This window comes from Salmo salar, chromosome ssa05 (genome assembly GCF_905237065.1).
Source record: "Salmo salar chromosome ssa05, Ssal_v3.1, whole genome shotgun sequence".
In the NCBI taxonomy this organism is placed as follows: domain Eukaryota; kingdom Metazoa; phylum Chordata; class Actinopteri; order Salmoniformes; family Salmonidae; genus Salmo; species Salmo salar.
The window spans coordinates 84,065,535-84,209,713 of NC_059446.1; the positions used below are offsets into that span (position 1 = coordinate 84,065,535).

At 42.3% G+C, this 144,179-nt stretch overlaps 3 protein-coding genes across 5 annotated transcripts in view; 2 read left to right on the plus strand and 1 right to left on the minus strand.

Moving 5' to 3' along the window:
* Positions 1–2,396: 2,396 nt before the first annotated feature.
* On the plus strand, positions 2,397–23,471 carry LOC106596197 (gasdermin-E). Of its 2 annotated transcripts, none has more exons than XM_045719205.1 (10): positions 2,397–2,495; positions 2,858–3,110; positions 3,314–3,518; positions 4,146–4,320; positions 8,472–8,592; positions 9,042–9,167; positions 14,822–14,949; positions 19,732–19,903; positions 20,012–20,085; positions 22,551–23,471. In XM_045719205.1, exons 1-10 carry the CDS (start codon positions 2,451–2,453, stop codon positions 22,776–22,778), a joined length of 1,527 nt encoding a protein of 508 aa, XP_045575161.1. In that variant the 5' UTR covers positions 2,397–2,450; the 3' UTR covers positions 22,779–23,471. The 2 variants fall into 2 exon arrangements, with proteins under 2 accessions (XP_045575161.1, XP_045575162.1); XM_045719206.1 differs by having other exon boundaries at positions 4,146–4,290.
* Positions 23,472–28,244: 4,773 nt separating this feature from the next.
* LOC106595718 (gasdermin-E) lies at positions 28,245–81,808 on the plus strand. The gene is made up of 7 exons (XM_045719207.1): positions 28,245–28,468; positions 29,132–29,387; positions 40,466–40,670; positions 43,101–43,274; positions 43,668–43,788; positions 43,950–44,075; positions 81,681–81,808. Exons 1-4 carry the CDS (start codon positions 28,457–28,459, stop codon positions 43,183–43,185), a joined length of 558 nt encoding a protein of 185 aa, XP_045575163.1. The 5' UTR covers positions 28,245–28,456; the 3' UTR covers positions 43,186–43,274; positions 43,668–43,788; positions 43,950–44,075; positions 81,681–81,808.
* A 46,996-nt stretch (positions 81,809–128,804) lies between these two features.
* Positions 128,805–144,179, minus strand: part of LOC106592543 (gasdermin-E) — a 20,768-nt gene continuing 5,393 nt past the window's right edge. For both annotated transcript variants that reach the window (XM_045719213.1, XM_045719212.1), the window contains exons 5-10: positions 142,577–142,697; positions 142,276–142,402; positions 138,429–138,556; positions 131,195–131,366; positions 131,013–131,086; positions 128,805–129,015 (exon numbers count right to left, since the gene is read on the minus strand). In XM_045719213.1, coding sequence (XP_045575169.1) covers positions 131,350–131,366; positions 138,429–138,556; positions 142,276–142,402; positions 142,577–142,697 — 393 coding nt within the window. In that variant the 3' untranslated portion in view covers positions 128,805–129,015; positions 131,013–131,086; positions 131,195–131,349. The remainder of the gene's footprint in view (positions 129,016–131,012; positions 131,087–131,194; positions 131,367–138,428; positions 138,557–142,275; positions 142,403–142,576; positions 142,698–144,179) is intronic.

Sequence of the window (144,179 nt, forward strand, 5' to 3'; positions counted from 1 at the left end):
AAAACAAGTTTTAACGACTCCAACCTAAGTGTATGTCGGAAGTTTACATAAACTTAGGTTGGAGTCATTAAAACTTGTTTTTCAACCACTCCACAAATTTCTTGTTAACAAACTATAGTTTTGGCAAGTCGGTTAGGACATCAACTTTGTGCATGACACAAGTAATTTTTCCAACAATTGTTTCCAGACAATGTGCCAAAGCACAGCCTCCACACCACTGGAGGAATATCTCCAACCACCAAAATAACATCCCGGGACAAGGCCGAGTATAGCCCACAAAGATCTCCGCCACGGCACAGCCCAAGGGGGGCGCCAACCCAGACAGGAAGACCACGTCAGTGACTCAACCCACTCAAGTGACGCACCCCTCCCAGGGACGGCATGGAAGAACACCAGTAAGCCAGGGACTCAGCCCCGTAATAGGGGCAGAGGCAGAGAATCCCAGTGGAAAGAGGGGAAACCGGCCAGGCAGAGACAGCAAGGCGGTTCGTTGCTCCAGCCTTTCCGTTCACCTTCACACCCCTGGGCCAGACTACACTTAATCATAGGACCTACTGAAGAGATATGTCTTCAGTAAAGACTTAAAGGTTGAGACTGAGTCTGCGTCTCTCACATGGGTAGGCAGACTATTCCATAAAAATTGAGCTCTATAGGAGAAAGCCCTGCCTCCAGCTGTTAGCTTAGAAATACTTATTGAGTGTATGTAAACTTCTGACCCACTGGGAATGTGATGAAAGAAATTAAAGCTGAAATAAATCGTTATGTTTGGAGGAAAAAGGGGGATGCTGCAAGCCGAAGAACACCATTTCAACCGTGAAGCACGGGGGAGGCAGCATCATGTTGTGGGGGTGCTTTGCTGCAGGAGGGACTGGTGCACTTATTGAAGTATATTGAAGCAACATCTCAAGACATTTTTTACATTTTACATTTTAGTCATTTAGCAGATGCTCTTATCCAGAGCGACTTACAGTAGTGAATGCATACATTTCATACATGTTATTTATTTTTTATTTTTATTTTATTTTTAAATTCCTGTACTGGTCCCCCGTGGGAAGACATCAGTCAGGAAGTTAAAGCTTGGTCGCAAATGGGTCTTCTAAATGGACATTGGCCCCAAGCATTCTTGTTGTCGAAAAATGGCTTAAGGACAACAAAGTCAAGGTATTGGAGTGGCCATCACAAAGCCCTGACCTCAATTCTATAGAAAATGTGTGGGCAGAACTGAAAAAGTGTGTGCAAGCAAGGAGGCCTACAAACCTGACTCAGTTACACCAGCTCTGTCAGGAGGAATGGCCAAAATTCACCCAACTTATTGTGGAAGCTTGTGGAGGGCAACCTGAAACGTTTGACCCAAGTTAAACAATTTAAAGGCAATGTTAACAAATACTAATTGAGTGTATGTAAACTTCTGACCCACTGGGAATATGATGAAAGAAATTAAAGCTGAAATAAATAATTCTCTCTACTATTATTCTGACATTTCACATTCTTAGTGGTGATCCAAACTGACCTAAAACATGGCATTTGTACTAGGATTACATGTCAGGAATTGTGAAAAACTGAGTTTAAATGTATTTGGCTAAGGTGTATGTAAACTTCAGACTTCAACTGTAACTGGCTTGTATGTTAGATGCCCCATGAGATCTAATTAAATATCATAGTGGTGACATTTTTGTGAAGTCTGTTATTATTATTAAGAAGGTGTCATTTGAGAGAGTAAACTGGCACAATCTCAACTTGGACCTTCCAGCTACTTGGACCTCCAGCACAATCTCTACTTGGACCTTCCAGCTACTTGGACCTCCAGCACAATCTCTACTTGGACCTTCCAGCTACTTGGACCTCCAGCACACTCTCTACTTGCACCTTCCAGCTACTTGGTCCTCCAACACACTCTCTACTTGGACCTTCCAGCTACTTGGTCCTCCAACACACTCTCTACTTGGACCTTCCAGCTACTTGGTCCTCCAACACACTCTCTACTTGGACCTTCCAGCTACTTGGACCTACAGCCCACTCTCCACTTGGACCTTCCAGCTAAGCACCTTCACCATATGTACACTCATGTACTTGTACAAACTAAACTGTGCTATGTTGAATTACATGTAAGAACTACTCCCCAACACTGCTTCACTGACATGAGGATGACAACACTTAAACCACATAATGCTTCCCTGCAACTTGGCAGGTACCAAGGACATAGCAATGGATGACAGCCAATTCCCTGCTCTTAAACACATAATATTACAGGCATGTTGCTCCTTGAGTTCTAACTGCTTCTAGTGAAGTTATTTTCTCATGAAATAAAACAGAAGTGAAGAGCAGGTTTGTAAGAGTGGAACAGGACAGTTTCCCAGGAAGAGGTTAAGTTAAAGAGACTCCTCCTACTAGTATGTAATGAACTCTTAGCTAATGCACTTCAGACATACTAGTATCTCCTTCTTAAGAGTATGTCTCTACAACCTGTCAGTCATAAGGACCCAGAGGAAGAATTGGTGAGAACCTAGTATTGAAGCTCTTGCAGATTGTTGAAATGAAATAATTAAGACAAATATACAGCATGCTTTGTATAGTCTTGAATGATATATAATATATAATGATATATAACATTTTGGTCTGAAATTATTTCCTGTTTGTATTACCTGTTGGCTACTCTGTTCTGATACGCTCTTTTTCACTGGAAAGTGAACCTTTCAAAGTTTATGTTTGCATTACTGAGTGTTTTGCCATCTTTCATGTGTGTGAAATGTATTTAAAAGCTATTCAGAAGCTGTTGTATGTATTGAGTGTCGATGTGTTCATCCTAGTTTTGTTTCTTAGATGTCTTTGTCATTTGTGTCTTTGTCATCTGCTGCAGGAAGAAAAACGATCCACCACCATCTCTCAGATGTTTGCCAAAGCCACAAAAGCCTTCGTGAAGGACACAGATCATGAGGGACGCCTGATCCCTGTGTCCAGTCTGAATGACACAGACAAACTGAATCTCCGATCACTCATTGTCAAGACCAAGCACAGATGCTTCTGGCAGGAACCCAAATACCAGTCCCCTGGCTTTACCCTCGGTGATGTCCTGAGGCCTGGAGAGCCTGGAAACACACCTTTAAGCCCAAGTAAGCACCAGAGCATCCCGCTAGTGACAAATAACTATGGGTTGTTGTTGTTCTAAAATATCTGCCCATTGATTTACTTACTTATTCTACTCTTGTTTTTCTGAGCAGAATAGGACAATGATAATGTCATGGATGTGGCTGTTATAGATATGTGCTGTGGTATAATAGCATAGAGTCCATTCAAATGTTGAACATTCCCTCAGCCGTCAAGGAGTCTGACTTTGTGGACTACAGTGGGATATTTGGTGACAAGAAAGAAATGAACACAGACGGAAACATTGAGGCTAAGTTGGCTGATTTCAACATTACCGTGAGAGGGAAATGGTCCACCAAACAGAAGCTGTCCCTTGGCAGCCTGAACAAAGAGAAGGTTGATGTGAAGGAGTTACACAACTACTCAAAAGACAGGTGAGTTACCCTATACTGTACGTATGTTCAATACAGTCATAATACAGTCACAATACAGTCACAATACATCATAATACATCACAATACATCATAATACATCATAATACAGTCATAATACAGTCATAATACATCATAATACAGTCATATAGAGTCCTAATACATCATAATACAGTCACAATACGGTCACAATACAGTCCTATACAGTCATAAAACATCCTGATACAGTCATAATACAGTCATAATACATCATAATACATTCATAATTCATCATAATACATCATAATACAGTCCCAATACAGTCATAATACATCATACAAAGTTCACTTTCCCAAGGAGTCAATATTCAGACCCAAGATCAGCGAGCAAACTGTTTGCAATGACATCAGGCTGGCATCTTTTGTGTAAAAATGACATTTTCAGGTTGAAGTGCTTTCGGATAACAAAGAAGTGGAACTGTACTGGTTTAGCAACTTCCTTAAATTTAAACAACATCCTCACTGTTTTCACTACTAGCTTAGCTTAAAGGGACAATCTGTGATTGTTACATCAATTCTTTTTACTTTTAAAGTAGCTTTCCAGTGTTTCCAGATTTCTATGTAATATGACCTAAAATGTGCCCTCCTGCAGAGTTCTGGATATGTCCCATCCTGTGATCAAGCAGACCCGTGCGAATCCCAGGGCAGTGTTAGGCGTCTTGACGGAGAGGATTATGACATCACTACCTTGCCCGGTCACAAACAATGTCCAGAAGCGTGGAAATGTAGGAGCCAACGTGAGTGCCTGTGTGTTCCTGAGCGGGAAGGTAGGAGGAAAGCTTACCAAGTGTTCTACTGAAGTGAATTATATTTTCCTCATATTTGACTGGTAATTTAGTTGTAAAATAGATTTTTAATCTCAGTAATCTCACTTTATGATAGCTAGGCCTTCATAAATAAAGTAAATGTCAGGACCATATTGACAGATCACAGATGTCGGTTCAGTAGTGGTGACAGTCACAGATGTCTGTTCAGTAGTGGTAATAGTCACAGATGTCTGTTCAGTAGTGGTAATAGTCACAGATGTCTGTCTGTTCAGTAGTGGTAATACTCACAGATGTCTGTTCAGTAGTGGTAATAGTCACAGATGTCTGTTCAGTAGTGGTAATAGTCACAGATGTCTGTCTGTTCAGTAGTGGTAATACTCACAGATGTCTGTTCAGTAGTGGTGACAGTCACAGATGTCTGTCTGTTCAGTAGTGGTAATACTCACAGATGTCTGTTCAGTAGTGGTAATAGTCACAGATGTCTGTTCAGTAGTGGTAATAGTCACAGATGTCTGTCTGTTCAGTAGTGGTAATACTCACAGATGGCTGTCTGTTCAGTAGTCGTAATACTCACAGATGGCTGTCTGTTCAGTAGTGGTAATACTCACAGATGTCTGTTCAGTAGTGGTAATAGTCACAGATGTCTATCTGTTCAGTAGTGGTAATAGTCACAGATGTCTGTTCAGTAGTCATAATACTCACAGATGTCTGTTCAGTAGTCGTAATATTCACAATGGCTGTCTGTTCAGTAGTGGTAATAGTCACAGATGTCTGTTCAGTAGTCGTAATATTCACAATGGCTGTCTGTTCAGTAGTGGTAATACTCACAGATGTCTGTTCAGTAGTGGTAATAGTCACAGATGTCTGTTCAGTAGTGGTAATAGTCACAGATGTCTGTTCAGTAGTGGTAATAGTCACAGATGTCTGTTCAGTAGTGGTAATAGTCACAGATGTCTGTTCAGTAATGGTAATACTGCCTCTTGCTCTAGTCAGAATGCTGTACCTGGGTTGTTCCATGAAAAGAGTGCCTTGATATTTTAAGTATAAATTGTGCACCAATATTGAATTGTAAAAGCATGTTATATTAAATGAAGTGCCCTTTCATTAATATAGACCTCATGGAGAATTCAATAAATCAGATTTTTAATATGAATAAAGACTTGATAAAGTGCCACCATTCAGCATATTGTCCATCCAGGCAGCATTCATTTACGTTGTCACGTCCTGACCAGTATAGAGTATATTTGGTTATTGTAGTTTGGTCAGGACGTGGCAGAGGGTAGTTGATGTATATATTATGGGGTTGTCACTGGTCTATGTCTGTGTTTCTATGTCTAATTGATTGGGGTTGGACTCTCAATTGAAGGCAGGTGTGTTGAGTTGCCTTTGATTGGGAGTCCTATATAGTAGGGGTGTGTTTGTCTTTGTTTTTCGTGGGTAATTGTTTGAGAGCACTGCTTCTGTTGAGCCTGCTTCTCTGTCCCTGTCAGTAGTTTGTTTATTGTTTTTCCGTGGTGTTCGCATTTTGATTAATAAATATGTTGAGCACGCAACCCGCTGCGCCTTGGTCTTCTCTCCAGTACGACAAGTGTGACAACTACCCACCATACCAGGACCAAGCAGCGGAGGATATCTGGCGAGGACCGGGGAACACGGCTGGTAAAGGAGCCCGAGAGGCAGCCCCAATAATTTTTTTGGGGGGGCACAAGGGCAGTTTGGCGGGGCGAGGATGGAGCCCCAGGCCAGCTCCCCGTACCCTTTTTTAGGCAGAGACGAACTGGACAGGTCCTGTGCTTTGGGGTGATGGGTACGGTGGCGAGGCCGAGCATTTTCAGGCCAGTACGCGCAGTACCAGCGCCCAGCATGTGCCAGGGGAAAGTGGGCATTCAGCCAGTAGGGGTGATGCCAGTCCTGCGCTCAAGACCGCAGGTGCGCCTCTACGGTCCAGTGTTTCCTGCTACACGCACGAGCCTTGAGGTGCGTCAGCCCAGTCTGACTCGGCCTGTTCCCGCTCCCCGCACTAGCCCTAAGGTGCGTGTGCCCAGACTGGCACATCCTGTACCAGCCCCACGCATCAGGCATCTAGTGCGTCAGCCCAGCCTCACCAGTCTGGTGCCGCCAGAGCCGCCCGCCAGTCAGGAGCTGCCAGAGCCGCCCGCCAGTCAGGAGCTGCCAGAGCCGCCCGGAGCGGCCGTCTGTCCGGAGCTGCCAGAGCGGCCGTCTGTCCGGAGCTGCCAGAGCGGCCCGTCTGTCCGGAGCTGCCAGAGGCCCGCTGTGCCAGATCTGCCAGAGCGGCCCGTCTGTCCGGAGCTGCCAGAGGCCCGCTGTGCCGGATCTGCCAGAGTGGCCCGTCTTTCCGGAGCTGCCAGAGGCCCGCTGTGCCGGATCTGCCAGAGTGGCCCGCCTGTCTGGATCTGCCAGAGTAGCCCGCCTGTCCGGATCTGCCAGAGTGGCCCGCCGTGCGGATCTGCCAGAGTGGCCCGCCGTGCCGGATCTGCCAGAGTGGCCCGCCGTGCCGGATCTGCCAGAGTGGCCCGCCGTGCCGGATCTGCCAGAGTGGCCCGCAGTGCCGGATCTGCCAGAGTGGCCCGCAGTGCCGGATCTGCCAGAGTGGCCCGCCTGTCCGGATCTGCCAGAGTGGCCCGCCTGTCCGGATATGCCAGAGTGGCCCGCCGTCCTGCCAGATCTGCCAGAGTGGCCCGCCGTGCCGGATCTGCTAGAGTGGCCCGCCAGCCGGGCGCAGCCATCGCCGCCCGCCAGCCGGGTGCAGCCAGGGTCGCCCGCCAGCCGGGCGCAGCAAGGGTCGACAGCCAGCCGGGCACAGTCATCGCCGCCCGCCAGCCGGGCGCAGGCGCCCAGCCGGGGCCCCGCCAGCCGGGCGCAGCCAGAGACACCCGCCAGCCAGTCGCGGCAAGAATCGCCCGCCAGTCGGGCGAGGTCAGGGGCGCCACTTAAGTGGAATACGTCAGGGATGGAGCGGAGTCCACGTCCCCGCACCTGAGCCACCTCCCACATAGGTGGGTTGGGGAGGGTGTGTGTAGCACTGTGCCGTCGTTGACGGCAGCCACCTTCCCTTCCCTCCCTTTTTGTTTAGGGGATTTTTCTGGTTGTTTTGGGTTTTTCGTTTTTTGTGTAGGTGCATTCCGGGGTCTGCACCTTTGGGGGGGGGTACTGTCACGTCCTGACCAGTATAGAGTATATTTGGTTATTGTAGTTTGGTCAGGACGTGGCAGAGGGTAGTTGATGTATATATTATGGGGGTTGTCACTGGTCTATGTCTGTGTTTCTATGTCTAATTGATTGGGGTTGGACTCTCAATTGAAGGCAGGTGTGTTGAGTTGCCTTTGATTGGGAGTCCTATATAGTAGGGTGTGTTTGTCTTTGTTTTTCGTGGGTAGTTGTTTGAGAGCACTGCTTCTGTTGAGCCTGCTTCTCTGTCCCTGTCAGTAGTTTGTTTATTGTTTTTCCGTGGTGTTCGGCATTTTGATTAATAAATATGTTGAGCACGCAACCCGCTGCGCCTTGGTCTTCTCTCCAGTACGACAAGTGTGACATACGTCCGTCCCTCATTTTAAGGTCAACACTTTTATGTGAACTGAACTCTCAAAACTATTCCTTTTTAAATATTTTTTCTGAAGAAATATTGAACATCTAATATTCAAATTATAGTGTAAAAGCAGGTGAGCTGGTTTTATTATTTTTGCCAATTTTCTTGTATTTTGTGGTGGAAGCTGAGCAGGTCGACCACAACACGCCATAGATAGACATGCTAGAAATGTTTTAACAATTTAAATGTTTTTGTGAAGCTTGCATTCAATTGCCAATCCCTGCAAACAACAAGCTTACATTCCCCCTGTCACAAGGATATCCCTAGTTATGTTCAGCCTTACTTACTTTATTTGGCACTTAACAGGCACTTACTATAGTCATAAAAGAAGGTTACCTCTTGAAATGCACGTTGTTTTTTCAAGTCACACTTCTCAAACCGAATTGGTGGAACGACCCAGCTCTAGTTACCACATCATTTCCTGTTCTTGACATTAGAACCACTTCCTGAAAATGCAATGGTGTAGTATAGATGACTGTCTGGGTTAGAATCTGGGTCATCTTTGTACCAAACATCTCTGACTGATTTTAAATGTTTTCCACAGGCCTCTATGAAGCAGAGCGGCAGTACTCAGACAGATAGTGATGTGTCACTCGGTATTCCTGCAAATACTGTCATGGCCTACAGTCTGATTGAACTCTACGTCAAATGCAATGGAAAGTTTGGTGAGGAAGTGTATGGTTTATCAATGTCCCAGGTATAGCTGCATAGTTAAGTACCATGGTAAAGTACACAGCCAGCGTCTATGTTCCTCAGTGTATTTAGTATATCCACTGTATTTAGTATATCCACTGTATTTAGTATATCCACTGTATTTAGTATATCCACTGTATTTATTAAATCCACTGTATTTAGTATATCCACTGTATTTATTAAATCCACTGTATTTAGTATAGCCACTGTATTTATTAAATCCACTGTATTTAGTATATCCACTGTATTTATTATATCCACTGTATTTAGTATAGCCACTGTATTTATTAAATCCACTGTATTTAGTATAGCCACTGTATTTATTAAATCCACTGTATTTAGTATAGCCATTGTATTTAGTATATCCACTGTATCTGTCTGTGTGTGACTGGTTATGACTGTTGTCTGCTCTTGTCCACAGAGCTGTGCCTCATCTGCAACAATGGGGGCTTTGAAATAGATAAGTCAAAGGACGGGTTGGAAGTAGATGGAATTATGGACCTGGGAGGCGACTTTGATGCCAACAGCCCCCTAAATCTGAACGAAGGTAATAATGCCAGTGGAGGGTAATGTCTCCTGTCTAGTGGTCAACATGTAGTCTACTGAATAGAACATCTGGTCAACATGTAGTCTACTGAAGGGAACGTCTGGTTAACATGTAATGTAGTCTACTGAATGGAACGACATGTAGTCTACTGAATGGAACGTCTGGTCAACATGTAGTCTACTGAATGGAACGTCTGGTCAACATGTAGTCTACTGAATGGAACGTCTGGTCAACATGTAGTCTACTGAATGGAACGTCTGGTCAACATGTAATGTAGTCTACTGGATGGAACGTCTGGTCAACATGTAGTCTACTGAATGGAACGTCTGGTCAACATGTTGTCTACTGAATGGAACATCTGGTCAACATGTAGTCTACTGAATGGAACGTCTGGTCAACATGTAATGTAGTCTACTGGATGGAACGTCTGGTCAACATGTAATGTAGTCTACTGAATGGAACGTCTGGTCAACATGTAGTCTACTGAATGGAACGTCTGGTCAACATGTAATGTAGTCTACTGAATGGAACGTCTGGTCAACATGTAGTCTACTGAATGGAACGTCTGGTCAACATGTGTCTACTGAATGGAACGTCTGGTCAACATGTAGTCTACCGAATGGGACGTCTGGTCAACATGTAATGTAGTCTACTGAATGGAACGTCTGGTCACCATGTAGTCTACTGAATGCAACATCTGGTCAACATGTAGTCTACTGAATGGAACATCTGGTCAACATGTAATGACGTCTACTGAATGGAACGTCTGGTCAACATGTTGTCTACTGAATGGAACGTCTGGTCAACATGTAATGTAGTCTACTGAATGGAACATCTGGTCAACATGTAATGTAGTCTACTGAATAGAACGTCTGGTCAACATGTAATGTAGTCTACTGAATGGAACGTCTGGTCAACATGTAGTCTACTGAATGGAATGTCTGGTCAACATGTAATGTATTCTACTGAATGGAACGTCTGGTCAACATGTAGTCTACTGAATGGAACGTCTGGTCAACATGTAGTCTACTGAATGGCACGTCTGGTCAACATGTAGTCTACTGAATGGAACGTCTGGTCAACATGTAATGTAGTCTACTGAATGGAACGTCTGGTCAACATGTAGTCTACTGAATGGAATGTCTGGTCAACTGTATGTAGTCTACTGAATGGAACGTCTGGTCAACATGTAGTCTACTGAATGGAACATCTGGTCAACATGTAGTCTACTGAATGGAATGTCTGGTCAACATGTAATGTAGTCTACTGAATGGAACGTCTGGTCAACATGTAATGTAGTCTACTGAATGGAACGTCTGGTCAACATGTAGTCTACTGAATGGAGCGTCTGGTCAACATGTAATGTAGTCTACTGAATGGAACGTCTAGTCAACATGAATGTAGTCTACTGAATGGAACGTCTGGTCAACATGTAATGTAGTCTACTGAATGGAATGTCTGGTCAACATGTAGTCTACTGGATGGAATGTTTGGTCAACATGTAATGTAGTCTACTGAATGGAACGTCTGGTCAACATGTAGTCTACTGGATGGAATGTCTGGTCAACATGTAATGTAGTCTACTGAATGGAACGTCTGGTCAACATGTAATGTAGTCTACTGAATGGAACGTCTAGTCAACATGTAGTCTACTGAATGGAACATCTGGTCAACATGTAATGTAGTCTACTGAATGGAACGTCTGGTCAACATGTAGTCTACTGGATGGAACGTCTGGTCAACATGTAGTGTAGTCTACTGAATGGAACGTCTAGTCAACATGTAGTCTACTGAATGGAACATCTGGTCAACATGTAATGTAGTCTACTGAATGGAACGTCTGGTCAACATGTAGTCTACTGAATGGAATGTCTGGTCAACATGTAATGTAGTCTACAGAATGGAACGTCTGGTCAACATGTAGTCTACTGAATGGAACGTCTGGTCAACATGTAGTCTACTGAATGGAACGTCTGGTCAACATGTAATGTAGTCTACTGAATGGAACGTCTGGTCAACATGTAATGTAGTCTACTCAATGGAACGTCTGGTCAACATGTAGTCTACTGAATGGAACGTCTGGTCAACATGTAGTCTACTGAATGGAACGTCTGGTCAACATGTAATGTAGTCTACTGAATGGAACGTCTGGTCAACATGTCGTCTACTGAATGGAACGTCTGGTCAACATGTAGTCTACTGAACGGAACGTCTGGTCAACATGTAGTCTACTGGATGGAATGTTTGGTCAACATGTAATGTAGTCTACTGAATGGAACGTCTGGTCAACATGTAGTCTACTGAATAGAACGTCAGGTCAACATGTAATGTAGTCTACTGAATGGAACGTCTGGTCAACATGTAGTCTACTGAATGGAACGTCTGGTCAACATGTAATGTAGTCTACTGAATGGAACGTCTGGTCAACATGTAGTCTACTGAATGGAACGTCTGGTCAACATGTAGTCTACTGAATGGAATGTCTGGTCAACAATGTAGTCTACTGAATGGAACGTCTGGTCAACATGTAGTCTACTGAATGGAACGTCTGGTCAACATGTAATGTAGTCTACTGAATGGAACGTCTGGTCAACATGTAGTCTACTGAATGGATCGTCTGGTCAACATGTAGTCTACTGAATGGAATGTCTGGTCAACATGTAATGTAGTCTACTGAAGGGAATGTCTGGTCAACATGTAGTCTATTGAATGGAATGTCTGGTCAACATGTAATGTAGTCTACTGAATGGAACGTCTGGTCAACATGTAGTCTACTGAATGGAATGTCTGGTCAACATGTAGTCTACTGGATGGAATGTTTGGTCAACGTAGTCTACTGAATGGAATGTCTGGTCAACATGTAATGTAGTCTACTGAATGGAATGTCTGGTCAACATGTAGTCTACTGGATGGAATGTTTGGTCAACGTAGTCTACTGAATGGAACGTCTGGTCAACATGTAATGTAGTCTACTGAATGGAACGTCTGGTCAACATGTAGTCTACTGAATGGAACGTCTGGTCAACATGTAATGTAGTCTACTGAATGGAACGTCTGGTCAACATGTAATGTAGTCTACTGAATGGAACGTCTGGTCAACATGTAGTCAACTGAATGGAACGTCTGGTCAACATGTAGTCTACTGAATGGAACGTCTGGTCAACATGTAGTCTACTGGATGGAACGTCTGGTCAACATGTAATGTAGTCTACTGAATGGAACGTCTGGTCAACATGTAGTCTACTGAATGGAACGTCTGGTCAACATGTAGTCTACTGGATGGAACGTCTGGTCAACATGTAGTCTACTGGATGGAACGTCTGGTCAACATGTAGTCTACTGGATGGAACGTCTGGTCAACATGTAATGTAGTCTACTGAATGGAACGTCTGGTCAACATGTAGTCTACTGAATGGAACGTCTGGTCAACATGTAGTCTACTGAATGGAACGTCTGGTCAACATGTAGTCTACTGGATGGAACGTCTGGTCAACATTATGTAGTCTACTGAATGGAACGTCTGGTCAACATGTAGTCTACTGGATGGAACGTCTGGTCAACATGTAATGTAGTCTACTGAATGGAACGTCTGGTCAACATGTAGTCTACTGAATGGAACGTCTGGTCAACATGTAATGTAGTCTACTGAATGGAATGTCTGGTCAACATGTAGTCTACTGGATGGAATGTTTGGTCAACATGTAATGTAGTCTACTGAATGGAACGTCTGATCAACATGTAGTCTACTGAATGGAACGTCAGGTCAACATGTAATGTAGTCTACTGAATGGAACGTCTGGTCAACATGTAGTCTACTGAATGGAACGTCTGGTCAACATGTAATGTAGTCTACTGAATGGAACGTCTGGTCAACATGTAGTCTACTGAATGGATCGTCTGGTCAACATGTAGTCTACTGAATGGAATGTCTGGTCAACATGTAATGTAGTCTACTGAAGGGAATGTCTGGTCAACATGTAGTCTATTGAATGGAATGTCTGGTCAACATGTAATATAGTCTACTGAATGGAACGTCTGGTCAACATGTAGTCTACTGAATGGAATGTCTGGTCAACATGTAGTCTACTGGATGGAATGTTTGGTCAACGTAGTCTACTGAATGGAACGTCTGGTCAACATGTAATGTAGTCTACTGAATGGAATGTCTGGTCAACATGTAGTCTACTGGATGGAATGTTTGGTCAACATGTAATGTAGTCTACTGAATGGAACGTCTGGTCAACATGTAGTCTACTGAATGGAACGTCTGGTCAACATGTAGTCTACTGAATGGAACGTCTGGTCAACATGTAATGTAGTCTACTGAATGGAACGTCTGGTCAACATGTAATGTAGTCTACTGAATGGAACGTCTGGTCAACATGTAGTCTACTGAATGGAACGTCTGGTCAACATGTAGTCTACTGGATGGAACGTCTGGTCAACATGTAATGTAGTCTACTGAATGGAACGTCTGGTCAACATGTAGTCTACTGAATGGAACGTCTGGTCAACATGTAGTCTACTGGATGGAACGTCTGGTCAACATGTAATGTAGTCTACTGAATGGAACGTCTGGTCAACATGTAATGTAGTCTACTGAATGGAACGTCTGGTCAACATGTAATGTAGTCTACTGAATGGAACGTCTGGTCAACATGTAGTCAACTGAATGGAACGTCTGGTCAACATGTAGTCTACTGAATGGAACGTCTGGTCAACATGTAGTCTACTGGATGGAACGTCTGGTCAACATGTAATGTAGTCTACTGAATGGAACGTCTGGTCAACATGTAGTCTACTGAATGGAACGTCTGGTCAACATGTAGTCTACTGAATGGAACGTCTGGTCAACATGTAGTCTACTGGATGGAACGTCTGGTCAACATGTAGTCTACTGGATGGAACGTCTGATCAACATGTAATGTAGTCTACTGAATGGAACGTCTGGTCAACATGTAGTCTACTGAATGGAACGTCTGGTCAACATGTAGTCTACTGAATGGAACGTCTGGTCAACATGTAATGTAGTCTACTGAATGGAACGTCTGGTCAACATGTAGTCTACTGAATGGAACGTCTGGTCAACATGTAGTCTACTGAACGGAACGTCTGGTCAACATGTAGTCTACTGGATGGAACGTCTGGTCAACATGTAGTCTACTGAATGGAACGTCTGGTCAACATGTAGTCTACTGGATGGAACGTCTGGTCAACATGTAGTCTACTGAATGGAACGTCTGGTCAACATGTAGTCTACTGGATGGAACGTCTGGTCAACATGTAATGTAGTCTACTGAATGGAACGTCTGGTCAACATGTAGTCTACTGAATGGAACGTCTGGTCAACATGTAGTCTACTGAATGGAACGTCTGGTCAACATGTAGTCTACTGGATGGAACGTCTGGTCAACATGTAGTCTACTGAATGGAACGTCTGGTCAACATGTAGTCTACTGAATGGAACGTCTGGTCAACATGTAGTCTACTGGATGGAACGTCTGGTCAACATGTAGTCTACTGAATGGAACGTCTGGTCAACATGTAGTCTACTGAATGGAATGTTCAGTATTTAAGTTGTTCTTTTTGATTAGTAATTATGAAGTTCCCACACTTTGACAAAGTAACATGGTCTGTCTGTTGTGTGTTGGTAGAACTGGAGAAACTGAGTGGTCATTTCCAGCTGCTGTCAGTCCTGTCAGCAGCCACACGTTCCTCTCTGCTCCAGCTCCTCAAGACAACCATGGAGGACAGAGAGGCAGTCAGTGTGCTGGAGAGTGTGGTGAGTGGGACGTACAGAAACAGGGCCCAAACACACACACACAGCTAATGGCAGGAATGAATATATCAACCAGAATATTTGTAACATACTCTCTCTCTCTCTCTCTCTCTCTCTTTCGCTCTCTCTCTCAATTCAATTCAGTCTCAATTTAAGGGGCTTTATTGGCTTGGGAAAAATAAAGTACCAGTCAGAAGATTGGAGAAACCTGTACTCATTCAAGGGTTTTTCTTTACTTTTACTATTTTCTACATTGTAGAATAATAGTGAAGGCATTAAAACTATTAAATTACACATTTGCGTTGATGACAGCTTTAAACACTCTTGTCATTCTCTCAACCAGCTTCATGAGGTAGTCACCTGGAATGCATTTTAATTAACAGGTGTGCCTTGTTCAAAGTTAATTTGTGGAATTTCTTTCCTTCTTAATGCGTTTGTGTCACGCCTGTTCCCGCTCTTCACCCTGGCGCTTGAGGGCGCCAGGCTCCCCAGCATTACGCACTCCTGCCTTCCCCGTCACACGCATCAGCGATTATTGAACTCAATCACCTCTTTCATTACCTCCCCTATATCTGTCTGTTCCCCCCCTCTGTTCCCTGCTTCAGCATTGTGCTGATGCTGTTCCTGTCTTGTTCCATGTCTGTTCCGATTAAATGTTTGACTCCCGTACCTGCTTCTCTACTCCAGCGTCGGTCCTTGAGCCAATCAGCCTTGTGAGCCAATCAGCTGTATTGTGACAAGGTAGGGGTGGTAGACAGAAGATAGCCCTACTTGGTAAAAGACCAAGTCCATATTATGGCAAGAACAGCTCAAATAAGCAAAGAGAAAATACAGTCCATCATTACTTTAAGACATGAAGTTCAGTCAATGCGGAAAATTTCGCAAAAACCATCAAGTTCTATGACGAAACTGGCTCTCATGAGGACCGCCACAGGAAAGAAAGTTCATTAGAGTTACCAGCCTCAGAAATTGCAGCCCAAATAAATGCTTATGTAGTTCAAGTAAAAGAAACATCTCAACATTAACTGTTCAGAGGAGACTGTGTGAATCAGGCCTTCATGGTCGAATTGCTGCAAAGATGAACCACTACTAAAGGACACCAATAATAAGAAGAGACTTGCTTGGGCCAAGAAACACAAGCAATGAACATTAGACGGGTGGAAATATGTCCTTTGTCATGGTTCCACCTGTCACCTTGAGACATTAACACTTCTCAGCTATGTCCTACTACTCATGAGTTCCCTGTTAAAAGAGGTGTGTTTTCTGGTTTCCTCGTCTGGTCTCTTCTCTGCACCTGTATCCAACCTCATCACGTCACAACTTTGGTCTGATGAGTCCAAATTTGAGATTTTTGGTTCCAACCGCCATGTCTTTGTGAGATGCAGAGTAGGTGAACGGATTATCTCCGCATGTGTGGTTCCCACCGGGAAGCACGGAGGAGGAGGTGTGATGGTGTGGGGTGCTTTGCTAGAGACACTGTCTGTGATTTATTTAGAATTCAAGGCACACTTAACCAGCATGGCTACCACAGCATTCTGCAGCGATACTCCATCCCATCTGGTTTGTGCTTAGTGGGACTATCATTTGTTTTTCAACAGGAAAATGACCCAAAACACACCTCCAGGCTGTGTAAGGGCTATTTGACCAAGAAGGAGAGTGATAGAGTGCTTCATCAGATGACTTGGCCTCCACAATCACCCGACCTCAACCCAATTGAGATGGTTTGGGATGAATTGGACTGCAGAGTGAAGGAAAAGCAGCCAGCAAGTGCCTAGCATATGTGGGAACTACTTCAAGACTGTTGGAAAAGCATTCCATGTGAAGCTGGTTGAGAGAATGCCAAGAGTGTGCAAAGCAGTCATCAAGGTAAAGGGTGGCTATTTTGAAGAATCTAAAATATATTTTGATTTGTTTAACACTTTTTTGGTTACTACATGATTCCATATGTGTAATTTCATCGTTTTTATGTCTTCACTTATTCTACAATATAGAAAATAATAAAAATGAAGAAAAACCCTTGAATGAGTAGATATGTCCAAACTTTTGACTGGTACTGTATGTTTACATTGCCAAAGCAAGTGAAATAGATAATAAACAAAAGTGAAATAAACAAAAATTAACAGTAAACATTACACTCACAAAAGTTCCAAAAGAATAAAGACATTTTTCAAATGTGTTGCAACGATGTAGACATAGTTAAAGTACAAAAGCAAAAATAAATAAACGTAAATATGGGTTGTATTTAAAATTGTATTTTTTCTTTACTGGTTGCCCTTTTCTTGTGGCAACAGGTCACAATTCTTGCTTCTGTGATGGCACACTGTGGTATTTCACCCAATAGATATGGGAGTTTATCAAAATTTGATTTGTTTTCAAATTCTTTGTGGGTTTGTGTAATCTGAGGGAAATATGTGTCTCTAATATGGCCATACATTTGGCAGGAGGTTAGGAAGTGCAGCTCAGTTTCCACCTCATTTTGTAGCTAGTGTGCACATAGCCTGTCTTCTCTTGAAATCCAGGTCTGCCTATGGTGGCCTTTCTCAATAGCAAGGCTATGCTCACTGAGTCTGTACATAGTCAAAGCTTTCTTTAATTTTGGGTCAGTCACAGTGGTCAGGTATTCTGCCACTGTGTACTCTCTGTTTAGGGCCAAATAGCATTCTAGTTTGCTCAGTTTTTTGTTAATTCTTTCCAATGTGTCAAGTAATTATCTTTTTGTTTTCTCATGATTTGGTTGGGTCTAATTATGTTGCTGTTGCTGTCCTGGGGCTCTGTGGGGTCTGTTTGTATTTGTGAACAGAGCCCCAGGACCAGCTTGGTAGGGGACTCTTCTCCAGTTTCATCTCTCTGTAGTTGATGGCTTTGTTAAGGAAGGTTTGGGAATCGCTTCCTTTTAGGTGGTTGTAGAATTTAACCTCTCTGGGATATGTCCTACCCGTGGTACACACTATCAACAGCCAGTGAAATAGCAGGGCGACAAATTCAAAACAACAAAAATCTCATAATTCAAATTTCTCAAACACAGAAGTATTATACACCATTTTAAAGATAAGATTCTCCTTAATCCAACCACAGTGTCCGATTTCAAAAAGGCTTTACTGCGAAAGCATAACATTAGATTATGTTAGGACAGCGCCTAAACAAGAAAAACCACACAGCCATTTTCCAAGCAAGGAGAGGCATCACAAAACTCAGAAATACAGCTAAAATGAATCACTAACCTTTGATGATCTTTATCAGATGACACTCCCAGGACTCAATGTTACACAATACATGTATGTTTTGTTCGATAAAGTTCATATTTATATCCATAAACCCCATTTTACATTGGCGCGTGATGTTCAGAAAATGTATTCCCTCCAAAACTGCCGGTGAATGAGCACATCAATTTACAAAAATACTCATCATAAACGTTGATCAAATTTACAACAGTTATTGAAAGAATTATAGATACACTTCTCCTTAATGCAACCACTGTGTCAGATTTTAAAATAGCTTTACGGCGAAAGCACATTTTTCAATATTCTGAGTACAGAGCTCAGCCATCAAAGCAAGCTATACAGTTACCCGCCAAGTTCTGGAGTGAACTAAACTCAGAATTAGTATTATAAATCTTCACTTACCTTTGCTGATCTTCGTCGGAATGCACTCCCAGGACTCCCACTTCCACAAGAAATGTTTGTTTTGTTCGATAAACTCCATATTTATGTTTTGTTCTGAGTCAGCTCCTATTCTCTGCCCAGTAACAGTAGAAGCATAAAACAAGGTTCTAAAGACTGTTGACATCTAGTGGAAGCCTTAGGAAGTGCAAAATGACCCCACAGACACTGTAGTTTGAATAGGGATTAGATAGAAAAACTACAAACCACTCCCCTGGTTGGATATTTTCTCAGGTTTTTGCCTGACATTTGAGTTCTGTTATACTCACAGACATCATTCAAACAGTTTTAGAAACTTCCGAGTGTTTTCTGTCCAAATCTACTCATGATTTGCATATCCTACCTTCTGGGCCTGAGTAGCAGGCAGTTTAATTTGGGCACGTTATTCATCTGAATTTCTGAATACTGCCCCCTGTCACCAAGAAGTTTTAATGGCTCTTTTCTGGATTTTGATAATTAGTGGGTATCGCCCCAATTCTGCTCTGCACGCATTATTTGGTATTTTATGTTGTACACGGAGGATATTTTTGCAGAATTCTGCATGCAGAGTCTCAATTTGGCGTTTGTCCCAGTTTGTGAGCGGACCCCAGACCTCACAACCATTACCAGTGGCAACAGGTTCTATATCTGATTCAAGTATTTTTAGCAAAATCCTAATTGGAATGTCAAATTTTATGTTCATTTTGATGGCATTTTTTTATTTAACCCTGCAAGTCAGTTAAGAACAAATTCTTATTTACAATGACATCTGAGGAACAGTGGGTTAACTGCCTTGTTCAGGAGCAGAACAACAGATTTTTACCTTGTCTACTCGGGGATTTGATCTAGCAACCTTTCGGTTACTGGCCCAACGCCCGAACCACTAGGCTACCTGTCGCAACCTAGAGCAAAGGCCCTTCTTGCCTTGTCTCTTTTTACCATTCTTTCTCTCTCTCTTTCTCTCCCTGTCTGTCTGTCTGTCTGTCTGTCTGTCTGTCTGTCTGTCTGTCTGTCTGTCTGTCTGTCTGTCTGTCTGTCTGTCTGTCTCGTCGTCTCTCTCTCTCTCTCTCTCTCTCTCTCTCTCTCTGTCTCTGTCTCTCTCTGTCTCTCTCTCTCTCTCTCTGTCTCTCTCTCTGTCTTATCACAGCTGGATCAGATGTGTGATGGTGAGACTCCTGACCTGGGTGATCTGCAAGAGTCTGAGAGGGAAACAGTCCAGGCCATACTGGATCTTGTAGACCAATGTGTTGGGAAGGATGAGGATGAGTTCAGATCCTCACTTCTCAGTGCCGTCCACCTCATTGTCAGTGCCATGGACGGTGAGATAGAGAGCAGTTTTCAGTTATTCTCCAGTTATTATTTGATCAGTTCCTGGGAAACCATGTTCACTAATGTGGTTTTATGTGTGTCCATATTTATATCTTCAGGAATGACAGATGAGGGTCTCTCTGTGTTGGGATCCTGTTGCAGTCCTCCAGTCTTACAGGCCCTGCAGATCCTGGTGAGTACACACCTGCTTGATTGAGTCTCCAGTCCTGTATGACCTGGAGTTCATTTTTCTAGCTTTTTGTTCATGTAAATGTATTGGGGCATATCTTCCATGTTAAATAAACTAATATTTATACCATTATGATAACATTGTACCACCAGTAACAGTAGTAACACCAATGATGGTAACCAGTGGCGATTTTTAACATAAAAATATTGGTGGGGAAACTCAATGAAAAAGGTGAATATGCATCGATAAATTACCACACTACACATTGAATGCACCATCCTAAATAATAACCAATCCCAGCAGTGAGTTTGAGCCACACACACAAACGTTATAACATAAGGGTTATTACCAGTGTATAGGCTCCTGCCCAGATCTTTGGCTCCTATTGCAAGGAAGACCACAGTAGTCCAGCATACTTTATAGAGTAAAGTCTATTTTACTTCAGAAATATATCACCATCGGTCTGCAATATTGCTAATCATTGTTAGAGTATTGGGACGCAGCAGAACACCATTCTGAGTGCAGTTGCCTGTCTGTTAACAAGATGCTCAGGTTATGAATAAAGCAACAACGTTTATAAAGCTACTCCCTGCCTCGCTTCAACCATTGTATAGATACAGTTCCCTGGGTTATTACATTCTGACATCAATCATTAACAACACGTAGTAGCTAGCTAGCTAGCTACCTCAAACAGCTGTTAGCCACCGCAAGTTCCATCCAAACCACTCAGGTTTAATTATTTTCTAACTTGCTCTAATTTAACTGAGGCCTGTTCAGTGGTTGATGAGCACAAAGATGTTTTATCTCTACAAGTTTGAAAATCATTTGCTGGGCGATTGTTGACATGATTCATGATGACTTTTCAGCTAGCTAACTAGAAGACGATAAACAAGTATGAAATTGCTACCGGAGAAAAGATGTCTATTTATCTGTGGCAAATGACATCAAGTCTTCTTGGGCGGACATTACTAATGAATCTCTTTGGCAGCACCCAAGCGGGCTACAGCTGACTGAGTCCCCAGGCTAGCCTCTCCACAACAGATCACTGAGTGAGAATGAAACAGCTGCATTAGCGAGCTGCCTTTCCTCAAATAAAATTTGGCTAAATAGCAATTCAACAGGGAAGCTAGCATGTACCATATGCCTTATTAGCTCAAGAAATTACAAATCAAATGTGTTTGCATACTGATATAATGTTGTGACATGAATGAAAGCCAGAATTACATGCAGAACAGCACCATCTACTGGATAGTGGTGGGGCTGCCCTGAATGATGAGTTGCATCAAAGTATAGGTCTCACCAATTACTTTTTGTAAGTATTTTAGGATTTTCTTAAATGGAGGCCACCGATCTCAAATCTAAGGTCATTTAACCTTTAAAAATAATTGACTAAATCATTTACTAAAGATATTTGATTAATCATTTTGCTCAGAGTGTAATTTCCCTTCATTTAAATGTATTACACCAATGATATGTTTTATTTAAACACACCAAATGATCTATGGAATCATAACATTGATGACATAATAAAGGGTGTCATTAGCTAATAATCTTCTTTAATATTGACCCCTACCCTGATAACAGTTTGCCATTGCAAGGAATGCTCAAGGTCCTTGATTTGAGTGATTGAGTGATTTTTAAGGCGGTAACACTAATTACATAAAACTTAGGGACACATAATAATTGTAAATATATATATATATTTTAATGGCCTTCTTTGCTTTATTGATCTATATACAGTGTATTCATTAATTTTGTTTACTTTGTAGTATATATATATATATTTACAATTATTATGTGTCCCTAAGTTTTATGTAATTAGTGTTACCGCCTTAAAAATCACTCAATCACTCAAATCAAGGACCTTGAGCATTTAAAAATATATATATATATTTTAATGGCCTTCTTTGCTTTATTGATCTATATACAGTGTATTCATTAATTTTGTTTACTTTGTAGTATATATATATATATTTTTAAATTTAACCTTTATTTAACCAGGAAGGGCTCATTGAGATTTAAAATCTCTTTTTCAAGAGCGTCCTGGCCATATATATTATATATATATATATATATATATATATATATATATATATATATATATATATATATATATATATATATTACTCATTACATGTATTTGTAATGAGTGATGTTCAAGGGGTAACAATGTATTATATTTGTTTTTATTGATCTATAAAATATATCAAATACTTTTGTTTAATTTTATAACATTCAAAACAATACATCCCAAAAACATGTCACTAAGAAAGTTTTGCAGTATAAAGACTTCCATTATGTTTCACATTGATAAACAGTTAAATATCAATTAAAACATGTATAATCTCTAACTATTTGTCATTTTAAAGTGTTTGTCACAATTGCAAGGTCGAGGGATGGAAATTCAACAGTAACTCGAGAATGACCCAGAAAATAAAGCATGTATTCCTGTGCTGCTTGTCCTCCAGGTGCAGCATGTGGCAGCAGGGAGTGGGGAGACCCTCTCTCTGAGAGATGCAGGTCTGGCTGTTCTGACTGAGGAGGAGGTGTTTGGGAGGACAGAGAGTCTCTTTGGTCACTCTAAAGTTACACTGAAGAGAGAGCAGGACACACTGAGGACAGAGATGAAGGACCAGCCTGGATACCTTCCTCTAGTCATGAGTATCACGGTGAAAGGCCTGGCCTCTTTACTGTAAGCTGAGAGAAAGAGACAGAGCGACAGAGAGACAGAGAGATGTGACCTGTTGCCACAAGAAAAGGGCAACCAGTGACGAACTCATATTTATATTTATTTATTTTCCTTTTGTACTTTAACTATTTGCAGATCGTTACATCACTGTATATTGACATTGTTAGCAGTTGATGCTGTTCTTCAACAACACAGAGCCCAATGCAAATCAGGGGGAGAAAAACATTTTTTTTCAAAGAGAACAAATCATAGTGGTTGTGCTAGAAAGTAGATGATAGATGGTTATTCTTCCCTGTCCTCAATGTTTCTCTATTGAACAAAGAGACAGGATGTAGTTTATACCCAAGCCTAGCTTGTGGTTGTCAGGGAACTCAAAGCAGCAGGAGGGGTGAAGTCAGGCGCAGGAGACCAAGGTCCGTGAACACACGTTTAATAGGCAATAGTCCAAACTGCCAACAACATGTAAAGCAGGGCAAAAATACCAAATACAGCAAGAGCCCGAAAACAGAGTAGGGGCGCAGCCCAAAAACTCGTTGCCTTAAATACACAAAATGCAGAGGAAAATGCCTCAACCCCAACCTAACCAAACCAGAGAAAAACAATCACGCACAATACCCAAATCTAAACAGAGAGACTAAATAACCCCCCCACTAACGATCTAACACAATACCCAAACCTAAACAGAGAGACTAAATAACCCCCCCCACTAACGATCTAACACAATACCCAAACCTAAACAGAGAGACTAAATAACCCCCCCACTAACGATCTAACACAATACCCAAACCTAAACAGAGACTAAATAACCCCCCCACTAACGATCTAACACAATACCCAAACCTAAACAGAGAGACTAAATAACCCCCCCACTAACGATCTAACACAATACCCAAACCTAAACAGAGAGACTAAATAACCCCCCCACTAACGATCTAACACAATACCCAAACCTAAACAGAGAGACTAAATAACCCTCCACTAACGATCTAACACAATACCCAAACCTAAACAGAGAGACTAAATAACCCCCCCACTAACGATCTAACACAATACCCAAACCTAAACAGAGAGACTAAATAACCCCCCCACTAACGATCTAACACAATACCCAAACCTAAACAGAGAGACTAAATAACCCCCCCACTAACGATCTAACACAATACCCAAACCTAAACAGAGAGACTAAATAACCCCCCACTAACGATCTAACACAATACCCAAACCTAAACAGAGAGACTAAATAACCCCCCCACTAACGATCTAACACAATACCCAAACCTAAACAGAGAGACTAAATAACCCCCCCACTAACGATCTAACACAATACCCAAACCTAAACAGAGAGACTAAATAACCCCCCACTAACGATCTAACACAATACCCAAACCTAAACAGAGAGACTAAATAACCCCCCCACTAACGATCTAACACAATACCCAAACCTAAACAGAGAGACTAAATAACCCCCCCCACTAACGATCTAACACAATACCCAAACCTAAACAGAGAGACTAAATAACCCTCCCACTAACGATCTAACACAATACCCAAACCTAAACAGAGACTAAATAACCCCCCCACTAACGATCTAACACAATACCCAAACCTAAACAGAGAGACTAAATAACCCCCCCACTAACGATCTAACACAATACCCAAACCTAAACAGAGAGACTAAATAACCCCCCCACTAACGATCTAACACAATACCCAAACCTAAACAGAGACTAAATAACCCCCCACTAACGATCTAACACAATACCCAAACCTAAACAGAGAGACTAAATAACCCCCCACTAACGATCTAACACAATACCCAAACCTAAACGAGAGACTAAATAACCCCCCCACTAACGATCTAACACAATACCCAAACCTAAACAGAGAGACTAAATAACCCTCCACTAACGATCTAACACAATACCCAAACCTAAACAGAGAGACTAAATAACCCTCCACTAACGATCTAACACAATACCCAAACCTAAACAGAGAGACTAAATAACCTCTCCACTAACGATCTAACACAATACCCAAACCTAAACAGAGAGACTAAATAACCCCCCCACTAACGATCTAACACAATACCCAAACCTAAACAGAGACTAAATAACCCCCCCACTAACGATCTAACACAATACCCAAACCTAAACAGAGAGACTAAATAACCCCCCACTAACGATCTAACACAATACCCAAACCTAAACAGAGAGACTAAATAACCCCCCACTAACGATCTAACACAATACCCAAACCTAAACAGAGAGACTAAATAACCCCCCCCACTAACGATCTAACACAATACCCAAACCTAAACAGAGAGACTAAATAACCCCCCCACTAACGATCTAACACAATACCCAAACCTAAACAGAGACTAAATAACCCCCCCACTAACGATCTAACACAATACCCAAACCTAAACAGAGAGACTAAATAACCCTCCACTAACGATCTAACACAATACAGGTGCACACATAAACCAGACCTAACCAAAAGAAAATGAAAAGAGGATCGGTGGCAGCTAGTAGGCCGGCGATGACGACCGTCGAGCGCCACCCGAACGAGGAGAGGCGCCACCTTCAGTCGACGTCGTGACAGTGGTTGACCAAATATAAATCCTTGCAGTAAAATTGGGCCAACGGCCAAATAACCAAGTATCCCGTTTCAGGCTCAATGTATAGACAATTTGGACCAATGAGAACTTGCCTTATGTAGCTATGAGTCCTGGACTAGAATCCCACACGCAGGTTCTAAACAGACGCTGAACTGAAAAACAACTATTTCCATTGATCGTTAATTCACTGCGTTGTGAATTTATCTTCCAATATTCTTACATCATATTTTGTGGGTGTAATGTTTACTGTTCATTTTTGTTTATTATCTATTTCACTTGCTTTAGCAATGTAAACATATGTTTCCCATGCTAATAAAGCCATTTGAATTGAGAGAGAGAGAGAATATGGTCCTCTGTAGTGCAGTTGGTAGAGTCACATGGTAGTGGGTTTGATTCCCAGGACTACCCATACGTAACAGGTACACACACATGACTGTAAGTTGCTTTGGATAAAAGTGTCTGCTAAATGGCAGATATTATGTCAATTATAAATCCTATTTGAACCATTCCAGTATTTTACTCCTGCACTAGTTGAGCTAAAGAACTAGTGAACAACAGTGTATGTATCCTTGTAACGCTTTCAATAAAGTTCAACAAACGATATCAGACGTCCCGACCTCCATTCTTCTAATCATTAGATAATACAACATAAAGTGGGACATTACAGAGGGGGGTGAGGGGGGGGGGGTTAGTTTATTAGGATCCCCATTAGATACTGCACATGCAGCAGCTACTCTTCCTGGAGTCCACATGAAACGTACAAATACATGACAAATTACAGAACAGTTATAGACAAGAACAACATAAGATATTACATTAAAATAATAGTTAAACACAGAGTGTACAAAACATTAAGAACACCTGCTCTCTCCATGACATAGACTGACCAGGTGAATGATCCCTTATTAATGCCACTTTTTAAGTACACTTCAGCAAGTGTAGATGAAGGGGAGGAGACAGGTTAAAGAACGATTTTCAAGCCTTGAGACAATGAAGACATGGATTGTGTATGTGTGCCATTCAGAGGGTGAATGGGCAAGACAAAATATTTAAGTGCCTTTGAACAGAGAATGGTAGAGATGCCAGGCGCACTGGTTTGTGTCAACAACTACAATGCTGCTGGGTTTTTCACTCTCAACAGTTGTGTATCAAGAATGATCCACCACCCAGATGACATCCAGCCAACTTGACACAACTGTGGGAAGCATTGGAGTCAACATGGGCCAGCATCCCTGTTGAATGCTTTAGACACCGTGTAGAGTCCATGTCCTGATGAACTGAGAGTTCTGAGGGGTACAACTCAATATTAGGAAGGTGTTCCAAATGTTTGTTATACTCAGTGTCTATTGGAAAGACACCAAGAGACAACAAAAATACTATTTACACACTGTTCATATATACACATTCATATCTTTATAGACAGTACAGTTAAATTAAATACATTTTTGGGGGGGAGTCAGGGGGTCCTACATGTTTTGCATTGTCAAGTGACCCTTATGACAACAACAGAAACAGAATCCTGTTCAAAATACTGTTCACCAGAATCATGTCCCAAAAACAAGTCTGTGAAGTCTGTTATTATTCTATACTCATTTGAAAGTGTAAACTTTCTCACATTACTGTGCTACAGTGTGTAAAAAGTATACTTATTAAAACAAAGATGAAGTCCATCACCCTGGTAATCTTGATGTTTAGAATACCAGTGTGATTAAGTTTTCCATCTTTTTAATAATGATTCTATACTCAGAGATAACATCCCCAATATGTGGAGTCAGTATGATGGTCCATCTCTGTGACGTCTGATTCACAGTGTTTGAACAACATAGATAGTCAGTATGATAGTCCATCTCTGTGATGTCTGATTCACAGTGTTTGAACAACATAGACATGTTGTCATCAGAAACCCTATACCACAGTATGTTATTACTGCAAGGCTCCTGGGATTTGTTCAAATTGAAACTGAAACTTGACCTTGAGAACTGTTATTGCACTTTGGAACTGATAACTGTCTGTTAGTGTTTGACTCTCCTACAGTACAGTGGTGAAGTATATGGATGTGACTTTCTGACCCTGTAGTAACAGTTAGGCCCCGTACACACTCAGGTTGGACAACTGATTTACCACACATTGGACACAAAGATTGTGAATGATACTTAAAAAAAAAAAATATATATATATATATATATATTTAACCTTTATTTAACTATTCAAATCAGTTAAGAACAAATTCTTATTTTACAATGACGGCCTACCCCAGCCTCCCCTAACCTGGACGATGCTGGGCCAATTGTGCGCTGCCCTATGGGACTCCCGATCACGGCCGGTTGTGATACAGCCCAGGGTTGAACCAGGGTCTGTAGTGACGCCTCTAGCACTGAGATGCAGTGCCTTAGACCACTGCGCCACTCGGGAGCCTTAAAATACTGTAGGCTAATACTGATATTCCTGTGCTATAACAGAGTTCATCTACACAAAATATTTCACACAACCAAATATTTCACAAACAACACTGTTTGTGCAGAAACACTCTGTTGTATTAAAACAGTTTTACCAAATGAGTTGTGCATTATTAGTTCTACAACTTCAGTGTGTACAGGGCCTTAAAGGAAACATTCCTCATCAAATCAAACTTTATTTGTCACATGCGCCAAATACAAAACAGGTGTAGACCTTACAGTGAAATGCTTACTCACAAGCCATTAAGAAAATGTTTACCAAATAAACTAAAGTAAAAAGTTATAAAAAGTAACACAATAAAATAACAATAACGAGGCTATATACAGGGGGTACAGGTTAGTTGAGGTAATTTGTACATGTAGGAAGGGGTAAAGTGACTGTGCATAGATAATAAACAGGAAGTAGCAGCAGTATAAAAACAAAGCTGTGCTTCAGTAGCCTGAAGAAAGTGAAAGTGAAAGTGGATGAGTTACTGAGTTATTACATGTAAGAACAGGAGCATTATTCTCTGGTAAACTCCAATAACCCTGAGTCTGTGTAGGAAATAGAGGTGTTGTTGGACACTGGAGCAGACACTCTACTTGGACTTTCCAGCTAAGCACATTGTTCATATGAACATCCAGGTACTTGTAGGAACTAACTGTCTGCTTTGTTGAATTGCATTTTGAAACTACTCCCCAACACTGCTTCACTGCTATGAGGATGACAACACATCAAACCGGAATATACTTCCCAGTAATGTGGCATGTAGTTCTAACTGATTTTGTCATGAAATAAAACAGAAGTGAAGAGCAGGAACATAAGAGTGGACCAGGACAGTTTCCCAGCAAGGGGTTAAGATAAAGAGACTCCTCCTACTAGTATGTAATGAAATCTTAGCTAATGCATTTCAGACATATTCATATCTCATTCTTAATAACGTATCTCTAAGTCATAAGGACCCAGAGGAAAAAGCAGCGAGAACCTGGTATTGAAGCTCTTGCAGTGTTGCGATCAGAAAAATATACAGCATGCTTTGGATAGACTTGAATGACCAGCATTTTTGACTGAAATGATTTCCTGTTTGTATTCCTGTCTTGTCAAAAGCAATGCTACTCCGTTCTGATCCACTCTTTTCCCAGGGAAAGTGAATCTTGTGTTTGTATTGATTGTCTTGCCATCTTTCATGTGTGTGAAATGTATTTAGAATGCACTTCGGGAAGCTGTTGTATTGATTGAATGTTTATGTGTTCATCTTAGTTCATCTTAGACGTCTTTGTCATTTATGTCTTTGTCATTTGCTGCAGCCAGAAACACGATCCACCACCATCATGATTTCCAAGGCCGTAAAATCCATGTTGAAGGAAGTAGATTCTAACGGTAGCCTGATCCCTGTGTCCAGTCTGAACGACAGCTCTGGTAAACTGAATCTCCTCTCACTCATTGTGAAGACCAGGCCCAGATGTGGATGCTTCTGGCAGGAACCGAAATACCAGTCCAGAGGCTTTTCCCTGAGTGATGTGCTGAAGCCTGGAGAACCTGAAGACAAACCTTTAAACCCAGGTAAACACCAGAACAGCTCCTCCGGCAGGGTTGCCAGGTTTAGAAAAAAATTCCCGGAACGTTGACTACTCAAAACCCACCCAAAAAGCCTGATAACTAGTCCAACCTTTATTTCCTACAGCAAGAGAGGAGTTGCTACATTTATACAATAAACCCTTTTTCCATAATTTAATCGAACCAATTAAGAAGCAATATCGACGTAACTTGTAATGACGTTAGAAGCAAAATGTGTTTTTTCATCCAAATTATATTTATTTGTGAACTATAACATGATGTAATAAAGGAATTTGAATATGTTGCAAGAGAAAATATATTATTAAACTCACCAGATAATTTTCCATCAATGGATGTCGATATTAAACTCAAAGACAGACCATATAAACAAAACACGGCAGTACAATAATGACAAGATAAACAATCAACTCTTATAAGACAGGGATCCTCTGATTAATCAATAAGGCCCGAGGGGGTGTGGTATATGGCCAATATACCACGGCTAAGGGCTGTTCTTACCATGATGCAACGCAGAGTGCCTGGATACAGCCTCTGGCTGTGGTATATTGGCCATATACCACAAACCCCCTGGGTGCCTTATTGCTATTATTAACTGGTTACCAACGTAATTAGAACAGTAAAAATAAATGTTTTGTGATACATTTGGTATATGGTCTGATATAGCATGGCTTTCAGCCAATCAGCATTCAGGGCTCGAACCCGGTTTATAATTGTAAATACATCCCTTTTGTGCATGTGCATAACTATAGATAAATCCTTTAAACCCAGGTAAACGTCGTCTTCACTGACATTTTCAACCTCTCCCTGTCAGAGTCTGTAATACCAACATGTTTCAAGCAGATCACCATAGTCCCTGTGCCCAAGAACACTAAGGTAACCTGCCTAAATGACTACAGACCCGTAGCACTCACGTCTGTAGCCATGAAATGCTTTGAAAGGCTGGTCATGGCTCACATCAACACCATTAACCAGAAACTCTAGACCCACTTCAATTTGCATACCACACCAACAGATCCACAGACTCCACACTGCCTTTTCCACCTGGACAAAAGGAACAGCTATGTGAGAATGCTATTCATTGACTACAGCTCAGTGTTCAACACCATAGTGTCCTCAAAGCTCATCACTAAGCTAAGGATCCTGGGACTAAACACCTCCCTCTGCAACTGGATCCTAGACTTCCTGGCGGGCCGCCCCCAGGTGGTAAGGGTAAGTAACAACACACTCGCCACACTGATCGTCAACTCCGGGGTATTTTAGGGGTGCGTGCTCAGCCCCCTCCTGTACTCCCTGTTCACTCATGACTGCATGGCCAGGCACGACTCCAACACCATCATTAAGTTTGCTTATGACACAACAGTGGTAGGCCTGATCACCGACAACGATGAGACAGCCTATAGGGAGGAGGTCAGAACCCTGGCAGTTTGGTGCAAGGACTACAACCTCTCCCTCAACATGATCAAGACAAAGGAGATGATTGTGGAATACAGGAAAAGGAGGACCAAGCACGCCCCCATTCTCATCGACGGGGCTGTAGTGGAGCAGGTTGAGAGTTTCCCCTCTCTCTGCCTCTAATCACCAACAAACTAACATGGTCCAAACATACCAAGACAGTCGTGAAGAGGTCACAACAAAACCTATTCCCCCTCAGGAGACTGAAAAGATTTTGCATGGGTCCTCAGATCCTCAAAATGTTTTATAGCTGCACCATCGAGAGTATCCTGACGGGTTGCATCACTGCCTTGTATGGCAACTGTTCGGCCTCCGAAAGCAAGGCACTACAGAGGGTAGTGCGAACGGCCCAGTAAATCACTGGGGCCAAGCTTCCTGCCATCCAGGACCTCTATACCAGGAGTTGTCAGAGAAAGGCCCTAAAAATTGTCAAAGACTCCAGCCACCCTAGTCATAGACTGTTCTCTCTGCTACCGCACGGCAAGCAGTAACAGAGCGCCAAGTCTAGGTCCAAGAGGCTTCTAAACAGCTTCTACCCCCAAGCCACAAGACTCCTGAACAGCTAATCAAATGGCTACCCAGACTATCCCCCCCCTACGCTGCTGCTACTCTCTGTTATTATCTATGCATAGTCACTTTAACAACCCTACCTGCATCTACATAATTACCTCAATTACCTCGACACCGGTGCCCCTGTACATTGACACATTGACTCTGTACTGGTACCCCCTGTATATAGCACCGCTATTGTTATTTACTGCTGCTCTTTAATTATTTGTTTTTCTTATCTCTTACTTTTTTCTAGGTATTTTCTTAAAACTGCATTGTTGGTGAGGGGCTTGTAAGTAAGCATTTCACTGTAAGGTACAATACAATACAACACCTGATGTATTCGGCGCATGTCACAAATCAAATTTGATTTGAAACACCAGAGCAGCCCCTCAGGCAGGGTGCTTGTGTTAACCAATAGCCTGCTGGAATAGGCTACTGGGGATGAGGTCATCATTTCAATCACTGAATGAAATATGAATAACATGTATATGAACTGAATATGCTCGTCAACAACAGCCAGTGTTTGTTTACCTGTAGCCTAATCTGACTGACTGTTACCGTCATTCTAATGTGTTCTAACAATTGATCGGCAATTGTGATAGAGCTTTGATAACTTTCAATTTAATGAACTAAACATGGCCATTAATAACTGCATAATAACACAAGGCTACAACAACAATAAACTGAAGTTATAGGCTATTTATTAAATCCGTGTGCCAGCTCTAAGTAGGCTACACAAGTGGTACAAATTGATTTGGAATGACTCCAGTGATATAGTCTTTTCTATTTTGTCAAATGATATTCTACAGTAGCCTACAATGGCATATCAATTAATAGGCTACTGGATGGCCAACAGATGCAAATGTGTCATTCTTCACATTTAATGTAAGTTTCATTGAGGATTCTTCCCCACAACAGAATCACGCGAGGGAGTTCCATAACTTAGATTTCACATTTCCACTCACGCAGCCCCCGAGACCCTAGAACTGAGCATGTGTAAAACACTATGCTTGATACTGTTTTCCATAACACTGAACCCAAACCGGCTGCGCGTGCGCCATCCTGCATACATTTATTTTGTCCCCCCCACACCAAACATGATCACGACACGCAGGTTAAAATATCAAAACAAACTCTGAACCAATGACATTAATTTGGGGACAGGTCGAAAAGCATTAAACATGTATGGCAATTTAGCTAGTTAGCTTGCTGTTGCTAGCTAATTTGTCCTATTTAGCTAGCTTGCTGTTGCTAGCTAATTTGTCCTGGGATATAAACATTGAGTTGTTATTTTACCTGAAATGCACAAGGTCCTCTACTCCGACAATTAATCCACACATAAAACAGTCAACCGAATAGTTTCTAGTCACCTCTCCTCCTTCCAGGCTTTTTCATCTTTGAACTTACATGGTGATTGGCATCTAAACTTTCATGGTATTACCACGACTACCCGAAAAACAGTTCAGTCTTTCAATCACCCGTGTGGGTATAACCAATGAGGAGATGGCACGTGGGTACTTGCGTACACGGTGTCCGGTCTGGTCAGCATGTAAGAAAAGATTACATTAGAATCAAGTTTAAACCACCTCCGACCGACTTGCTTCCATTGCGCTCTCGTGGTCCCAAAGTCTTTCCAGTGTTTTGTCGCCGTTATTTCTTGGTCCGCATCAGTTCTAGCGTGTTAATATACTGCTCAACAAAATAAAGGGAACACAAAAACAACACATCCTAGATCTGAATGAAATAAATAATCTTATTAAATACTTTTTTCTTTATATAGTTGAATGTGCTGACAACAAAATCACACAAAAATAATAAATGGAAATCCAATTTATCAACCCATGGAGGTCTGGATTTGGAGTCACACTCAAAATTAAAGTGGAAAACCACACTACAGGCTGATCCAACTTTGATGTAATGTCCTTAAAACAAGTCAAAATGAGGCTCAGTAGTGTGTGTGGCCTCCACGTGCCTGTATGACCTCCCTACAACGCCTGGGCATGCTCCTGATGAGGTGGCGGATGGTCTCCTGAGGGATCTCCTCCCAGACCTGGACTAAAGCATCCGCCAACTCCTGGACAGTCTGTGGTGCAACGTGGCGTTGGTGGATGGAGCGAGACATGATGTCCCAGATGTGCTCAATTGGATTCAGGTCTGGGGAACGGGCGGGCCAGTCCATAGCATCAATGCCATCCTCTTGCAGGAACTGCTGACACACTCCAGCCACATGAGGTCTAGCATTGTCTTGCATTAGGAGGAACCCAGGGCCAACCGCACCAGCATATGGTCTCACAAGGGGTCTGAGGATCTTATCTCGGTACCTAATGGCAGTCAGGCTACCTCTGGCGAGCACATGGAGGGCTGTGCGGCCCCCCAAAGAAATGCCACCCTACACCATGACTGACCCACCGCCAAACCGGTCATGCTGGAGGATGTTGCAGGCAGCAGAACGTTCTCCACGGGCGTCTCCAGACTCTGTCACGTCTGTCATGTGCTCAGTGTGAACCTGCTTTCATCTGTGAAGAGCACAGGGCGCCAGTGGCGAATTTGCCAATCTTGATGTTTTCTGGCAAATGCCAAACGTCCTGCACGGTGTTGGGCTGTAAGCACAACCCCCACCTGTGGACGTCGGGCCCTCATACCACCCTCATGGAGTCTGTTTCTGACCGTTTGAGCAGACACATGCACATTTGTGGCCTGCTGGAGGTCATTTTGCAGGGCTTTGGCAGTGCTTCTCCTGCTCCTCCTTGTACAAAGGCGGAGGTAGCGGTCCTGCTGCTGGGTTGTTGCCCTCCTACGGCCTCCTCCACGTCTCCTGATGTACTGGCCTGTCTCCTGGTAGCGCCTCCATGCTCTGGACTGTAGACTCCGTCTCATGCTACCACAAGAGTGAAAGCACCGCCAGCATTCAAAAGTGACCAAATAAAGGAGTGGTCAGCCAGGAAGCATAGGAACTGAGAAGTGGTCTGTGGTTACCACCTGCAGAACCACTCCTTTATTGGGGGTGTCTTGCTAATTGCCTATAATTTCCACCTGTTGTCTATTCCATTTGCACAACAGCATGTGAAATTTATTGTCAATCAGTGTTGCTTCCTAAGTGGACAGTTTGATGTCACAGAAGTGTGATTGACTTGGAGTTACATTGTGTTGTTTAAGTGTTCCCTTTATTTTTTTGAGCAGTGTATATATATATAGTTGAAGTCGGAAGTTTACATACACCTTAGCCAAATACATTTAAACTGAGGTTTTCACAATTTCTCACATTTAATCCTGGTAAAAATCCCCCTACTTAGGTCAGTTAGTATCACCCCTTTATTTTAAGAATGTGAAATGTCAGAATAATAGTAGAGAGAATGATATATTTCAGCTTTTATTTCTTTCATCACATTCCCAGTGGGTCAGAAGTTTACATACACTCAATTCGTATTTGGTAGCATTGCCTTTAAATTGTTTAACTTGGGTCAAATGTTTCGGGTAGCCTTCCACAAGCTTCCTGTCACGGTTGTCGTAGGGTTGAGACCAAGACGCAGTGGGAAAATGTACACTCATCTTCTTTTATTAGCGGACAAAGAAGGAAAACCAAAAACACAAACGAACTTGACAGTCTCGTCAGGCAAACAGCTAAACAAGAACAATCTCCCACAAAATACTAAAACAAACACATACCTATTTATAGGACCCTCAATCAGAGGCAACGAGAAAACACCTGCCTCCAATTGAGAGTCCAACCCCCAATTAACTAAACATAGAAATACAAATGACTAGACTGAACATAGAAATACATTAACATAGAACAGTGCCCAAAACCGGGAATAATAAATCAAACACCCTACTACTAACACCACCAGCCCGAACCACATAAAACAAATACTCCCTGCCACGTCCTGACCAAACTACAATAACAAATAACCCCTATTACTGGTCAGGATGTGACACTTCCCACAATAAGTTGGGTGAATTTTGGACCATTCCTCCTGACAGAGCTGGTGTAACTGAGTCAGGTTTGTAGGCCTCCTTGCTTGGACACACTTTTTCAGTTCTGCCCACAAATGTTCTATAGGATTGAGGTCAGGGCTTTGTGATGGCCACTCCAATACCTTGAGTTTGTTGTCCTTAAGCCATTTTGCCACAACTTTGGAAGTATGCTTGGGGTCATTGTCCATTTGGAAGACTCATTTTCAACCAAGCTTTAACATCTTGACTGATGTCTTGAGATGTTGCTTCAATATATCCACATAATTTTCTTTCCTTACACATAATTTCATGTCCTATTCCAGTACTTCCTCAAATATCACTATTATTGATAACCCACATCATCAAAATTATTCACACTTGTCTTCCTATTTCCACATAATCTGCCATGGTTCACCAGCCCAACAGGGCACACAACTAACCTTCCATTCACACACACACTTGTATGGCCAATACAACTAGGCTCTCACCCCGTTATAGCTATGCAGGGAACCAACCCCGCCGGGATTTACCCCCTAGGACTCACCCTTCGCAGGTTCCAGCCTACGGGGCTTACTTTCCGGGACTCACCCTATATTTATAGTAATCACAGATATTAATCCACTGGGATTTACTATTGACTTTATAGTACTAGCAGGAACCAACCTACTAGGGAGTTACCCCCTGGGACTTACCCTACAGGGACCAGCCTGTGTGAGTTTACCTTCCGGGCCTTACCATTTACAATAAAGCTACGACCGGTCGTTACACAATGGGCCTATAGAATTAAACTTAGGCTGTCCAGGTCTGTATCCCATAATTAGTTCAGCCAACGATTCTCATCTCCCCAAGATGTCAAAATGAGTGGAAACAGATATAGGAACTAGCCTACCTTGTTTGTTGCCAACTCTGCTCCACTGATGTGGACTCTTTGGTTTGACTACAAATCGTGGTGAACCCTGCTCGCAGTGCATCTGTTAGGTTCTTATTTTTCTGAGTAAATAACTCACGGACGCTAGAGAAGCTTTAACCAAGTTTAATTCTGCCCAAAGGTTCTGTACAGCTGTAATTCAGACAGAAAAACATTTCTCACCATCACAGTTATATACATCCCACTTAAGACACTCCCTCTCTCCAATCCTTAGATCTTATGGTTCAACAGGAAAAGGGTAACAGGATATCTAACCCTTATTACTCCCTTAAGGGGATCTGACCTCACCTCCTGACCTTACCTAATCCACAGATGTACATCTGTCTTTCCTGTATCAACACGGTGCTCTCCTTCTGTCCCTCAACCCATTCCAACGCCATCTGTCTTTCCTGTATCAACGCGGTGCTCTCCTTCCGTCCCCCAACACATTCCAACGCCATCTGTCTTTCCTGTATCAACGCCGGTGCTCTCCTTCCGTCCCCCAACACATTCCAACGCCATCTGTCTTTCCTGTATCAACACGGTGCTCTCCTTCCGTTCCCCAACACATTCCAACGCCATCTGTCTTTCCTGTATCAACACGGTGCTCTCCTTCCGTCCCCCAACACATTCCAACACCATCTGTCTTTCCTGTATCAACGCGGTGCTCTCCTTCCGTCCCCCAACACATTCCAACACCATCTGTCTTTCCTGTATCAACACGGTGCTCTCCTTCCGTCCCCCAACACATTCCAACACCATCTGTCTTTCCTGTATCAACACGGTGCTCTCCTTCTGTCCCCCAACACATTCCAACACCATCTGTCTTTCCTGTATCAACACGGTGCTCTCCTTCTGTCCCCCAACACATTCCAACACCATCTGTCTTTCTACAGAAAACCATTAACTTCTGACATAAAACCCAGTCGTCTCTTTCACTCCTCATATTCTTTGCTTCTTCTCTATCATTTATTTAATATCTCAATGTTCGAAATGTCGAATCCAACAATACGGACCATATGGTCATGTGATATTTAAAACATGACACACAATGTAGTAGGTAAAATGTCCCTTACAGACAGCAATGCAGGCATTGGGGCACTCGCATACACCATGTAAAGGTGAGGGCACTCACAGAGGCCATAGGAAAAGTTGAGGCACTCACAGAGGCCAGAGGAAAGGTTGAGGGCACTCACAGAGGCCAGAGGAAAGGTTGAGGGCACTCACAGAGGCCAGAGGAAAGGTTGAGGGCACTCACAGAGGCCAGAGGAAAGGTTGAGGGCACTCACAGAGGCCAGAGGAAAGGTTGAGGGCACTCACAGAGGCCAGAGGAAAGGTTGAGGCACTCACAGATGCCAGAGGAAGAGTTGAGGCACTCACAGAGGCCAGAGGAAAGGTTGAGGCACTCACAGAGACCAGAGGAAAGGTTGAGGCACTCACAGAGGCCAGAGGAAGGGTTGAGGTACTCACAGAGGCTGTAGACAACGTGGCCAGGCTACAGACATGTTGTGTCTGTAAAATATATGTAGTTGCATTAAGATTATTGAAGGTCATACTGTTATAGAACCAATCAATACAAACCACACTTTTGACAGGTTAGCTTGTATTTTATTTACCTGAGCAGGCTTCCTTGCTAAGTTAAGGTTGGGTCTTGCTGCAGACACGAGAGCCCCCAAAAACTTTGCTTAATGAACTGCAAAACCTAATAGTCACAATTAACGGAGGAGGGAATCAAGTCACCTGTCAAAAGGATTATCTGAATCAGTGTTCACTCATGGCAGCAGAGCCATAGTAGTTGAAGGATTTTTTTTCTTCATATTTACCATTGACAACAAGTTCAATGTAGTCCTCAATGCAGGAGTCTGAACAGCAGACGCAGGCGCTGGTGGAGTTGTGGGTGCCGCCCAGCAGGTCCGCAGTGAATTAAAATCAGTCAGGGCATGATATAGCCAAAGTTAACTAATTTGCCATGATGCTTGATTAGCATACTTGCTTGAATACTGACTAATTTCCCAATAACACCATGTGCTTAAAACATAGGGGGGAAAATACAGAGATAGCGCTATGGTATCTAAATCATTAAATCAGAAAAAGAAATGTTGTTTTAGCTTAAAAGCTTTATTAATGTTACCTCCTGGGGGTGAAATCCACAGACACCTCTCTGAAGCCCCTTTCTGAAGCCCCTCTCTGAAGCCCCTCTCTGAAGCCCCCGAGCAGAGTTGTCCACAAACCTACATTGGGCAATTCTCTACCTGTAACAATACGTAAGGAAGCATGTGTTAGGAAGTCCCAGCTGGTGTCCACCATCTCACACCACTCTCAAGCAGCTCACCCCACTACGCATCCCCCACACCTGAACCCGGGAGTCAAGGGGTGATGAACTCTAGCTCTCTCTGGAACTTTCCTTAACCTGTCGTGATTGGTTGACAAGATCACAGCTTGAGACTTTGACACTGTGTGTAGCCTCTTTGTTACAATATGCCATGACAATTTGATGGCCTAATATTGTAATAAAGTTGCAGTTCATTAGTATTTAAGACCTACATTTAATGACAGGTATTTCTAGTAATACAGTCTGTTTTCTAGATGAACACAAAGTTCAGATGTCATGTGCCTATGCATGGCCATTATCTCTTGTCATAATACATACAGTACCTTCTGAAAGAGGTCATGCCACCTTTTCTTCCTCAGAGCTGGCATGTTGCCGCATCGACAGGCCAAACCCCTGTGGTGGCAAATGTCTGCAAGTGGGACATCCACTCCCTTATGGGGCTGTAACCAACAGGATGAATGTAACACACTACCACAAGAACAATTAGCAATACAATGGAAACCTAATGTAAACTAGGCTAAAACATTTAGCCTACAATAACACATGGTGTTATTGGGAAATTAGTCAGTATTCAAGCAAGTATGCTAATCAAGCATCATGGCAAATTAGTTAACTTTGGCTATATCATGCCCTGACTGATTTTAATTCACAAAGAAATGACCTAGTCAGCTGCACAACTGAATGCATTCAACTGAACTGTGTCTGAATCAGAGAGGTGGGGGGCTGCCTTAATCAACATCATTGGACATTCAACTGAACTGTGTCTGAATCAGAGAGGTGGGGGGCTGCCTTAATCAACATCATTGGACATTCAACTGAACTGTGTCTGAATCAGAGAGGTGGGGGGCTGCCTTAATCAACATCATTGGACATTCAACTGAACTGTGTCTGAATCAGAGAGGTGGGGGGCTGCCTTAATCAACATCATTGGACATTCAACTGAACTGTGTCTGAATCAGAGAGGTGGGGGGCTGCCTTAATCAACATCATTGGACATTCAACTGAACTGTGTCTGAATCAGAGAGGTGGGGGCTGCCTTAATCAACATCATTGGACATTCAACTGAACTGTGTCTGAATCAGAGAGGTGGGGGGCTGCCTTAATCAACATCATTGGACATTCAACTGAACTGTGTCTGAATCAGAGAGGTGGGGGGCTGCCTTAATCAACATCATTGGACATTCAACTGAACTGTGTCTGAATCAGAGAGGTGGGGGGCTGCCTTAATCAACATCATTGGGACATGGGGAGTCCTAGCCATGCTCAAGACCAGAACGGCAGATTTTCCACCTTGACGGCTCTGGGATTTGAACCAGCAACCTTTCGGATACAGACCCAACACTCTTAACCGCTATGCTACCTGCCGCCCCTCATAGATATATAGGTAATGTGAGCTATGGCTATATACATGATTGGCTTTTGAAATGTAGACATGGAGATGGTGGGTGATTGGACATGGTTGACAGACTAACGTGAGTGAAATATCACCAAACCCCATGCTCTTCCCACTGAGCTACGCAGGACCAAGTCCATGTTTTCCACTTGGAACCCACAGGTTGCTCCACCTTATTCATGGTTTCTTTGTGTGTGAAGGTGGTGGAATTATGAGGGAATTAAATCAAGGTCAGAATACGGTGTATCTGTAGACACACCTGCATGTCTGTGATCTCCACCCCAAATGAATATCTGGCTGGCACCTGCGTTTCTCCATGCTTAAGTTCAAGGTCAGAATGCGTGTAGAGAGAAAAGTGCATAGAAGTGAAATAAATGAAATATATGTGCTCATAACTCAGGTCTGAATTCCCCCCTTCATGAAAAATGATGAAAATGATCATGTGTCTATTCTAATGTTGAATGTTCCCTCAGATGTGAAGAAGTCGGACTTCGTGGACCACAGTGGGACATTTGGTGACAAGAAAGAAATCAACTCAGATGGAAATGTGGAGGGATTGGCGGCTGATTTAAAACTTAACTTGTGCTTAAAACGCTTCAACGAACAAGAGTCGTCCTTTGGCAGACTGAAGAAAGAGGCGGTGGAAGTGAAGGAGTTGGTTAACTACTCGAAAGACAAGTGAGTTGCTCTATACTGTTCATACACTGAGTGTACAAAACATTAAGAACACCTGCTCTTTCCATGACAGACTGACCAGGTGAATCTGGGTGAAAGCTATGATCCCTTATTGATGTCACTTGTTAAATCCACTTCAATCAGTGTAGATGAAGGGGGAGGAGACCGGTTACGGGATCGGGATCCCTATACCGGGACGGTTGAGCTAACATGCACTAATGTGATAAGCATGACAGTTGTAAGTAACAGCAAACTTTCCAGGACATAGACATGTCTTATATGTGAATAAAGCTTAAATTCTTGTTAATCTAACTGCACTGTCCAATTTATAGTAGCTATTACAGTGAAAGAATACCATGCTATTGTTTGAGGAGAGTGCACAGTTATATGCTTGAAAATGTATCAATAAACCAATTAGGCACATTTGGGCAGAACAGCAATGCAATGGTTCATTGGATCAGTCTAAAACTCTGCACATACACTGCTGCCATCTAGTGGACAACATCTAAATTGCAGCTAGACTCCTAAGTTATGTAATGGCCTTCCTCTTGCATTTCAAAGATGATGGAACAAAAAGCAAATGTGAAAATGCATGTTTTTTTCTTTGTATTATTTTTCACCAGATCTAATGTGTTATATTCTCCTACATTAATTGTGCCATTCAGAGGGTGAATGGACAAGACAAAAAATGTAGGTGCATTTGAACGGGCTATGGTAGTAGGTGCCAGGCGCTCCGGATTATGCCAAGAACTGCAACGCTGCTAGGATTTTCACGCTCAACAGTTGTGTATCAAGAATGGACCACCACCCAGAGGACATCCAGCCAACTTGACACAACTGTGGGAAGCATTGGAGTCAACATGGGCCAGCATCCCTGTGAAACGCTTTCGACACCTTGTAGCGTCCATGCCCCGACGAATTGAGGCTGTTCTGAGGGTAAACGGGGGGCTGTGCAACTCAATATTAGTAAGGTGTAAATGTTTTGTACACTCAGTGTATATTCAGCCTGGCCTAAAAGACGTAACATCGTAAATGTAAATCTGTGACACTCAAATTAGTATGATACATATGGTTACATGAGCCAAAAACAAAAAGAGGGAGGTTGTGTGTTCGAATCACATCATGTTAGCTAACCCTTCTCCTAGCCCTAACTCCTAACCTTAACCCTAACCTCTGACCCTAACCCTAGCGCCTAGCTAACGTTGCCCATCTAGCCACCTAGTTAACGTTAGCCACAGCAAAGTGACATTCGTAACATATCATACGTATTGCAAATTCATAACATATTGTACGAATTGCAATTAGTAACATGTCATACAAATCGTATTTCATATCATATCATACGAAATGAATGATGGACATCCACAAATGAATACATACGAAACGTAACAAATTACACTAAATGGAGAGAGACAGAATTATGTTTACTTCGATCCCTGAGTCCATGTTGGTATGTTAACTACAATCATACGGTTCACCTGCCCAAAGAGTCAATATTTAGACCCAAGACCAGCGGGCAAAATGGATTGCAATGCGGTCATGCTGGCATCTTTTCTGACATCTTGGTCAGGTTGTATACTGGTTGTAAAAAGGACGTTTTCTGGTTGAAGTTCTGTCAGATAACAAAGAAGTGGAACTGTAATGGTTTAGCAATTTCCTCATACTTAGAATACAGCTTAGAATACTCGCTGCTATCACAATCAGCATAACACTAAAGAATCGTAGGGTCTAGATTCAATCCAGACCACGGAAGGTCATTTTCACTTGAGACGACATGTAAAGTATGCAGCATTTATGTCCAAATCTAAGGTCATTAACCCTTTAAAAATAGTTTACTAAAGAGATATGATTAAGTATTTTGCCCCCAATGTAATTTCCCTTCATTTAAATTGAGTAACAGCAATTAAACTTTTTATTTAGACACACACCAAATGATCAATAAAATCCTCAAATGTATGACATACTGTACTTAAAGGGTGTGATTAGCTAGTATAACAACAGTTTGCCAATTGAGAGAATGCTAAATGATGTTTTATATGTTTTTAATGAGTGATTTTATAAGGTGGTAACACTAATGACATAAAGAGATATAAAACTATTTGTCATTTTAGGGCTGTATTTAATCCGGATCACGGAAATTCAGCTTTACAGTGTGATTGAAATGCAAAGGCTATTTTTTTTTTTACCCTTATTTTCCCTGATAAACGCTGCATATGTCGGCTCAAAGAGAAATTACCTTTAGAAGTCTATTGCGTAATCCGTAACGCCTCAGTGTTACAGATTGAAGAGAGCCTTTAAAGTGTTTTTCATGGTTGTAAAAGGCGAGGGACGTGAAAGACATTGCAGTTCAAAAATAACACTCTAGTAAGAAGCATAACTAGTACCTCACCCACTCTATATTTTGTATAATTTATTTGGGTCCCTCTCCTCCAGACGTCTGGACATGACCCACCCTGTGATCAAGCAGACCCGGGAGAAGCCCAGGGCAGTATTAGGGGTGTTGACGGGAGGATTATGACATCACAACCATGCCAGGTCACAAACAAAGTCCGGAAGCATGGATATGCAGGAGCCACCGTGAGCGCCTGCGTGGCCCTGAGCGTGAAGGTAGGAGGAAAGATTACCAGGCGTTCTACTGAAGTGAATTATGTTTTCATCATATTTTCATGAGTGGAAAAACATCATAATGTATAACTGACAACACAGATTTACATTATCTCTGTTGCAAAATAGATTTTAATCTCAATAATCTTACTTTATGATAGCTAGGCCAACAGTACATAAATAAAATAAATGTCAGAACCATATTGACAGATCACAGATGACTGTTCAGTAGTGATGAATGCTGTAGCCCTGGTTTCCCACATAGATAATTTCCTGTTTTTATCATTAGAACCACTTCCTGAAGATGTAATGGTGTAGTATAGGTGACTGTCTGGGTTAGAATCTGGGTCGTTTGTGCACCAAACGTCTCTGACTGATTTGACATTTCCTCCACAGGCCTCTATGAAGCAGAGTGGCAGTACTCAGACAGAAAGTGATGTGTCGCTGAAGATTCCTGAATATACTGTCATTGCCTTCAGTCTAATTGAACTCAAGGTCAAACCCAATGGAAAGTTTGGTGAGGAAGTGTATGGTTTATCAATGTCCCAGGTAAAGCTGCATGGTTAAGTACCATGATAAAGTACACAGCCAGCGTCTATGTTCCTCAGTGTATTTAGTACAGCCACTGTATCTGTCTGTGTGTGACTGGTTATGACTGTTGTCTGCTCTTGTCCACAGAGCTGTGCCTCATCCGCAACAATGGGGGCTTTGAAAAAGTTAGGTCAAATTACGAGATGGAAGAGGATGGAATTATGGGCCTGAGAGGCGACTTTGCTCCCAACAGCCCCCTAAATCTGAACAAAGGTAATAATAATTCCAGTGGAGGGTAATGTCTCCTGTCTAGTGGTCAACATGTAGTCTACTGAATGGAACGTCTGGTCAACATGTAGTCTACTGAATGGAACATCTGGTCAACAAGTAGTCTACTGAATGGAACATCTGGTCAACATGTAGTCTACTGAATGGAACATCTGGTCAACATGTAATGTAGTCTACTGAATGGAACGTCTGGTGAACATGTAGTCTACTGAATGGAACATCTGGTCAACATGTAATGTAGTCTACTGAATGGAACGTCTGGTCAACATGTAATGTAGTCTACTGAATGGAACGTCTGGTCAACATGTAGTCTACTGAATGGAACGTTTGGTCAACATGTAATGTAGTCTACTGAATGGAACGTCTGGTCAACATGTAATGTAGTCTACTGAATGGAACATCTGGTCAACATGTAGTCTACTGAATGGAACATTTGGTCAACATGTAATGTAGTCTACTGAATGGAACGTCTGGTCAACATGTAGTCTACTGAATGGAACGTCTGGTCAACATGTAGTCTACTGAATGGAACATCTGGTCAACATGTAATGTAGTCTACTGAATGGAACGTTTGGTCAACATGTAATGTAGTCTACTGAATGGAACGTCTGGTCAACATGTAATGTAGTCTACTGAATGGAACGTCTGGTCAACATGTAGTCTACTGAATGGAACGTCTGGTCAACATGTAATGTAGTCTACTGAATGGAACGTTTGGTCAACATGTAATGTAGTCTACTGAATGGAATGTTTGGTGAACATGTAGTCTACTGAATGGAACGTTTGGTCAAAATGTAATGGAGTCTACTGAATGGAACATCTGGTCAACATGTAGTCTACTGAATGGAACGTTTGGTCAACATGTAATGTAGTCTACTGAATGGAACGTCTGGTCAACATGTAATGTAGTCTACTGAATGGAACATCTGGTCAACATGTAGTCTACTGAATGGAACATCTGGTCAACATGTAATGTAGTCTACTGAATGGAACGTCTGGTCAACATGTAGTCTACTGAATGGAACATCTGGTCAACATGTAATGTAGTCTACTGAATGGAACGTCTGGTCAACATGTAATGTAGTCTACTGAATGGAACGTCTGGTCAACATGTAATGTAGTCTACAGAATGGAACGTCTGGTCAACATGTAGTCTACTGAAAGGAACGTTTGGTCAACATGTAATGTAGTCTACTGAATGGAACGTCTGGTCAACATGTAATGTAGTCTACTGAATGGAACATCTGGTCAACATGTAGTCTACTGAATGGAACATTTGGTCAACATGTAATGTAGTCTACTGAATGGAACGTCTGGTCAACATGTAGTCTACTGAATGGAACGTCTGGTCAACATGTAATGTAGTCTACTGAATGGAACGTCTGGTCAACATGTAGTCTACTGAATGGAACATCTGGTCAACATGTAATGTAGTCTACTGAATGGAACGTCTGGTCAACATGTAATGTAGTCTACTGAATGGAACGTCTGGTCAACATGTAATGTAGTCTACTGAATGGAACCTCTGGTCAACATGTAATGTAGTCTACTGAATGGAACGTCTGGTCAACATGTAGTCTACTGAATGGAACGTCTGGTCAACATGTAATGTAGTCTACTGAATGGAACGTTTGGTCAACATGTAATGTAGTCTACTGAATGGAATGTTTGGTGAACATGTAGTCTACTGAATGGAACGTTTGGTCAACATGTAATGTAGTCTACTGAATGGAACATCTGGTCAACATGTAGTCTACTGAATGGAACGTTTGGTCAACATGTAATGTAGTCTACTGAATGGAACGTCTGGTCAACATTTAATGTAGTCTACTGAATGGAACATCTTGTCAACATGTAGTCTACTGAATGGAACGTTTGGTCAACATGTAATGTACTTTACTGAATGGAACGTCTGGTCAACATGTAATGTAGTCTACTGAATGGAAAGTCTGGTCAACATGTAATGTAGTCTACTGAATGGAACGTCTGGTCAACAATGTAGTCTACTGAATGGAACGTCTGGTCAACATGTAATGTAGTCTACTGAATGGAACGTCTGGTCAACATGTAATGTAGTCTACTGAATGGAACGTCTGGTCAACATGTAATGTAGTCTACTGAATGGAACATCTGGTCAACATGTAGTCTACTGAATGGAACGTTTGGTCAACATGTAATGTAGTCTACTGAATGGAACGTCTGGTCATCATGTAATGTAGTCTACTGAATGGAACGTCTGGTCAACATGTAGTCTACTGAATGGAATGTCTGGTCAACATGTAATGTAGTCTACTGAATGGAACGTTTGGTCAACATGTAATGTAGTCTACTGAATGGAAAATCTGGTCAACATGTAATGGAGTCTTCTGAATGGAACATCTGGTCAACATGTAGTCTACTGAATGGAACGTTTGGTCAGCATGTAATGTAGTCTACTGAATGGAATGTTTGGTGAACATGTAGTCTACTGAATGGAACGTTTGGTCAACATGTAATGTAGTCTACTGAATGGAACATCTGGTCAACATGTAGTCTACTGAATGGAACGTTTGGTCAACATGTAATGTAGTCTACTGAATGGCACGTCTGGTCAACATGTAATGTAGTCTACTGAATGGAACATCTGGTCAACATGTAGTCTACTGAATGGAACATCTGGTCAACATGTAATGTAGTCTACTGAATGGAACGTCTGGTCAACATGTAATGTAGTCTACTGAATGGAACCTCTGGTCAACATGTAATGTAGTCTACTGAATGGAACGTCTGGTCAACATGTAGTCTACTGAATGGAACGTCTGGTCAACATGTAATGTAGTCTACTGAATGGAACGTTTGGACAACATGTAATGTAGTCTACTGAATGGAATGTTTGGTGAACATGTAGTCTACTGAATGGAACGTTTGGTCAACATGTAATGTAGTCTACTGAATGGAACATCTGGTCAACATGTAGTCTACTGAATGGAACGTTTGGTCAACATGTAATGTAGCCTACTGAATGGAACGTCTGGTCAACATTTAATGTAGTCTACTGAATGGAACATCTTGTCAACATGTAGTCTACTGAATGGAACGTTTTGTCAACATGTAATGTACTTTACTCAATGGAACGTCTGGTCAACATGTAATGTAGTCTACTGAATGGAAAGTCTGGTCAACATGTAATGTAGTCTACTGAATGGAACGTCTGGTCAACATGTAGTCTACTGAATGGAACATCTGGTCAACATGTAATGTAGTCTACTGAATGGAACGTCTGGTCAACATGTAATGTAGTCTACTGAATGGAACGTCTGGTCAACATGTAATGTAGTCTACTGAATGGAACGTCTGGTCAACATGTAATGTAGTCTACTGAATGGAACGTCTGGTCAACATGTAATGTAGTCTACTGAATGGAACATCTGGTCAACATGTAGTCTACTGAATGGAACGTTTGGTCAACATGTAATGTAGTCTACTGAATGGAACGTCTGGTCATCATGTAATGTAGTCTACTGAATGGAACGTCTGGTCAACATGTAGTCTACTGAATGGAATGTCTGGTCAACATGTAATGTAGTCTACTGAATGGAAAATCTGGTCAACATGTAATGGAGTCTTCTGAATGGAACATCTGGTCAACATGTAGTCTACTGAATGGAACGTTTGGTCAACATGTAATGTAGTCTACTGAATGGAACGTCTGGTCATCATGTAATGTAGTCTACTGAATGGAACGTCTGGTCAACATGTAATGTAGTCTACTGAATGGAACATCTGGTCAACATGTAATGTAGTCTACTGAATGGAACGTCTGGTCAACATGTAGTCTACTGAATGGAATGTCTGGTCAACATGTAATGTAGTCTACTGAATGGAACTTCTGGTCAACTTGAAATCTACTGAATGGAATGTCTGGTCAACATGTAGTCTACTGAATGGAACGTCTGGTCAACATGTAGTCTACTGAATGGAACATCTGGTCAACATGTAATGTAGTCTACTGAATGGAACGTCTGGTCAACATGTAGTCTACTGAAGGGAACGTCCGGTCAACATGTAATGTAGTCTACTGAATGGAACGTCTGGTCAACATGTAGTCTACTGAATGGAACGTCTGGTCAACATGTAATGTAGTCTGCTGAATGGAACATCTGGTCAACATGTAATGTAGTCTACTGAATGGAACGTCTGGTCAACATGTAATGTAGTCTACTGAATGGAACGTCTGGTCAACATGTAGTCTACTGAATGGAATGTCTGGTCAACATGTAATGTAGTCTACTGAATGCAACGTCTGGTCAACATGTAGTCTACTGAATGGAATGCCTGGTCAACATGTAGTCTACTGAATGGAACATCTAGTCAACATGTAGTCTACTGAATGGAACATCTGGTCAACATGTAGTCTACTGAATGGAACGTTTGGTCAACATGTAATGTAGTCTACTGAATGGAACTTCTGGTCAACATGTAATGTAGTCTACTGAATGGAACGTCTGGTCAACATGTAATGTAGTCTACTGAATTGAACGTCTGGTCAACATGTAATGTAGTCTACTGAATGGAACGTCTGGTCAACATGTAGTCTACTGAATGGAACGTCTGGTCAACATGTAATGTAGTCTACTGAATGGAATGTTTGGTGAACATGTAGTCTACTGAATGGAACGTTTGGTCAACATGTAATGTAGTCTACTGAATGGAACGTCTGGTCAACATGTAGTCTACTGAATGGAACGTCTGGTCAACATGTAATGTAGTCTACTGAATGGAACGTCTGGTCAACATGTAATGTAGTCTACTGAATGGAACGTCTGGTCAACATGTAATGTAGTCTACTGAATGGAACGTTTGGTCAACATGTAATGTAGTCTACTGAATGGAACGTCTGGTCAACATGTAATGTAGTCTACTGAATGGAACGTCTGGTCAACATGTAGTCTACTGAATGGAACGTCTGGTCAACATGTAATGTAGTCTACTGAATGGAACGTCTGGTCAACATGTAATGTAGTCTACTGAATGGAACATCTGGTCAACATGTAGTCTACTGAATGGAACGTTTGGTCAACATGTAATGTAGTCTACTGAATGGAACGTCTGGTCAACATGTAATGGAGTCTACTGAATGGAACATCTGGTCAACAGATGTAGTCTACTGAATGGAACGTTTGGTCAGCATGTAATGTAGTCTACTGAATGGGAACATCTGACGGTCAACATGTAATGTAGTCTACTGAATGGAACGTCTGGTCAACATGTAGTCTACTGAATGGAACGTCTGGTCAACATGTAATGTAGTCTACTGAATGGAATGCTTCTGGTCAACATGTAATGTAGTCTACTGAATGGAACGTCTGGTCAACATGTAGTCTACTGAATGGAACGTCTGGTCAACATGTAATGTAGTCTACTGAATGGAACGTCTGGTCAACATGTAATGTAGTCTACTGAATGGAACGTCTGGTCAACATGTAGTCTACTGAATGGAACGTCTGGTCAACATGTAATGTAGTCTGCTGAATGGAACGTCTGGTCAACATGTAATGTAGTCTACTGAATGGAACGTCTGGTCAACATGTAATGTAGTCTACTGAATGGAACGTCTGGTCAACAGAATGTAGTCTACTGAATGGAATGTCTGGTCAACATGTAATGTAGTCTACTGAATGGAACGTCTGGTCAACATGTAATGTAGTCTACTGAATGGAATGTCTGGTCAACATGTATGTAGTCTACTGAATGGAACATCTGGTCAACATGTAGTCTACTGAATGGAACATCTGGTCAACAATGTAGTCTACTGAATGGAACGTTTGGTCAACATGTAATGTAGTCTACTGAATGGAACATCTGGTCAACATGTAATGTAGTCTACTGAATGGAACGTCTGGTCAACAATGTAGTCTACTGAATGGAACGTCTGGTCAACATGTAATGTAGTCTACTGAATGGAACGTCTGGTCAACATGTAGTCTACTGAATGGAACGTTTGGTCAACATGTAATGTAGTCTACTGAATGGAACGTCTGGTCAACATGTAGTCTACTGAATGGAACGTCTGGTCAACATGTAATGTAGTCTACTGAATGGAACGTCTGGTCAACAATGTAGTCTACTGAATGGAACGTCTGGTCAACATGTAGTCTACTGAATGGAACGTCTGGTCAACATGTAATGTAGTCTACTGAATGGAACGTCTGGTCAACATGTAGTCTACTGAATGGAACGTCTGGTCAACAAATGTAGTCTACTGAATGGAACGTCTGGTCAACATGTAGTCTACTGAATGGAACGTCTGGTCAACATGTAATGTAGTCTACTGAATGGAACGTCTGGTCAACTATGTAGTCTACTGAATGGAACGTCTGGTCAACATGATGTAGTCTACTGAATGGAACGTCTGGTCAACATGTAATGTAGTCTACTGAATGGAACGTCTGGTCAACATGTAATGTAGTCTACTGAATGGAACGTCTGGTCAACATGTAATGTAGTCTACTGAATGGAACGTCTGGTCAACATGTAATGTAGTCTACTGAATGGAACGTCTGGTCAACATGTATGTAGTCTACTGAATGGAACGTCTGGTCAACATGTAATGTAGTCTACTGAATGGAACTTCTGGTCAACATGTAGTCTACTGAATGGAACGTCTGGTCAACATGTAGTCTACTGAATGGAACGTCTGGTCAACTATGTAGTCTACTGAATGGAACATCTGGTCAACATGTAATGTAGTCTACTGAATGGAACGTCTGGTCAACATGTAGTCTACTGAAGGAACGTCCGGTCAACATGTAATGTAGTCTACTGAATGGAACATCTGGTCAACATGTAGTCTACTGAATGGAACGTCTGGTCAACATGTAATGTAGTCTGCTGAATGGAACGTCTGGTCAACATGTAATGTAGTCTACTGAATGGAACGTCTGGTCAACATGTAATGTAGTCTACTGAATGGAACGTCTGGTCAACATGTAGTCTACTGAATGGAATGTCTGGTCAACATGTAATGTAGTCTACTGAATGCAACATCTGGTCAACATGTAGTCTACTGAATGGAAATGCCTGGTCAACATGTAGTCTACTGAATGGAACATCTAGTCAACATGTAGTCTACTGAATGGAACGTCTGGTCAACATGTAGTCTACTGAATGGAACGTTTGGTCAACATGTAATGTAGTCTACTGAATGGAAAGTCTGGTCAACATGTAATGTAGTCTACTGAATGGAACGTCTGGTCAACTGTAATGTAGTCTACTGAATGGAACGTCTGGTCAACATGTAATGTAGTCTACTGAATGGAACGTCTGGTCAACATGTAATGTAGTCTACTGAATGGAACGTCTGGTCAACATGTAATGTAGTCTACTGAATGGAACGTCTGGTCAACATGTAATGTAGTCTACTGAATGGAACGTCTGGTCAACATGTAATGTAGTCTACTGAATGGAACATCTGGTCAACATGTAGTCTACTGAATGGAACGTTTGGTCAACATGTAATGTAGTCTACTGAATGGAACGTCTGGTCAACATGTAATGTAGTCTACTGAATGGAACGTCTGGTCAACATGTAGTCTACTGAATGGAATGTCTGGTCAACATGTAATGTAGTCTACTGAATGGAAAATCTGGTCAACATGTAATGGAGTCTTCTGAATGGAACATCTGGTCAACATGTAGTCTACTGAATGGAACGTCTGGTCAACATGTAATGTAGTCTACTGAATGGAATGTTTGGTGAACATGTAGTCTACTGAATGGAACGTTTGGTCAACATGTAATGTAGTCTACTGAATGGAACATCTAGTCAACATGTAGTCTACTGAATGGAACGTTTGGTCAACATGTAATGTAGTCTACTGAATGGAACGTCTGGTCAACATGTAATGTAGTCTACTGAATGGAACATCTGGTCAACATCTAGTCTACTGAATGGAACGTTTGGTCAACATGTAATGTAGTCTACTGAATGGAACGTTTGGTCAACATGTAATGTAGTCTACTGAATGGAACGTCTGGTCAACATGTAATGTAGTCTACTGAATGGAACGTCTGGTCAACATGTAGTCTACTGAATGGAATGTCTGGTCAACATGTAATGTTGTCTACTGAATGGAACGTTTGGTCAACATGTAATGTAGTCTACTGAATGGAACATCTGGTCAACATGTAGTCTACTGAATGGAACGTTTGGTCAACATGTAATGTAGTCTACTGAATGGAACGTCTGGTCAACATGTAATGGAGTCTACTGAATGGAACATCTGGTCAACATGTAGTCTACTGAATGGAACGTTTGGTCAGCATGTAATGTAGTCTACTGAATGGAATGTTTGGTGAACATGTAGTCTACTGAATGGAACGTTTTGTCAACATGTAATGTACTCTACTGAATGGAACATCTAGTCAACATGTAGTCTACTGAATGGAACGTTTGGTCAACATGTAATGTAGTCTACTGAATGGAATGCCTGGTCAACATGTAATGTAGTCTACTGAATGGAACATCTGGTCAACATGTAGTCTACTGAATGGAACGTTTGGTCAACATGTAATGTAGTCTACTGAATGGAACGTTTGGTCAACATGTAATGTAGTCTACTGAATGGAACATCTGGTCAACATGTAGTCTACTGAATGGAACGTTTGGTGAACATGTAATGTAGTCTACTGAATGGAACGTTTGGTGAACATGTAATGTAGTCTACTGAATGGAACGTCCGGTCAACATGTAATGTAGTCTACTGAATGGAACGTCTGGTCAACATGTAATGTAGTCTACTGAATGGAACATCTGGTCAACATGTAATGTAGTCTACTGAATGGAACGTCTGGTCAACATGTAGTCTACTGAATGGAATGTCTGGTCAACATGTAATGTAGTCTACTGAATGGAACTTCTGGTCAACTTGAAATCTACTGAATGGAATGTCTGGTCAACATGTAGTCTACTGAATGGAACGTCTGGTCAACATGTAGTCTACTGAATGGAACATCTGGTCAACATGTAATGTAGTCTACTGAATGGAACGTCTGGTCAACATGTAGTCTACTGAAGGGAACGTCCGGTCAACATGTAATGTAGTCTACTGAATGGAACGTCTGGTCAACATGTAGTCTACTGAATGGAACGTCTGGTCAACATGTAATGTAGTCTGCTGAATGGAACATCTGGTCAACATTAATGTAGTCTACTGAATGGAATGTCTGGTCAACATGTAATGTAGTCTACTGAATGCAACGTCTGGTCAACAGATGTAGTCTACTGAATGGAATGCCTGGTCAACATGTAGTCTACTGAATGGAACATCTAGTCAACAGTGTAGTCTACTGAATGGAACATCTGGTCAACATGTAATGTAGTCTACTGAATGGAACGTCTGGTCAACATGTAATGTAGTCTACTGAATGGAACTTCTGGTCAACATGTAATGTAGTCTACTGAATGGAACGTCTGGTCAACATGTAATGTAGTCTACTGAATGGAACGTCTGGACAACATGTAATGTAGTCTACTGAATGGAACGTCTGGTCAACATGTAGTCTACTGAATGGAACGTCTGGTCAACATGTAATGTAGTCTACTGAATGGAACGTTTGGTCAACATGTGATGTAGTCTACAGAATGGAATGTTTGGTGAACATGTAGTCTACTGAATGGAACGTTTGGTCAACATGTAATGTAGTCTACTGAATGGAACATCTGGTCAACATGTAGTCTACTGAATGGAACGTTTGGTCAACATGTACTTTAGTCTACTGAATGGAACGTCTGGTCAACATGTTAGTCTACTGAATGGAACATCTGGTCAACATGTAATGTAGTCTACTGAATGGAACATCTGGTCAACTTATGTAGTCTACTGAATGGAACATCTGGTCAACATGTAATGTAGTCTACTGAATGGAACGTCTGGTCAACATGTAATGTAGTCTACTGAATGGAACGTCTGGTCAACATGTAGTCTACTGAATGGAACGTCTGGTCAACATGTAATGTAGTCTACTGAATGGAACGTTTGGTCAGCATGTAATGTAGTCTACTGAATGGAATGTTTGGTGAACATGTAGTCTACTGAATGGAACGTTTGGTCAACATGTAATGTAGTCTACTGAATGGAACATCTGGTCAACATGTAGTCTACTGAATGGAACGTTTGGTCAACATGTAATGTAGTCTACTGAATGGAACGTCTGGTCAACATGTAATGTAGTCTACTGAATGGAACGTCTGGTCAACATGTAATGTAGTCTACTGAATGGAAAGTCTGGTCAACATGTAGTCTACTGAATGGAACGTCTGGTCAACATGTAATGTAGTCTACTGAATGGAACGTCTGGTCAACATGTAATGTAGTCTACTGAATGGAACGTTTGGTCAGCATGTAATGTAGTCTACTGAATGGAATGTTTGGTGAACATGTAGTCTACTGAATGGAACGTTTGGTCAACATGTAATGTAGTCTACTGAATGGAACATCTGGTCAACATGTAGTCTACTGAATGGAACGTTTGGTCAACATGTAATGTAGCCTACTGAATGGAACGTCTGGTCAACATGTAATGTAGTCTACTGAATGGAACATCTGGTCAACATGTAGTCTACTGAATGGAACGTTTGGTCAACATGTAATGTACTCTACTGAATGGAACGTCTGGTCAACATGTAATGTAGTCTACTGAATGGAACGTCTGGTCAACATGTAATGTAGTCTACTGAATGGAAAGTCTGGTCAACATGTAGTCTACTGAATGGAACATCTGGTCAACATGTAATGTAGTCTACTGAATGGAACATCTGGTCAACATGTAATGTAGTCTACTGAATGGAACGTCTGGTCAACATGTAGTCTACTGAATGGAATGTCTGGTCAACATGTAGTCTACTGAATGGAATGTCTGGTCAACATGTAGTCTACTGAATGGAACATCTGGTCAACATGTAATGTAGTCTACTGAATGGAACGTCTGGTCAACATGTAGTCTACTGAATGGAACGTTTGGTCAACATTTAATGTAGTCTACTGAATGGAACATCTGGTCAACATGTAATATAGTCTACTGAATGGAACGTCTGGTCAACATGTAGTCTACTGAATGGAACATCTGGTCAACATGTAATGTAGTCTACTGAATGGAACGTCTGGTCAACATGTAATGTAGTCTACTGAATGGAACATCTGGTCAACATGTAATGTAGTCTACTGAATGGAACGTCTGGTCAACATGTAGTCTACTGAATGGAATGTCTGGTCAACATGTAATGTAGTCTACTGAATGGAACTTCTGGTCAACTTGAAATCTACTGAATGGAATGTCTGGTCAACATGTAGTCTACTGAATGGAACGTCTGGTCAACATGTAGTCTACTGAATGGAACATCTGGTCAACATGTAATGTAGTCTACTGAATGGAACGTCTGGTCAACATGTAGTCTACTGAAGGGAACGTCCGGTCAACATGTAATGTAGTCTACTGAATGGAACGTCTGGTCAACATGTAGTCTACTGAATGGAACGTCTGGTCAACATGTAATGTAGTCTGCTGAATGGAACATCTGGTCAACATGTAATGTAGTCTACTGAATGGAACGTCTGGTCAACATGTAATGTAGTCTACTGAATGGAACGTCTGGTCAACATGTAGTCTACTGAATGGAATGTCTGGTCAACATGTAATGTAGTCTACTGAATGCAACGTCTGGTCAACATGTAGTCTACTGAATGGAATGCCTGGTCAACATGTAGTCTACTGAATGGAACATCTAGTCAACATGTAGTCTACTGAATGGAACATCTGGTCAACATGTAATGTAGTCTACTGAATGGAACGTCTGGTCAACATGTAATGTAGTCTACTGAATGGAACTTCTGGTCAACATGTAATGTAGTCTACTGAATGGAACGTCTGGTCAACATGTAATGTAGTCTACTGAATGGAACGTCTGGACAACATGTAATGTAGTCTACTGAATGGAACGTCTGGTCAACATGTAGTCTACTGAATGGAACGTCTGGTCAACATGTAATGTAGTCTACTGAATGGAACGTTTGGTCAACATGTGATGTAGTCTACTGAATGGAATGTTTGGTGAACATGTAGTCTACTGAATGGAACGTTTGGTCAACATGTAATGTAGTCTACTGAATGGAACATCTGGTCAACATGTAGTCTACTGAATGGAACGTTTGGTCAACATGTACTTTAGTCTACTGAATGGAACGTCTGGTCAACATGTAGTCTACTGAATGGAACATCTGGTCAACATGTAATGTAGTCTACTGAATGGAACATCTGGTCAACATGTAGTCTACAGAATGGAACATCTGGTCAACATGTAATGTAGTCTACTGAATGGAACGTCTGGTCAACATGTAATGTAGTCTACTGAATGGAACGTCTGGTCAACATGTAGTCTACTGAATGGAACGTCTGGTCAACATGTAATGTAGTCTACTGAATGGAACGTTTGGTCAGCATGTAATGTAGTCTACTGAATGGAATGTTTGGTGAACATGTAGTCTACTGAATGGAACGTTTGGTCAACATGTAATGTAGTCTACTGAATGGAACATCTGGTCAACATGTAGTCTACTGAATGGAACGTTTGGTCAACATGTAATGTAGCCTACTGAATGGAACGTCTGGTCAACATGTAATGTAGTCTACTGAATGGAACATCTGGTCAACATGTAGTCTACTGAATGGAACGTTTGGTCAACATGTAATGTACTCTACTGAATGGACCGTCTGGTCAACATGTAATGTAGTCTACTGAATGGAACGTCTGGTCAACATGTAATGTAGTCTACTGAATGGAAAGTCTGGTCAACATGTAGTCTACTGAATGGAACATCTGGTCAACATGTAATGTAGTCTACTGAATGGAACGTCTGGTCAACATGTAGTCTACTGAATGGAACGTCTGGTCAACATGTAATGTAGTCTACTGAATGGAACGTTTGGTCAGCATGTAATGTAGTCTACTGAATGGAACATCTGGTCAACATGTAGTCTACTGAATGGAACGTTTGGTCAACATGTAATGTAGCCTACTGAATGGAACGTCTGGTCAACATGTAATGTAGTCTACTGAATGGAACATCTGGTCAACATGTAGTCTACTGAATGGAACGTTTGGTCAACATGTAATGTACTCTACTGAATGGAACGTCTGGTCAACATGTAATGTAGTCTACTGAATGGAACGTCTGGTCAACATGTAATGTAGTCTACTGAATGGAAAGTCTGGTCAACATGTAGTCTACTGAATGGAACATCTGGTCAACATGTAATGTAGTCTACTGAATGGAACATCTGGTCAACATGTAATGTAGTCTACTGAATGGAACGTCTGGTCATCATGTAGTCTACTGAATGGAATGTCTGGTCAACATGTAGTCTACTGAATGGAATGTCTGGTCAACATGTAGTCTACTGAATGGAACATCTGGTCAACATGTAATGTAGTCTACTGAATGGAACGTCTGGTCAACATGTAGTCTACTGAATGGAACGTTTGGTCAACATTTAATGTAGTCTACTGAATGGAACATCTGGTCAACATGTAATATAGTCTACTGAATGGAACGTCTGGTCAACATGTAGTCTACTGAATGGAACATCTGGTCAACATGTAATATAGTCTACTGAATGGAACGTCTGGTCAACATGTAATGTAGTCTTCTGAATGGAACGTCTGGTCAACATGTATTCTACTGAAGGGAACGTCTGGTCAACATGTAATGTAGTCTACTGAATGGAACGTCTGGTCAACATGTAGTCTACTGAATGGAACGTCTGGTCAACATGTAATGTAGTCTACTGAATGGAACATCTGGTCAACATGTAATGTAGTCTACTGAATGGAACGTCTGGTCAACATGTAGTCTACTGAAGGGAAAGTTTGGTCAAAATGTAATGTAGTCTACTGAATGGAACGTCTGGTCAACATGTAGTCTACTGAATGGAACGTCTGGTCAACATGTAATGTAGTCTACTGAATGGAACATCTGGTCAACATGTAATGTAGTCTACTGAATGGAACGTCTGGTCAGCATGTAATGTAGTCTACTGAATGGAACGTCTGGTCAACATGTAGTCTACTGAATGGAATGTCTGGTCAACATGTAATGTAGTCTACTGAATGGAACGTTTGGTCAACATGTAATGTAGTCTACTGAATGGAAAATCTGGTCAACATGTAATGGAGTCTTCTGAATGGAACATCTGGTCAACATGTAGTCTACTGAATGGAACGTTTGGTCAGCATGTAATGTAGTCTACTGAATGGAATGTTTGGTGAACATGTAGTCTACTGAATGGAACGTTTGGTCAACATGTAATGTAGTCTACTGAATGGAACATCTAGTCAACATGTAGTCTACTGAATGGAACGTCTGGTCAACATGTAATGTAGTCTACTGAATGGAACATCTGGTCAACATGTAGTCTACTGAATGGAACGTTTGGTCAACATGTAATGTAGTCTACTGAATGGAACGTCTGGTCAACATGTAATGTAGTCTACTGAATGGAACATCTGGTCAACATGTAGTCTACTGAATGGAACGTTTGGTCAACATGTAATGTAGTCTACTGAATGGAACGTCTGGTCAACATGTAATGTAGTCTACTGAATGGAACGTCTGGTCAACGTGTAGTCTACTGAATGGAATGTCTGGTCAACATGTAATGTAGTCTACTGAATGGAACGTTTGGTCAACATGTAATGTAGTCTACTGAATGGAACATCTGGTCAACATGTAGTCTACTGAATGGAACGTTTGGTCAACATGTAATGTAGTCTACTGAATGGAACGTCTGGTTAACATGTAATGGAGTCTACTGAATGGAACATCTGGTCAACATGTAGTCTACTGAATGGAACGTTTGGTCAGCATGTAATGTAGTCTACTGAATGGAATGTTTGGTGAACATGTAGTCTACTGAATGGAACGTTTGGTCAACATGTAATGTAGTCTACTGAATGGAACGTCTGGTCAACATGTAATGTAGTCTACTGAATGGAACATCTGGTCAACATGTAGTCTACTGAATGGAACGTTTGGTCAACATGTAATGTAGTCTACTGAATGGAACGTCTGGTCAACATGTAATGTAGTCTACTGAATGGAACATCTGGTCAACATGTAGTCTACTGAAGGGAACGTTTGGTCAACATGTAATGTAGTCTACTGAATGGAACGTCTGGTCAACATGTAATGTAGTCTACTGAATGGAACGTCTGGTCAACATGTAGTCTACTGAATGGAATGTCTGGTCAACATGTAATGTTGTCTACTGAATGGAACGTTTGGTCAACATGTAATGTAGTCTACTGAATGGAACATCTGGTCAACATGTAGTCTACTGAATGGAACGTTTGGTCAACATGTAATGTAGTCTACTGAATGGAACGTCTGGTCAACATGTAATGGAGTCTACTGAATGGAACATCTGGTCAACATGTAGTCTACTGAATGGAACGTTTGGTCAGCATGTAATGTAGTCTACTGAATGGAATGTTTGGTGAACATGTAGTCTACTGAATGGAACGTTTTGTCAACATGTAATGTACTCTACTGAATGGAACATCTAGTCAACATGTAGTCTACTGAATGGAACGTTTGGTCAACATGTAATGTAGTCTACTGAATGGAATGCCTGGTCAACATGTAATGTAGTCTACTGAATGGAACATCTGGTCAACATGTAGTCTACTGAATGGAACGTTTGGTCAACATGTAATGTAGTCTACTGAATGGAACGTCTGGTCAACATGTAATGTAGTCTACTGAATGGAACATCTGGTCAACATGTAGTCTACTGAATGGAACGTTTGGTGAACATGTAATGTAGTCTACTGAATGGAACGTCTGGTCAACATGTAATGTAGTCTACTGAATGGAACGTCTGGTCAACATGTAATGTAGTCTACTGAATGGAACATCTGGTCAACATGTAATGTAGTCTACTGAATGGAACGTCTGGTCAACATGTACTCTACTGAATGGAATGTCTGGTCAACATGTAATGTAGTCTACTGAATGGAACTGCTGGTCAACTTGAAATCTACTGAATGGAATGTCTGGTCAACATGTAGTCTACTGAATGGAACGTCTGGTCAACATGTAGTCTACTGAATGGAACATCTGGTCAACATGTAATGTAGTCTACTGAATGGAACGTCTGGTCAACATGTATTCTACTGAAGGGAACGTCCGGTCAACATGTAATGTAGTCTACTGAATGGAACGTCTGGTCAACATGTAGTCTACTGAATGGAACGTCTGGTCAACATGTAATGTAGTCTACTGAATGGAACGTCTGGTCAACATGTAATGTAGTCTACTGAATGGAACGTCTGGTCAACATGTAGTCTACTGAATGGAATGTCTGGTCAACATGTAATGTAGTCTACTGAATGCAACGTCTGGTCAACATGTAGTCTACTGAATGGAATGCCTGGTCAACATGTAGTCTACTGAATGGAACATCTAGTCAACATGTAGTCTACTGAATGGAACATCTGGTCAACATGTAGTCTACTGAATGGAACGTTTGGTCAACATGTAATGTAGTCTACTGAATGGAACTTCTGGTCAACATGTAATGTAGTCTACTGAATGGAACATCTGGTCAACATGTAGTCTACTGAATGGAACATTTGGTCAACATGTAATGTAGTCTACTGAATGGAACGTCTGGTCAACATGTAATGTAGTCTACTGAATGGAACGTCTGGTCAACATGTAATGTAGTCTACTGAATGGAACGTCTGGTCAACATGTAGTCTACTGAATGGAACGTCTGGTCAACATGTAATGTAGTCTACTGAATGGAACGTTTGGTCAACATGTAATGTAGTCTACTGAATGGAATGTTTGGTGAACATGTAGTCTACTGAATGGAACGTTTGGTCAACATGTAATGTAGTCTACTGAATGGAACATCTGGTCAACATGTAGTCTACTGAATGGAACGTTTGGTCAACATGTACTTTAGTCTACTGAATGGAACGTCTGGTCAACATGTAATGTAGTCTACTGAATGGAACATCTGGTCAACATGTAGTCTACTGAATGGAACATCTGGTCAACATGTAATGTAGTCTACTGAATGGAACGTCTGGTCAACATGTAGTCTACTGAATGGAACATCTGGTCAACATGTAATGTAGTCTACTGAATGGAACGTCTGGTCAACATGTAATGTAGTCTACTGAATGGAACGTCTGGTCAACATGTAGTCTGCTGAATGGAACGTCTGGTCAACATGTAATGTAGTCTACTGAATGGAACGTTTGGTCAGCATGTAATGTAGTCTACTGAATGGAATGTTTGGTGAACATGTAGTCTACTGAATGGAACGTTTGGTCAACATGTAATGTAGTCTACTGAATGGAACATCTGGTCAACATGTAGTCTACTGAATGGAACGTTTGGTCAACATGTAATGTAGCCTACTGAATGGAACGTCTGGTCAACATGTAATGTAGTCTACTGAATGGAACATCTGGTCAACATGTAGTCTACTGAATGGAAGGTTTGGTCAACATGTAATGTACTCTACTGAATGGAACGTCTGGTCAACATGTAATGTAGTCTACTGAATGGAACGTCTCGTCAACATGTAATGTAGTCTACTGAATGGAAAGTCTGGTCAACATGTAGTCTACTGAATGGAACATCTGGTCAACATGTAATGTAGTCTACTGAATGGAACATCTGGTCAACATGTAATGTAGTCTACTGAATGGAACGTCTGGTCATCATGTAGTCTACTGAATGGAATGTCTGGTCAACATGTAGTCTACTGAATGGAATGTCTGGTCAACATGTAGTCTACTGAATGGAACATCTGGTCAACATGTAATGTAGTCTACTGAATGGAACGTCTGGTCAACATGTAGTCTACTGAATGGAACGTTTGGTCAACATGTAATGTAGTCTACTGAATGGAACATCTGGTCAACATGTAATATAGTCTACTGAATGGAACGTCTGGTCAACATGTAGTCTACTGAATGGAACATCTGGTCAACATGTAATATAGTCTACTGAATGGAACGTCTGGTGAACATGTAATGTAGTCTTCTGAATGGAACGTCTGGTCAACATGTAGTCTACTGAAGGGAAAGTCTGGTCAACATGTAATGTAGTCTACTGAATGGAACGTCTGGTCAACATGTAGTCTACTGAATGGAACGTCTGGTCAACATGTAATGTAGTCTACTGAATGGAACATCTGGTCAACATGTAATGTAGTCTACTGAATGGAACGTCTGGTCAACATGTAGTCTACTGAAGGGAAAGTTTGGTCAAAATGTAATGTAGTCTACTGAATGGAACGTCTGGTCAACATGTAGTCTACTGAATGGAACGTCTGGTCAACATGTAATGTAGTCTACTGAATGGAAAATCTGGTCAACATGTAATGTAGTCTACTGAATGGAACGTCTGGTCAACATGTAATGTAGTCTACTGAATGGAACGTCTTGTCAACATGTAATGTAGTCTACTGAATGGAACATCTGGTCAACATGTAATGTAGTCTACTGAATGGAACGTCTGGTCAACATGTAATGTAGTCTACTGAATGGAACGTCTGGTCAACATGTAGTCTACTGAATGGAATGTCTGGTCAACATGTAATGTAGTCTACTGAATGGAACGTTTGGTCAACATGTAATGTAGTCTACTGAATGGAAAATCTGGTCAACATGTAATGGAGTCTTCTGAATGGAACATCTGGTCAACATGTAGTCTACTGAATGGAACGTTTGGTCAGCATGTAATGTAGTCTACTGAATGGAATGTTTGGTGAACATGTAGTCTACTGAATGGAACGTTTGGTCAACATGTAATGTAGTCTACTGAATGGAACATCTAGTCAACATGTAGTCTACTGAATGGAACGTTTGGTCAACATGTAATGTAGTCTACTGAATGGAACGTCTGGTCAACATGTAATGTAGTCTACTGAATGGAACATCTGGTCAACATGTAGTCTACTGAATGGAACGTTTGGTCAACATGTAATGTAGTCTACTGAATGGAACGTCTGGTCAACATGTAATGTAGTCTACTGAATGGAACATCTGGTCAACATGTAGTCTACTGAATGGAACGTTTGGTCAACATGTAATGTAGTCTACTGAATGGAACGTCTGGTCAACATGTAATGTAGTCTACTGAATGGAACGTCTGGTCAACATGTAGTCTACTGAATGGAATGTCTGGTCAACATGTAATGTAGTCTACTGAATGGAACGTTTGTTCAACATGTAATGTAGTCTACTGATTGGAACATCTGGTCAACATGTAGTCTACTGAATGGAACGTTTGGTCAACATGTAATGGAGTCTACTGAATGGAACATCTGGTCAACATGTAGTCTACTGAATGGAACGTTTGGTCAGCATGTAATGTAGTCTACTGAATGGAATGTTTGGTGAACATGTAGTCTACTGAATGGAACGTTTGGTCAACATGTAATGTAGTCTACTGAATGGAACATCTGGTCAACATGTAATGTAGTCTACTGAATGGAACGTCTGGTCATCATGTAGTCTACTGAATGGAATGTCTGGTCAACATGTAGTCTACTGAATGGAATGTCTGGTCAACATGTAGTCTACTGAATGGAACATCTGGTCAACATGTAATGTAGTCTACTGAATGGAACGTCTGGTCAACATGTAGTCTACTGAATGGAACGTTTGGTCAACATATGTAGTCTACTGAATGGAACATCTGGTCAACATGTAATATAGTCTACTGAATGGAACGTCTGGTCAACATGTAGTCTACTGAATGGAACATCTGGTCAACATGTAATATAGTCTACTGAATGGAACGTCTGGTCAACATGTAATGTAGTCTTCTGAATGGAACGTCTGGTCAACATGTATTCTACTGAAGGGAACGTCTGGTCAACATGTAATGTAGTCTACTGAATGGAACGTCTGGTCAACATGTAGTCTACTGAATGGAACGTCTGGTCAACATGTAATGTAGTCTACTGAATGGAACATCTGGTCAACATGTAATGTAGTCTACTGAATGGAACGTCTGGTCAACATGTAGTCTACTGAAGGGAAAGTTTGGTCAAAATGTAATGTAGTCTACTGAATGGAACGTCTGGTCAACATGTAGTCTACTGAATGGAACGTCTGGTCAACATGTAATGTAGTCTACTGAATGGAACATCTGGTCAACATGCTGTAGTCTACTGAATGGAACGTCTGGTCAGCATGTAATGTAGTCTACTGAATGGAACGTCTGGTCAACATGTAGTCTACTGAATGGAATGTCTGGTCAACATGTAATGTAGTCTACTGAATGGAACGTTTGGTCAACATGTAATGTAGTCTACTGAATGGAAAATCTGGTCAACATGTAATGGAGTCTTCTGAATGGAACATCTGGTCAACATGTAGTCTACTGAATGGAATGTTTGGTGAGACATGTAGTCTACTGAATGGAACGTTTGGTCAACATGTAATGTAGTCTACTGAATGGAACATCTGGTCAACATGTAGTCTACTGAATGGAACGTCTGGTCAACATGTAATGTAGTCTACTGAATGGAACATCTGGTCAACATGTAGTCTACTGAATGGAACGTTTGGTCAACATGTAGTCTACTGAATGGAACGTCTGGTCAACATGTAATGTAGTCTACTGAATGGAACATCTGGTCAACATGTAGTCTACTGAATGGAACGTTTGGTCAACATGTAATGTAGTCTACTGAATGGAACGTCTGGTCAACATGTAATGTAGTCTACTGAATGGAACGTCTGGTCAACGTGTAGTCTACTGAATGGAATGTCTGGTCAACATGTAATGTAGTCTACTGAATGGAACGTTTGGTCAACATGTAATGTAGTCTACTGAATGGAACGTCTGGTCAACATGTAGTCTACTGAATGGAACGTTTGGTCAACATGTAATGTAGTCTACTGAATGGAACGTCTGGTTAACATGTAATGGAGTCTACTGAATGGAACGTCTGGTCAACATGTAGTCTACTGAATGGAACGTTTGGTCAGCATGTAATGTAGTCTACTGAATGGAATGTTTGGTGAACATGTAGTCTACTGAATGGAACGTTTGGTCAACATGTAATGTAGTCTACTGAATGGAACGTCTGGTCAACATGTAATGTAGTCTACTGAATGGAACATCTGGTCAACATGTAGTCTACTGAATGGAACGTTTGGTCAACATGTAATGTAGTCTACTGAATGGAACGTCTGGTCAACATGTAATGTAGTCTACTGAATGGAACATCTGGTCAACATGTAGTCTACTGAAGGAACGTTTGGTCAACATGTAATGTAGTCTACTGAATGGAACGTCTGGTCAACATGTAATGTAGTCTACTGAATGGAACGTCTGGTCAACATGTAGTCTACTGAATGGAATGTCTGGTCAACATGTATGTTGTCTACTGAATGGAACGTTTGGTCAACATGTAATGTAGTCTACTGAATGGAACATCTGGTCAACATGTAGTCTACTGAATGGAACGTTTGGTCAACATGTAATGTAGTCTACTGAATGGAACGTCTGGTCAACATGTAATGGAGTCTACTGAATGGAACATCTGGTCAACATGTAGTCTACTGAATGGAACGTTTGGTCAGCATGTAATGTAGTCTACTGAATGGAATGTTTGGTGAACATGTAGTCTACTGAATGGAACGTTTTGTCAACATGTCATGTACTCTACTGAATGGAACATCTAGTCAACATGTAGTCTACTGAATGGAACGTTTGGTCAACATGTAGTCTACTGAATGGAATGCCTGGTCAACATGTAATGTAGTCTACTGAATGGAACATCTGGTCAACATGTAGTCTACTGAATGGAACGTCTGGTCAACATGTAATGTAGTCTACTGAATGGAACGTCTGGTCAACATGTAATGTAGTCTACTGAATGGAACATCTGGTCAACATGTAGTCTACTGAATGGAACGTTTGGTGAACATGTAATGTAGTCTACTGAATGGAACGTCTGGTCAACATGTAATGTAGTCTACTGAATGGAACGTCTGGTCAACATGTAATGTAGTCTACTGAATGGAACATCTGGTCAACATGTAATGTAGTCTACTGAATGGAACGTCTGGTCAACATGTACTCTACTGAATGGAATGTCTGGTCAACATGTAATGTAGTCTACTGAATGGAACTGCTGGTCAACTTGAAATCTACTGAATGGAATGTCTGGTCAACATGTAGTCTACTGAATGGAACGTCTGGTCAACATGTAGTCTACTGAATGGAACATCTGGTCAACATGTAATGTAGTCTACTGAATGGAACGTCTGGTCAACATGTATTCTACTGAAGGGAACGTCCGGTCAACATGTAATGTAGTCTACTGAATGGAACGTCTGGTCAACATGTAGTCTACTGAATGGAACGTCTGGTCAACATGTAATGTAGTCTACTGAATGGAACGTCTGGTCAACATGTAATGTAGTCTACTGAATGGAACGTCTGGTCAACATGTAGTCTACTGAATGGAATGTTTGGTCAACATGTAATGTAGTCTACTGAATGCAACGTCTGGTCAACATGTAGTCTACTGAATGGAACGCCTGGTCAAATGTAGTCTACTGAATGGAACATCTAGTCAACATGTAGTCTACTGAATGGAACATCTGGTCAACATGTAGTCTACTGAATGGAACGTTTGGTCAACATGTAATGTAGTCTACTGAATGGAACTTCTGGTCAACATGTAATGTAGTCTACTGAATGGAACATCTGGTCAACATGTAGTCTACTGAAGGGAACGTCTGGTCAACATGTAATGTAGTCTACTGAATGGAACGTCTGGTCAACACGTATGTAGTCTACTGAATGGAACGTCTGGTCAACATGTAATGTAGTCTACTGAATGGAACGTCTGGTCAACATGTAGTCTACTGAATGGAACGTCTGGTCAACGTAATGTAGTCTACTGAATTGGAACGTCTGGTCAACATGTAATGTAGTCTACTGAATGGAACGTCCGGTGAACATGTAGTCTACTGAATGGAACGTCTGGTCAACATGTAATGTAGTCTACTGAATGGAACATCTGGTCAACATGTAGTCTACTGAATGGAACGTTTGGTCAACATGTACTTTAGTCTACTGAATGGAACGTCTGGTCAACATGTAATGTAGTCTACTGAATGGAACATCTGGTCAACATGTAGTCTACTGAATGGAACATCTGGTCAACATGTAATGTAGTCTACTGAATGGAACGTCTGGTCAACATGTAGTCTACTGAATGGAACATCTGGTCAACAGTAATGTAGTCTACTGAATGGAACGTCTGGTCAACATGTAATGTAGTCTACTGAATGGAACGTCTGGTCAACATGTTAGTCTGCTGAATGGAACGTCTGGTCAACATGTAATGTAGTCTACTGAATGGAACGTTTGGTCAGCATGTAATGTAGTCTACTGAATGGAACGTTTGGGGTGAACATGTAGTCTACTGAATGGAACGTTTGGTCAACGTGCAATGTAGTCTATTGAATGGAACATCCGGTCGAACATGTAGTCTACTGAATGGAACGTTTGGTCAACATGTAATGTAGTCTACTGAATGGAACGTTTGGTCAGCATGTAATGTAGTCTACTGAATGGAACGTCTGGTGAACATGTAGTCTACTGAATGGAACGTTTGGTCAACATGTAATGTAGTCTACTGAATGGAACATCTGGTCAACATGTAGTCTACTGAATGGAACGTCTGGTCAACATATGTAATGTAGCCTACTGAATGGAACGTCTGGTCAACATGTAATGTAGTCTACTGAATGGAACATCTGGTCAACATGTAGTCTACTGAATGGAAGGTTTGGTCAACATGTAATGTACTCTACTGAATGGAACGTCTGGTCAACATGTAATGTAGTCTACTGAATGGAACGTCTCGTCAACATGTAATGTAGTCTACTGAATGGAAAGTCTGGTCAACATGTAGTCTACTGAATGGAACATCTGGTCAACATGTAATGTAGTCTACTGAATGGAACATCTGGTCAACATGTAATGTAGTCTACTGAATGGAACGTCTGGTCATCTGTAGTCTACTGAATGGAATGTCTGGTCAACATGTAGTCTACTGAATGGAATGTCTGGTCAACATGTAGTCTACTGAATGGAACATCTGGTCAACATGTAATGTAGTCTACTGAATGGAACGTCTGGTCAACATGTAGTCTACTGAATGGAACGTTTGGTCAACATGTAATGTAGTCTACTGAATGGAACATCTGGTCAACATGTAATATAGTCTACTGAATGGAACGTCTGGTCAACATGTAGTCTACTGAATGGAACATCTGGTCAACATGTAATATAGTCTACTGAATGGAACGTCTGGTCAACATGTAATGTAGTCTTCTGAATGGAACGTCTGGTCAACATGTAGTCTACTGAAGGAAAGTCTGGTCAACATGTAATGTAGTCTACTGAATGGAACGTCTGGTCAACATGTAGTCTACTGAATGGAACGTCTGGTCAACATGTAATGTAGTCTACTGAATGGAACATCTGGTCAACATGTAATGTAGTCTACTGAATGGAACGTCTGGTCAACATGTAGTCTACTGAAGGGAAAGTTTGGTCAAAATGTAATGTAGTCTACTGAATGGAACGTCTGGTCAACATGTAGTCTACTGAATGGAACGTCTGGTCAACATGTAATGTAGTCTACTGAATGGAAAATCTGGTCAACATGTAATGTAGTCTACTGAATGGAACGTCTGGTCAACATGTAATGTAGTCTACTGAATGGAACGTCTTGTCAACATGTAATGTAGTCTACTGAATGGAACATCTGGTCAACATGTAATGTAGTCTACTGAATGGAACGTCTGGTCAACATGTAATGTAGTCTACTGAATGGAACGTCTGGTCAACATGTAGTCTACTGAATGGAATGTCTGGTCAACATGTAATGTAGTCTACTGAATGGAACGTTTGGTCAACATGTAATGTAGTCTACTGAATGGAAAATCTGGTCAACATGTAATGGAGTCTTCTGAATGGAACATCTGGTCAACATGTAGTCTACTGAATGGAACGTTTGGTCAGCATGTAATGTAGTCTACTGAATGGAATGTTTGGTGAACATGTAGTCTACTGAATGGAACGTTTGGTCAACATGTAATGTAGTCTACTGAATGGAACATCTAGTCAACATGTAGTCTACTGAATGGAACGTTTGGTCAACATGTAATGTAGTCTACTGAATGGAACGTCTGGTCAACATGTAATGTAGTCTACTGAATGGAACATCTGGTCAACATGTAGTCTACTGAATGGAACGTTTGGTCAACATGTAATGTAGTCTACTGAATGGAACGTCTGGTCAACATGTAATGTAGTCTACTGAATGGAACATCTGGTCAACATGTAGTCTACTGAATGGAACGTTTGGTCAACATGTAATGTAGTCTACTGAATGGAACGTCTGGTCAACATGTAATGTAGTCTACTGAATGGAACGTCTGGTCAACATGTAGTCTACTGAATGGAATGTCTGGTCAACATGTAATGTAGTCTACTGAATGGAACGTTTGTTCAACATGCAATGTAGTCTACTGAATGGAACATCTGGTCAACATGTAGTCTACTGAATGGAACGTTTGGTCAACATGTAATGGAGTCTACTGAATGGAACATCTGGTCAACATGTAGTCTACTGAATGGAACGTTTGGTCAGCATGTAATGTAGTCTACTGAATGGAATGTTTGGTGAACATGTAGTCTACTGAATGGAACGTTTGGTCAACATGTAATGTAGTCTACTGAATGGAACATCTAGTCAACATGTAGTCTACTGAATGGAACGTTTGGTCAACATGTAATGTAGTCTACTGAATGGAATGCCTGGTCAACATGTAATGTAGTCTACTGAATGGAACATCTGGTCAAGATGTAAGTCTACTGAATGGAACGTTTGGTCAACATGTAATGTAGTCTACTGAATGGAACGTCTGGTCAACATGTAATGTCGTCTACTGAATGGAACATCTGGTCAACATGTAGTCTACTGAATGGAACGTTTGGTGAACATGTAATGTAGTCTACTGAATGGAACGTCTGGTCAACATGTAATGTAGTCTACTGAATGGAACGTCTGGTCAACATGTAGTCTACTGAATGGAACGTCTGGTCAACATGTAATAGTCTACTGAATGGAACGTCTGGTCAACATGTTGAGTCTTCTGAATGGAACGTCTGGTCAACATGTATTCTACTGAAGGGAACGTCTGGTCAACATGTAAGTAGTCGGTCAACATGTAGTCTACTGAATGGAACGTCTGGTCAACATGTAATGTAGTCTACTGAATGGAACATCTGGTCAACATGTACATGTAGTCTACTGAATGGAACGTCTGGTCAACATGTAGTCTACTGAAGGGAAAGTTTGGTCAAAATGTAATGTAGTCTACTGAATGGAACGTCTGGTCAACGCATGTAGTCTACTGAATGGAACGTCTGGTCAACATGTAATGTAGTCTACTGAATGGAACATCTGGTCAACATGTAGTCTACTGAATGGAACGTTTGGTCAACGTAATGTAGTCTACTGAATGGAACGTCTGGTCAACATGTAATGTAGTCTACTGAATGGAACATCTGGTCAACATGTAGTCTACTGAATGGAACGTTTGGTCAACATGTAATGTAGTCTACTGAATGGAACGTCTGGTCAACATGTAATGTAGTCTACTGAATGGAACGTTTGGTCAACATGTAATGTAGTCTACTGAATGGAACGTTTGGTCAACATGTAATGTAGTCTACTGAATGGAACGTCTGGTCGAACATGTAATGTAGTCTACTGAATGGAACGTCTGGTCAACATGTAGTCTACTGAATGGAATGTCTGGTCAACATGTAATGTTGTCTACTGAATGGAACGTTTGGTCAACATGTAATGTAGTCTACTGAATGGAACATCTGGTCAACATGTAGTCTACTGAATGGAACGTTTGGTCAACATGTAATGTAGTCTACTGAATGGAACGTCTGGTCAACATGTAATGGAGTCTACTGAATGGAACATCTGGTCAACATGTAGTCTACTGAATGGAACGTTTGGTCAGCATGTAATGTAGTCTACTGAATGGAATGTTTGGTGAACATGTAGTCTACTGAATGGAACGTTTTGTCAACATGTAATGTACTCTACTGAATGGAACATCTAGTCAACATGTAGTCTACTGAATGGAACGTTTGGTCAACATGTAATGTAGTCTACTGAATGGAATGCCTGGTCAACATGTAATGTAGTCTACTGAATGGAACATCTGGTCAACATGTAGTCTACTGAATGGAACGTTTGGTCAACATGTAATGTAGTCTACTGAATGGAACGTCTGGTCAACATGTAATGTAGTCTACTGAATGGAACATCTGGTCAACATGTAGTCTACTGAATGGAACGTTTGGTGAACATGTAATGTAGTCTACTGAATGGAACGTTTGGTGAACATGTAATGTAGTCTACTGAATGGAACGTCTGGTCAACATGTAATGTAGTCTACTGAATGGAACATCTGGTCAACATGTAATGTAGTCTACTGAATGGAACGTCTGGTCAACATGTAGTCTACTGAATGGAATGTCTGGTCAACATGTAATGTAGTCTACTGAATGGAACTTCTGGTCAACTTGAAATCTACTGAATGGAATGTCTGGTCAACATGTAGTCTACTGAATGGAACGTCTGGTCAACATGTAGTCTACTGAATGGAACATCTGGTCAACATGTAATGTAGTCTACTGAATGGAACGTCTGGTCAACATGTAGTCTACTGAAGGGAACGTCCGGTCAACATGTAATGTAGTCTACTGAATGGAACGTCTGGTCAACATGTAGTCTACTGAATGGAACGTCTGGTCAACATGTAATGTAGTCTGCTGAATGGAACATCTGGTCAACATGTAATGTAGTCTACTGAATGGAACGTCTGGTCAACATGTAATGTAGTCTACTGAATGGAACGTCTGGTCAACATGTAGTCTACTGAATGGAATGTCTGGTCAACATGTAATGTAGTCTACTGAATGCAACGTCTGGTCAACATGTAGTCTACTGAATGGAATGCCTGGTCAACATGTAGTCTACTGAATGGAACATCTAGTCAACATGTAGTCTACTGAATGGAACATCTGGTCAACATGTAGTCTACTGAATGGAACGTTTGGTCAACATGTAATGTAGTCTACTGAATGGAACTTCTGGTCAACATGTAATGTAGTCTACTGAATGGAACGTCTGGTCAACTGTAATGTAGTCTACTGAATGGAACGTCTGGTCAACATGTAATGTAGTCTACTGAATGGAACGTCTGGTCAACGTAATGTAGTCTACTGAATGGAACGTCTGGTCAACATGTAATGTAGTCTACTGAATGGAACGTCTGGTCAACATGTAATGTAGTCTACTGAATGGAATGTTTGGTCAACATGTAGTCTACTGAATGGAACGTCTGGTCAACATGTAATGTAGTCTACTGAATGGAACATCTGGTCAACATGTAGTCTACTGAATGGAACGTTTGGTCAACATGTAATGTAGTCTACTGAATGGAACGTCTGGTCAACGTATGTAGTCTACTGAATGGAACATCTGGTCAACAAATGTAGTCTACTGAATGGAACGTCTGGTCAACATGTAATGTAGTCTACTGAATGGAACATCTGGTCAACATGTAGTCTACTGAAAGGAACGTCTGGTCAACATGTAATGTAGTCTACTGAATGGAACGTTTGGTCAACATGTAATGTAGTCTACTGAATGGAATGTTTGGTGAACATGTAGTCTACTGAATGGAACGTTTGGTCAACATGTAATGTAGTCTACTGAATGGAAAGTCTGGTCAACATGTAGTCTACTGAATGGAACGTCTGGTCAACATGTAATGTATCTACTGAATGGAACGTCTGGTCAACATGTAATGTAGTCTACTGAATGGAAAGTCTGGTCAACATGTAGTCTACTGAATGGAACATCTGGTCAACATGTAATGTAGTCTACTGAATGGAACATCTGGTCAACATGTAATGGTCTACTGAATGGAACGTCTGGTCATCAGTGTAGTCTACTGAATGGAACGTCTGGTCAACATGTAGTCTACTGAATGGAATATCTGGTCAACATGTAGTCTACTGAATGGAACGTCTGGTCAACATGTAATGTAGTCTACTGAATGGAACGTCTGGTCAACATGTAGTCTACTGAATGGAACGTTTGGTCAACATGTAATGTAGTCTACTGAATGGAACGTCTGGTCAACATGTAATGTAGTCTACTGAATGGAACGTCTGGTCAACATGTAGTCTACTGAATGGAACATCTGGTCAACATGTAATGTAGTCTACTGAATGGAACGTCTGGTCAACATGTAATGTAGTCTTCTGAATGGAACGTCTGGTCAACATGTAGTCTACTGAAGGGGAAAGTCTGGTCAACATGTAATGTAGTCTACTGAATGGAACGTCTGGTCAACAATGTAGTCTACTGAATGGAACGTCTGGTCAACATGTAATGTAGTCTACTGAATGGAACGTCTGGTCAACATGTAATGTAGTCTACTGAATGGAACGTCTGGTCAACATGTAGTCTACTGAATGGAACGTCTGGTCAACATGTAATGTAGTCTACTGAATGGAACGTCTGGTCAACATGTAATGTAGTCTACTGAATGGAACGTCTGGTCAACATGTAATGTAGTCTACTGAATGGAACGTCTGGTCAACAATGTAGTCTACTGAATGGAACGTCTGGTCAACATGTAATGTAGTCTACTGAATGGAACGTCTGGTCAACATGTAATGTAGTCTACTGAATGGAACGTCTGGTCAACATGTAGTCTACTGAATGGAATGTCTGGTCAACATGTAATGTAGTCTACTGAATGGAACGTTTGGTCAACATGTAATGTAGTCTACTGAATGGAAAATCTGGTCAACATGTAATGGAGTCTTCTGAATGGAACATCTGGTCAACATGTAGTCTACTGAATGGAACGTTTGGTCAGCATGTAATGTAGTCTACTGAATGGAATGTTTGGTGAACATGTAGTCTACTGAATGGAACGTTTGGTCAACATGTAATGTAGTCTACTGAATGGAACATCTAGTCAACATGTAGTCTACTGAATGGAACGTTTGGTCAACATGTAATGTAGTCTACTGAATGGAACGTCTGGTCAACATGTAATGTAGTCTACTGAATGGAACATCTGGTCAACATGTAGTCTACTGAATGGAACGTTTGGTCAACATGTAATGTAGTCTACTGAATGGAACGTCTGGTCAACATGTAATGTAGTCTACTGAATGGAACGTCTGGTCAACATGTAGTCTACTGAATGGAACGTTTGGTCAACTAATGTAGTCTACTGAATGGAACGTCTGGTCAACATGTAATGTAGTCTACTGAATGGAACGTCTGGTCAACATGTAGTCTACTGAATGGAATGTCTGGTCAACATGTAATGTAGTCTACTGAATGGAACGTTTGGTCAACATGTAATGTAGTCTACTGAATGGAACATCTGGTCAACATGTAGTCTACTGAATGGAACGTTTGGTCAACATGTAATGGAGTCTACTGAATGGAACATCTGGTCAACATGTAGTCTACTGAATGGAACGTTTGGTCAGCATGTAATGTAGTCTACTGAATGGAATGTTTGGTGAACATGTAGTCTACTGAATGGAACGTTTGGTCAACATGTAATGTAGTCTACTGAATGGAACATCTAGTCAACATGTAGTCTACTGAATGGAACGTTTGGTCAACATGTAATGTAGTCTACTGAATGGAATGCCTGGTCAACATGTAATGTAGTCTACTGAATGGAACATCTGGTCAAGATGTAGTCTACTGAATGGAACGTTTGGTCAACATGTAATGTAGTCTACTGAATGGAACGTCTGGTCAACATGTAATGTAGTCTACTGAATGGAACATCTGGTCAACATGTAGTCTACTGAATGGAACGTTTGGTGAACATGTAATGTAGTCTACTGAATGGAACGTCTGGTCAACATGTAATGTAGTCTACTGAATGGAACGTCTGGTCAACATGTAATGTAGTCTACTGAATGGAACATCTGGTCAACATGTAATGAAGTCTAATGAATGGAACGTCTGGTCAACATGTAGTCTACTGAATGGAATGTCTGGTCAACATGTAATGTAGTCTACTGAATGGAACGTCTGGTCAACTTGAAATCTACTGAATGGAATGTCTGGTCAACATGTAGTCTACTGAATGGAACGTCTGGTCAACATGTAGTCTACTGAATGGAACATCTGGTCAACATGTAATGTAGTCTACTGAATGGAACGTCTGGTCAACATGTAGTCTACTGAAGGGAACGTCCGGTCAACATGTAATGTAGTCTACTGAATGGAACGTCTGGTCAACATGTAGTCTACTGAATGGAACGTCTGGTCAACATGTAATGTAGTCTACTGAATGGAACATCTGGTCAACATGTAATGTAGTCTACTGAATGGAACGTCTGGTCAACATGTAATGTAGTCTACTGAATGGAACGTCTGGTCAACATGTAGTCTACTGAATGGAATGTCTGGTCAACATGTAATGTAGTCTACTGAATGCAACGTCTGGTCAACATGTAGTCTACTGAATGGAAACATCTAGTCAACATGTAGTCTACTGAATGGAACATCTGGTCAACATGTAATGTAGTCTACTGAATGGAACTTCTGGTCAACATGTAATGTAGTCTACTGAATGGAACATCTGGTCAACATGTAGTCTACTGAATGGAACATTTGGTCAACATGTAATGTAGTCTACTGAATGGAACATCTGGTCAACATGTAGTCTACTGAATGGAACATTTGGTCAACATGTAATGTAGTCTACTGAATGGAACGTCTGGTCAACATGTAATGTAGTCTACTGAATGGAACGTCTGGTCAACATGTAATGTAGTCTACTGAATGGAACGTCTGGTCAACATGTAGTCTACTGAATGGAACGTCTGGTCAACATGTAATGTAGTCTACTGAATGGAACGTTTGGTCAACATGTAATGTAGTCTACTGAATGGAATGTTTGGTGAACATGTAGTCTACTGAATGGAACGTTTGGTCAACATGTAATGTAGTCTACTGAATGGAACATCTGGTCAACATGTAGTCTACTGAATGGAACGTTTGGTCAACATGTACTGTAGTCTACTGAATGGAACGTCTGGTCAACATGTAGGATGTAGTCTACTGAATGGAACATCTGGTCAACATGTAATGTAGTCTACTGAATGGAACGTCTGGTCAACATGTAGTCTACTGAATGGAACGTCTGGTCAACATGTAATGTAGTCTACTGAATGGAAGGTCTGGTCAACATGTAATGTAGTCTACTGAATGGAACGTCTGGTCAACATGTAATGTAGTCTACTGAATGGAACGTCTGGTCAACAATGTAGTCTACTGAATGGAACATTTGGTCAACATGTAATGTAGTCTACTGAATGGAACGTCTGGTCAACATGTAGTCTACTGAATGGAACATCTGGTAACATGTAATGTAGTCTACTGAATGGAACGTCTGGTCAACATGTAATGTAGTCTACTGAATGGAACGTCTGGTCAACATGTAATGTAGTCTACTGAATGGAACGTCTGGTCAACATGTAGTCTACTGAATGGAACGTCTGGTCAACATGTAATGTAGTCTACTGAATGGAACGTTTGGTCAACAGTAATGTAGTCTACTGAATGGAATGTTTGGTGAACATGTAGTCCTACTGAATGGAACGTTTGGTCAACATGTAATGTAGTCTACTGAATGGAACATCTGGTCAACATGTAGTCTACTGAATGGAACGTTTGGTCAACATGTAATGTACTCTACTGAATGGAACGTCTGGTCAACATGTAATGTAGTCTACTGAATGGAACGTCTGGTCAACATGTAATGTAGTCTACTGAATGGAAAGTCTGGTCAACATGTAGTCTACTGAATGGAACATCTGGTCAACATGTAATGTAGTCTACTGAATGGAACATCTGGTCAACATGTAATGTAGTCTACTGAATGGAACGTCTGGTCATCATGTAGTCTACTGAATGGAATGTCTGGTCAACATGTAGTCTACTGAATGGAATGTCTGGTCAACATGTAGTCTACTGAATGGAACATCTGGTCAACATGTAATGTAGTCTACTGAATGGAACGGTCATAGTCTACTGAATGGAACGTGGTCAACATGTAATGCTACTGATGGAACATCTGGTCAACATGTAATATAGTCTACTGAATGGAACGTCTGGTCAACATGTAGTCTACTGAATGGAACATCTGGTCAACATGTAATATAGTCTACTGAATGGAACGTCTGGTCAACATGTAATGTAGTCTTCTGAATGGAACGTCTGGTCAACATGTAGTCTACTGAAGGGAACGTCTGGTCAACATGTAATGTAGTCTACTGAATGGAACGTCTGGTCAACATGTAGTCTACTGAATGGAACGTCTGGTCAACATGTAATGTAGTCTACTGAATGGAACATCTGGTCAACATGTAATGTAGTCTACTGAATGGAACGTCTGGTCAACATGTAGTCTACTGAAGGGAACGTCTGGTCAACATGTAATGTAGTCTACTGAATGGAACGTCTGGTCAACATGTAGTCTACTGAATGGAACGTCTGGTCAACATGTAATGTAGTCTACTGAATGGAACATCTGGTCAACATGTAATGTAGTCTACTGAATGGAACGTCTGGTCAACATGTAATGTAGTCTACTGAATGGAACGTCTTGTCAACATGTAATGTAGTCTACTGAATGGAACATCTGTTCAACATGTAGTCTACTGAATGGAACGTTTGGTCAACATGTAATGTAGTCTACTGAATGGAACGTCTGGTCAACATGTAATGTAGTCTACTGAATGGAACGTCTGGTCAATATGTAGTCTACTGAATGGAATGTCTGGTCAACATGTAATGTAGTCTACTGAATGGAACGTTTGGTCAACATGTAATGTAGTCTACTGAATGGAACGTCTGGTCAACATGTAGTCTACTGAATGGAACGTTTGGTCAACATGTAATGTAGTCTACTGAATGGAACATCTGGTCAACATGTAGTCTACTGAATGGAACGTTTGGTCAACATGTAATGTAGTCTACTGAATGGAACGTCTGGTCAACATGTAATGTAGTCTACTGAATGGAACATCTGGTCAACATGTAGTCTACTGAATGGAACGTTTGGTCAACATGTAATGTAGTCTACTGAATGGAACGTCTGGTCAACATGTAGTCTACTGAATGGAATGTCTGGTCAACATGTAATGTAGTCTACTGAATGGAACGTTTGGTCAGCATGTAATGTAGTCTACTGAATGGAATGTTTGGTGAACATGTAGTCTACTGAATGGAACGTTTGGTCAACATGTAATTTAGTCTACTGAATGGAACATCTAGTCAACATGTAGTCTACTGAATGGAACGTTTGGTCAACATGTAATGTAGTCTACTGAATGGAACGTCTGGTCAACATGTAATGTAGTCTACTGAATGGAACATCTGGTCAACATGTAGTCTACTGAATGGAACGTTTGGTCAACATGTAATGTAGTCTACTAGAATGGAACGTCTGGTCAACATGTAATGTAGTCTACTGAATGGAACGTCTGGTCAACATGCAATGTAGTCTACTGAATGGAACATCTGGTCAACATGTAATGTAGTCTACTGAATGGAACGTCTGGTCAATCATGTAGTCTACTGAATGGAATGTCTGGTCAACATGTAGTCTACTGAATGGAACGTCTGGTCAACATGTATTCTACTGAATGGAACATCTGGTCAACATGTAATGTAGTCTACTGAATGGAACGTCTGGTCAACATGTAGTCTACTGAATGGAACGTTTGGTCAACATGTAATGTAGTCTACTGAATGGAACATCTGGTCAACATGTAATATAGTCTACTGAATGGAACGTCTGGTCAACATGTAGTCTACTGAATGTAACATCTGGTCAACATGTAATGTAGTCTACTGAATGGAACGTCTGGTCAACATGTATTCTACTGAATGGAACGTCTGGTCAACATGTAATGTAGTCTACTGAATGGAACGTCTGGTCAACATGTAGTCTACTGAAGGGAACGTCTGGTCAACATGTAATGTAGTCTACTGAATGGAACGTCTGGTCAACATGTAGTCTACTGAATGGAACGTCTGGTCAACATGTAATGTAGTCTACTGAATGGAACGTCTGGTCAACATGTAGTCTACTGAATGGAACGTCTGGTCAACATGTAATGTAGTCTACTGAATGGAACGTCTGGTCAACATGTAGTCTACTGAATGGAACGTCTGGTCAACATGTAGTCTACTGAATGGAACGTCTGGTCAACATGTAGTCTACTGGATGGAACGTCTGGTCAACATGTAGTCTACTGAATGGAACGTCTGGTCAACATGTAATGTAGTCTACTGAATGGAACATCTGGTCAACATGTAATGTAGTCTACTGAATGGAACGTCTGGTCAACATGTAGTCTACTGAATGGAACGTCTGGTCAACATGTAATGTAGTCTACTGAATGGAACGTCTGGTCAACATGTAGTCTACTGAATGGAACGTCTGGTCAACATGTAATGTAGTCTACTGAATGGAACGTCTGGTCAACATGTAATGTAGTCTACTGAATGGAACGTCTGGTCAACATGTACTGTAGTCTACTGAATGGAACGTCTGGTCAACATGTAATGTAGTCTACTGAATGGAACATCTGGTCAACATGTAGTCTACTGAATGGAACGTCTGGTCAACATGTAATGTAGTCTACTGAAGGGAACGTCTGGTCAACATGTAATGTGAGTCTACTGAATGGAACGTCTGGTCAATATGTGGTCTACTGAATGGAACGTCTGGTCAACATGTAATGTAGTCTACTGAATGGAACGTCTGGTCAACATGTAATGTAGTCTACTGAATGGAACGATCTGGTCAACATGTAGTCTACTGAATGGAACGTTTGGTCAACATGTAATGTAGTCTACTGAATGGAACGTCTGGTCAACATGTAGTCTACTGAACTGGAACGTTTGGTCAACATGTAATGTAGTCTACTGAATGGAACGTCTGGTCAACATGTAATGTAGTCTACTGAATGGAACATCTGGTCAACATGTAGTCTACTGAATGGAACGTTTGGTCAACATGTAATGTAGTCTACTGAATGGAATGTCTGGTCAACATGTAGTCTACTGAATGGAATGTCTGGTCAACATGTAATGAGTCTACTGAATGGAACGTTGGTCAGCATGTAATGTAGTCTACTGAATGGAATGTTTGGTGAACATGTAGTCTACTGAATGGAACGTTTGGTCAACATGTAATGTAGTCTACTGAATGGAACATCTGGTCAACATGTAGTCTGCTGAATGGAACGTTTGGTCAACATGTAATGTAGTCTACTGAATGGAACGTCTGTCAACATGTAATGTCGTCTACTGAATGGAACATCTGGTCAACATGTAGTCTACTGAATGGAACGTTTGGTCAACATGTAATGTAGTCTACTGAATGGAACGTCTGGTCAACATGTAATGTGGTCTACTGAATGGAACGTCTGGTCAACATGTAATGTAGTCTACTGAATGGAACATCTGGTCAACATGTAATGTAGTCTACTGAATGGAACGTCTGGTCAACATAGTAGTCTACTGAATGGAATGTCTGGTCAACATGTAGTCTACTGAATGGAACGTCTGGTCAACATGTAATGTCTACTGAATGGAACGTCTGGTCAACATGTAATGTAGTCTACTGAATGGAACGTCTGGTCAACATGTAGTCTACTGAAAGGAACGTTTGGTCAACATGTAATGTAGTCTACTGAATGGAACGTCTGGTCAACATGTAATATAGTCTACTGAATGGAACGTCTGGTCAACATGTAGTCTACTGAATGGAACATCTGGTCAGCATGTAATATAGTCTACTGAATGGAACGTCTGGTCAACATGTATTCTCACTGAATGGAACATCTGGTCAACATGTAATGTAGTCTACTGAATGGAACGTCTGGTCAACATGTAGTCTACTGAAGGGAACGTCTGGTCAACATGTAATGTAGTCTACTGAATGGAACGTCTGGTCAACGAATGTAGTCTACTGAATGGAACGTCTGGTCAACATGTAATGTAGTCTACTGAATGGAACGTCTGGTCAACATGTAGTCTACTGAATGGAACGTCTGGTCAACATGTAATGTAGTCTACTGAATGGAACGTCTGGTCAACATGTAGTCTACTGAATGGAACGTCTGGTCAACATGTAGTCTACTGAATGGATCGTCTGGTCAACATGTAGTCTACTGAATGGAACGTCTGGTCAACATGTAGTCTACTGAATGGAATGTCTGGTCAACATGTAGTCTACTGAATGGAATGTTCAGTATTTAAGTTGTTCTTTTTGATTAGTAATTATGAAGTTCCCACACTTTGACAAAGTAACATGGTCTGTCTGTTGTGTGTTGATAGAACTGGAGAAACTGAGTGGTCATTTCCAGCTGCTGTCAGTCCTGTCAGCAGTCACACGTTCCTCTCTGCTCCAGCTCCTCAAGACAACCATGGTGGACAGAGAGGCAGTCAGTGTGCTGGAGAGTGTGTGGTGAGTGGGACGACAGAAACAGGGCCCAAACACACACACACACAGCCACTAATAGCAGGGATGAATATCTAACCTCGAAATATGTAACATATTTTTCTCTCTCTCTCTATCTCTCTACCTCTATACATACAGCTGGATCAGATGTGTGATGGTGAGACTCTGACCTGGGTGATCTGGAAGAGTCTGAGAGGGAAACAGTCCAGGCCATACTGGATCTTGTAGACCAATGTGTTTGGGAAGGATGAGGATGAGTTCAGATCCTCACTTCTCAGTGCCGTCCACCTCATTGTCAGTGCCATGGACGGTGAGATAGAGAGCAGTTTTCGAATTATTCTCCAGTTATTATTTGATCAGTTCCTGGGAAACCATGTTCACTACTGTGGTTTTATGTGTGTCCATATTCTCTATCTTCAGGAATGACAGATGAGGGTCTCTCTGTGTTGGGATCCTGTTGCAGTCCTCCAGTCTTACAGGCCCTGCAGATCCTGGTGAGTTCACACCTGCTTGATTGAGCCTCCAGTCCTGTATGACCTGGAGTTCATTTTTCTGAGCTTTTTGTTCAGCAAATGTATTGGGGCATATCTTCCATGTTAAATAAACTAATATTTATACAATTATGATAACATTGTACCACCAGTAGCAGTAGTAACACCAATGATGGTAACCGGTGCCGATTTTTAACATAAAAATATTGGTGGGGAAACTCAATGAAAAAAAAGTGAATATGCATCGATAAATTATTACACTACACATTGAATGCACCATCCTAAACGTAATGACCAATCCCAGTAGTGAGTTTGAGCCACACACACAAACGTTATAACACAAGGGTTATGACCAGTGTATAGGCTACTGCCCAGATCTTTGGCTCCTATTGCAAGGAAGACCACAGTAGTCCAGCATACTTTATAGAGTAAAGTCTATTTTTATTAGAAATATATCACCATCGGTCTGCAATATTGATAATCGTTGTTAGAGTATTGGGATGCAGCAGAACACTATTCTGAGTGCAGTTACATGTCTGTTAACAAGATGCTCAGGTTATGAATAAAGCAACAATGTTTATAAAGCTACTCCCTGCCTCGCTTCAACCATTGTATAGATACAGTTCCTGGGTTATTACATTCTGACATCAATCATTAACAACATGTAGTAGCTAGCTAGCTAGCTACCTCAAACAGCTGTTAGCCACCGCAAGTTCCATCCAAACCACTCAGGATTAATTATTTTCTAACTTGCTTCTCTATTTTAACGAAGCTGTTCCAGTGGTTGATGAGCACAAAGATGTTTTAGCTCAACAAGTTTGAAAATAATTTTCTTGGCAATTGTTGACTTGATTCATGATGACCTTTCAGCTAGCTAACTAGAAGACGATAAACAAGTATGAAATTGCTACAGGAGAAAAGATGACACTATTTATCTGTGGCAAATGACATCAAGCCTCTTGGGCGGGTCACTACTAATGAATCTCTGCAGCACCCAAGTGGGCTACAGCTGACTGGAAGTTCCCTGGCTAGCCTCTCCACAACAGATCACTGGGGGAGGCTGAAACAGCTGCATTACGGAGCTGCTTTCCTCAAATAAAATTTACCAAAAAAATAACAAGTACAACAGGAAGCGAGCACGTCCTGTATGCTTTATTAGCTCAACGCAATTACAAATCAAATGTGTTTTCTTACTGATATAATGTTGTGACATGAATGAAAGCCAGAATTACAGTGCAGAACAGCGTCATCACTGGATAGTGGTGAGGGCTCTGAATGATGTGTTGCATCAAAGTATAGGTCACACCAATGACACATTTGTTAGTAATTTAGGCTACCGATCTCAAATCTAAGGTCATTTAACCTTTTAAAAAGTAATTGACAATCATTTTACTAAAGAGATTTGATTAATCATTTTGCTCAGTGTAATTTCCCTTCGCATTTAAATTGAGTTACACCAATGACATGTTTTATTTAAACACCAAATGATCACTGGAATGATAACATGTATGACATACTAAAAGGGTCTGATTAGCTAATCATTTTATTTAATATAGACCCCTACCTGATAACAGTTTGCCACTGGAAAGAATGCTCACGGTCCTTGTATATCTTTGTAATGAGTGATTTACAAGGGTAAACACTAATGATATTACATTTTTATTTTATTTTATAGCATTCAAATAATAGATAGCGTCTCTAAATCCCTGAAACATGTCCACTACAGCTCATACACATCACTACTGGGACAAGCCTATTTGCTTTCCTAAGTACTTTAAACAATGCATAAAAATCAAGTTTTGCAGTATGAAGGACTTCCATTATGTTCACATTGGTAAACAGTTCAATATCAATTAAAACATGTATAATGTCTAACTATTTGTCATTTTAAAGTGTTTGTCATTATTGCAAAGTCGGAGGATGCAAATGCCACCTTAATTCAAGAATGCCCAGAAAAGAAAGCATATCAATGTATTCCTGTGCTGCTTGCTACCTCCAGGTGCATTGGCAGCAGGGAGTGGGAGACCCTCTCTCTAGAGAGATGCAGGTCTGGCTGTTCTGACTGAGGAGGAGGTGTTTGGGAGGACAGAGAGTTCTCTTTGGTCACTCTAAAGTTACACTGAAGAGAGAGCAGGACACACTGATGAGGACAGAGATGAAGGACCAGCCTGGATACCTTCCTCTAGTCATGAGTATCACTGTGAAAGGCCTGGCTCTTTAGTGTAAGGAGGGAGAGGGAGAGTCCATGCAACTGTAAATCCTATTTGAACTGATACACTCGGTACTCCATTCCATGCTTTACTCTTGCGCTAGTTGAGCTAAAGAACTAGTGAACAACAATGTATGTACCTTTGTAATGCTTTCAGTAAGTTCAACAAACGAATCGGACGTCCCGACCTCCATTCTTCTAATCATTAGATGGGGGGGGGGGGGTCCTAAATGTGATCCACATGACAAGAACAGAAACATAATCCTGTCAAAATACTGTTCACCAGAATCGTGTCCCCCCAAAAATAAAAAACATTTTGGTGAAGTCTGTTTATTGTACACTCATTTGAAGTGTAAACGTTCTCACATTACTGTGCTACCAGGTCGAAAAAGTTACTGTATAAAAACAAAGAGGAAGTCCAGTATCCCAATGCTCAATATGGGAGTCCGTATGATGGTCCAATTCCTGTGATGTCTGTGAGGTTGGCAGTGTTTAAAACAACGTAGACATTTTGTCATCAGATACCCATCGGGGTGTGGAGAGAGAGGGTAAGATGGTGTAGTGTCTGTGCATGAATGGGAGGGCGAATATGAAATTGTGCTTAGGAGGGTGTGAGAGAAAATGGGTGTCGTGGAGGATAAGCTATATGTTGTGTGAAATGAAGTGAGAAATGGATGAGAGAAGTAGGTGTATAGAAGGGAGTTATGTTCCCCAGTTTTCTGTGTTGATGGGTTTGGCATGTATGTGTGTATAGAGAAAGGCTCCTGGTTTCCGCCAGCTGATTGGTCGGCTTTAAGTGCAGATTGGAGCTCTGATCCCGCCTCATTAGGGGATGACTAAGCTGTCGGCAATTACAAACTCCTTCCGGCAGCTTGAAAAGCCAGTGTTCCACCCCTGTTAGGAGAGAGAGCTCCCAGGTGTAGGTCGCCAAGTTGTGCAATTTGTTGCGCGTAGGATGCTTTGCTGGTCTGGCAGGTGTATGTCAAAAGGACTGTGTTTTTGTTCAACTCAAAATTGCTTACCATTAGTAATTCATTCTGTTTGTTCTCAGGGGGAAGCGCACCTTGGGGAGTGCTTAGTCAAGAGGCCTACGTCTCCCAGGTATGTGAATCTTTCTTCTGCACATAAGTAATCCACTGTGTTTGGTTGGTCTGTGGGTGGTCGCTGAATGGGTAAGTTGTGGTGGGCAGAGAATCTTTAACTCACAACTTTTGGACCATGTGCCCTTTATTACAATTATTTGACAGCAGAAGTAATAAATTCCTGTCATGATATTATTTTCTGCCTTTATAATGCCCTTGCTGCGTCACATACCTCTTTCACTTCACGGGAGTTGAGTTGTAAACGGTGTTGCGTTCCCTCTGGAAAGTTATCTGTCTTTACTCTTAAAGATATTCATCCAGATCATTAAACCTGCCTCTCAGTGATTGGTGAATTTGGTGTGGTACAAGCTTTGGGTGACTTATTTTGGTTACGTGTGTTAAAATGGTTTTTGCTGTACCATAACATACTTCAGTCTCAGTTTATTAAGCCCTCTTAAATCAGTTGGAAGGTTTCAAAGTAGAACCTTTCGTTATAGCTGGCCATGTGGGCTCTTGGTCCATAAGCCTAAAGGTGGAACCATTGCGGCCCTAAAGGTGCTAGTCAGGGAAGATTTAGAAGAAATTTTCGTTGGAAGATCAGAGGGAGGCTTTAGGAGAGAGGAGGCAGGTGAACCTTCCTATGCCAGAAGTGAAGACAGCGCGGGAAGGGGTTGGCTTGTACCATTGCTGCGTTAGACCCTTTGTCTTCTTACTTAAGATTTATTCAAGGCTAGGACAGCTAAAACAAAATATTGTTCAAAATGAACAAAGAAGACTAGATTTTGGTTTGAAAAAATTATGGGAGAATGGAAATTGACAAGGAGTTTGGGATCTGACAACTGGAGCTGAAGCTGGCTCCAATGTAGGCTCCAATGTGACTCACAATCTGCCCATCATCAAGCCCACTTCGATGTGGTAAATATTCGTTAGTCCCTCCATCAATTGATTCCTGTTTCTCTGCATTTGGCGTGTGTTTCTGCTCGCTGCATTGTCCATGAGGTTTGGCCACTCCTGTTTTACCCAGTAATAATTATACAGGAAAGCCAGAGTAATGGCTCTCTCTCCTGGAAGACAGTTTACAGTCTGGTAAAGTAAGAAACAACTGTTCTTGGGCTTGTGAGTTGGTGCCTGAAGCTTATAGAGCTGGCACGCACTTCGAGAAACTACACAACCCATCTCACTATTACTGTTGAGTTTGCTAGGGACAGACTCTGTTTAATTGTAATTTGTTAATAACATTGCTACCTTGCTGATATTTGGGGACTGATTCTGTTTGGAGGATATTTTAAACAACCTCTGATAGTAACCAGTTCATTTGGAAATGGGCAAAATGGTGATATTGGCCCAGGCAGCATTATTGGCGGATAAGATGCGGCACGAGTAACCTCGTTTTGAAGGCGAAGCGATTCGTCATCGGGCCTTGTTGGTTGCTTGCCACTCAGCGACCCTTCACCTGAAATCGGTAGATGACTTTTGTCACCAAAAGGGTCAGGTTGTGGACTGCCCTGTCACCATCCCTAAATTAAAAAAGTGGGTTTAGTCCAGTCTTTGAGCTGCAATCCGTTGGACACGAGTTATTGATTCAACATTTGGGGAACTGGATCCTATGCTCTGTTTCTCTGTTGGTTGTTTCCTTAACAAGCGATCCAAAAGCCAATACAAATCTAAAAAAAAGGATACCGGTAGGCGCAGTCAGTGTCATTGCCCACTGGTACTTTGCACCTGGTCTCCTGAAGCGTATTTGGCTGCTGTCGTAACCTGATTGTCTCGCGATCAACATTACATTGGGCAGTGCAAGTGCAATTGAAACATCAGATATTACCGTGTTGATGTAGTGTCTGCACTGCCAGTAAAAAGGTCACACATTGTAATGAGATGATATGCGGCTGAGCAGCGTATCGCCACCATGTTTAAGTGATAGAGAGCAGTCGGCGGCAGTGATAAATTGGAACAAGCATTTCTTATGTTTTTCCTGCTTGTGCCTAGATTTGACACAATCTAGCAGCTAGGAGATGTGGTGATTTGTCTAGTTCCATTTTTTTGAGAATGTTGAGGTAGAAGACAATGCACAGAGTGTTCAAGCACACAATGCTGCGGTTTTTACCCATTAAAAACTAAGGCAGGGAAAGCAAAACTAGCATGACATTCTTTTGTCACCCCGAGAAGTGATTGGTGTCTGTGACATTCTGGTCTTCAAATGTTTGGCAATGTTTCCACTGAAGAGCTAAAACCGAGGCCGCCTACTTTATGGAGTTTTAATGCGTCCAATGGCCGGGTCGTGGTGTGAAGTGTGTCAAGTGGTTGTTCCTCGGCAGCAGTGCTGTCACTCCCCCATGACCAGGCGTGGTCTGGACATTGAGGATCACAAAGACCTTAACTGAGTCAACTTAGGCAGTTTTTCTGGACGAGTTTGAAGTCGGCGTTGTCCGTTTTGTAAAACATGTCATATCTCGACGCTCTGGGCGACTTTAAACGGTTTCACCAATTTGCACCGCTCTACCCGATTGCTGTCTGGTTGGGGAACGTTTGAACAAGTGATGACGTTATGCTGAGTCCGTTGCGAAAACCAGGTCAGGTAACCAGTGCTACTAACAATAATGTGCAGTGCTACTGATACAGAGGCTATCCCCTCCGTATTATAATGGCTACAGGAGCTGGTTAGAAGGATGTGAGCTCATTCTTACTTGTTTGTCGTACAACTAGATTTGTTGTTGAGACTGGAGGAGGCTATGCAGGAGTTGGGATGGGCGACTGTGGTGGACTCTTTCCTGAGGTATTACATGGGGCCTCCACGAGAGTATGTTAGCGGTTGGGCGAGAATCCCACAAAGGCTGGAGAGTCGGCTTTCTTGGCCTCAATTTTAGGTCCAATATGACGCTCATTCACGTGCTCAGTGCATTTCTTGCCCCAGCATGCATTTGTAGTCTACTTGACTGCTGTATTTAACAGCTATTGTCATGGAAATTATAAAAATATTTTCATAAAAACTGAATTACAAAGCCAACTATTAGTTCTACTGTGCAAATATTTTGCGTTTATGGGAAAATAATGCACGTAATCAATCAGAAGAGAGGTCAACAATGCCATGGTATAAGTAAGAGATAATCGTTATAGAGGAAATAATGCTGTGCCTTATTGAAGACAGGAAACAAAACGTGTCGGCATTCTGTTTTATGGATGACTTCCCTTAATGGCGTTCTTGCCGTTTTCTGAGGATTGTATTAGTTCAAAAATGTTTGTGGGGATCATACCAAGAAAAAACCCAAATCTGTGCCGTCCGCAGTTATTCAAAGGTGGAGGACAATATGAAAAAAATGACACATATCACCTACGAAGACATCTTCAATTATTTTGTCTTGGTGTGGATGGGTCAGAGATGAAGAGCTACAAAAGCATATCAGTACCTCCACAGCGGCGAAGTTGAAGTGGTCTTTGAGCCTTCCCTGTCTTGAGGATGACAACCCTGGTGTTCCTGAAAGCAGATGCCCAGTCAAAACAGACACAAAAATCCAGGCAGAGATGGTGAACCATATCTGTAGCCAAACACGGTGGAGACTGCAGGGTGTTCTTTGTGTTGCAGGAAGTCTTGCAGTCATTTAGCTGCAATACTATGGAAGGTATTTAGCTCGCTGGCTGTTTGTTAATCATAACACTTTCTATGACTGTTCGTTTTGATGTTAGCTAGTTGCAGCTAGCTAGGTAATTGTCGATATATCACAGACAGAACTATATAACTATTACAACATGTACACACACGGTTTTTGGTTTCAATGGCACATTGTGTAAATATCAATTCTAATCTCGAATGGCAGCCCAGTGTTTAGAATCAAGGTGGGTTTTACAATCAAATTTAAGAGGTGCAACAGCCTACTATCTCAGCTGTGAGCGTCATGTAAACTATAATTATTTTCTTACGCTGGGTTGACTATTCTAGCTAACTACTGCATGATTCAGGACACCCATCTGTGGCGATCGCTAGCGGTAACAATTAACAGCTACATGCTTTATGTGTTGATGGCCTGATGAGATGTCGCCTTCTGGTCTGTGCAGAACATCATAGGCCCGGCACTTCTTGGGAATGGATGCTCCTTCGCAAACGCCCTTTGTCCACGAGTGTTGGAACACACAGGATTGAGGTTGACAAGCCAAAGGCTGTCCTTTGGGAAGTAGGCGACAATAGAAACGAGGAACAAAATTTCATCCAAGGCTGACAAATGGCAAAACAGCCCAGCTCAGCTGGAACACTAGCGCGAGCCCATAGCAAATGAAAGGGAATCGAATGGCCGCAGAGCCTCATCTGACTGGAGTTAAACATAATCCCATTTACCTAACCTAAATAGGCACCATAAAAATGTATCCCTTTTTATTTTACAACTATCAAATTTTGTTGGTCACATACACCGTTAGCAGATGTTATTCTTGGTGTTGAAGTGCTTGTCCTTCTGGTTCGATGGTGCAGCAATTTCTAACAAATTCACAACTAACTAACACACAAATCTAGTAAAGAATGGAAATAGAATATATATATAACTATATGGATGGTGACGGTGGCGTGGGCAAGATGGAATAGATGGTATAAAATACAGTATATACTAATGAGATGAGTAAATGCAAGATATGCTCATTCATAAAGTGACTAGTGATCCATTTATTAAAGTGTCCATTGATTTGAGAGTCTGTATGTAGAGCAGCTTAGCCTCACTGTGTTAAGTGAAATATATTTTTTATTTAACAAACTAAATGTGGGTCTGAAAAATACCTTCTATCTCTCGGTCCCAGCTTTGATGCACGTGTACTGACCTAGCCTTCTGGATGGTAAGCGAAATTGAGCAGGCAGTGGCTCGGTGGTTGTCCTTGTCTTTTGGCCTTCCTGTGACATCCAAGTGTTGTTTTTGTTATTCCTGGAGGCTAGGTAGTTACCCCGATGTGATCGTTGTACGAACCACACCACCCTCTAGAGCCCTGCGGTTTTTGGGCAGTGCACTTTGACGTTGCCAGGCGGTGCAACTGGTAGCAGGATGCTCTCTACTGTGCATCTGAGCAAGGGTTTTTAGGTGACAACCACATTTCTTCAGCCTCAAAGAAGAAGAGAAGAAGAGAAGAGAAGAGAGAGAGAGAGAGAGAAAAGAAAGAAAAAGGGTTGAGAGCGCTATTAACCTTCTGTCTGTATTGGTTTGTTATTTCAGTTTGTTCAATCTGTTTTTTTAGGGATGGCTTTAAATAAATTATTAAACGGTAACATCATCTCGTTGGTGCTTATGTCTGCACATAACAAGGAGGAGAAAAATGGCAACTTCTGACTATTTCTGGTCTAGGCGTTTTTGATGTCAGCAGGAATCTCTCAATTATAATTACAAAGAGGAGATTCGTGATTAAAATGATTGTCCAAATTTTAAAATGGTCAAATATGCACATTCAAGGGATGTTTGATAGTACAGCATGCCTCTCCGTGAAATATTCGAGGAGCTCAGAAAGTTGAGACAAAAGGTATTTCGGGGCTAGCGTTTGATGACAACAGCGGAATACACTGACCAACCTTACATAATTAGAAAGGAGATTCGTGATTTAAAATGGTGTCCAATTAGATAATTTTTCAAAATACACATTGTGAAATCAGCAGCTAAAATGAACAGATCTTTGTCTTTCCTTTTACGAAACAATGGGACAATACACAAAATTCCACAGGTAATTTTCTGTTTACATTTAAACTACCAACAATAATGGGCAGGTCTCCTATACAACAATAGCAAATCAGGCATTGTGGCCGTAGAACAATAGGCTGGGAATGGCGTTTGAAGCGGTTGTTCGCAGAACAAAGTAAGAACTATGGAGCTGAGGAGAAAAATGCCCTAAAAATAAGGCTTTTTTTTTTTCCCATGATTACTTCTAAACAGGCAAGCAGCTGCAGGACATATGGTAATATTATGAAACTGGGCTCCTGACGGATGCAATTAACTTTTTATTTAAAAAAAGCATTGTTAAAATATTCATGTCCAGCCTATTAGATGAGTGCAAATCCAAAGGTGCCTCACAGCACTGTTTCCTCAAAGTTTGGTGTTAAAAACACTCTTGCACTTGAGATCCGGTTTCTGCCAGTTATTGTGGCATCACCTTACGAACATAAAATGCCCTGTTTTGGTAAAATCCATAATTTGAAGGCTTTATTTGAGCGGTACTGAGTTTGCAGCTAGCTACCTATTATTTTGGGAAATTTAAAAAAAAACAGACCCCGACCATATTTCCGTTGAAAATGGGGTAGATAGAAGCGCTCTTTAGAAAGTAGTGAAGGAGTATTCAACAATGCCATTACCTAACTTTTAACTCACAACTAAGGGCTGTTAGCCTAGAGCATTAACGAACAATCTGGGTTCGAGGCATTATTGCTTATAAAACAAGGTTTTAAATATTTGTGTTTTAATTAAAGTAAATTTGTTTTTTTATTTTAATTATACTTACCTAAGAGGGGCTGGTCTTTAGTTATTTACTAAATTGCCAAATATTGTAGTTATCTAGCAGAATTGGTGATGGACAACAATAAATATCCAATATACCTATGAGGCGGCACTGCTACTGGATTATTAATGATTCTGATTACTTCCCCGGTTTTCTGGTGAATTATTAGTTTCATATTCCCATTTCTTGAGCTTTATACCTACTATTCAGAAGATCACATTTATAGTTCATTTTTTTGCACAGGTCATGGGCAGACTGAGCCCAGAGTTTATACAACCCTAACTGTTGCAAATAATGTAGATTTTCAGAGGGAGATTAAGTTGTGTGTACCTTGTACAGTGCTGCTGCGGCACATTAATTATGAGATTCAACACATGGTATTTTCTGGGGCATTGTACCCCAGCTCCACTTATATCAATCAGCATCCGGGACTCAAACAACCCTTTATATTATTAATCACTGCATTGTTGGAAACTTCTCAAGTTGAGAATTTCCTGTACTGTTTTACACCTATTTGTATCACTGTTCACGTGGCAAATAAACTTTGAACTTTGAAACAATATTGGCTTTTAAAATACGAATTTGCGATACTATCTGAACAACTTTATTCATTTTTAACATTGGTGTCAAGTCAGCTTGATTGTGGCAATGAAAACATACATTTTAATGGTTCATTACAACGTTTGACTTTTCATAAATTCAGAACCAAACCCAATCTCAGTTTAGTTTGCCATTTTATTGATTGGAGTTTAAGTTATTCTGGAAGCATAACGTTAATTGCTAATTGCCTTCGAATCTTCACGCATATGAGTCATAAGTTGGACACCATCAGTGTTTTAGGTTAATAATATATCAACTGTCACACACCTCCACCTTCATGACTGCACTACCTGTAACGACATGGAAGCCATGATAGTCTACCTCTATTACCTTTATAAGTGATATACAGAATTATCTGTTTCACCCCTGACAAATTTTCTCTCCGTGCTATATACATCTCATCATAAAGGTTTTATCACATATTTTGCGATTTGTAGAGGTTCCCGCCTGCAAACCAGTTTGTTCAAGTTATAGTCAAGGGCACAGAGAACATGACAGCATTATCTCTGGTGTAGCTGTGGAGGGATTAAGCAAGCTCATAAGGTGAAAACACCAATGACTCCCCTTGTAACTGCCATAGGTCTTGTTGAGCGATGTGATGTCTCTCTCTGAGGATCCCACAGTAGGCGTAAGGGACTTAAGTTGTAAGCCACTGATCATGTAGACCCTAGTGATAAAGCGTCACAAGGTTGCTCAAAGGCACCAAGCTATAAATCAATCACACTTTTTGTAGAAAATTGGAGGCAGAGCGTCAAGTGATACTCTAAACTAAACTACAAATGGCAAATGAGCAGCAGGCGTTTTCATAAGCTGAGCATAAGATACCTTTACATACAGTAGATTAGGAGGAAAAATGTTGAACTGACTGACTTTCTACATTTTGTTACATTAGTGCTATTAAAATAGATGAAAAAAATATATTTCATCTATCTACACACACTACCCCATAATGACGAAGCGAAAAACAGTTTGTGATTTCTCTTTCAATTTTATCAAAATTAATAACAGAATTACATTAATTTATAATGACTAGACTAACTTTTTCTATGAGACTCGAAGTTAGAGCTCAGGTGCATCTGTTTCCATTGATCGTCTTTGAAAGATGTTCACACAACTTAGTGCAGAGTCCACCTTTGGTAAATTCAATTGATTGGACATGATTTGAAGGCACACAACCAGTTGACAGTGCATGTCAGAGCAAAAAAACCAAACATGAGGTGGAAGGGGTTGTCTGTGGAAGCTCCAGAAGTCACTCCAAGAACACAGTGGCCATCATCATTTCTTCAATGGAAGAGTTTGGAACTAGGGCTGCTGGAAGTAGCTGGCCACAGGCCAAACTGACTATTCAATTGAGAAGGGCCTTAGTCAAAGAACTGACCAGAACCCAAAGTCACTCCTGACAGAGCTCAGAGTTCCTCTGTGGAGATAGGAGGGCCTTCCAGAAGGACACAGCCATCTCAGCAACCTCCATAATCATGCCTTTATGTTTCAGAGGTGGCCAGGCGGAAGCTATGACAGCCAGCAGGTTTTACTTAAAAGGCACCTAAACACCTCAGACCATGAGAGACAAGTTTCTCTAGTCTGATGAAACCAATGAACTCTTTATTGCAGATACTAAAGTGTCACGTCTGGAGGAAACCTGGCACCATCTACAGTGAAGCATGGTGGTGGCAGTATCATGAACTGGGGATGTTTTTCCAGAAGCCGGGACTGGGAGACGAGTCAATGCCAGTGAAAGATGAACAGAGGCCACATTACAGTGAGATCCTCAGCTGAAAAACTGCTCCAGAGCTCTCAGGACATCAGACTGGGTGAATGTTCACCTTCAAACAGGACAACAATCCTAAGCACACAGCCAAGACGCTCAGGGTGGCCGGGATAGATCTCTGAGGTTCTTGGAAGTGGCCCAGCCAGAAACCCGGACTTGAACCAGATCGAACATCTCTGGAGAGACCTGAAAATAACATATATCCAACTGAGCAGAGCTTGAGAGGATCTGCAGAGAGAATGGGAGAAACTCCCAAATACAGGTGTACTTAAGCTTGTAGCATCCAAATATCCAAGAAGACTCAAAGGCTGCTGTTGCTTTGCCAAGGTGCTTCAACAAAGTACTGAGTAAAGGGTCTGAATACTTACTGTGTCATTTCAGTACTTTTTGTATACATTTGCAAAAATGTCTAAACCTCATTTTTTGTTTTATATTAATGGGTATTTTGTGTAGATTGAGGGGGAGGACAATTGAATCAATTTAGAAAGAATACAAACATAACGTACAACATTTGGAAAAGTTCAGATCTGATCACTAGTTGATAACCTAGTTCTGAAAGAAGCATTTAGTTAGCTGATTGGGTCTACAAAAGTCTTCTGGGTTTGAAGTGCTGTGGACACTGAATCTTAAAGGTAAAAATTATAATAGGGGAGGAGTGAGCAGGTTGAAATGGGCAGAGCAAGTAAATGCTACCAGGATACTGACAATGTCTAATAACCAAAATGTGGGTGTATGAAGGAGCTGAAAGATTACAGGCTGATGGTAAATAAAGAGATGATTCTTAAATCTGACTTCCACAACCCCAGTCTACACTCGAAGCAGCGCGCGATCTGATCCATGCCAAACAGCCGTGATACCAGCGGTGTAGTCTGGGGTTGCGGTCACGGGAGAAAATGCTTTTATTAGAAAAAGTAGTTACTTCTGGGTTGAAGAATATTAAAATTACAGGTGTTCACAGTCTCAATGGTGCAGTTGCGTTGAGTCGGAATCATCAGAGAAATCAAACTAAGTGCCTCAACCTGGGTAGGAACAGACATGATGGCCGGTTGTAGTGGCGATGGTGGCCCCTAAACTACTGTGGAATACAACTTTAATGCTTCAACAACATTCATTAATCAATTATTTAATCTACATCAATGTATATCTATGTTAATTGACCCTTAGATACAATTATCCTGGTATCATTACTAGACCAATGTCCAACAAATGTGATAGCTTTTCACCTTTGGATTGTTCCTGTTACCCCACTAAATGAAAAAAAATACTGTAGACAATGTAGTACATTTTCACAGCATAAGGAATCAGCAATATTTAATCCCAGGCATTTAATAAAATTGTAGTTTGAGGCGTGTCTTCTCCCCATATGGCCTTTAACATACATACTTCAGTTGACTTCCATCCCGTCCTGGAGGAAAAAATCCTACTCAAACACATCCAGACAATAACAATGTTTACAATTAGAGTGAAAACAACTTACCAAAATAAACGGCAAGCAATGAAAGCAATTGTGCTGTCTCATCAGCGTAAGAATCAAAACTAACTTTTCCACTCATAATACACAATGTTTTCATTCCCCAAGACCAATACTGTTCTAGCTCATACATGAATGATCTTCACTTCTGTCTGTACGGTCTGAAGTTCCAATGTATGCAGATGATACATTGATCAATGCATTCAATTAACAAACAACCTACACAAGAAGAACTCACTACTGTAATGGTTGAGATGACAAAATTGCTCAAGAGACTCATGTTTGCATCTCAATAAAATTTTTAAAAAACACAAAGCCTAGTCTGCATGTTCCTCACAAAGAAAACAGCTGATGCCCCTGAGACAGATGTCTATGTAGCCAGGGAAAGGTTCCATGATATCGGTTTTGAATTCCACGACATCATACTTGATACCAGCCTCTCTTTTAAGCAAATGAAAAGGTAATTCAAATGTCAAATGCAACCTAGCTAATTTTGGCGAAACAAAATTGTTTTTACTACAGAAGTAACAAAACTATGCTTCAAGGTCTCAGAGCAGTGACGTCACCGATTGAAACGCTATTAGCGCGCACCACCTCGGTTACACTCACCCCCCCTTACAAGAGCTCGTCCTCGCTATCTTGCGACTCAACGTCTTACAGGAACGCGCCCACCGTCCAAGCACACACAACTGTGATTAATTTTTGCACTGCCCCTAACCAAATAAAATTAACTCAACCTGCAATTCACTGCTTACTGTCCTGACATTGTTCCACATAATGGAAATAGAGTATAATGTTTAAATACATAAACTTCCTTTTCAATTTCACTGGTGTTACCTAAACATTCAAACCAAGAATCAATAACCAGCTTTCACATCACAAAATGTTTTCTTCCAGCCAAACATAGCCCAAGCATAGCTCTAAAGCGCACATAACCAATTCTCTTCTCTTCTCTTCTCATCTTTGTTTCACCCGTAAGCAAAATATAACCCACTACTCTATCGTAAGATTAAAACCAACTTTACAACTTTACTCTTCTCTTTCAGCTTCACACTTATGAAATGTCCATACTTATAACGCCATCATTCAACTCTTTTACTCTACATATCATTTCCAGCAACAGACAAAGTATTATGTCAAAATTGCCCTGCTATTATTTTCTAATGAATTAGTCTTTCCAATTACATTAATCAAACTATCAAAACATTAAGTTTATATCTTAAGCAAACACAGTTTCTCTCCAGGCAAAACATATCAATAGTTAAGTGTAAGTTTTAGTCCCCTGGTGCATGGGCTGAGATCGAACCCTGGCCTCTTGCGTGGCGAAGCGAAACAAATTCTACTCCTGTACCACCAATGCTATTTATATGAATAAGACTCGGCAAATAAACCCATTTACAATTGGCATGTAATTACGTAAAAAATCAAACACGTACTACCAAGACAATTCGAGACATAAACCTTAATTTCAGCGTCCAAGCTTTTCTCCGGCGATGATTATCACATGCAAAATGAATAGATTTAGCAGTCAGAGTAAAATCAACATTCATAGACTAGGGAAACAGATCTTGGCCTTTTAATAAAAAGTAGATTATGTTTTCTCAGCATTATTTCAATTACTTTTTACTTAATCATATTAAAATCAGACAATGCTATTAGTTTGATGGATACCTAGGCTTTGTCAGTCTTTATAAATTACATTCGAGATTCCATCTTAATTCGCTCTAACTTTATGGAAAACGGTTTATTCAATAAATCCAGCAACTCTCCTCTCTCATGCTGAGAGGAAAAGCCAACAGTTTCAGACCTTAAGGGCAGTTTTGTTCAACTGAAACTTACACAGACGGAGATAATCCAATAAGCATTTATGAATTATCGTTGGGGTAAGATCGCCAAAGTGGACTCACTCAATCGGTTTCTAGACCCAATTTCCCAAACATTGTAGACAGTTTTAATAACGCTTAAAACCTCATCTTATCAAATTATCCATTAAAGATACCAACTCAAAACCTACTTACGTCTACGAATGGGTGGTTTAAATTGTATCTGAATATATTCTAAGCATTCTTTAACAAATCTCTAGTAAGTAGTTCATACACACACATACAATTTATCAGCAATATTATTCTCTTCACAGAATCCATATAAAACGTTAGAAATGTTTAGGTACTCACACAGAACTTTAACCTGTTGGGGCTAGGGGCAGCATTTGCACGTCTGAGTTAAAAAATGTAACCGATTTAATCTGGTTACTAATCCTACCCAGTAACTAGAATATGCATATACTTATTTATATATGGATAGAAAACACTCTAAAGTTTCTAAAACTGTTGAATGGTGTCTGTGAGTATAACAGAACTCATTTGGCAGGCAAAACCCTGAGACATTTTTCTGACAGGAAGTGGATACCTGATGTGTTGTATTGACTTTAAACCTATCCCATTAGAAAAACACAGGGGCTTAGGAATATTTTAGCACTTCCTATTGCTTCCACTAGATGTCACCAGCCTTTACAAAGTGTTTTGAGTCTTCTGGAGGGAGATCGACCGAACATTAAGAGCCATGGAGCGATGATGTCCCATTAGACACTGGCATAGCAGTTCATGTTGGGTACCCTCGTTCTTGTAAAGAAGTATGCATTAAAATTACCTTGAATATTATTCATGTTCTGGTTAAAAAAAGGCCCTAATGATTTATGCTATACAGCGTTTGACGTAATAATATTTGAACGAACGGAAATATATTTTTTTCCCTAGATTCATGGCGAAGTCGGCTGGCTTACATCATGTGCTGAGGCGGAGAGATTTTGGACACTAAATGATGAGCTTTTTTTGAACAAAACTACATTCGTTATGGACCTGTGATACCTGGAAGTGACATCTGATGAAAGAAGAATCAAAGGTAATGGATTATTTACATAGTATTTTCGATTTTAGATCTCCCCAACATGACGTCTAGTCTGTATACATATGGCGTATTTTTCTGAAACAGTGCTCAGATTATTGGCAAAGTGTGAATTCCCAGTAAGGTTATTTTAAAATCTGGCAAGTTGATTGCGTTCAGGAATGCAAATCCATAATTCTTTAAATGACAATATAATATTTTACCAATGTTTTCTAATTTTAATTATTTAATTTGTGGCGTTGACTTGACTGCCGGTTATTGGAGGGAAACGATTTCCTCAACATCAATGCATAGTAAGCTGTTTTTGGATATAAATATGAACTTGATAGAACATAAAAATGCATGCATTGTCTAACATAATGTCCTAGGAGTGTTGTCTGATGGAGATTGTAAGGTTGGTGCATCATTTTAGCTGGTTTTATTGGTTTGGTGACCCTGTCTTTGACTTGACAAAACATTACACACCCAACTCTTGTAAATGTACTGTCCTAACATACTCTAAATTTATGCTTTCGCCGTAAACCTTTTGAAATGGTAAAAGCGTGGTTAGATTAAGGAGATGTTTATCTTTGAAGCTAATTAAAATAGTTGTATTCTTTGAAAAATTTGAATTTTGACATTTTATTTGGATTAGCAATATGCCACATTCTCTCCTATCCTGAAGTCAATCTCATGAGACTTATGCTCAACCCTTTAGTTACATTGCGGCCATAGACCATATCCCAAATTCAGGGTAGAATTATTTAATCATTTACACTCAAGCAGTGAATTCCTTTAACAGAAGGGCACATCAACAGGAACAATAGGAATCCCTAAACTAAGAGCAAACACACAATCAACAGTTCAGCTGCGCCTGAATCTACTAGCCGCCTTATGCTGAGAATTCGGGAAAACTAGGAACTCTATAGAGATAAACACAACAGCAACAGGAAGCTCTGGGTGAGTTGGGTGCCTACAGGGATGATCCACCAGTACTCTGCCTTTTTGCCGCCCCGATTTCCTGGGGTGCCTCTCCAGCACCGCCCAGCAGTGTGTTTCAAGGCCACAGGTAGTGAGGAATAGCTCCCCTCCTGTCCCCTTAGAGCAGCACTCCCAAGCTCTATAGGTGTAGAATCGGAGGTACTGGGGGATGGAACGACGTGACCCGATCTGGACGTCGCCGGCAGCCAACAGATAATGATGGATAAATCACCAGTGGTGAGGGTAAGAGTGGTGTCCCCTGCAGGCCAGCTCCCACGGATGCCCTCTCACATAGACCACATCGTATGGTTTATCAGGGCCCTCTCTGCTCCATCCCACGCTGGCAGCCAGGTCCCAAAGTCCAGTGCTTAACTTGAGCACCTCATCCCCTGTCTGAGATGGAACAACCATTCACCTGCCACTCTCCTCAGGTGGATGATCAAAGACAGCCCGAAAGCGAGAAATCCTCCAGCTGACCAACGTAGCGCCTATACTCCCCACCTGCATTGGCCCACCAAGGCTTTCTCCTAGACAGACAGGAGATGAGGGCGACACGCCTCGCATCCCGGTGGCACTTAGGCATAGTTCATCTGAGCAGGAACCCCGCACTGCAGCCACCCACTCAAAGCCCTGAAGCGAGAGCCTAATCCCACTGGGTCCACTTGACGGAGTGGGTGGGCAGCGGTGTTAAGCTGAGGTGATGTGGATGGAAGTCGCAGGAAAAAAACCTTTCCCAACGCCCACATGGTGGAGCACGCAATCCATGGCTGAGCCAAGATGTTGTAGCATTGTTGCATGCTGCTGGACTTGTTCCTCTACTGGTACCGGGAGGAACCGATGCGCCTGGCATTCCAAGGGTATGGTGCTGCTATTCTGTCATGTTTGGTGCATAGTGGAGGTGAGGAATAGAGTCAAGCGCAGGGACACCTAACTGAGTAAAAAAATAACGATTACTTCTAGAAAGCTCATCAGTCAAAATCCATGCAGGATAAAATAATATTGACAAAACACAACTAACACGACAAATAAGGGAAAATAATAACTGACAAAAACATCATGACAACTAGAGGGTTTAAATAGGAAACAATCATAACGAATGGAACCAGGTGTAAACAATCAAGACAACAAATGGACAAAGAAAGATGGATCGTGTGGTAGCTAGAAAGCTGGTGACGAAAACCGCCGTGAACGCCGTTCAACACAGAGGCACCTAATCCTGCGGAAGTCATGACACTTAAAGCAATGCTGAACTGTCGTTTTCTCTTTTTGTTTATTTGAGCCTGTTCTTGCCATAATATGGACTTGGTTTTACCAAATAGGGCTATTTTCTGTATACCTCTTCACCTTTGTCGGAAATAATAACTTATTGCGCTCAAACGCATTAAGAAGGAAAGAAATTCACCAAATTAACTTTTTAAGAAGGCACACCTGTTAATTGAAATGCATTCCAGGTGACTACCTCATGACACTGGTTGGAGAGAATGCTAAGAGTGTGCAAAGCTGTCATCATGCAAAGCGGTGGTATTTGAAGAATCTCAAATATAAAAATATATTTTGATTGTTTAACACTTCTTTTGATTATATATGATTCCATATGTGCTTAGTTTTATAGTTTTGATGTTTACTATTATTACTTCTACAAATGCAGAAAAGTACAACTTATTAAAAAAATTTTGGAATGAGTAGGTGTACGAGAATTTTGCTATCTCAATTGTTGAACTCAACTATCACTGTAGCATTGACCACCCAGAGGTTGTAAGGCTCTGTTAATAAAGAATTAGGACAAAGTTAGTCTGCAATAGATCAGTCCCTTTATTCAGAGAGCGCCAGAAAGAGAACACAATACTTTTATAACACACACACATTTAATACTACCACACACACACACACACACACACACACACACACACACACACACACACACACAAACTCATCAGTAGAAACTCCACCTCTTTGTGTGGGCTGTATTTTCCCTGGGCCAAAACTAACACATGGTTTTTGCTTCATTCTCTGCAGCCCTTTCTAACCTCGTTACCCCCTACCCAGGTTGGGGTATAAATTTAAGAACACAAGTCGGGCAGTCCAGCTGGCCTTGAACAACCCAACCATACCTCAGCTCATCTTAAAATAGTAACACAATGGGCCTAATAACACACATTATTGAATTATGACTCTAACACAGCATATAGCCTTATACCCTAATACATTTCACACAATTATACAGTTTTAGGGTGGAATACTTTAGTAATTACTTTAAACATATACATTCCTTTATCAGTAGGTGTGTTTAAACTTTTGACTGGTACTGTATAATTACTGCTTACATATTAATATATATATATTTTATTGCACTCAAGATAGAAAAACTTATACATACGAACAACAACTTACAGATGCACACAAATAATGATCATATCTCATTCGCCCAGACCTGCATGCTCACCCATGTCAGACTGCCTGGAGGAAGCAGGAGGTGAAGTCAGGGCGCGAAGACACAAGTCCGCGAACACCTGCTTCGTTTGGGTTAACAATCCACATTTGCCAAAACAGGAAGGGCGGCAAGGTAAAACAAATGCCCATAACAGCCTAAAAACAGCGTAGGGACGAGCCCAAATACACTGCTAGCAAACCCACAGGCAGAAAGGAAAACACCTGTTCCCCAGAAACGACAACCTGACGAAAAATACAATCACGCACAAACACAAACATACCTACCTAGACTGAATAACCCCCCTACTAATAACTAGACCCAAAACAGGTGCGTGCCTACCAGACCTAACCAACAGAAAAGCTAAACAAACAAGGATGATGGCAGCTAGTAGGTCGCCACGACGACCCCATTGAGCACCAATGGTCGAGGAGGGGCGCCAACCTCACGGGTAATGTGACAGTACTCACCTCCCGGACGCGGCGGTTTCCTGCAGGTGCCGCGCCGACGCTGGCTCGAGGACGCCGGAGGGCGGTAGCGCAGGGCGATCCGGATGGAGGTCAGGAACCCGGATGAGCGCTGGGTCAATATGTCCTCCACCGAACCGACCTCCCTCCTGGCCATAACCTCCCAGTCCACGAGGCACTGCAGGCCCTCACCGGCGCCTGGAGTCCAAGATGGACCGGATTGTACGCCGAGGCCCCCGATGTCAGGGGGTGGAGGACCTCCGCACCTCATTTTCCTGCAGCGGACCAGTTACTTCACCGCCTGAGGAGAACATGAAACGAGGGGTTAATGCGATAATAAGAAGGAAGTTGCAATCTGTAACACACCTCGCTTATCTCCCTCTCAGGACTTTAAATGGCCCCACAAACCGCGGACCCAGCCTCCGGCAGGCAGGCGAGGGGCAGGTTCGGTCGAGAGCCAGACTTTATCCCCTGGGTGAACACGGGCCTTCACTGCTGCGCGGTCAGCGCCGCTTTTGTTGTTCCCTTTGGTTTTGTTTAGGATTCTGAACAGCGTCCAGGTCTCCAGAAAGAACCTAAACTTCTACTGCAGGGGCCTGCGTCTGGCTCTGGATGCCATGGCCTCTAGGACCGGTGATAAACCCAACACGCATTGAACGGCACATGTTGGTAGAGAGGAGTGGCACAAAGAGTTTGAGCCATTTCTCGCCCATGGGCACCTAACCTGCTCCACTCCCCTGGCGGTTGGCAGATCCTGGCAGAAACCGCCCACTTCTTGATTTACCTCTACCTGCCCATTACTTTCGGGGTGAAACCTGAGGTCAACTGACCTAAACCCCAGTCGTTTATAAATCGCCCGCCACACCCGGGACTTAGCCTGACCTGAGACGATATCCTCGCACCCGTAGTGCCGAAGACGGGTGAATATGCTTCGGGTTGCAGGGTAGAGGAAGACCGGGTAAAGGGAAGCAGACAGCAGGACTTAGAGAAATCGGTCACAACGACCAGGATCGTAGTGCTGGCCTGAGACGGCGGAGATGGTGAGGAAATCCACCGCCAGATGGGACATGGTCGCTGGGGAACCCGGAGGGGCTGTAATTTCTGTGTGTTGGGAGCCTGCTTGGAGCGCACATCAACAGAGGAGACACATAGTGCCTCACCGTCCTCGCCAAGGTGGGCTACAGTATTCTACCACTAACATTCACACTGTCCGCTCAACCCTGGGTGACCCGGGAGAGGAAGCAGGCGCCACCCAATCAGAACATCGCGTAACACCGATGAACGACTTCATAACCCACTCGACACTGAGGACTAGGCTCAGTCCGTAACGCCTGCCGGAGCAAGTCTCCGCTCACCTCCCAGACCACCGTGCACCAGGCAGGAGGCTGAAGTATGGGAGTGGATCGTGACGCTCTCACAGACAGTGCGGGCCGGTTTTAGTGTTCCGGAACCTGGGATATAATGAGATTTTAAAACTGAAATTCAGTAAAGAACATCGCCCACCTGGCTTGATGCGGCCCCGCCCCGCCCGGATGTACCCAGATTAAGGTGGTTAGTCCATGGAGAAAAGGGTGACGCGCTTCGCCGCCGTTCCACACTCTTCAGGGTTTGACTACAGCCAACAACCCATGTCCCCACATCACAGTTACACCGACTCCAACCTCTAGAGAAGAAGGCGCAGGGGCGGAGTTGGGGTTGCCCGAGCGCTGGATAGCACGGTCTTGCACTTGTGCCTCTTCGGAGGTCACTATGAAGGGCAAAGAGGGATCGACAGCGCCCAAGACTGAGCGCCAGGTGAACAAAAACCCTCAGACGAATTAAAGGCCCCTGTCCGGCCTGGCTGACCACCGCAACCGCATCGCCCCCCTTCATCAGTGCGAGGTAATGGGGAGTCGCCACCGCCCAAAGCTCCTCCGGATAAACCTCCGTAGTAATTAAAATCAAAACCAAAAATTCTCCTTCACCGTGTGACGTCAATTAGCACGGTTGATAGCAAGCGGTCACATTTCATCACAACCCCTGATGTAAAGATGACCCAAGAAAGAGACCGCTGGTTTGGAAAACTCATATTTCTCAGCCTTGACGACAGTAACATGCTCTACCAGTCGCCCAAGCACTTTACTGCACCAGAGACACATGCTCTGGCGCCGCAGAAGTGGAGCAGACCAGAATGTCATTTGATATAACACCACTACACCCTGACTGGGCAGGTCTGGAGAATCTTGGCCCACAAAGGATTGAAGACTGGTGAGCATTCTTCTTCAACCCATATGGCATGACGAGGTACTCATAATGGCCAGATGTGGTACTAAATGCCGTTTTCCACTCGTCCCTATCTCTCGATAACACAAATTATATGCACTCCGAGATCCACGTGAAGAAGCTTACTCGTGAAATGACTCTATCGCCGGGATGCGATGAGAGTAGTGGTAACTGAAACCCACTGTGATGGCATTTAGAATCTATAGTCACGCATGGCGCAGACCTCCCTCCTTCTTTCTTCGCCAAAAAGAAGCTCAAGGAGACGGGTGAGTTAGATGGCCGAATGTAATCCTCAAGCCAAAGACTAAATAATTTGTTTTATAGCTGGCTACTTCTTCCTGAGACAGGGGATGTTGATGACTACTAGGAAGTGCAGCGCCCACCTGGGAGGTTTATCGCACAGTCTCTCGTCGATGAGGTGGTGAATTAATCGCCGCTTTACTGAAGGCGATAGCCAAATCGTGGTGGCTACTGAGGAATGCATGGTGGAGACCTGGTCTGACCTCCACCGTAGACCCAATCCCGATGGAAACCCCTATGCACCAGTTCGAGCACTCATTTGACCACCCCTTAAGAGTCCCCTGTCCCTACCTAAATCTTAGGTTGTGAGGGCTATTAGAATCTCTAGAACCACTGGAAACGCTGGGAATCAATGAGGAAAAGACTAATCCGGGCCCTCATGACTCCCCCCCCGCATTGCCACAACAAAGGGCACAGTGACCTTAACCAGCCCTGACCCTAGTGGTCGACTGTCTAGGGCGTAAAACGGGAAGTGGTTGATCCAGCTGAACCATGGGAATTCCCTAACTTAGCCGCCAATTTATCGGTTATAATACTCCAGTCATGCTTAACTGGGATTAGCGCTCAACCGGGAGTGAGGGGAGAAACAAGGAAAACACTGACACATACATGTGACGGACAGGTTTTGGGTGAGGCTGGTGCTGACTCACCTGAGGTGTCAAAGGAGCGCTCTGCCTGCCTTCTGACTCGGTGAGCTACCCAGCACCGGGTCCACAGTGTGCTCCTGCGACCATGAGGTGCAGGAGGCCAACTCCCTCCGGCCTCTGGCTGCTGCCCCTCTATCTCCATAGGCGTGGGAGCAGGAGGGCTGAGGGTGTGGAAAATGAGCAGGGCCCGGGCCGGACGCTCCTCGCTGGCGTGCCAGTGATTGGGCCCAGTGGATGGACAGGTAACCAGTTGGTCAGGGTGATGGCCGTGTCCGACAGGCTAATTCCCGGCGGACGTGCCCTCCTCAACTACATGGTGACTATAAGTGTCTCTCTATCTCCACCCTGCTCGCTGCCAGGGTCCGGAACTCGAGCAAAGCCCCAGCGCTGTTCCTGGTCTCAGGTGAAACAGCCGCCCGCCCGGGATGATCGGTCACGCCCGAAACGGCGGTGAACTTGAGTATTGTCCCTGCTGAGTCCGACCGTTCCACGACGGCGCTTCATTTCATTCCAGGGCCCCTACCCGCAGACAGAGACGAGACGTTGACGCCTCTCCCCGAGGGAGGGACGAACGTGGTGCTAGTATAACTCCACCGGAGTAAGAAGCTCATACCAGCTGCCATCCTATCGTGCATTCTGGGGGGAAGTAGCCTTCAATTCCTACCGGTACTGGGTGCTGGTGCTGGCTGGGGTGCAGGCTGTTGACCGTCGTGACTGTAATGAGCGTCAAGTCCTGTGCTTCATAGCGCCAAACACCTGATCCATGGCGGTACCCAGACGGGTGGAGCAGGGTGGAGTGTTGGCAACCTTTCCTCCATGGACAGGGTTGGCGCTGAAGATCCTGCTGACTCCATCAATGGTGGGTGCGTGGATTCTGTCAGACTGTTCGAGGAAGCAGGAGGGTAAAGTTGCAGGCGCAAGAGACACAAGTCCGTGAACACTCGTTTCTTTGAAATACACATATTTAACAAAACAGGAAGGGAAGGGCAAAGGTAAAACAAATGAACACGCCTGCGAAACAGGCGTGATGCAGCCCAAAATACACTGCTACAAAACCCAACAGGCAGAAAGGAAAAACCTGTTCCCCCCAGAACGTACAACCTGATGAAAATACAATCACGCTGTACAAACAAGCGCTACCTAGACTAAATAACCCCCACTAATAACTTAACCCAAAACAGGTACAGGCCTACGACCCAACCAACAGAAAGTGAAACAAACAAGGAACGATGGCGCTAGTGGGACGACGCCCGAGCGCCCGCCCGGTCGAGGAGGCGCCACCTTCCTTTCCGGGTGTCGTGACACACCACCATTACTAGTACGTGCATTATTGTTGCCACTTGGCCTTAAATGGAGTTTTTCAGGCAAAGATGATTCAAATATATTATTTTTCTTAAGGACGAAGAAGTTTTCTGGAGAAATTCCAGTCTGTTTGTCCAACATTCCACTCCTTGTCACTCCTCATTGTGCCAAGACATGACAAGGGAGTTATTGTCTAGCAGAAAATAAACTGGATTTCTCCAGGTTACTTAAAGAAGCTTATTCAGATTCATTAAGACATTTACTTATCTTATATCATTTTAAAAAAATGTATAGCTACAACCTACAAAGTATATTTTCTAAAGTACTTTACACAACTGCCCCTGCCTGTCGGTCCTGTTTTCCTGTAAGATGGTGAAGGCAGGTGTTTGGCAGGCGTGAGCGAAGGACACTGTGTGCTAACTAGCTAGTCCGTGGAGGACTCCGGTACACAGCAAGCGGGGAGTGGCCGGGGGTGACACCGCGTTAGCTAATTAGTTAACTAGCAAGCTAACTAGCACATGGTGTCGCAAAGTGGCTATGCTAGTTAGCTAGCACACAGTGATCCCCAGCCTCTGTGTATCGGAAAAACTACCGGGGAAGCCGGAGAACCCAGTAGACACGGTGTCCTTTGCCTGTGCCTGTCTGGCTGTGTTTTCCCGCAGTTCTGTTAGCGGTGGTGAGGACAGGTGTTCTGCAGGCGGGAGCAAAGCACTGTCTACCGGTGCTCACCATGTCCCCAGCTAGCTAAAGTAGGACTCGGTACACATCAGGCAGGGGCAAAACTGTGTGCTAGCTAGCTAGTTAGCTAGCAGTGACCTCCGGTACACAGCAGGCAAGGGAGACACTGTGCTAGCTAAGCAGGACTCGGAACACAGCAGACAGGGCGCACGATACTAAAGTTAGCTATTAGCTAGCAGGACCTCCAGGTACCACAGCAGGCAGGGAGACACTGGTGTGCTAGCTGCAGCAGGACTCCGGGTACAACAGGGAGTGGCGGTGTGAAAACTCGAACAACCTTTTATTTCCTTTGACCTCACAACCAAAAGCCTGCAGGAGAGACACAAATAAATCAGAGTTGACCTTCAATGAAAAAGATTTGACTTGGGATGATTATACGAAGTATTCTGTAGAAATCCCAGTCTGTTTGTGCCAACATTCTACCCTTGACCACTCTAAGAACACATCTCATCCTTTCCCAGATGTTACCCCAGCTTAAGCTAATACTCTCTTCATCTCAGCCAACGGAAAGGGCCAGTTCAATGTATCCCCCATCTCTCTCTTATCCAGGACCCCAGGAATGTTCTCTCTGACCCTTTCTCTACCCACTGCCCCTCTTCTGTCAGATTATTTGAGCTATGTCAATAATTGCATAAAATAATTGCATGTTTAAAGATAATGATTACAAATAATTCTACCCTGAAACTTCTAACTATTAGTGTATAGTCTATGTAGTAATGTATAATGAATAAAAGTGTTAAACAAATGTAAGTTGGTTGGACTAGGATAAGAGGGGAATGTTAGTGTGTGTGTTGGCAAACTACCAAGAACCGTTAAACTGTGGTTGACCTGACCTAGCTTAGAAACTCTGAGGGGTTTAGTAATGAGAGGAGTATTCCTCAAGGTTTCCCAATCTCAGAAAGAATGAAACTGTCGGCTGGGTGATGATCTACTGTGTTGAGAGTTCTGGGGAAGAAGATAACTAACTCTCCTTAATGTTCGCGTGTAGTGTGGGCGTAAATAAAGAGCCTGAAGGATATATAATAAATGTTTTTGTCAATGGAATTCAAAGCCCCTTTCGTGAATAAAACGTTTTTGACTATTGTAAGCTGGAAAGTGTGTTTGTTTTATTTAAACCAGAACTTTACAAGAACTCCTGAGTTGCAGACGGAGTATTTTGTAATTGAAGTTCAGTTTTATGAACATTTTCAGAATGTAATTCTCTTAATAATACAGTCAAAAAAATAAACAAAAAGTCTATATACTATGAGTGTAAATGAGGTAAAGGATAAGGGGAGTTAAGGCAATAAATAGGCCATGGTGGCGAAGTAATTACAATATAGCAATTAAACACTGGAATGGTAGATGTGCAGAAGATGAATGTGCAAGTGAGATACTGGGGTGCAAAGGAGCAAGATAAATAAATAAAAATACAGTATGGGATGAGGTAGATGGATGGGCTGTTTACAGATGGGCTATGTACAGGTGCAATGATCTGTGAGCTGCTCTCGACAGCTGGTGCTTAAAGCTAGTGAGGGGGTAAGAGTCAACTTACTGTGATCAGTTTGTATTACCTTTAAATTAAAGTAAATTATAGTGGCTGGTGTGTGTCTACTTGGGTTGAGAGACTGAAATGGGATGAGTGGAGGCCAGAGTATGTGTGAGTGGAGTGGAGCAGTTGGAAATCCTGCTCATCGTTCAGCAAGCAGCGCTCCATTGCTCTATGTCCTTTCCTACAGCTCAGCTCAAAACCACTCCACGCTCACAGAAGAAAAAAACTTGAGCTCCAAATTGCTCCATTCATTAAAACCACATTTTAACAACACAATATCTATTTTGTGACTACCTGGACCTACCAATTGTTTTTAAGTATTGAAACCAAACACATATGAAGGTATTTGAATAAACATGGAAAAGTGAAGTTAAGAAGCGAACATCACTTCAAATAGGCTACATAAACACTCTAAATAGGTCAGGAGCCAGACAGGGAATTATTTAGGCTATATTATTTTAATTCTGACAAGGCTATAGCCTAGAAAGAAATACATTGTGAAGCATTTGCACGTTTATAATAGTAGGTTACTAGGGACATAAAGCGTAGAAGCATTGAAACAACATTTAGTTGTATTAAATCATTATAGTCTATAAATTGTGCATATAGGCTGTGACTTACTTAGAATTAACACAAATTGAACGAAACATGACTCATTAGTTGTGCCTTTGAATTCATTTTAGAATTCATTTTTTGTAAACAGGAGTTTGACCAGTCTGTGTGGCTTCAGGCTCATGCGATGGTGCCTGGAGAGCCAACCAGCACGGAGAATATTCTCCACACTTTTAGCCGCTGGGGTTGCTAAACATCCCCTTTTGGACACTATTGCCAGGCTGGGCAGAGGGATGAGTTTTTAAAATATTTATATATAGGTGGCCTAAAGTGTTTTTAGGCAAAATAACCCAATCAAAACGAAAGCTCCTTGAACGCGGAAATACTGCCAAGCATATTGGGCCAAAATCAATGATAGCCTATTGTATAGATAATACTGCCCGTCACCAAGGGAGAATTTACGCTCTTCTAAATTTACATCAACAGCATAGCTCAGGCAGCAGGAGCTCTCTCATCCATTTATATGCAGATGATACAGTTCTTAAACTCAGCTGGCACCTCCCCCCGATTTTGTGTTAAATGCTCTACAACAAAGCTTTCTTAGTGTCCAACAAGCTTTCTCTTACCCTTAACCTTGTTCTGAACCCTCTAAAACAAGGTCATGTGGTTTGGTAGAAGAATTCCCCTCTCCCCTACAGGGGTGTGATTACAACCTCTGAAGGTTTAGAGCTTGATGTAGTCACCTCATTTTATTTCTTATTTCACCTTTATTTAACCAGGTAGGCTAGTTGAGAACAAGTTCTCATTACAACTGCGACTGGCCAAGATAAAGCAAAGCAATAACACAAATAACAACAACACAGAGTTACACATGGAATAAACAAACGTACAGTCAATAACACAATACAAAAAAATCTATATAATTGTACAGTGTGTGCAAATGAGGTAAGATTAGGGAGGTAAGGCAATAAATAGGCCATAGTGAATGAAGTAATTACAATTTAGCATTTAAACACTGGAGTGATAGGGATGTGCAGAAGATGAATGTGCAAGTAGAGATACTGGGGTTGTGGTGGCTAATGTCTGCATTACCAAATGAGGAGAGTTACAAACTTCACACACCAGTCAGAGTTATACTTAAAACTACATATTTAATAAGCTTTTTGCCAAAGCCCTTTGACTTTCAATGATCGCTATCTCTAATGAACCATTGAAAAGTGATTACACAAAAGTACAAAGATCTTTTATAGCCAAGATACACCCCTCTCAATGTACATGACGAACCACAGATCTTAGGAACAGTTCACAAAGTTACGTTTTGTATGAAAGATATCTATAAAACATGCAGACAGCAACTGCTGAGTCAACAATTTTCATTGTATAGACCAGTGTCTGGTCCTCCTAATCAAAACTGGAAATGTCTCTCCCTGGTACGGTATAGAACAGAAACACCATCTCATCCAATGGCATAAATCAATTGAGAACTCTAGATACTCCCATCTCAAGTAAACACCCTCTTGACTCCACTCCTGGACAAGCTCACTGAGGGGAGTGAGCCTCTAGGTCATACACTGTCCCAAGATAAGTGCAACATCAGAGGGGACATACAATGGTCCAGACACTGCCATACACCTTCCCCCAATGCCAAAGGAGGGAGTGACTTGCGCACAGACATTGTGGAGACAAGTAATTGGTTCCCCATTAATCATGCCATCCCTTCACATGGTTTAACAGATACATTCACATTTGACAAGTATCTCACATAAGCATATTATGCAAATAAAACATCCTAATTATCTATGTTACCCAACTAACTCTGATTCATCCACCACAGGGTGCAAAGGAGAAAAAGAAAAAAATAACAGTATGGGGGATGAGGTAGTTGGATGGGCTATTTACAGATAGGCTATGTACAGGTGCAATGGTCTGTGAGCTGCTCTGACAGCTGATGCTTAAAGTTAGTGATGGAGATGTGAGTCTCCAGCTTCAGTGATTTTTGCAATTCGTTCCAGTCATTGGCAGCAGAGAACTGAAGGAAAGGCGACCAAAGGACGAATTGGCTTTGGGGGTGACCAGTGAAATATACCTGCTGGAGTGTGTGCTACGGGTGGGTGCTGCTATGATAACCAGTGAGCTGAGATAAGGCGGGGCTACCTAGCAAAGACTTATAGATGACCTGGAGCCTGTGGGTTTGGCGACGAATATGAAGCGAGGGCCAGCAACGAGAGCATAGAGGTCGCAGTGGTGGGTAGTATATGGGGCTTTGGTGCCAAAACGAATGGCACTGTGATAGACTGCATCCAATTTTCTGAGTAGAGTGTTGGAGGCTATTTTGCAAATGACATCGCCGAAGTGAGCATCGGTAGGATAGTCAGCTTTACGAGGGTGTGTTCTGGAAGCATGAGTGAAGGATGCTTTGTTGCGAAATAGAAGCTAATTCTAAGATTTAATTTTGGATTGGAGATGCTTAATGTGAGTCTGGAAGGAGAGTTTATAGTCTAACCAGACACATAGGTGTTTGTAATTGTCCACATATTCTAAGTCAGAACCGTCCAGAGTAGTGATGATGGACGGGGCGGGCAGGTGCGGGCAGCGATCGGTTGAAGAGCATACATTTAGTTTTACTTGCATTTAAGAGCAGTTGGAGGCCACGGAAGGAGAGTTGTATGGCATTGAAGCTTGTCTGGAGGTTAGTTAACAGTGTCCAAAGAAGGGCCAGAAGGACACAGAATGGTGTTGTCTGCGTGAGGTGGATTAGAGAATCACCAGCAGCAAGAGCGACATCATTGATGTATACGAGAGAAAAGAGTCAACCCGAGAATTGAACCCTGTGGCACCCCCATAGAGACTGCCAGAGGTCCAGACAACAGGCCCTCCGATTTGACACACTGAGAACTCTGTCTGAGAAGTAGTAGGTGAACCAGGTGAGGCAGTCATTTGAGAAATGTGGTGATTGGCAGAGTCGAAAGCCTTGGCCAGGTCGATGAATACGGCTGCGCAGTATTGTCTTTTATTGATGGTGGTTATGATATCGTTTAGGACCTTGAGCGTGGCTGAGGTACACCCATGACTAGCTAGGACCAGATTGGATAGCGGAGAAGGTACGGTGGGATTCGAAATGGTCAGTGATCTATTTGTTAACTTGGCTTTCGAAGACCATAGAAAGGCAGGGTAGGATAGATATAGGTCTGTAACAGTTTGGGTCTAGAGTGTCTCCCCTTTGAAGAGGGGGGGATGACCGCGGCAGCTTTCAATCTTTGGGGATCTCAGACGATACAAAAGAGAGAGGTTGAACAGGCTAGTAATAGGGGTTGCAACAATTTCGGCAGATCATTTTAGAAAAGAGACTGTCCAGATTGTCTAGCCCAGCTGATTTGTAGGGGTCCAGATTTTGCAACTCTTTCAGAACATCAGCTATCTAGATTTAGGTGAAGGAGTAATGGGGAGGTTTGGGCAAGTTGCTGTGGGGGCGACATGGCTGTTGACTGGGGTAGGGGTAGAAAAAGGTGGAAAGCATGGCCAGCCGTAGAAAATACCCATTGAAATTCTCAATTATTGTGGATTTATCGGTGGTGACAGTGTTTCCTTCCCTCAGTGCAGTGGGCAGCTGGGAGGAGATGCTCTTATTCTCCATGGACTTCACAGTGTCCTAGAACCTTTTGGAGTTTGTGCTACAGGATGCAAATTTCTGTTTGAAAAAAGCTTAGCCTTTGCTATCCTAACTGACTGTGTATATTGGTTCCTAACTTCCTGAAAAGTTGCATATCGCGGGGCTATTCAATGCTAATGCGGTATGCCACAGGTTGTTTTGTGCTGGTCAAGGGCAGTCAGGTCTGGAGTGAACCAAGGGCTATATCTGTTCCTGGTTCTACATTTTTGAAATGGGCATGCTTATTTAAGATGGTGAGGAAAGCACTTTTAAAGAATAACCAGGCATCCTCTACTGACGGAATGAGGTTAATATCCTTCCAGGATACCCGGGCCAGGTCGATTAGAAAGGCCTGCTCGCAGAAGTGTTTTAGGGAGCGTTTGATAGTGATGAGGTGTGGTTGTTTGACCGCAGACCCATTACGGATGCAGGCAATGAGGCAGTGATTGCTGAGATCCTGGTTGAAGACAGCAGAGGTGTATTTAGAGGGCAGGTTGGTCAGATGATATCTATGAGGGTGCCCGTGTTCATGGATTTGGGGTTGTACCTGGTAGGTTCATTGATAATTTGTGTGAGATTGAGGGCATCTAGCTTAGATTGTAGGACGGCCGGGTTGTTAAGCATGTCCCAGTTTAGGTCACCTAACAGTACGAGCTCTGAAGATAGATGGGGGCAATCAATTCACATATGGTGTCCAGGGCAACAGCTGGGGGCAGAAGGTGGTCTATAACAAGCGGCAACGATGAGAGACTTGTTTTTGGAAAGGTGGACCTTTAGAAGTAGAAGCTCGAATTGTTTGGGTACAGACCTGGATAGTATGACAGAACTCTGCAGGTTATCTCTGCAGTAGATTGCAACTCGCCCCTTTGGCAGTTCTATCTTGTCAGAAAATGTTATAGTTAGGGATGAACATTTCTGGATTTTTGGTGGCCTTCCTAAGCCAGGATTCAGACACGGCTAGGACATCAGGGTTGGTGGAGTGTGCTAAAGCAGTAAATAAAACAAACTTAGGGAGGAGGCTTCTGATGTTAACATGCATGAAACCAAGGCTTTTACGGTTACAGAAGTCAACAAATGAGAGCGCCTGGGGAATGGGAGTGGAGCTAGGCACTGCAGGGCCTCGATTACCCTCTACATCACCAGAGGAACAGAGGAGTAGTAGGATAAGGGTACGGCTAAAGATTATAAGAACTGGTCGACTAGTGCGTTCGGAACAGAGAGTAAAAGGAGCAGGTTTCTGTGCGCAGAAGAATAGATTCAAGGAATAATGTACAGACAAAGGTATGGTAGGATGTGAATACAGTGGAGGTAAACCTAGGCATTGAGTGACGATGAGAGAGGTTTTGTCTCTCGAGACACCATTTAGACCAGGTGAGATCACCGCGTGTGTTGGAGGTGAAACAAAAGGGCTAGCTGAGGCATATCCAGCAGGGGCTGGAGACTCTACAGTGAAATAAGACAATAATCACTAACCAAAACAGCAATGGACAAGGCATATTGACATTAGGGAGAGGCATGTGTAGCCGAGTGATCATAGGGACCAGTGGGTAGCTAGGCGAGCTGGTGACACGGCGATTCAGACAGCTAACGGGCCGGGGCTAGCAGGCTAGCAGAAGGGCCTTAGAGGGGACATCACGACGGGTCTGTTGTAGCCCCCCTCGGACGGTTATGTCGGCAGACCAGTCGTGATGTATCGGCAGGACTCCGTGTAGGCAGTAAAAGGGTCCAGACTAATTTGGCAAAATAGGTATTGTAGCCCAAGAAATTGGCTGATGGACCTCTTCAGCTAACAGTCCGATATGCTCTAGACAGCTAGCGGGCCACTGCTAGCAGGTTAGCAGATGGGCCTTCAGGGGGACGTCGCGACGGAGGAGCCTGTTGAAACCCCTCGGGCGGATTACGTCGGTCGACCAGTCGTGATGGATCGGCGGGGCTCAATGTCGGAAATAAAAGGGGTCCAGGCCAATTGGCAAAATAGGTATTGTAGCCCAAGGAGTGGCTGATGATCTTCTTCAGCTAGCCGGGAGATGGGCCTAGCATGAGGCTAGTTCCAGGCTCACTGGTGCTTGCTTTGTGATAGAGACGTTAGCCAGGGGTAGCCACTCGGATAGCAGCTAGCTAGCTGTGATGATCCAGGTGAAAAGGTTCAGAGCTTGCGGTAGGAATCCGGAGATGTGGAGAAAAAGCAGTCCGGTATGCTCTGGATTGAATCGCGCTGTGCAGACTGGCAGGGGTTGACCGGGCTCAGGATAGCTGATGACCGCTAGCAGTGGCTAGCTGAATACTTGCTAGTAGCTAGTTAGCTGGCTAACTTCTGTTGGGGGTTTCGGTTCTAAAGTATAGAAAATAGCAGATCCATACCACATTGGGTGAGGCGGGTTACAGGAGAGTATGTTGAAACTGAGGTTAAAAATATTAAAAATATATACAAAATAAATAGATGGAAAAAAATACACGACAAGACAAAGACATCTGAACTGAATCTAGACTTGGTTTTCTCTATCGTAATCGCTCCTCCTTCATCCCAGCTGCCAAACTAACCCTGATTCAGATGACCATCCTTCCCATGCTAGATTCTGGAGACATAATTTATAGATCGGCAGGTAAGGGTGCTCTCGAGCGGCTAGATGTTCTTTGCCATTCGGCCATCAGATTTTCCACCAATGCTCCTTATAGGACACATCACTGCACTCTATACTCCTCTGTAAACGGGTCATCTTTGTAGACCTGTCGCAAGACCCACTGGTTGATGCTTATTTATAAAACCCTCTTAGGCCTCACTCCCCCTATTTGAGATATCTACTGCAGCCCTCATCCTCCACATACAACACCTGTTCTGCCAGTCACATTCTGTTAAAGCACACACATCTCTGGGTCGCTCATCTTTTCAGTTCGCTGCAGCTAGTGACTGGGACGAGCTGCAACAAACACTCAAACTGGACAGTTTTATCTCCATCTCTTCATTCAAAGACTCAATCATGGACACTCTTAATGACAGTTGTGGCTGCTTTGTGTGATGTATTGTTTTCTCTGCCTTCTTGCCCTTTGTGCTGTTGTCTGTGCCCAGGAATGTTTATACCATGTTTTGTGCTACTACCATGTTGTGTTGCTCCCATGTTGTTGTTATGTTGTGTTGCTACCATGCTGTGTTGTCATGTGTTGCTGCCTTGCTATGTTGTTGTCTTAGGTCTCTCTTTATGTAGTGTTGTGTTGTCATGATCAATCAATCAAATGTATTTATAAAGCCCTTCTTACATCAGCTGATGTCACAAAGTGCTGTACAGAAACCCAGCCTAAAACCCCAAACAGCAAGCAATGCAGGTGTAGAAGCACGGTGGCTAGGAAAAACTCCCCTAGAAAGGCCAGAACCTAGGTAGAAACCTAGAGAGGAACCAGGCAATGAGGGGTGGCCAGTCCTCTTCTGGCTGTGCCGGGTGAAGATTATAACAGAACATGATGTTCAAATGATGTGTGTTTTGTCCTTCTTTTTTTTTATCCCAATCCAGGCCCAGCAGGAGGCTTATTGCCTTTTGGTAGGCCGTCATTGTAAATAAGAATATGTTCTTAACTGACTTGCCTAGTTAAATAAAGGTTAAATAAATAAAAGAAAATAGAACGAAAACGAGATATGATTTTTAGATTAAATCAAATCAAATGTATTTATATAGCCCTTCGTACATCAGCTGATATCTCAAAGTGCTGTACAGAAACCCAGCCTAAAACCCCAAACAGCAAGCAATGCATGTGAAAGAAGCACGGTGGCTAGGAAAAACTCCCTAGGAAAAACTCCCTAGAAAGGCCAAAAACCTAGGGAGAAACCTAGAGAGGAACCAGGCTATGAGGGGTGGCCAGTCCTCTTCTGGCTGTGCCGGGTGGATATTATAACAGAACATGGTCAAGATGTTCAAATGTTCATAAATGATCAGCATGGTCAAATAATAATAATCATAGTAGTTGTCGAGGGTGCAACAAGCACGTCCGGTGAACAGGTCAGGGTTCCATAGCCGCAGGCAGAACAGTTGAAACTGGAGCAGCAGCATGGCCAGGTGGACTGGGGACAGCAAGGAGTCATCATGCCAGGTAGTCCTGAGGCATGGTCCTAGGGCTCAGGTCCTCAGAGAGAAAGAAAGAAAGAGAGAAAGAGAGAACTAGAGAGAGCATATTTAAATTCACACAGGACACCGGATAAGACAAGAGAAATACTCCAGATGTAACAGACTGACCCTAGCCCCCCGACACATAAACTACTGCAGCATAAATACTGGAGGCTGAGACAGGAGGGATCAGAAGACACTGTGGCCCCATCCGATGATACCCCCGGACAGGGCCAAACAGGCAGGATATAACCCCACCCACTTTGCCAAAGCACAGCCCCAACACCACTAGAGGGATGTCTCCAACCACCAACTTACCGTCCTAAGACAAGGCCGAGTATAGCACACAAAGATCTCCGCCACGGCACAACCCAAGGGGGGGGGCGCCAACCCAGACAGGAAGACCACGTCAGTGACTCAACCCACTCAAGTGACGCACCCCTCCCATGGACGGCATGGAAGAACACCAGTAAGCCAGTGACTCAGCCCCTGTAATAGGGTTAGAGGCAGAGAACCCCCGTGGAGAGAGGGGAACCGGCAAGGCAGAGACAGCAAGGGCGGTTCGTTGCTCCAGCCTTTCCATTCACCCTCACACTCCTGGGCCAGACTATACTTAATCATAGGACCTACTGAAGAGATAAGTCTTCAGTAAAGACTTAAAGGTTGAGACTGAGTCTGCGTCTCTCACATAGGTAGGCAGACCATTCCATAAAAATGGAGCTCTATAGGAGAAAGCCCTACCTCCAGCCGTTTGCTTAGAAATTCTAGGGACAATTAGGAGGCCTGCGTCTTGTGACCGTAGCGTACGTGTAGGTATGTACGGCAGGACCAAATCGGAAAGATAGGTAGGAGCAAGCCCATGTAATGCTTTGTAGGTTAGCCTGTTGGGGCTAGGGGGTAGCATTAAACCCCGAGATGGGATTGCTAGCAAGGCTGGAAATTCAAAACATCAAAAATCTAATAATTTCAATTTCTCAAACAATCAACTATTTTACACCATTTAAAAGATAAACATCTCCTTAATCTAACCACATTGTTCGATTTTCAAAGAGGCTTTACAGCAAAAGCATAAAGTTAGATTATGTTAGGACAGTACATAGCCAAAAAAGTACAAACATCCATTTTCAATTCAAGGTCAGGCGTCACCAAAAGCAGAAACCAGCTAAAATTATGTACTAACCTTTGACAATCTCCATCAGATGACACTCCTAGGACATTATGTTATACAATACGTGCATTTTTTGTTCCATCAAGTTCATATTTATATCCAAAAACAGCATTTACAGTCGCGGAGAAATTCTGAATTTTTTTTCGCCTCAAATGCTTCCTTGAATTCAGCGTTACAATTTACAAAATTACTATTCGAAAACATTGCTAAATTATAATATTGTCATTCAAAGAATAATATATTATCATCTTGTAAATGCTACCGCATTGCCAGATCTCAAAATAACTTTACTGGGAAATCACATTTTGCAATAAACGGGGTACAATGCTAAGAACAATAGGCTAGGCTATACAGTTAGCACCATCTTGTAACCAGCTAATATCAATAATACTATTGTCAATAATCCCTTACCTTTGATTATCTTCATCCATTGGCACTTCCAGGAATCCCAGGTCCACAACATATGTGGTTTCTTTCGACAAAGTTCATAATTGATGTCCAAATAACTCCAAGTTGTTAGCGCTTCGGTAGGCTACTAAAAAGTAGGGGGGGAGTCACGACGTAAAGTAAAAAAAATAATCTATTTACGTTCGTTCAAACATGTCAAAGGTTGTTTAGCATCAATCTTTAGAGCCATTTTTAACGTGAAACATCAGTAATGTTTCAACCCGACCTATCCTGTGTCTTGAAAAACGTTTTTGAAAAATGTCTCGCCTGACACGAACTCAAATGATTGCGCAGGTGCGGGCAATAATGAAGTGACGACATCCCAGGGAGGTCAACTTCTCTTCCTTGTCATCCGGTCTCTGTTCATCATAGACGCTTCAAACAACTTTATAAAGATCGTTGACATCTAGTGGAAGCCGTAGGAAGTGCGAAATGAATCCTTTCTCACTGTGTTATCTATTAACAATGACTCAAAAAAATAGTACAGCCACAAAATTATTTTTTTTCTCAGGTTTTTGCCTGCCATATGAGTTTTGTTATACTTACAGACACCATTCAAAAGTTTTAGAAAATTCAGAGTGTTTTCTATCCAAATCTGGTAATAATATGCATATCCTAGCTTCTGAGTTGGTGTAGGAGGCAGTTAAAAATGGGCACATATTTTTTTCTTAATTCTCAATACTGCCCCCTAGCCCCAACAGGTTAGCAGTAAAACCTTGAAATCAGCCCTTGCCTTAACAGGAAGCCAGTGTAGGGAGGCTAGCACTGGAGTAATATGATCAAATTTTTTGGTTATAGTCAGGATTCTAGCAGCTGTGTTTAGCACTAACTGAAGTTTGTTTAGTGCTTTATCCGGGTAGCCGGAAAGTAGAGCATTGCAGTAGTCCAGCCTCGAAGTAACAAAAGCATGGATACATTTTTCTGCATCATTTTTGGACAGAAAGTTTCTGATTTTTGCAATGTTACGTAGATGGAAAAAAGCTGTCCTTGAAACAGTCTTGATATGTTCTTCAAAAGAGAGATCAGGGTCCAGAGTAACGCCGAGGTCCTTCACAGTTTTATTTGAGACGACTGTACAACCATCCAGATTAATTGTCAGATTCAACAGAAGATCTCTTTGTTTCTTGGGACCTAGAACAAGCATCTCTGTTTTGTCCGAGTTTAAAAGTAGAAAGTTTGCAGCCATCCACTTCTTTATGTCTGAAACACAGGCTTCTAGCGAGGACAATTTTGGGGCTTCACCATGTTTCATTGAAATGTACAGCTGTGTATCATCCGCATAGCAGTGAAATTTAACATTATGTTTTCGGATGACATCCCCAAGAGGTAAAATATATAGTGAAAACAATAGTGGTCCTAAAACGGAACCTTGAGGAACACCGAAATGTACAATTGATTTGTCAGAGGACAAACCATTCACAGAGACAAACTGATATCTTTCCGACAGATAAGATCTTAACCAGGCCAGAACTTGTCCATGTAGACCAATTTGGGTTTCCAATCTCTCCAAAAGAATGTGGTGGTCGATGGTATCAAAAGCAGCACTAAGATGTAGGAGCACGAGGTTGGATGCAGAGCCTCGGTCTGACGTCATTAAAAGGTCATTTACCACCTTCACAAGTGCAGTCTCAGTGCTATGATGGGGTCTAAAACCAGACTGAAGCGTTTCGTATACATTGTTTCTCTTCAGGAAGGCAGTGAGTTGCTGCGCAACAGCTTTTTCTAAAATTTTGAGAGGAATGGAAGATTCGATATAGGCCGATAGTTTTTCATAATTTCTGGGTCAAGATTCGGCTTTTTCAAGAGAGGCTTTATTACTGCCACTTTTAGTGAGCTTGGTACACATCCGGTGGATAGAGAGCCGTTTATTATGTTCAACATAGGAGGGCCAAGCACAGGAAGCAGCTCTTTCAGTAGTTTAGTTGGAATAGGGTCCAGTATGCAGCTTGAGGGTTTAGAGGCCATGATTATTTTCATCATTGTGTCAAGAGATATAGTACTAAAACACTTTAGTATCTCCCTTTATCCTAGGTCCTGGCAGAGTTGTGCAGACTCAGGACAATGGAGCTTTGGAGGAATACGCAGATTTAAAGAGGAGTCCGTAATTTGCTTTCTAATGATCATGATCTTTTCCTCAAAGAAGTTCATAAATGTATTACTGCTGAAATGAAAGCCATCCTCCATTTGCGAATGCTGCTTTTTAGTTAGCTTTGCGACAGTATCAAAAATAAATTTCGGATTGTTCTTATTTTCCTCAATTAAGTTGGAAAAATAGGATGATCGAGCAGCAGTGAGTGCTCTTCGATACTGCACGGTACTGTCTTTCCAAGCTAGTCGGAAGACTTCCAGTTTGGTGTGGCGCCATTTCCGTTTTCTGGAAGCTTGCTTCAGAGCTCGTGTATTTTCTGTATACCAGGGAGCTAGTTTCTTATGACAGATGTTTTTAGTTTTTAGGGGTGCAACTGCATCTAGGGTATTGCGCAAGGTTAAATTGAGTTCCTCGGTTAGGTGGTTAACTGATTTTTGTCCTCTGACGTCCTTGGGTAGGCAGAGGGAGTCTGGAAGGGCATCAAGGAATCTTTGGGTTGTCTGAGAATTTATAGCACGGCTTTTAATGCTCCTTGGTTGGGGTCTGAGCAGATTATTTGTTGCAATTGCAAACGCAATAAAATGGTGGTCCGATAATCCAGGATTATGAGGAAAAACATTAAGATCCACAACATTTATTCCATGGGACAAAATTAGGTCCAGAGTATGACTGTGGCAGTGAGTAGGTCCAGAGACATGTTGGACAAAACCCACTGAGTCGATGATGGCTCCGAAAGCCTTTTGGAGTGGGTCTGTGGACTTTTCCATGTGAATGTTAAAGTCACCAAAAATTTGAATATTATCTGCTATGACTACAAGATCCGATAGGAATTCAGGGAACTCAGTGAGGAACACTGCATATGGCCCAGGAGGCCTGTAAACAGTAGCTATAAAAAAGTGATTGAGTAGGCTGCATAGATTTCATGACTAGAAGCTCAAAAGACGAAAATGTCATTGTTTTTTTTGTAAATTGAAATTTGCTATCATAAATGTTAGCAACACCTCCGCCTTTGCCGGATGCACGGGGGGTATGGTCACTAGTGTAACCAGGGGGTGAGGCCTCATTTAACACAGTAAATTCATCAGGCTTAAGCCATGTTTCAGTCAGGCCAATCACATCAAGATTATGATCAGTGATTAGTTCATTGACTATAACTACCTTGGAAGTGAGGGATCTAACATTAAGTAACCCAATTTTTAGATGTGAGGTATCACAATCTCTTTCAATAATGGCAGGAATGGAGGAGGTCTTTATACTAGTGAGATTGCTAAAGCGAACACCGCCATCTTTAATTTTGCTAACAGCCTGCTGCCTGGCCTGCACCCTATTTCATTGTGGAGCTAGGAGAGTTAGAGCCCTGTCTATGTTCGTAGATAAGATGAGAGCACCCCTCCAGCTAGGATGGAGTCCGTCACTCCTCAACAGGCCAGGCTTGGTCCTGTTTGTGGGTGAGTCCCAGAAAGAGGGCCAATTATCTACAAATTCTATCTTTTGGGAGGGGCAGAACACAGTTTTCAACCAGCGATTGGGTTGTGAGACTCTGCTGTAGAGCTCATCACTCCCCCTAACTGGGAGGGGGCCAGAGACAATTAATCGATGCCGACATCTTTCTAGCCGATTTACACGCTGAAGCTATGTTGCGCTTGGTGAGCTCTGACTGTTTCATCCTAACATCGTTGGGATTATAATTTCTTTGCTCCAATGACACTTCGTTATGTACCCACTTCATTCCTTTTATTTTAGCATGTGCATGTAGTAAGCACACCATCATACTTTTGGTTTATGTCTTTTCAGATTCCACAATGATTCTTTAGTTGTGGATGTTTAATGTAGCCAGCGTGTAACAACTGCCATATCCCGCGCATAGAACAATGGCATCCGGTCTATAACCTACAGTAGCAGTTTAGCACCATACCAGCATGTGGCATCCAAGCCTTACACATAAGAGTGGATACTTACATCACCGCACTCCATCTCTTGCTCTTGGTCCTCATCTTTGTAAGTCACCTTGATTTAACACCTGCGTGTTTTATCAGTTTCTTTATTAAATAAATGAGTGAACTCCATGACAATAGCTAAAGCAAGGGACTAGAGCAGCACACAAGCAGACTACAAATGCATGCTGGGGCGGGCATGCCCAGAGCTCGTGAAGTGAGCGCTACTAGAGTGAAATTGGAGCGGCAGAGAAAGCCGACGCTCCAGCCTTTGGGAATCTCGCTCCAAGCTCCAGTAAAATTGGGCTGCTCTGCTCCTCGCTCCGCTCCAGCTCCACACCGCTAACATACTCTGGTGGAGGCCCCACGCACACCTCAGAGAAGTGTCTAATGCTCTCCCAGTCACCCCGTCCCAATCCCCTGGATATAGCCCCTCTCACCTCAGAGAAGTGTCTAATGCTCTCCCAGTCACCCCGTCCCAATCCCCTGGATATAGCCCCTCTCACCTCAGAGAAGTGTCTAATGCTCTCCCAGTCACCCCATCCCAATCCCCTGGATATAGCCCCTCTCACCTCAGAGAAGTGTCTAATGCTCTCCCAGTCACCCCATCCCAATCCCCTGGATATAGCCCCTCTCACCTCAGAGAAGTGTCTAATGCTCTCCCAGTCACCCCGTCCCAATCCCCTGGATATAGCCCCTCTCACCTCAGAGAAGTGTCTAATGCTCTCCCAGTCACCCCGTCCCAATCCCCTGGATATAGCCCCTCTCACCTCAGAGGAGTGTCTAATGCTCTCCCAGTCACCCCGTCCCAATCCCCTGGATATAGCCCCTCTCACCTCAGAGAAGTGTCTAATGCTCTCCCAGTCACCCCGTCCCAATCCCCTGGATATAGCCCCTCTCACCTCAGAGAAGTGTCTAATGCTCTCCCAGTCACCCCATCCCAATCCCCTGGATATAGCCCCTCTCACCTCAGAGAAGTGTCTAATGCTCTCCCAGTCACCCCGTCCCAATCCCCTGGATATAGCCCCTCTCACCTCAGAGGAGTGTCTAATGCTCTCCCAGTCACCCCGTCCCAATCCCCTGGATATAGCCCCTCTCACCTCAGAGAAGTGTCTAATGCTCTCCCAGTCACCCCATCCCAATCCCCTGGATATAGCCCCTCTCACCTCAGAGAAGTGTCTAATGCTCTCCCAGTCACCCCGTCCCAATCCCCTGGATATAGCCCCTCTCACCTCAGATGAGTGTCTAATGCTCTCCCAGTCACCCCGTCCCAATCCCCTGGATATAGCCCCTCTCACCTCAGAGAAGTGTCTAATGCTCTCCCAGTCACCCCGTCCCAATCCCCTGGATATAGCCCCTCTCACCTCAGAGAAGTGTCTAATGCTCTCCCAGTCACCCCGTCCCAATCCCCTGGATATAGCCCCTCTCACCTCAGAGAAGTGTCTAATGCTCTCCCAGTCACCCCGTCCCAATCCCCTGGATATAGCCCCTCTCACCTCAGAGAAGTGTCTAATGCTCTCCCAGTCACCTCATCCCAATCCCCTGGATATAGCCCCTCTCACCTCAGAGAAGTGTCTAATGCTCTCCCAGTCACCCCATCCCAATCCCCTGGATATAGCCCCTCTCACCTCAGAGAAGTGTCTAATGCTCTCCCAGTCACCCCGTCCCAATCCCCTGGATATAGCCCCTCTCACCTCAGAGAAGTGTCTAATGCTCTCCCAGTCACCCCGTCCCAATCCCCTGGATATAGCCCCTCTCACCTCAGAGAAGTGTCTAATGCTCTCCCAGTCACCCCGTCCCAATCCCCTGGATATAGCCCCTCTCACCTCAGAGAAGTGTCTAATGCTCTCCCAGTCACCCCGTCCCAATCCCCTGGATATAGCCCCTCTCACCTCAGAGAAGTGTCTAATGCTCTCCCAGTCACCCCGTCCCAATCCCCTGGATATAGCCCCTCTCACCTCAGAGAAGTGTCTAATGCTCTCCCAGTCACCCCGTCCCAATCCCCTGGATATAGCCCCTCTCACCTCAGAGAAGTGTCTAATGCTCTCCCAGTCACCCCGTCCCAATCCCCTGGATATAGCCCCTCTCACCTCAGAGAAGTGTCTAATGCTCTCCCAGTCACCCCGTCCCAATCCCCTGGATATAGCCCCTCTCACCTCAGAGAAGTGTCTAATGCTCTCCCAGTCACCCCGTCCCAATCCCCTGGATATAGCCCCTCTCACCTCAGAGAAGTGTCTAATGCTCTCCCAGTCACCCCGTCCCAATCCCCTGGATATAGCCCCTCTCACCTCAGAGAAGTGTCTAATGCTCTCCCAGTCACCCCGTCCCAATCCCCTGGATATAGCCCCTCTCACCTCAGAGAAGTGTCTAATGCTCTCCCAGTCACCCCGTCCCAATCCCCTGGATATAGCCCCTCTCACCTCAGAGAAGTGTCTAATGCTCTCCCAGTCACCCCGTCCCAATCCCCTGGATATAGCCCCTCTCACCTCAGAGAAGTGTCTAATGCTCTCCCAGTCACCCCGTCCCAATCCCCTGGATATAGCCCCTCTCACCTCAGAGAAGTGTCTAATGCTCTCCCAGTCACCCCGTCCCAATCCCCTGGATATAGCCCCTCTCACCTCAGAGAAGTGTCTAATGCTCTCCCAGTCACCCCGTCCCAATCCCCTGGATATAGCCCCTCTCACCTCAGAGAAGTGTCTAATGCTCTCCCAGTCACCCCATCCCAATCCCCTGGATATAGCCCCTCTCACCTCAGAGAAGTGTCTAATGCTCTCCCAGTCACCTCGTCCCAATCCCCTGGATATAGCCCCTCTCACCTCAGAGAAGTGTCTAATGCTCTCCCAGTCACCCCGTCCCAATCCCCTGGATATAGCCCCTCTCACCTCAGAGAAGTGTCTAATGCTCTCCCAGTCACCCCGTCCCAATCCCCTGGATATAGCCCCCTCTCACCTCAGAGAAGTGTCTAATGCTCTCCCAGTCACCCCGTCCCAATCCCCTGGATATAGCCCCTCTCACCTCAGAGAAGTGTCTAATGCTCTCCCAGTCACCCCGTCCCAATCCCCTGGATATAGCCCCTCTCACCTCAGAGAAGTGTCTAATGCTCTCCCAGTCACCCCGTCCCAATCCCCTGGATATAGCCCCTCTCACCTCAGAGAAGTGTCTAATGCTCTCCCAGTCACCCCGTCCCAATCCCCTGGATATAGCCCCTCTCACCTCAGAGAAGTGTCTAATGCTCTCCCAGTCACCCCGTCCCAATCCCCTGGATATAGCCCCTCTCACCTCAGAGAAGTGTCTAATGCTCTCCCAGTCACCCCGTCCCAATCCCCTGGATATAGCCCCTCTCACCTCAGAGAAGTGTCTAATGCTCTCCCAGTCACCCCGTCCCAATCCCCTGGATATAGCCCCTCTCACCTCAGAGAAGTGTCTAATGCTCTCCCAGTCACCCCGTCCCAATCCCCTGGATATAGCCCCTCTCACCTCAGAGAAGTGTCTAATGCTCTCCCAGTCACCCCGTCCCAATCCCCTGGATATAGCCCCTCTCACCTCAGAGAAGTGTCTAATGCTCTCCCAGTCACCCCGTCCCAATCCCCTGGATATAGCCCCTCTCACCTCAGAGAAGTGTCTAATGCTCTCCCAGTCACCCCGTCCCAATCCCCTGGATATAGCCCCTCTCACCTCAGAGAAGTGTCTAATGCTCTCCCAGTCACCCCGTCCCAATCCCCTGGATATAGCCCCTCTCACCTCAGAGAAGTGTCTAATGCTCTCCCAGTCACCCCGTCCCAATCCCCTGGATATAGCCCCTCTCACCTCAGAGAAGTGTCTAATGCTCTCCCAGTCACCCCGTCCCAATCCCCTGGATATAGCCCCTCTCACCTCAGAGAAGTGTCTAATGCTCTCCCAGTCACCCCGTCCCAATCCCCTGGATATAGCCCCTCTCACCTCAGAGAAGTGTCTAATGCTCTCCCAGTCACCCCGTCCCAATCCCCTGGATATAGCCCCTCTCACCTCAGAGAAGTGTCTAATGCTCTCCCAGTCACCCCGTCCCAATCCCCTGGATATAGCCCCTCTCACCTCAGAGAAGTGTCTAATGCTCTCCCAGTCACCCCGTCCCAATCCCCTGGATATAGCCCCTCTCACCTCAGAGAAGTGTCTAATGCTCTCCCAGTCACCCCGTCCCAATCCCCTGGATATAGCCCCTCTCACCTCAGAGAAGTGTCTAATGCTCTCCCAGTCACCCCGTCCCAATCCCCTGGATATAGCCCCTCTCCATTCTGACCAATAACCACCATTACATCTTAGTTGTAATGACAAACAAGGAATAATAATGATTCGACATCCTTTCCTAATCTGTCCTGAACTCTTAATCATTTTGTAATGGTATTACAAGTCATAAAGAAATAAATACAATGACATCGTAGTATAATTAAGTTGTTCCTTCTCTCTCTCTAACAAAATCCATCCCTCTCCACCCCCCTGTCCTCCCCCCTTAACCCCACCAAAGCCACGCTTAACCCCACCTCCCATCTTTACTCCCCTTTGCCTCCCCAAGCCAAGCTTGTCCCACCCTTCCATCCTTCCCCTCTTACCCACCAGACCCAGTTTGTCACCACCTCCCCTCTACTTCCTCATCCATTCTCCTTCATTCACACACAACATATAGCTTAGTCCTCCACACACCCATTCTCTCCCACCCGCCTACACATATTCATATTCACCCTCTTTCACTCTCCCATTCATATGTATAGACACACCCAAACATATACCCACTCACACACACACACACACACACCGCATAGGGTTTCTGATGACAAAATGTCTTTGTTGTTCAAACACTGATTCTCACAGATATCACAGAGATGGACCATCATACTGACTCCACATATTGGTGATGTTATCTTTGAGTATAGAATCATTATTAAAATGAATAACAACGTAATCACCCTGGTATTCTAAACATCAAGATTACCAGGGTGATGGACTTCATCTTTGTTTTAATAAGTATACTTTTTACACACTGTAGCACAGTAATGTGAGAAAGTTTACACGTTCAAATGAGTATACAATAATAACAGACTTCACAGACTTGTTTTTGAATATTCTTTGGACATGATTCTGGTGAACAGTATTTTGAACAGGATTCTGCTTCTGTTCTTGTCATGTGGGTCACTTGACAATGCTCAAATCCCCTCCTCCCTCTGTAATGCTTTATGTTGTATTATCTAATGATTAGAAGAATGGAGGTCGGGACGTCTGATCGTTTGTTGAACTTTATTGAAAACATTACAAGTATACATACACTGTTGTTCACTAGTTCTTTAGCTCAACTAGCGCAAGAGTAAAGCATGGAATGGAGTACTGAGTGTATCCATTCAAACTGGATTTACAAGTTGCATGGACTCTCTCTCTCTCTCCCTCTCCCTCTCCCTCCTCTCCCTCCTTACACTAAAGAGGCCAGGCCTTTCACAGTGATACTCATGACTAGAGGAAGGTATCCAGGCTGGTCCTTCATCTCTGTCCTCAGTGTGTCCTCCTCTCTCTTCAGTGTAACTTTAGAGTGACCAAAGAGACTCTCTGTCCTCCCAAACACCTCCTCCTCAGTCAGAACAGCCAGACCTGCATCTCTCAGAGAGAGGGTCTCCCCACTCCCTGCTGCCACATGCTGCACCTGGAGGACAAGCAGCACAGGAATACATTGATATGCTTTATTTTATGGGTCATTCTTGAATTAAGGTTGCATTTCCATCCCTCGACTTTGCAATAATGACAAACACTTTAAAATGACAAATAGTTAGAGATTATACATATTTTAATTGATATTGAACTGTTTATCAATGTGAAACATAATGGAAGTCCTGTATACTGCAAAACTTGATTTTTATGCATTGTTTAAAGTACTTAGGGAAAGCAAATAGGCTTGTCCCAGTAGTGATGTGTAGAGTTGTAGTGACATGTTTCAGGGATTTAGAGACGTCTATCTATTATTTTGAATGCTATATAATAAACAAATGTATTTAATATCATTAGTGTTACCGCCTTGTAAATCACTCATTACAAAGATATACAAGGACCGTGAGCATTCTTTCCAGTGGCAAACTGTTATCAGGGTAGGGGTCTATATTAAATAAAATGATTAGCTAATCAGACCCTTTTAGTATGTCATACATGTTATCATTCCAGTGATCATTTGGTGTTTAAATAAAACATGTCATTGGTGTAACTCAATTTAAATGAAGGGAAATTACACTGAGCAAAACGATTAATCAAATCTCTTTAGTAAATGATTAAGTCAATTACTTTTAAAAGGTTAAATGACCTTAGATTTGAGATCGGTGGCCTAAATTACTGACAAATGTGTCATTGGTGTGACCTATACTTTGATGCAACACATCATTCAGGGCAGCCCCACCACTATCCAGTAGATGGTGCTGTTCTGGATGTAATTCTGGCTTTCATTCATGTCACAACATTATATCAGTATGCAAACACATTTGATTTGTAATTGCTTGAGTTAATAAAGCATACAGGACGTGCTCGCTTCTCTGTTGTATTGTTATTTTGGTACATTTTATTTGAGGAAAGGCAGCTCCCTAATGCAGCTGTTTCATTCTCACTCAGTGATCTGTTGTGGAGAGGCTAGCCTGGGGACTCAGTCAGCTGTAGCCCACTTGGGTGCTGCTATAGAGATTCATTAGTAGTGCCCGCCCAAGAAGGCTTGATGTCATTTGCCACAGATAAATAGACATCTTTTCTCCTGTAGCAATTTCATAGTTGTTTATCGTCTTCTAGTTAGCTAGCTGAAAAGTCATCATACATCATGTCAACAATCTCCTAGCAAATTATTTTAAAACGTGTAGAGCTAAAACATCTTTGTGCTCATCAACCACTGAACAGGCCTCAGTTAAAATAAAGCAAGTTAGAAAATAATTAAACCTGAGTGGTTTGGATGGAACTTGCGGTGGCTAACAGCTGTTTGAGGAGGCTAGCTAGCTAGCTAGCTACTACGTGTTGTTAATGATTGATGTCAGAATGTAATAACCCAGGGAACTGTATCTATACAATGGTTGAAGGTAGGCAGGGAGTAGCTTTATAAACGTTGTTGCTTTATTCATAACCTGAGCATCTTGTTAACAGACATGTAACTGCACTCAGAATGGTGTTCTGCTGCGTCCCAATACTCTAACAATGATTAGCAATATTGCAGACCGATGGTGATATATTTCTGAAGTAAAATAGACTTTACTCTATAAAGTATGCTTGACAACTGTGGTCTTCCTTGCAATAGGAGCCAAAGATATGGGAAAGTAGCCTATACACTGGTAATAACCCTTATGTTATAACATTTGTGTGTGTGGCTCAAACTCACTGCTGGGATTGGTCATTATTTAGGATGGTGCATTCAATGTGTAGTGTAGTAATTTATCGATGCATATTCACTTTTTTCATTGAGTTTCCCCACCAATATTTTTATGTTAAAAATCACCACTGGTTAGCATCATTGGTGTTACTACTGCTACTGGTGGTACAATGTTATCATAATGGTATAAATATTAGTTTATTTAACATGGAAGATATGCCCCAATACATTTACATGAACAAAAAGCTAGAAAAATGAACTCCAGGTCATACAGGACTGGAGGCTCAATCAAGCAGGTGTGAACTCACCAGGATCTGCAGGGCCTGTAAGACTGGAGGACTGCAACAGGATCCCAACACAGAGAGACCCTCATCTGTCATTCCTGAAGATATAAATATGGACACACATAAAACCACAGTAGTGAACATGGTTTCCCAGGAACTGATCAAATAATAACTGGAGAATAACTGAAAACTGCTCTCTATCTCACCGTCCATGGCACTGACAATGAGGTGGACGGCACTGAGAAGTGAGGATCTGAACTCATCCTCATCCTTCCCAACACATTGGTCTACAAGATCCAGTATGGCCTGGACTGTTTCCCTCTCAGACTCTTCCAGATCACCCAGGTCAGGAGTCTCACCATCACACGTCTGATCCAGCTGTGATAAGACAGAGAGAGAGAGAATATATTTAAGACAAGAGTATGTTACAGATTTTCTGGTTGATATATTAACCCCCTAGTGTTGATTGATCCACTGGTGCGTCAATCTAAGTTACATAACAAAACAATCCCCATCAAAATGTGTTAGTTAAAGCTAGAGATATGTGGTATCTTCTGAACGGTTTGACCTACAAACTACTCTATGGAAAAGGGAGAGTCCCACGAAGGTGTTCTCTGTTTTGCTCTACGACCCCCACAAGTGTCAGGAGACTAGTCTGAAGTCGGTACTGTCGATGTGTCAACTACTGATTGGTAGCATCCCAACGTTTGGGATACAAAGTAAGGGGACCCCACTATAGAAAGGGGAGATTCTCACGAACACGATGGTGTTCTCCGTGTTTCTCTACGACCACAAGTGTCACGGGACTCGTCTGAAGGTAAACATTACTGGAATAAAAAACAGATGTAAGTATGAAGGTAGTTTTGTGCCCCCAACGTCTTAGACTCAAAGGAATATATTCATTCCTGCCATTAGGTGTGTGTGTGTGTGTGTGTGTGTGTGTGTGTGTGTGTGTGTGTGTGTGTGTGTGTGTGTGTGTGTGTGTGTGTGTGTGTGTGTGTGTGTGTATGTGTGTGTGTGTGTTTTTGGCGCTGTTTCTGTACATGCCAAAAAAGTTGGTCCCGTTCCGAAATGGATCCGGGACTTTTCCACAGGACCCAATATGCATACATTACCCATTCCGAATGGACCCGAGGCCAGTCAGACCCGTTCCAAAAAAGGCTTGTGGAAAAACAGACCTAAACAGACCCACGCCGGTTCGGACCTGAGAGACCCATTCAGATCTAAGAGCAGAAAGAGCGAGAGAAATAAACCTCCGACTTGGCGCAGATAGTGTCTTCAATAAACGAGCGATATTAGCCAACTGGTTCACATTTATGTATCCTTAAAAACTGCCTTTAACAAAAGACAAAATAAATTAATCGTTGTGTTTCTGTGTGAAGTATTGGTTTTTACTTGCCTAAAACAATAATTGTTCATCTCTCAGTTCAGCTGTCAGAGATTTGAGCGCAAATGCATCAGGGCATTGCATGCATACATTCCTGTAGATATACTGTATTATATGAATAGAAAATAAATATATGGAAGCTTAGGCCCACTCTAGGGAGACCAAGAGAAAGATAGACATATAGCGGTGCCATGTTCACCACACCGACATTTCTTTATCCTTGACAGATACTACTGCTATACAGAATGAGTGGAATGAGTTTGACACATTCTTAACGCCATTAAAAACTATAAAACAGCCCTTTACTAAAATTCGTTAATTTTCGAGCAGAATATTTGTTTATAAAGATAACCATTATATTAGTAGAATAAACGAGTAAATCCGGTAGACCTAAAACATTGTTCCTCACCTCAAGTTCAACTGTCGGCGCACTGCATTCATAGGCCTGCAGTAGGACTATAGCCTACTAATAGCCACACCATCACAAAAGTTTCTTAACTTTATCAGGGTAATGTCAACAGTTTCTTAACTTTATCAGGGTAATGTCAACAGTTTCTTAACTTTATCAGGGTAACGTCAACAGTTTCTTAACTTTATCAGGGTAACGTCAACAGTTTCTTAACTTTATCAGGGTAATGTCAACAGTTTCTTAACTTTATCAGGGTAATGTCAACAGTTTCTTAACTTTATCAGGGTAACGTCAACAGTTTCTTAACTTTATCAGGGTAATGTCAACAGTTTCTTAACTTTATCAGGGTAATGTCAACAGTTTCTTAACTTTATCAGGGTAATGTCAACAGTTTCTTAACTTTATCAGGGTAACGTCAACAGTTTCTTAACTTTATCAGGGTAATGTCAACAGTTTCTTAACTTTATCAGGGTAACGTCAACAGTTTCTTAACTTTATCAGGGTAATGTCAACAGTTTCTTAACTTTATCAGGGTAATGTCAACAGTTTCTTAACTTTATCAGGGTAACGTCAACAGTTAGTCAAGTCATGGTTAATAGGGACAACAGGATCAGGTTACTATATTGTGACATTAAATTTAGAATGATGTCTGGCCCTCTGTTTTTTCTTTGTCATGGTTTGAGTGTAAGTAGGCCTGTATTAGCCCTATAGTAGCCCTATGGTAGTATCCCTATAGTAGTAGCCCTATAGTAGCCCTATAGTAGTAGCCCTATAGTAGCCCTATGGTAGTATCCCTATAGTAGTAGCCCTATAGTAAACCTATAGTAGTAGCCCTATAGTAGTAGCCCTATAGTAGCCCTATAGTAGTAGCCCTATAGTAGTAGCCCTATAGTAGTAGCCCCTATAGTAGCCCTATGGTAGTATCCCTATAGTAGTAGCCCTATAGTAGCCCTATGGTAGTATCCCTATAGTAGTAGCCCTATAGTAGCCCTATAGTAGTAGCCCCTATAGTAGTAGCCCTATAGTAGTAGCCCTATAGTAGTAGCCCCTATAGTAGTAGCCCTATAGTAGCCCCTATGGTAGTATCCCTATAGTAGTAGTCCTATAGTAGCCCTATAGTAGTAGCCCCTATGGTAGTATCCCTATAGTAGTAGCCCTATAGTAGCCCCTATAGTAGTAGCCCTATAGTAGTAGCCCTATAGTAGTAGCCCTATAGTAGTAGCCCCTATAGTAGCCCTATAGTAGTAGCCCCTATAGTAGTAGCCCTATAGTAGCCCTATAGTAAACCTATAGTAGCCCTATAGTCTTCCTATAGTAGCCCTATAGTAGCCCTATACTAGTAGTCCTATAGTAACCCTATAGTAGTAGTCGTGTAGTAGTCCTATAGTAGTAGTCCTATAGTAGCCCCATAGTAGTCGTCCTATAGTAGTAGCCCCATAGTAGTAGTCCTATAGTAGTAGCCCTATAGTAGTAGCCCCATAGTAGTAGTCCTATAGTAGTAGTCCTATAGTAGTAGCCCCATAGTAGTAGTCTTATAGTAGCCCTATAGTAGTAGTCCTATGGTAGCCATATAGTAGCCCTGTAGTAGCCCTATAGTAGTAGTCCTATAGTAGCCCTATAGTAGTAGTCCTATGGTAGCCATATAGTAGACCTCTAGTAGCCCTACAGTAGTAGTCCTATAGTGGCCCCATTGTAGCAGTCCTATAGTAGTAGTCCTATAATAGTAGTCCTATAGTAGCCCTATAGTAGTAGCCCTATAGTAGTAGTCCTATTATAGCCCCATAGTAGTAGTCCTATAGTAGCCCCATAGTAGTAGTCCTATAGTAGTAACCCTATAGTAGTAGCGCCATAGTAGTAGCCCTATAGTAGTAGCCCCATAGTAGTAGCCCAATAGTAGTAGTCATATAGTAGAAGTCCTATAGTAGTAGTCCTATAGTAGCCCCATAGTAGTAGTCTTATAGTAGCCCTATAGTAGTAGTCCTATGGTAGCCATATAGTAGCCCTGTAGTAGCCCTATAGTAGTAGTCCTATAGTGGCCCCAGTAGCAGTCCTATAGTAGTAGCCCTATAGTAGTAGCCCTATAGTAGTAGCCCTATAGTAGCCCTATGGTAGTAGTCCTATAGTTAGTAGTCCTATAGTAGCCCTATAGTCCTATAGTAGCCCTATAGTAGTAGTCCTATAGTAGCCCTATAGTAGTAGTCGTGTAGTAGCCCTATACTAGTAGTCCTATAGTAGCCCATAGTAGTAGTCGTGTAGTAGCCCTATAGTAGTAGTCCTATAGTAGCCCCATAGTAGTAGTCCTACAGTAGTAGCCCCATAGTAGTAGTCCTATAGCAGCCCCATAGTAGTAGTCCTATAGTAGTAGTCCTATAGTAGTAGCCCTATAGTAGTAGCCCCATAGTAGTAGCCCTAAAGTAGTAGTCCTATAGTAGTCCTATAGTAGTAGTCCTATAGTAGTAGCCCTATAGTAGTAGTCCTATAGTAGTAGTCCTATAGTAGTAGTCCTATAGTAGTAGTCCTATAGTAGCCCCATAGTAGTAGTCTGATAGTAGCCCTATAGTAGTAGTCCTATGGTAGCCATATAGTAGCCCTGTAGTAGCCCTATAGTAGCCCTATAGTAGTAGTCCTATAGTAGTAGTCCTATAGTAGTAGCCCTATAGTAGTAGCCCCATAGTAGTAGCCCCATAGTAGTAGCCCTATAGTAGTAGCCCTATAGTAGTAGTCCTATAGTAGTAGTCCTATAGTAGTAGTCCTATAGTAGCCCCATAGTAGTAGTCCTATAGTAGCCCTATAGTAGTAGTCCTATGGTAGCCTATAGTAGCCCTGTAGTAGCCCTATAGTAGTAGTCCTATAGTAGCCCTATAGTAGTAGTCCTATAGTAGTGCCAACACAACCGTACAAGTCCTATAGTAGTAACCCAATAGTAGTAGTCCTATAGTAGCCCTATAGTAGTAGCCCTATAGTAGTAACCCAATAGTAGTAGTCCTATAGTAGCCCTAAAGTAGTAGTCCTATAGTAGCCCTATAGTAGTAGTCCTATAGTAGCCCAATAGTAGTAGTCCTATAGTAGTAACCCAATAGTAGTAGTCCTATAGTAGCCCTATAGTAGTAGCCCTATAGTAGTAACCCAATAGTAGTAGTCCTATAGTAGCCCTATAGTAGTAGCCCTATAGTAGTAACCCAATAGTAGTAGTCCTATAGTAGTCCTATAGTAGTAGCCCTATAGTAGTAGTCCTATAGTAGTAGCCCTATAGTAGTAGCCCTATAGTAGTAGCCCTATAGTAGTAGTCCTATAGTAGTAGCCCTATAGTACCATAAATTCCGGACTATAAGCCGCAACTTTTTTCCTAGCTTTAAACCTCGCGGCTTAAACAATGACGCGGCTAATATATGGATTTTTCCCGCTTTCAATTTTTTTTCTTCCAAAAAAACATTATGTGACGTGCTCAGTTTTTTGGCGGCATGAAGCTTTCATTAGACCAATGAAATTGCCGAAAGGGTTAAGGTCAAACAACTTCTTTGTTTACTGTTTAGATTAAATCGAGCGCTCTCAAACTTCCCATCATTCTGATTACGGTAGTCATTTTGTCACCCTCATCATGGCAAAGACACGGAGAAATGCATATGATGCAGCTTTCATGTTGAAGGCGATTGATCTGGCTGTTGGAAAAGGAAATAGAGCTGCTGCACGGGAGCTTGGTCTTAATGAGTCGATGATAAGACGTTGGAAACAGCAGCGTGAGGAATTGACTCAGTGCAAAAAGACAACTAAAGCTTCCTGTAAATTTTTATTTTTTTGTTACAAGCAGTGTTTCGTTAAAACCTATTTATTTTTGTTACAAGCCGTGTTTCATTAGAGCCTGTGTAAAGTTCATTTGTTTCAATGTACCGGTAGGCACCTGCGGCTTATAGACATGTGCGGCTTATTTATGTTCAAAATATATATTTTTTTTTAATTCAGTGGGTGCGGCTTATATTCAGGTGCGCTTAATAGTCCGGGAATTACGGTAGTAGTCCTATAGTAGTAACCCTATAGTAGTAGTCTTATAGTAGTTGTCCTATAGTAGTATACTAATTTACGACTACTATAGGGGCTACTACTATAGACTACTATAGGCCTACTACTATAGGGGTTACTACTATAGGGGCTACTACTATAGGGTTACTATAGGACTACTATAGGGTTACTATAGGGCTACTACTATAGGACCACTACTATAGGGCTAGTAGTCCTATAGTAGTAGTCCTTTACGGCAAGCGGATTGCCATCGGACCCCGGCATCGTCTCGGGCAGAATGTATGGCTCTCCACCCGGGATCTGCCCCTCCGGGTGGAGTCTCGCAAACTGTCCCCACGGTTTATCGACCCCTTCCCCATCTCCAAGGTCATTAGCCCCTCTGCTGTTCGTCTTCTGTTGCCCCGTACCCTTCGTATACACCCCACCATTCATGTGTCCTGTATCAAGTCCGTGTCTCACAGTCCCTTGTCTTCCATTTCCAGGCCCACCCCTCCTCCCCGGGTCGTCGATGGCCATCCGGCGTACACGGTGAGACGCCTCCTGAGGGTTCGACCACGGGGCAGGGGTTTCCAGTACCTGGTTGACTGGGAGGGCTATGGCCCGGAGGAGAGGTGCTGGGTCCCCGCTAGAGACATCCTGGACCCAGCCCTCATCGCCGACTTCCACCGCTGGCACCCCGATCAAGCAGGTATGCGCCCATGTAGGACGCCAGGTGTCGCTCCTAGAGGGCGGGGTACTGTCATGCCCTGATCTGTTTCACCTGTCTTTGTGCTTGTCTCCAACCCCCTCCAGGTGTCGCCCATCTTCCCCGTTATCCCCTGTGTACTTATTATACCTGTGTTCTCTTTTTGTCTGTTGCCAGTTTGTCTTGTTTGTCAAGCTTACCAGCGTTTGTCCTGTCAGCTCCTGTCTTTTCCCAGCTTCTATTTTTCTCGCCCTCCTGGTTTTTGACCCTTGCCTGTCCTGAGCCTGCATGCCGTCCTGTACCTTTGCCCCATCTAGATTTCCGACCTCTGCCTGTCCTGACCCTGAGCCTGCATGCCGTCCTGTACCTTTGCCCCTATCTAGATTTCTGACCTCTGCCTGACCTGACCCTGAGTCTGCCTGCCGTCCTGTACCTTTGCCCCTATCTAGATTTCCGACCTCTGCCTGACCTGACCCTGAGCCTGCATGCCGTCCTGTACCTTTGCCTCTGTTGCTGAAATAAACATTGTTACTTCGACACAGTCTGCATCTGGGTCTTACCTTATCCTGATAATACTCTTTTTCCTCTAACCTTCGCTTTACTTCATTGAAAAAGGCCTCAATCTTCAGGAATAACAGTAGCCTATACAAAGGCTCCTTTTACTCACTCGCTCTCTCTCTCCCGCTCCTCAGCAGCAGGGGCACGTCAGGTGAGCGGCCGGAATCAGTTTCAGTTGGACATTAGCTATACATTTTATTGAGTTGCAATTGGCTGAAACAGACATCAAGAGGACGGGTCCAATCAGGTCCATTCGGTTAATCAATTGTAATTGCACATACCCAAAACCCGTGGCAATTAGATCAGACCCAACCCAGAGCAGAGACAAAAGTCAGAATTTAGGATTTCGGATCTGTTGGACCCATGAAGACCTCTACCACTCACCACACTCTCCAGCACACTGACTGCCTCTCTGTCCTCCATGGTTGTCTTGAGGAGCTGGAGCAGAGAGGAACGTTTGGCCACCGGCAGAGCTGACAGCAGCTGGAAATGACCACTCAGTTTGTCCAGCTCTGTTAACACACAAACAACACAGAGACCATTTTGTCAGTGTCGTCATTCCATTCAGTAGACAACATTACATGTTGACCAGACGTTCCATTCAGTAGACTACATGTTGACCAGACGTTCGATTCAGTAGACTACATTACATGTTGACCAGACGTTCCATTCAGTAAACTACATGTTGACCAGACGTTCCATTCAGTAGACAACATTACATGTTGACCAGACGTTCCATTCAGTAGACTACATGTTGACCAGACGTTCGATTCAGTAGACTACATTACATGTTGACCAGACGTTCCATTCAGTAGACTACATGTTGACCAGACGTTCCATTCAGTAGACTACATTACATGTTGACCAGACGTTCCATTCAGTAGACTACATGTTGACCAGACGTTCCATTCAGTAGACTACATTACATGTTGACTAGACGTTCCATTCAGTAGACTACATTACATGTTGACCAGACGTTCCATTCAGTAGACAACATGTTGACCAGACATTCCATTCAGTAGACTACATTACATGTTGACCAGATGTTCCATTCAGTAGACTACATGTTGACCAGTCGTTCCATTCAGTAGACTACATTACATGTTGACCAAACGTTCCATTCAGTAGACTACATTACATGTTGACCAGACATTCCATTCAGAAGACTACATTACATGTTGACCAGATGGTCCATTCAGTAGACTACATTACATGTTGACCAGACGTTCCATTCAGGTGACTACATTACATTTTGACCAGACGTTCCATTCAGTAGACTACATTACATGTTGAGTAGACATTCCATTCAGTAGACTACATGTTGACCAGACGTTCCATTCAGTAGACTACATGTTGACCAGATGTTCCATTTAGTAGACTATATTACATGTTGACCAGACATTCCATTCAGTAGACAACATTACATGTTGACCAGACGTTCCATTCAGTAGACTACATGTTGACCAGACGTTCCATTCAGTAGACTACATTACATGTTGACCAGACGTTCCATTCAGTAGACTACATTACATGTTGAGTAGACGTTCCATTCAGTAGACATGTTGACCAGACGTTCCATTCAGTAGACTACATGTTGACCAGATGTTCCATTTAGTAGACTATATTACATGTTGACCAGACATTCCATTCAGTAGACAACATTACATGTTGACCAGACGTTCCATTCAGTAGACTACATGTTGACCAGACGTTCCATTCAGTAGACTACATTACATGTTGACTAGACGTTCCATTCAGTAGACTACATTACATGTTGACCAGACGTTCCATTCAGTAGACTACATGTTGACCAGATGTTCCATTTAGTAGACTATATTACATGTTGACCAGACATTCCATTCAGTAGACAACATTACATGTTGACCAGACGTTCCATTCAGTAGACTACATGTTGACCAGACGTTCCATTCAGTAGACTACATTACATGTTGACCAGACGTTCCATTCAGTAGACTACATTACATGTTGAGTAGACGTTCCATTCAGTAGACATGTTGACCAGACGTTCCATTCAGTAGACTACATGTTGACCAGATGTTCCATTTAGTAGACTATATTACATGTTGACCAGACATTCCATTCAGTAGACAACATTACATGTTGACCAGACGTTCCATTCAGTAGACTACATTACATGTTGACCAGACGTTCCATTCAGTAGACTACATGTTGACCAGTCGTTCCATTCAGTAGACTACATTACATGTTGACCAGACATTCCATTCAGTAGACTACATTACATGTTGACCAGACGTTCCATTCAGTAGACTACATTACATGTTGACCAGATGGTCCATTCAGTAGACTACATTACATGTTGACCAGACGTTCCATTCAGGTGACTACATTACATGTTGACCAGACGTTCCATTCAGTAGACTTACATGTTGACCATACGTTCCATTCAGTAGACTACATGTTGACCAGACGTTCCATTCAGTAGACTACATGTTGACCAGACGTTCCATTCAGTAGACTACATGTTGACCAGGCATTCCATTCAGTTGACTACATGTTGACCAGATGTTCCATTCAGTAGACTACATTACATGTTGACCAGACGTTCCATTCAGTAGACTACATTACATGTTGACCAGACGTTCCATTCAGTAGACTACATTACATGTTGACCAGACGTTCCATTCAGTAGACTACATGTTGACCAGACGTTCCATTCAGTAGACTACATTACATGTTGACCAGATGTTCCATTTTGTAGACTACATTACATGTTGACCAGACGTTCCATTCAGTAGACTACATGTTGACCAGACGTTCCATTCAGTAGACTACATTACATGTTGACCAGATGTTCCATTCAGTAGACTACATTACATGTTGACCAGATGTTCCATTTAGTAGACTACATTACATGTTGACCAGACATTCCATTCAGTAGACTACATTACATGTTGACCAGACGTTCCATTCAGTAGACTACATTACATGTTGACCAGACATTCCATTCAGAAGACTACATGTTGACCAGACGTGCCATTCAGTAGACTACATTACATGTTGACCAGACGTTCCATTCAGTAGACTTCATGTTGACCAGACGTTCCATTCAGTAGACTACATGTTGACCAGACGTTCCATTCAGTAGACTACATGTTGACCAGACGTTCCATTCAGTAGACTACATGTTGACCAGACGTTCCATTCAGTAGACTACATGTTGACCAGACGTTCCATTCAGTAGACTACATTACATGTTGACCAGCCGTTCCATTCAGTAGACTACATTACATGTTGACCAGACATTCCATTCAGTAGACTACATTACATGTTGACCAGACGTTCCCTTCAGTAGACTACGTGTTGACCAGATGTTCCATTCAGTAGACTACATGTTGACCAGACATTCCATTCAGTAGACTACATGTTGACCAGATGTTCCATTCAGTAGACTACATGTTGACCAGACGTTCCATTCAGTAAACTACATGTTGACCAGACGTTCCATTCAGTAGACTACATGTTGACCAGACGTTCCATTCAGTAGACTACATTACATGTTGACCAGATGTTCCATTCAGTAGACTACATGTTGACCAGACATTCCCTTCAGTAGACTACATGTTGACCAGACGTTCCATTCAGTAGACTACATTACATGTTGACCAGATGTTCCATTCAGTAGACTACATGTTGACCAGACGTTCCATTCAGTAGACTACATGTTGACCAAACGTTCCATTCAGTAGACTACATTACATGTTGACCAGATGTTCCATTCAGTAGACTACATTACATGTTGACCAGACGTTCCATTCAGTAGACTACATGTTGACCAGATGTTCCATTCAGTAGACTACATGTTGACCAGATGTTCCATTCAGTAGACTACATGTTGACCAGACGTTCCCTTCAGTAGACTACATGTTGACCAGACGTTCCATTCAGTAGACTACATTACATGTTGACCAGATGTTCCATTCAGTAGACTACATGTTGACCAGACGTTCCCTTCAGTAGACTACATTACATGTTGACCAGATATTCCATTCAGTAGACTACATTACATGTTGACCAGACGTTCCATTCAGTAGACTACATTACATGTTGACCAGACGTTCCATTCAGTAGACTACATTACATGTTGACCAGACGTTCCATTCAGTAGACTACATGTTGACCAGACGTTCCATTCAGTAGACTACATGTTTACCACTAGACAGGAGACATTACCCTCCACTGGCATTATTACCTTCGTTCAGATTTAGGGGGGCTGTTGGGAGCAAAGTCGCCTCTCAGGTCCATAATTCCATCCTCTTCAATCTCATCCTTTGACCAAACCTTTTCAAAGCCCCCATTGTTGCGGATGAGGCACAGCTCTGTGGACAAGAGCAGACAACCAGTCACATAACCAGACATAACCAGTCACACACAGACAGATACAGTGGCTGTACTAAATACACTGAGGAACATAGACGCTGGCTGTGTACTTTATCATGGTACTTAACCATGCAGCTATACCTGGGACATTGATAAACCATACACTTCCTCACCAAACGTTCCATTGCATTTGACGTAGAGTTCAATCAGACTGTAGGCCATGACAGTATTTGCAGGAATACCCAGCGACACATCACTTTCTGTCTGAGTACTACCGCTCTGCTTCATAGAGGCCTGTGGAAAACATTTAAAATTAGTCAGAGACGTTTGGTGCACAGATGACCCAGATTCTAACCCTGACAGTCACATATACTACACCACCACATTTTCAGGAAGTGGTTTTAATGATAAAAACACGATTTGCTGCCTTTTGAGAAGTGTAACTTGCTCAAATTTATTTGGGGATTTCACCTAATTTGAACAGTCTCTCATAAAGAGTATGGGTTCAACTTCGTAAAAAAACATGTTTTCCCATCTCAAGAGGTATTTTTTTTTATGATTATAGTAAGTGCCTATTAAGTAACAGGGTTGACCATTTTAAATCAGCCATAAATATCCTTGTGACAGGGGGAATGGAAGCCTGTTGTTCTCAGGGAGTGGCAGTGGAAAGCAAGCTTCCCCATTTATTTGTTTAAATCTGTGGATAACAGGTTTGAAGTGTTATGCTCGACCCACTCAGTTTTCCACCACAAAACACCAGAATATTGACTAAAAGAGTAGAAGCAGTTTACCTGCTTTTACACTATCATTTGACTATTGGATGTTCAGTATTTCTTTAGAAAACAGTTTCACCATATTAAAACAAGAGTTCAGTTCACGTAACAGGGTTGACCTTAAAAAGATGGACAGACGTAAATGAATCACAGTAAATAAATACAAATCTTCAGATATGACTTTGTCAAAACAACAAAAGAACTAGGGTTTTTACAATGATGGTGAAAACGTGGAGAAATGTTGGAATAAGTGGGTTAAACATTTCCAGAAGTCACAGTCAAAATGCTGAATTGTGGCGTTTTAGAAAGTCTTAATTCAAATAAAAAAATTGTACTGAAAATATCAAAGGTACCCTGTGAGTATTACGACTACTGAACAGACATCTGTGAGTATTACGACTACTGAACAGACATCTGTGAGTATTACGACTACTGAACAGACATCTGTGAGTATTACGACTACTGAACAGACATCTGTGACTATTACCACTACTGAACAGACATCTGTGAGTATTACGACTACTGAACAGACATCTGTGATTATTACCACTACTGAACAGACATCTGTGAGTATTACCACTACTGAACAGACAGACATCTGTGAGTATTACGACTACTGAACAGACATCTGTGAGTATTACCACTACTGAACAGACATCTGTGAGTATTACCACTACTGAACAGACATCTGTGAGTATTACCACTACTGAACAGACAGACATCTGTGAGTATTACCACTACGGAACAGCAGTTTTTAGTTCATGTCAATTTACTGTACTTGGGAACTGTTCAATTTCTGTGAACCCAACTTTTAATCTCCATTGTGTAGAATGGCCTCTTAAAATATGTAAAACTGCCTAGGTAAAGAATTGTGAAATTTCCATCACCATTACCACTACTGAACAGACATCTGTGATCTGCCAATATGGTCCTGACATTTACTTTATTTATGAAAGCCTAGCTATCTATCATAAAGTGAGATTATTGAGATTAAAAATCTATT

Excerpts from the sequence above, each read along its gene's own strand:
- LOC106596197 (XM_045719205.1), top strand. The coding sequence starts at position 2,451 with ATGTCTCTACAACCTGTCAGTCATAAGGACCCAGAGGAAGAATTG. Across the intron at positions 8,593-9,041 it reads CAAATGCAATGGAAAGTTTG|AGCTGTGCCTCATCTGCAAC; the intron begins GTGAGGAAGTGT and ends TCTTGTCCACAG. Across the intron at positions 20,086-22,550 it reads TACAGGCCCTGCAGATCCTG|GTGCAGCATGTGGCAGCAGG; the intron begins GTGAGTACACAC and ends CTTGTCCTCCAG.
- LOC106595718 (XM_045719207.1), top strand. Across the intron at positions 29,388-40,465 it reads AGACAAACCTTTAAACCCAG|ATGTGAAGAAGTCGGACTTC; the intron begins GTAAACACCAGA and ends ATGTTCCCTCAG. Across the intron at positions 40,671-43,100 it reads GTTAACTACTCGAAAGACAA|ACGTCTGGACATGACCCACC; the intron begins GTGAGTTGCTCT and ends CCTCTCCTCCAG.